Raw genomic sequence first — 139,853 nt, 5'->3', positions numbered from 1 at the left:
GACCAGACTTACCTGGAGTTCATTACCTTTGTAAATTGTGAGTTCATTACCTTTGTAAATTGTGAGTTCATTACCTTTGTAAATTGTGAGTTCATTGCCTCTGTAACTTGCTCAGCTATCAAAACTTTGGAGTCCAGTCCCTGGACCAATTATGTACCTCTGTAATCTTTTGACTACCGCCCACAGGATGGGTATGGGGTGCATAATAAACATATTAAACTAACTAACTAGCTGGTCTAGTGGCTAGCGCGACGGGCTGGAGTTTTGAGACTCTATGACCGCGGGTTCAATCCCGGCCGGGGGTATGGTTTATTTGCAATCGTGTCATTACGATTTCTTAAGTCATGTTGACGGCAGTGAAGGGACTTGAGCTAGAGTTCGTCACGGCCACGCTAGCTGGAGATTCGTCTGTAAAAACTTGCATTTGTGGTCACAGAGGTGCCTGTGCTAACTTTCCTATGGTGTAGAAATATACCTAGTTGGATGAATCTTATTGTGGCTAGCTGGTCTAGTGGCTAGCGCGACGGGCTGGAGTTTTGAGACTCTATGACCGCGGGTTCAATCCCGGCCGGGGGTATGGTTGAATCTGGACATTACTGGGTGCGACTTCCGTGGAAGCTCAACCGTCCAGAATTATCTACTAATTATAGGATGGCGTATGGACAGTTAACGGGCCCAGCTCTGCAAACTGAGCAAGACACCAAAATTGTTGACTGCTTATAATGATATAATTAATAAACAGTTAAATAATAAATTGTTCTTACTTAAGGCGGCCCGGTGGCCTGGTGGCTAAAGCTCCCGCTTCACACACGGAGGGCCCGGGTTCGATACCCGGCGGGTGGAAACATTTCGACACGTTTCCTTACACCTGTTGTCCTGTTCACCTAGCAGCAAATAGGTACCTGGGTGTTAGTCGACTGGTGTGGGTCGCATCCTGGGGGACAAGATTAAGGACCCCAATGGAAATAAGTTAGACAGTCCTCGATGACGCACTGACTTTCTTGGGTTATCCTGGGTGGCTAACCCTCCGGGGTTAAAAATCCGAACGAAATATTATCTTATCTTATCTTAAATGCACACCTTAAGTGCACAGGTGGTCCACTGAGCGAAGTAATGGGTAAATAATCTTATGTGGACAATTTCCGGGTGTGACGTCAACTGAAGAGGAACTAATGAGGATATGTGAAGGGGTTAATGAAATAATGCAGTAATGTGCTGGGACTGACTTGGGATACTGAGAGAGACTTGTTATTGTTAAAGTCTCATTTTAGATTAGATTTTGCCACCGAAGTGGCTAGTTTATTGTGCACCCCATATCCATCCTGTGGACGGTAGCGCGAGAGCATATGGATACACAAAAGGCCTAGGAACTAGGCCCCAAAGGGTTAACAGGAATACATATGGATTTATATCTAAATATCTATAGTTCACTTATCTGTTACAAGCAAATTTAGGAAATTTGCTTAGTATATCTGGTATCTTATCTTCATTAAAAAGATATCTTGACATGTCATATAGGTTATTATACTGTCTGTCTCTGTATTCCTCAATAAGTGGACAATTAAGCACATAGTGTTCAAGAGAGTGACCATATGCCTGATCACATAATTTACATTTAGTTTGATCATCATCTGTGTGTCTCCCAAACTGCCAGAAGTACTTGTAACCAAGCCTAAGCCTGGCCACTACAACATCAGTCAGTCTGTTCACATTGCAAGTTGCTCCATAAACATACTTATCTACGTTCATGTTATCATAGTGGGTTATAGATCTACTCAGGCTTCTAACTGCATTCCTATAACAATCATTTTCATTATTTACTTCTCTCCTAATATTATTCCTAATGCTAGACACAGTTATACCAAAGTTATATTCTACATTCTCCTTCTCGATACTCTTCTTGGCTAACATATCAACTTTATCATGAAGGAGTAATCCAATGTGTGATGGGATCCATAGCAATTGTTCATTAATTCCTTTGTCCCTAATTTTTGAGTATCTATACCTGGCTTCCCCAATGAGCATGTTGTTGGAGTCATTATATGAGCCAAGAGCCTTCAATGATGACATAGAATCAGTAATGATGATAGAGTCAAGCTCAGTGTCATAGGTTAGCTTTAGCGCCATTAGGATTGCAAACAATTCAGTTTGCAGTGTAGACGCCCAGTTGTTAATTCTTATGCCTAACTCAACAAATTTATTATCGTTCTTAACTAGGGAGGTGGTAACAAGAGCAGATGCAGCCCTGCCAGAAGACTCCTGTTTAGATCCATCAGTGTATATAACTTGTGATAACTTGTTACTACCAGCTAGGTGAGAAATTTCTTCTTGAGCAGTTGCTCTAACAAGAGATTTAAGGAACGGATTACTAGCAATGAGCTTCTTGGGAGGGACTTGTAGGTATGTGATATTAAATGAACACATCTTCCATGGAGGGGTGAAATGCTCTTGTTGCCTACAGTGATACAGTTCATGCAGGTTATAAAACTTAATGCAATTGCACGTTTTCACAATCCATTTAGATCTGTGTGTATTTACCTCTAGACACTTGGTAAGATTCACTTTGACAGTGTCTGGTTCGTTTCTCAACATTCTAATACCGAGTACAGTGTTAATTTCAACAATCCTATCACTGATACTAGAAATACCAAGCTCCTTCCTCATGTTAAGAACTTTTGTAGATCTGGAACAGCCAAGAATAATCCTGAGAGCTTCATTTTGCATTAACTCCAAGGGTCGGAGAGAACTTTCTCTAGCTAATATCAACATGGGAGCAGCATAATCAATTAAGGACCTAACATAGGCTATGTACATCATTCTTACGATTCTCACATTTGCACCATAGTTGGGATTGTAGCCAGCAACAGCTTTGAGAGCATTTAGCCTAGCTTTACATTTCTTGTTTAGTTGTGGTATAGTGGATTTGTTAAAGGGTACATCTACACCAAGATATCTGTAAGTTTTAACGTAGCTAATGATTTCACCCTGCAAATAGATGGGTGGGGGATGTCGTTTGCTTGTTAATATCTTAGTTTTAGAGGAAGATATTATGAGGCCTAGTCGATTACAAATTGCTTGAACTTCATTAAGAATGGTATTCATCTTCTTATGCCCTGTTGTATGGATCATGATATCATCAGCATAGCTTATAGCTATATGTTTAGGTGAGGCAGGTAGAGCATTTAGGAGAGCATTAATCAGAATATTAAATAGCATGGGACTAAGAACTCCTCCCTGCGGTGTACCTAAAGACATTTCTTTAGAATCACTTCTGAAGCCTTGGTAAAGGACAGAGGATACTCTATTTGACAGGTAACCTATTATCCAGCAGAGTAAGCTACCACCAATATTCATTTTGGCTAGTTCATGTAGTATAACGGTTCTGTTCGCAATATCAAATGCAGATTTTAGATCAAGAAAAGTGGTAAAACTAGTAGAGGTGTGTGCAGTGAGAAAGGTGGAAATACAGTTCTGCACACTTTTACCTTTCATGAACCCATAGAGGTAGGGGGAAAGTTGATGTCTGATTCTGTAGTACAGTCTGTTAAGCATCATTCTTTCAAAAGTTTTACAAAGACATCTAGTTAAGGAGATCGGCCTAAATGTATCAGGCTGTTGGGGCTTAGGGATAGGCACAATGAGACTATTGGTCCAGGAAGTAGGAAGAACGCCCTCAATGTAACTGAGATTATACAGTGCCAACAAAGGGTTATCAGGCACGTGCCTTAGAGTTCTGAGAATATCATAGGTTATACCATCCTCTCCAGGAGCAGTTGATCGACCTTTGGTTAATGCATTATCTAATTCATACTCGGTAAAGAGGCAATCACTCTCATCAATATTTTGGCTCATAAAATTAATCAGTTTCAACATTTCTTCAGAAGTACTCTCTAAATTTTTTCTAATATGAGATGGAAGGCTTTCATGCCTGGTTGTTTTGGACCAGTCATTTATGAGGTCATTTGCTTTTTCAAGAGGAAAGGGATGAGCAACATTGCCAGTCTTTTTCCTGGTTATTTTATTTATACCTTTCCAAGCCAGACTCAAAGGGGTGGACCTATTTAATCCACTAACAAACTGTTCCCATTCCTGTTGCCTAAGTTCTTCCTTTCTATTCCTTGCATTTGTTAGTGCAGCTTGGAACGTTCTGAGCAGGTCTGGGGTTCTACATTCACGGTATGCTTTACCAATCCTCCTAGCTGCATGTGTTAGATTGCGCAGCTGTGGATCATTATAGTATTTACATTGGTTTTTATTGTTATTTATAGTGGAGGGTTTTTGTTTCCTATTCCTGCCCACTTGATCTGTGAGAACACTCTCAATAGTGGTAATTAAATCATCATTAAATTTTTGTGTGCCAATGGGCTCGTAATTCTTATACCATTGATCCAAGTGGTTAATAAAGTTGTCTCTGTGTTCTGGTTTGAGAATAAGTTTCCTCCTTCTGTATTTAGCTCCTTGATTGCTGGAGATGTGATCAAGATTGACAGTTGTTAGTCTTGGGAAGTGATCAGATAGAAGTTCATCAACTATGACAGAGTCATGCATCGTATATGATGTATTAAATCCAAGACACAGATCTAGTATGCCACCATATATGTGAGTAGGCTCAGTAGTGCCCACAATTCGAACATTATCATGCTCATTTAGCAATCTCACTAGTTTAGTTCCATTGGTGTTTGTTATAGACCCACCAATATTCTTATGTCTGGCATTAAAATCTCCAAGAATGATGGTAAGTTCACTATTGATGCGATCTGGTAAAGCATCAGGTCGAAGCTGGTTCGCTGGGGCATAGAGATTAAAAATGTTTATGGAAAAATCGCCTGCATATACTTTGACACCATGATACTGCATGTTAACTCGACTCTGCAAGGAAAGGAGTGAATGTGGCAAGCTCTTTCTGACATACATCACACAACAGTTGGTTGACCTTAGGTTATACCTGGAGTTTACCTGGAGAGAGTTTCGGGGGTCAACGCCCCCGCGGCCCGGTCTGTGACCAGGCCTCCTGGTGGATCAGCGCCTGATCAACCAGGCTGTTGCTGCTGGCTGCACGCAAACCAACGTACGAGCCACAGCCCGGCTGATCAGGAACTGCATATCCAGGCAAGTTTGGTGGAGGTGCTCCATCTTTCAATCTACATTCCTGCAAACAGATGACATCAATATTCTTGGTTGCACTAATATGATGTAAGTCAGGCAACCGCTTCCTGGTGGAAGCAATGTTCCATGAAAAGATTTGTAATGTATCCATTGTAGTGAGTTATTACAATCTCTTGCTCATGAGATGGTAAAACTATTATGCTTTGACTACAGTGTGCAGATACTTAAGAGCAAATAGCATAGTTTGTACGTCTTTATCTTCAGGACCTTTATTTTTAAGAATTTTTCGGCATTTTGGCAGCCAGTGATAAGGCAAGTCTTGAAGGCAAGAGTTATGGGCTTCTTTCTCACAAATTGCTGGAAGCTGAACGGAGATTGCTGCACTTTTGACATCATCACCATGCTCAAGAGCATCATCCTGATTACATATATTTATTAAACTTGTCAGGATCTGTTCAAGATGCTCAATTTTTTTCTGGAAAGTTGTTATAATATGAGGAAGGTCATAAATGGTATAAAATACCGACACAGTGGAAATATAAACACAAATGCAGTATAATGTGATCCTTTATTGACAACGTTTCACCCACACAGTGGGCTTTTTCAAGTCACACACGGATCTACCTGGGGTTGGAAGGTACGAGAGTATTTATAGTCAGAATGTTGAGGTCAGGTGGAGAATGCTGCATCTGATGATCTACTGGGTGGGGTTATAGAGTCTTGGGTAGCTTGGCAGGGGTATTGGACAAGTTGTAGACCTTCTGCAGTGTTCTATGTTCTTATGTGGGATAGTGATGAAGAAGTTTCTTGGCGAGTGGTTCAGCTATGTTATAGAAGCCATTGTTCTGGTTGATATTGTTGGTTATAGAGATAAACGATGATTCCAGGATTCTTCTGTATTGAGTGTTGTCTTCTGTGGCTATAAGTCTTGAGTTTCTGTAGTTAATTAAATGGTTGTGTGAATTGCGATGTTGTACACAGGCATTCCTTGTATCGTCAGTCCTGCTTGCATATTGGTGTTCTGAAATGCGTGTTTGGAGGTCTCTTAATGTTTCGCCCACATATAATTTGTTGCAGTCATTACAAGGGATTATGTATACCCCTGCAGAGGATGGAGGCTTGTCCTGTCTACTACTGGTGATGTCCTTGATGGTCGTGGATGTGGAGGTAGATACTTGGAATGATGTTTTGGCAAAGATGTTGGAAACATGTTTGGCAATGGAGTTGTTGGGGAGGACTATGTATCTCTTCTCGGCAGTGTCTTCTCGGGGTGTGTTGAAGATGTTTAATGCCCGCCGTCTGCAGTCTCTGATGAAGTGACGAGGATAGTGGAGTTTAGAAAATACTTGTTCAATTATAATGCATTCTTCCTCAAGGAACTCATTGCTGCAGATTCTGAGTGCACGTAGGAAGAAGCCTATAATCACACCACGTTTGGTTTTGGTGTCGCAACAGACACAATTTTCTTCGTGATTGCATCCAAGAAATGGTCTTACCAAGATCTACACCTCCTCAAATTGCCAACATCAAACCACCTTTCTCCGCTACAGCTCGGACCTACCTTGAAGAGTGTGCAGATGACTTAAACAATGCTACAAAGGAAGCTTTTCTCCAAGCCAGAACACTAGGCACAACACTCCGGGGCAACATGAACAGACGCACCGCCGAAATCATTCGCAGCAGAGTTACCACAGCGAATGTTCAACAGAAGATCAGACTTACTAGAAAACTACAAACACTCTGCGATAATAGTAATTGGAAAAGTTTAGGAAGACCTGAAATTATTCAAAATCTTTCATCTCGTCCACTGTCAACCACAGAAACTGAAGCCCTCAGCTTAGGCCTCAAATTCGCAACAGGAATTACGAAACCAAAACAAGACCTCAATTTCATCGCCAAAAACTACAGACACAATGACTCCGACTTCCAAAAAGGCTATCTTCAAGGCATCATCTCAGCAGCCATCTCAACACGCAGCTCCCCAGTCATACCTCGACGTTACATCAATGCACTCAAAGGTTTAGCAGAAGACACGACCATTAGGGTCACCACCGCTGATAAAGGAGGTGGTGTTGTTATCATGGACACTGACGATTACAGGAACAAAATGCTCAATCTACTTAATGACCCAGATACCTACAAACCTCTCACAACTAACCAAGTGGACAACCTTACTAAAACTTTTCTTCAAAGGACTCGCCGCATTCTGAGGGGCTCAGAACAAGGGAAGAAACTTCTGCACACCATGCCCAGCAACCCCAGACCTGCCAGAATGTACGGCCTGCCAAAGACTCACAAGCCTGGTATCCCACTGAGGCCCATATCCTCGGGAATAGGCAGTGCTCCCCACCAGCTCTCAGGAATTCTCGCCAAACACCTCTCTAAACTCTTGGGCACTATCAGTCCAGCACATCTCAAACACTCGGGTGATCTTCTCAATCGCATTCGCAACATCAACATCAGGAACAAGAAACTTTCCAGCCTTGACGTGACTTCCCTATTCACCAAAGTACCTACTACACAAGCCATCGATCTCTTGCGCAGGAAAATTGACGATTCACTTGATCTTCCCATTCCAGCCAGCGATTTCATCGACCTTGTTGAACTATGTGTTGGCTTTACGTGTTTCTCCTTCGAAAATCACCTCTTTCAGCAGACTTTTGGACTTCCCATGGGTTCGCCACTCAGTGCAGTCCTGGCGAACTTATACATGGAACATCTAGAAGCCGAACGTTTCTCCACCATTATTCCTTCGTCTGTCACCTGGCTCCGTTATGTTGACGACATTCTCCTCATAACTCCTAAACGCTTCAACGTTCAAGCTCTCCAAAACAAGCTCAACCAGGTCGAGCCTTCAATCCAGTTCACACTTGAAGAAGAAGTCGACAACACTCTTCCTTTCCTTGATGTTCTGCTCTGCAAAGCTGACCACGAACTTCGTTTTAAAGTCTATCGAAAACCCACCAACCAAAACGATCTTCTCCACTTCTACTCTCACCACGACACCAAAACCAAACGTGGTGTGATTATAGGCTTCTTCCTACGTGCACTCAGAATCTGCAGCAATGAGTTCCTTGAGGAAGAATGCATTATAATTGAACAAGTATTTTCTAAACTCCACTATCCTCGTCACTTCATCAGAGACTGCAGACGGCGGGCATTAAACATCTTCAACACACCCCGAGAAGACACTGCCGAGAAGAGATACATAGTCCTCCCCAACAACTCCATTGCCAAACATGTTTCCAACATCTTTGCCAAAACATCATTCCAAGTATCTACCTCCACATCCACGACCATCAAGGACATCACCAGTAGTAGACAGGACAAGCCTCCATCCTCTGCAGGGGTATACATAATCCCTTGTAATGACTGCAACAAATTATATGTGGGCGAAACATCAAGAGACCTCCAAACACGCATTTCAGAACACCAATATGCAAGCAGGACTGACGATACAAGGAATGCCTGTGTACAACATCGCAATTCACACAACCATTTAATTAACTACAGAAACTCAAGACTTATAGCCACAGAAGACAACACTTAATACAGAAGAATCCTGGAATCATCGTTTATCTCTATAACCAACAATATCAACCAGAACAATGGCTTCTATAACATAGCTGAACCACTCGCCAAGAAACTTCTTCATCGCTATCCCACATAAGAACATAGAACACTGCAGAAGGTCTACAACTTGTCCAATACCCCTGCCAAGCTACCCAAGACTCTATAACCCCACCCAGTAGATCATCAGATGCAGCATTCTCCACCTGACCTCAACATTCTGACTATAAATACTCTCGTACCTTCCAACCCCAGGTAGATCCGTGTGTGACTTGAAAAAGCCCACTGTGTGGGTGAAACGTTGTCAATAAAGGATCACATTATACTGCATTTGTGTTTATATTTCCAATGAGGAAGGTCAGGCGAATCCAATGCCTCTCCGGAGGATGGCACTTCTGGGTTAGTGCTTTCTTTAACACCTATCACCTTAACAGGTACCATGGTTACATTAGTGTTCTCATTTTCATCATTCATTGCAGATAGGTCCTGTGCATCTGTCTCATCTCCAATTTTCAGGGAGGTTACCTGTGTGGTGTCCGTCTGACTGTTGTAGTTGTGTGTATTGGGAGAAATGACAAACTCATCCCCATATTCAGGTGTAGCCATAGGTATCTGTAGTGGCAGACCAGTAGTTCCATATGTGCTAGCAGGGATGGCTAGCTCCTCCACAGCTGGTGTGTGTGATGGCATTCTGGTATCACCAGAATCCTTTGCAGTGAGGTGGGGTTCTTGCACACTTTGCAGAGGTTCAGTCTCAGATCTGGCTGTGGTAGACTGGATGGCCCCATCCTCAGTTACCATTAAAGGACTGTTATCAGGTTTACATCGAAGGTTGTTTGGGTTCTGACTGCAGTCCTTGTGGGAAACTGTAACCCCAACTTCTTTACAGTTAATACACTTAAATTTTCGGCTGTCAGGGCCTACTGTGCATTCTCTAGTGGAATGTTTCCCAGCACACTTACCACACCAAGAATGTAGTATTCCACAGTCTACTGCAACATGGCCATAGTGCTGGCATTTGTAACACCTACGTTTAGGGGGTAGGTACACTTCGATGTTTAGGAAACGTAAACCATGCACCCAGATATTCCGGGGGAGGGGCACAGGACCTACCCAACTGGCAATAATTTGGGATTTTCCTTTAAGTCTTTTAGGCTTGATGATATGCTCACTTAGAGTCAGATGGGATGGGTCCATGCAGAGAGGGTATCCAAAGATTATGATACTGACCCATTTTTTAAAGTGGTGAGTGTCTGATGGAGGTCGGAGCAGCTTAATATCCCCATAAGGTGTACTAAGTAGATCATTAATCAGCTCTTTATTCTGTTCCACAAACACAAAGTTGTGTGTGTTTTTCCTAAATTGGATCCTTGAGTTAGGATGCTTGTTTACAGCTTCCATTAGCCATGCACACTTAGCAGGCAGAGGGGTGTTGTCAGGGAAGTTCAGCTTAACACATTCTTCCTTTGAAGAAAGACTTCTTGCAGCCTCTGTGCACCAAGGACGTTTAGTATCACAATGTGTACGAGTCAAGTGAGTCTGACTACGTCGACGCTCTAGCCCTTTCTCACTTTTTCTCTTTTGTTTACTTTTAAAGGTCTGGAAGCTATCTTCATTTCCATCACCTGCAGAAATAGGTTCCTCTATGACAGTTGCCATGTTTGCCAGTGATGATATCTGGTGTAAGACTCACAACACAAGAATTCCTCGCTTATCTTTCCCTTATAGCTTATGCAAGAGCAAATATTCACTACAAAGTCAGAAGTCCAAAATAGATCACAAGACACAAGTGCTCAAGTTCAATGAACACCTCCAACCATACTCAACCCAGACCACCACCACTCAATACGACACACACCCCACCAAAAACACACTCAGAGACCTCTTGTATGTGTGGTAATAATATGGTACATATAATGATATAATGGATGGTACAGGCGAGGTCTTACACCTTATCACAAATTACAAAGATGAAAAGAGAGAGAGAGAGAGAGAGAGAGAGAGAGAGAGAGAGAGAGAGAGAGAGAGAGAGAGAGAGAGAGAGACAAAGTAGGTAATATTGAGCATAAAATTAGAATTCTGACATACATCACATTAAACATGAGGTTCAAATTCAATGATAATTTCCACTTGAGTTAGTTCAGGCTACTGCCACCTAATGTACCTCACTGAAATAATAATATAGCAGACATCACAATGAATGCTGAAGACAACCTCTTACCCCAACCATAGATTGTAAACAGTATTACTAAAAAAAAAAAACAAAAAAAAAAAAACAAAAAAAAAAAAAAAAAAAAAAAAAATAGGTAATGTTACAATGACAATGAGATAAATCACTCTGGTCGACTTCCTTGGTCCATCCTGGGTAACTCACACGTTACTATGTTATACATGTATGCAAGCATAAGTGTGCAGCTGTAGATAGATGAACCAGTACCTAAACAATCTCACTTACACACGCGTTACTATGTATGACAAGTGTTACCAAGTACACCAAGTGTACACTTTATCACTTAGAATACACTTTTGTTGATGTAAATATAAGTGAGAGTGGTACACCGCTGGTCGTAATAAACACACTGAACTTCTCAAGGTCACACACTAGGCCCAGCTTCTGGAGTTACCAGCGTTTTAATGTGTTTATTATGTGTCAGTGCGTGTCTGCAGTCATTAAATTGGTGTATCAGAAGTTAAACACTACAATCCAGTTGATCAAACAGTCTAAAACAATTTACACAATGTATAACTAGAAGTATAATGATTGCAAATTGTTACTATTACAATTTTAACTAGGCGCTTGACCCACTAGATGCGATGGCAAGGAACATAGATGTTAACAGGCTGACTCTTGCTTAACACAGTTGAAAGGTAACCGAATTACTCAAGAGAGAAAGTATTCATGAAACTGAACATTATGCAGCAGTAAGCTTGTTCACAGTAAAAATACAAAGCATAAGTTACACACTCACACCACAGATGAACACTGCAATTTGAAATATTACTGGGAATTTAGCAGTAAAGTTTCAGTCTGAAAGAGAAAATGTATTAGAAAACACAACAATGACACTAGGACAAGCAACTTAATTATGTAACCGTATTTAATAGTTCAGTTACACTGAGCAGAGCATGTATTACACTGATTTATCAAATGTAAGGAGTCACTACACTGAAGTACACTCTGAGCCTTTTAAAGTCTTAATACAGGCTTACAAATGACAATTAACTGTTGGGGAAAGCAGCACTTAACACTTCTAGCACACGTATGACAGATGAATGTTCACTGTGTACAAGCCAATCACCACAAGCTTACTATGTTTATAAGTGAACCTCTGGCATGTCCCACTCAAAATGTCAGCACTGCAATGCTCGTCAAATTGTTCTCAAGCCACTACAGGAAACACTGGTATGCCAGCAGCACTGCAGAACGTATACAGACATGCTGGGCCCTAGGACAGCTATAACTGCAGGCTGCCTTAGCTTGTTCTGGCTAGCTTTTAGTGCTGCCCTCAAGCTTCCTTGACTGTGCTCACCAAGCCCGCGCCAACCACCCGGACACCTGCTTGCAGCAGGCAGGCAGGCACACAGGAGACACTCGCAAGATGAGCGGAGTGCGGCACAGATGACACGGGCACTCAAGCACCTGGAGTTTACCTGGAGAGTGTTTCGGGGGTCAACGCCCCCGCGGCCCGGTCTGTGACCAGGCCTCCTGGTGGATCAGCGCCTGATCAACCAGGCTGTTGCTGCTGGCTGCACGCAAACCAACGTACGAGCCACAGCCCGGCTGATCAGGAACTGCCTTTAGGTGCTTGTCCAGTGCCAGCTTGAAGACTGCCAGGGGTCTGTTGGTAATCCCCCTTATGTGTGCTGGGAGGCAGTTGAACAGTCTCGGTCCCCTGACACTTATTGTATGGTCTCTTAACGTGCTAGTGACACCCCTGCTTTTCATTGGGGGGATGGTGCATCGTCTGCCAAGTCTTTTGCTTTCGTAGTGAGTGATTTTCGTGTGCAAGTTCGGTACTAGTCCCTCTAGGATTTTCCAGGTGTATATAATCATGTATCTCTCCCTCCTGCGTTCCAGGGAATACAGGTTTAGAAACCTCAAGCGCTCCCAGTAATTGAGGTGTTTTATCTCCGTTATGCGCGCCGTGAAAGTTCTCTGTACATTTTCTAGGTCGGCAATTTCACCTGCCTTGAAAGGTGCTGTTAGAGTGCAGCAATATTCCAGCCTAGATAGAACAAGTGACCTGAAGAGTGTCATCATGGGCTTGGCCTCCCTAGTTTTGAAGGTTCTCATTATCCATCCTGTCATTTTTCTAGCAGATGCGATTGATACAATGTTATGGTCCTTGAAGGTGAGATCCTCCGACATAATCACTCCCAGGTCTTTGACGTTGGTGTTTCGCTCTATTTTGTGGCCAGAATTTGTTTTGTACTCTGATGAAGATTTAATTTCCTCATGTTTACCATATCTGAGTAATTGAAATTTCTCATCGTTGAACTTCATATTGTTTTCTGCAGCCCACTGAAAGATTTGGTTGATGTCCGCCTGGAGCCTTGCAGTGTCTGCAATGGAAGACACTGTCATGCAGATTCGGGTGTCATCTGCAAAGGAAGACACGGTGCTGTGGCTGACATCCTTGTCTATGTCGGATATGAGGATGAGGAACAAGATGGGAGCTAGTACTGTGCCTTGTGGAACAGAGCTTTTCACCGTAACTGCCTCGGACTTTACTCTGTTGACGACTACTCTCTGTGTTCTGTTAGTGAGGAAATTATAGATCCATCGACCAACTTTTCCTGTTATTCCTTTAGCGCGCATTTTGTGCGCTATTACGCCATGGTCACACTTGTCGAAGGCTTTTGCAAAGTCTGTATATATTACATCTGCGTTCTTTTTGTCTTCTAGTGCATTTAGGACCTTGTCGTAGTGATCCAGTAGTTGAGACAGACAGGAGCGACCTGTTCTAAACCCATGTTGCCCTGGGTTGTGTAACTGATGGGTTTCTAGATGGGTGGTGATCTTGCTTCTTAGGACCCTTTCAAAGATTTTTATGATATGGGATGTTAGTGCTATTGGTCTGTAGTTCTTTGCTGTTGCTTTACTGCCCCCTTTGTGGAGTGGGGCTATGTCTGTTGTTTTTAGTAACTGAGGGACGACCCCCGTGTCCATGCTCCCTCTCCATAGGATGGAAAAGGCTCGTGATAGGGGCTTCTTGCAGTTCTTGATGAACACAGAGTTCCATGAGTCTGGCCCTGGGGCAGAGTGCATGGGCATGTCATTTATCGCCTGTTCGAAGTCATTTGGCGTCAGGATAACATCGGATAGGCTTGTGTTAATCAAATTTTGTGGCTCTCTCATAAAAAATTCATTTTGATCTTCGACTCTCAGTCTGGTTAGCGGCTTGCTAAAAACTGAGTCATATTGGGACTTGAGTAGCTCACTCATTTCCTTGCTGTCATCTGTGTAGGACCCATCTTGTTTAAGTAGGGGCCCAATACTGGACGTTGTTCTCGATTTTGATTTGGCATAGGAGAAGAAATACTTTGGGTTTCTTTCGATTTCATTTATGGCTTTTAGTTCTTCCCGCGATTCCTGACTCCTAAAGGATTCTTTTAGCTTAAGTTCGATGCTTGCTATTTCTCTGACCAGTGTCTCCCTGCGCATTTCTGATATATTGACCTCTTTTAGCCGCTCTGTTATTCTTTTCCGTCGCCTGTAAAGGGAGCGCCTGTCTCTTTCTATTTTACATCTACTCCTCCTTTTTCTTAGAGGAATAAGCCTTGTGCATACATCGAGTGCCACCGAGTTAATCTGTTCTAGGCATAAGTTTGGGTCTGTGTTGCTTAGTATATCTTCCCAGCTTATATCGGTTAGGACTTGGTTTACTTGGTCCCACTTTATGTTTTTGTTATTGAAGTTGAATTTGGTGAATGCTCCCTCGTGACTAGTCTCATTTTGTCGGTCTGAGGCTCCACGCATACATGTCTGAACCTCAATTATGTTGTGATCTGAGTATATTGTTTTTGATATGGTGACATTTCTTATCAGATCATCATTGTTAGTGAAGATGAGGTCTAGTGTATTCTCCAGTCTAGTAGGCTCTATTATTTGCTGGTTTAAATTGAATTTTGTGCAGAGATTTAAAAGCTCGTGTGAGTGTGAGTTTTCATCAGAGCTGCCTCCTGGTGTTATTACTGCAACAATATTATTTGCTATATTCCTCCATTTTAGGTGCCTTAAGTTGAAATCCCCCAGGAGCAAGATGTTGGGTGCAGGAGCTGGAAGATTTTCCAGACAGTGGTCAATTTTTAACAGCTGTTCCTGGAATTGCTGGGATGTTGCATCCGGAGGCTTGTAGACTACCACAATGACTAGGTTTTGGTTCTCGACCTTTACTGCTAAAACTTCCACTACGTCATTTGAGGCATTAAGCAGTTCTGTGCAAACAAGTGACTCTGCAATGTACAGGCCAACCCCCCCCTTTTGCCTGTTCACTCTGTCACATCTGTATAGGTTGTAACCTGGGATCCATATTTCGTTGTCCAAGTCTGGCAAAAAAACCGCCTCTAGACCACAAGCAAATAGAGGCGAACGGCTGAGTTCCAAATCGAGGAAGGAGAAGGGACAAGGAAGGGATATTCACCTCGCTAGACACAGGCAATATGGGTGTAGTGGCCTGCAGGTCGCAGTGCAATTTTCAAGGTCATTCACTGGGCCCACAGTCGTCTCGAGAGTTACCAACCCTGTACTACTTGTTAACTCCAAACCCGCAGCACTTAACACATCTAGCACACGTGTCTTGGAATGACACAAATTTTCACTACATAAGAACTAGTTCTCACAACACCGAAGGTACGGCCGGAACACTGTAGAACGTTCACAAAGGCATTCTGGGATTCAGAACAGATGTAGCCTTGGCCTTCATTGGCTGGCTTGGAGCGCTGTTTGGCCTGGATCAGCTAAACTCGCCCTTATCCCATATGTAGATAATGGCGACAAGTTAAGAGAGACCGGTGAATAGGAAAGTCGAGGAAGGGACATTCACCTCACTAGACACACGCAGTATGGGTGTAAGTGGCATGCGGGTCTTAGAGTGCCATTTTCAAGGTCACCCAGCAGGCCAGACATTCCTCACTCATTTTAAGCCTACGTAGGTACTGATGGTAGCACAATGTCTTAAGTCAGCGTAATCCACTCATGCAAATAGTTACAACAAATCTGCAGCACTTGCGGAACTCACATATTCGAGTACCAGTAAGTAAGTAAGTAAATTTATTCAGGTATACACAAATACAGTTACATAGAATTATCATACATAGCAGCATATGTGTAGAGAACCTAGGATAACCCAAAAAAGTCAGACAGAGTGACTTATTTCCAAAATACACCTCTACACTGCACGTCGTTGATAGAGGCGAACGGCTGAGTTTAAAGGCGGACTGTTGTAGATACAGGAGAACAGCAGGGGTAACTGAGCACGCACATTCGCCTTTATTCACATAGTCAATATGGGCGAAAGTCTCAGGCAGATGATGCAGTGCCTCGCTCAAGGTCACAGGCTGAGGCAGACTTCTCAAGAGTTACCAAACACTGCAATATTTGTACAGATTGTTACTCACTCCAACTTGCAAAAATTCTAGCACACCTGTCTTGGAGTGAAAGACGAATTTTCAGTGTGTGGACACCTGGGTTACCAACTCACGTAGGACTGCACACTCGTCGTTATTCCTCAGGTTGGTAAAGCGATGAGTTGTGAGCATTTTGAGAGGCACGAGTAGCAGTGGACTAGCAAAATTCGCCTCTACACTGTATGTTGATAGAGGCGAAAGGCTGAGGTCAAATGAAAGGCAGAGGGGAAGCAGAGGCCTGTGAGGGCCTTTGCAAAAAGGAAGACTATTTCCAGTGTTTCACTAGGTATATCCTTAGTCACAGCTCGCACATAAGAGTTCTCACAACACTGAAGCTGTCTTCCAACAGTAGGAGTTTTAATGATGACTTATCTGTCGGGAGAAATGGGTAGGCCTGCGAATTAGTAGGTCCAGATCCCCAGCACACGTCTACTCCCCTCAACCACTCAGCCGAGACTGTGATTCTGTAGTACAGTCTGTTAAGCATCATTCTTTCAAAAGTTTTACAAAGACAACTAGTTAAGGAGATCGGCCTAAATGTATCAGGCTGTTGGGGCTTAGGGATAGGCACAATGAGACTATTGGTCCAGGAAGTAGGAAGAACGCCCTCAATGTAACTGGGATTATACAGTGCCAACAAAGGGTTATCAGGCACGTGCCTTAGAGTTCTGAGAATATCATAGGTTATACCATCCTCTCCAGGAGCAGTTGATCGACCTTTGGTTAATGCATTACCTAATTCATACTCGGTAAAGAGGCAATCACTCTTATCAATATTTTGGCTCATAAAATTAATCAGTTTCAACATTTCTTCATGTCGGAGGATCTCACCTTCAAGGACCATAACATTGTATCAATCGCATCTGCTAGAAAAATGACAGGATGGATAATGAGAACCTTCAAAACTAGGGAGGCCAAGCCCATGATGACACTCTTCAGGTCACTTGTTCTATCTAGGCTGGAATATTGCTGCACACTAACAGCACCTTTCAAGGCAGGTGAAATTGCCGACCTAGAAAATGTACAGAGAACTTTCACGGCGCGCATAACGGAGATAAAACACCTCAATTATTGGGAGCGCTTGAGGTTCCTAAACCTGTATTCCCTGGAACGCAGGAGGGAGAGATACATGATTATATACACCTGGAAAATCCTAGAGGGACTAGTACCGAACTTGCACACGAAAATCACTCATTACGAAAGCAAAAGACTTGGCAGACGATGCACCATCCCCCCAATGAAAAGCAGGGGTGTCACTAGCACGTTAAGAGACCATACAATAAGTGTCAGGGGCCCGAGACTGTTCAACTGCCTCCCAGCACACATAAGGGGGATTACCAACAGACCCCTGGCAGTCTTCAAGCTGGCACTGGACAAGCACCTAAAGTCAGTTCCGGATCAGCCGGGCTGTGGCTCGCATGTTGGTTTGCGTGCAGCCAGCAGCAACAGCCTGGTTGATCAGGCTCTGATCCACCAGGAGGCCTGGTCTCAGACCGGGCCGCGGGGGCGTTGACCCCTGGAACTCTCTCCAGGTAAACTCCAGGAAGTACTCTCTAATTTTTTTCTAATATGAGATGGAAGGCTTTCATGCCTGGATGTTTTGGACCAGTCATTTATGAGGAAAGGGATGAGCAACATTGCCAGTCTTTTTCCTGGTTATTTTATTTATACCTTTCCAAGCCAAACTCAAAGGGGTGGACCTATTTAATCCACTAACAAACTGTTCCCATTCCTGTTGCCTAAGTTCTTCCTTTCTATTCCTTGCATTTGTTAGTGCAGCTTGGAACGTTCTGAGCAGGTCTGGGGTTCTACATTCACGGTATGCTTTACCAATCCTCCTAGCTGCATGTGTTAGATTGCGTAGCTGTGGATCATTATAGTATTTACATTGGTTTTTATTGTTATTTATAGTGGAGGGTTTTTGTTTCCTGCCCACTTGATCTGCGAGAACACTCTCAATAGTGGTAATTAAATCATCATTAAATTTTTGTGTGCCAATGGGCTCGTAATTCTTACACCATTGATCCAAGTGGTTAATAAAGTTGTCTCTGTGTTCTGGTTTGAGAATAAGTTTCCTTCCCAAGAAGCTCATTGCTAGTAATCCCTTCCTTAAATCTCTTGTTAGAGCAACTGCTCAAGAAGAAATTTCTCACCTAGCTGGTAGTAATAAGTTATCACAAGTTATACACTGATGGATCTAAACAGGAGTCTTCTGGCAGGGCTGCATCTGCTCTTGTTGCCACCTCCCTAGTTAAGAACGATAATAAATTTGTTGAGTTAGGCATAAGAATTAACAACTGGGCGTCTACACTGCAAACTGAATTGTTTGCAATCCTAATGGCGCTAAAGCTAACCTATGACACTGAGCTTGACTCTATCATCATTACTGATTCTATGTCATCATTGAAGGCTCTTGACTCATATAATGACTCCAACAACATGCTCATTGGGGAAGCCAGGTATAGATACTCAAAAATTAGGGACAAAGGAATTAATGTACAATTGCTATGGATCCCATCACACATTGGATTACTCCTTCATGATAAAGTTGATATGTTAGCCAAGAAGAGTACCCAGACGGAGAATGTAGAATATAACTTTGGTATAACTGTGCCTAGCATTAGGAATAATATTAGGAGAGAAGTAAATAATGAAAATGATTGTTATAGGAATGCAGTTAGAAGCCTGAGTAGATCTATAACCCACTATGATAACATGAACGTAGATAAGTATGTTTGTGGAGCAACTTGCAATGTGAACAGACTGACTGATGTTGTAGTGGCCAGGCTTAGGCTTGGTTACAAGTACTTCTGGCAGTTTGGGAGACACACAGATGATGATCAAACTAAATGTAAATTATGTGATCAGGCATATGGTCACTCTCTTGAACACTATGTGCTTAATTGTCCACTTATTGAGGAATACAGAGACACACAGTATAATAACCTATGTGACATATCAAGATATCTTATTAATGAAAATAAGATACCAGATATACTAAGCAAATTTCCTAAATTTGCTTGTAACAGATAAGTGAACTATAGATATGTAGATATAAATCCATATGTATTCCTGTTAACCCTTTGGGGCCTAGTTCCCAGGCCTTTTGCGTATCCATATGCTCTCGCGCTACCGTCCACAGGAGGGATATGGGGTGCACAATAAACTAGCCACTTCGGTGGCAAAATCTAAAAATCTAATCACTTTGCAAGTTGTTCAATAAACATATTTATTTATTTATTTATTTATTTATTATTAATTCGGACATGATACATAGATGTACAAAGAAATACAGTGGTTAAGTGTATATGCCAAAAGCCCCTTGTATGCAGAGCATTATGGGCAGGCTTAAAACTAACTTAAGATTAAGTAATGATATATTCAGTGGTAAAAATTATAGTAAACAAATAACAATTAAGCACAAATGAGTATTTCAAAGACAGGTCATATGGTCATTTGATGAGTTACTGTAAATTCAAGAGAATGGAGTATTCTATTAGGTAATGTAATTAAAAAACAAAGTTTGATAGGGTCACAGGTTATAATTTATGAGATACAGTTATTCAGTATTTATTTAGTTGTGGGTGAGTAAGTGGTTTTTAAGAAGAGACTTGAATTTATAAACAGACAGTGTTTCTTTTATGTTCACAGGTAATGAATTCCAGATTTTTGGGCCTTTTATGTGCATTGAGTTTTTGCATAGCGTGAGATGGACACGAGGAACATCAAAGAGTGATCTGTGCCTTGTGTTATGGTCATGTGTTCTGTTGAGGTTGGTAAGGAGATGTCTGAGGTGAGGGTTTATATCGGAGTTAAGTGTTCTATGTATGTAGTAGGTACAATAATAAGTATGGATGTTTTGTACGGTGAGTAGGTTTAGAGTTTTGAATATTCGTGGAGTGTGCTGGCTGTAATGGGAATTTGTTATCATTCTGACTGCAGCCTTTTGTTGGGTAATTAATAGTCTGAAATGGCTTATTGTTGTTGAGCCCCATGCACAAATTCCATACCTGGATAGGGGTAAATGAGTGAGTGATATAGGGCCAGGAGGGCTGACTGTGGAACATAGTACCGTATCGTCGATAGTATGCCTACGGTCTTGGAAATTTTCTTGGAAATTTGTTGTACGTGTGTTTGAAATTTGAGCCTATTATCCAGGTGGATTCCTAAGAATTTTCCCTCTGTGAGCTTTGTGATAGGTGATCCGTTTATCATTATGTTAAGAAGGACATCTGTAGCTCTTTTTCCAAACTGAATGAAGTAGGTTTTGTCAATGTTGAGAGTAAGTTTGTTAGTCATCATCCAGGTAGATATTTTCTGTAATTCAGTATTCACAGTATTGGCTAGCATGACTGGGCTTGGGTGAGAGAAGACGTATGTAGTGTCATCCGCAAATAGTGTGGGTTTGAGTAGTTGCGATGTATTTGGTAGGTCGTTTATGTTAATGAGGAAGAGAAGAGGGCCAAGGACACTTCCCTGTGAGACACAAACTGTAATTGGCTGTGTGGAAGAGTTTGCTCCATTTGTGTACACATATTGGCTTCTGTTGCTGAGGTATGACTTTAGGTAGTTGAGGGAGTGCCCTCTTATACCACAGTGCGACAATTTTATGTGGAGCAAATCATGGTTAACTGTATCAAAAGCTTTATGTAAATCAATGAAGATCCCCAGTGGGACTTCTTTTTTCTCGAATGCAGTGCATATTTGTGTAAGCATGTGCGTAATAGCATTATTCGTATTGTTATTAGACCTGAACCCAAACTGACAGGGGTTGAGTATGTTGTGGGAGATGAGGTAGGAATAGATTCGCTTACCTGGTTACCTGGAGGTTACCTGGAGGTTATTCCGGGGATCAACGCCCCCGCGGCCCGGTCCACGACCAGGCCTCCCGATGGATCAGGGCCTGATCAACTAGGCTGTTACTGCTGGCCGCACGCAGTCCGACGTACGAGCCACAGCCCGGCTGATCCGGCACTGACTTTAGGTATCTGTCCAGCTCTCTCTTGAAGGCAGCCAGGGGTTTATTGGCAATTCCCCTAATGCTTGATGGGAGGCTGTTGAACAGTTTTGGGCCCCGGACACTTATGGTGTTTTCTCTTAGTGTACCAATGGCGCCCCTACTTTTTATTGGCGGCATTTTGCATCGCCTGCCCAGTCTTTTACTTTCGTAGGGAGTGATTTCTGTGTGCAGATTTGGGACCATTCCTTCCAAGATTTTCCAAGTGTAGATTATGATATATCTCTCCCTCCTGCGTTCCAACGAGTACAAGTCAAGTGCTTTCAAGCGTTCCCAGTAGTTAAGGTGCTTGACAGAACTTATACGTGCAGTAAAGGATCTCTGTACACTCTCTAGATCTGCGATTTCACCTGCTTTGTATGGAGATGTTAATGTACAGCAGTATTCCAGCCTAGAGAGAACAAGTGATTTGAAAAGGATCATCATGGGCTTGGCATCTCTCGTTTTGAAAATTCTCATTATCCATCCTATCATTTTCTTTGCACGTGCGATCGTGGCACTGTTGTGATCCTTGAAAGTGAGATCCTCAGACATTACTACTCCCAGGTCCCTTACATTATTTTTCCGCTCTATTGTATGGCCGGAGTCAGTAGTATACTCTGTTCTAGTTATTATCTCCTCCAGTTTTCCATAACGGAGTAGTTGGAATTTGTCCTCATTGAACATCATATTGTTTACCGTCGCCCACTGGAAAACTTTGTTTATATCTTCTTGGAGGTTAACCGCGTCCTCAGCAGATGACAGCCTCATGCAGATCCTAGTATCATCCGCAAAGGATGATACGGTGCTGTGAATTAATTTTTCAAAGGTTTTAGAGAGAGAGTGTTAGTTGGACATTGGTCTATAGTTATTCAAGTCTGTTTGATCTCCTCCTTTATGGATCGGGGTGACGCTCGCTATTTTGAGAACTGCAGGGAAGGTAGAGGATTCGATGCATTTGTTAAAGAGTGTTGCAGTGATTGGTGACAACACTTGCGAAGCTTTTTTGTATATAAAGGGTGGTAAGGTATTTAAATATCCTGTCTTGTTTTTTAGTGTGTTGATAATAAGGGAAACTTCTGTTGGGTTAGTCGGAGCTTGGAACAGTGTGTTCGGGTAGTTGCCAGTGAGGTAGTCATTGGGTGGGGTATTTGAGCTTGGGATTTTATCGGTGGAGAAGAAAACATTGAGTCTGTTTGCTGTTTCAGTTGGTGGGAGTTGGGGTTCATCTGGTTTTGTTAGTTCAATTGCGCTATTTCCTGATCTCTTTTTTGTTCCTAGAATTTCTGATAGGGCTTTCCAGGTCTTTTTTATATCACCTTTTAAGTTGGATAATCTGTTCTCATAATACAATTTTATAGCCCTTCTTATCAGGCTGGTTAGGATTGACGAGTAACGTTTTGTTTGGTCTCTGGTTATGTGACCCATTCTGTACTGTTTTTCGTATAGGTGCTTTGTATTTATGGATTTGAGGACTGCAGTCAGAACCCAAACAACCTTCGATGTAAACCTGATAACAGTCCTTTAATGGTAACTGAGGATGGGGCCATCCAGTCTACCACAGCCAGATCTGAGACTGAACCTCTGCAAAGTGTGCAAGAACCCCACCTCACTGCAAAGGATTCTGGTGATACCAGAATGCCATCACACACACCAGCTGTGGAGGAGCTAGCCATCCCTGCTAGCACATATGGAACTACTGGTCTGCCACTACAGATACCTATGGCTACACCTGAATATGGGAATGAGCTTGTCATTTCTCCCAATACACACAACTACAACAGTCAGACGGACACCACACAGGTAACCTCCCTGGAAATTGGAGATGAGTCAGATGCACAGGACCTACCTGCAATGAATGATGAAACAGAGAACACTAATGTAACCATGGTACCTGTTAAGGTGATAGGTGTTAAAGAAAGCACTAACCCAGAAGTGCCATCCTCCGGAGAGGCATTGGATTCGCCTGACCTTCCTCATATTATAACAACTTTCCAGAAAAAAATTGAGCATCTTGAACAGATCCTGACAAGTTTAATAAATATATGTAATCAGGATGATGCTCTTGAGCATGGTGATGATGTCAAAAGTGCAGCAATCTCCGTTCAGCTTCCAGCAATTTGTGAGAAAGAAGCCCATAACTCTTGCCTTCAAAAATTGCCTTATCACTGGCTGCCAAAATGCCGAAAAATGCTTAAAAATAAAGGTCCTGAAGATATAGGCGTACAAACTATGCTATTTGCTCTTAAGTATCTGCACACTGTAGTCAAAGCATAATAGTTTTACCATCTTATGAGCAAGAGATTGTAATAACTCACTACAATGGATACATTACAAATCTTTTCATGGAACATTGCTTCCATCAGGAAGCGGTTGCCTGACTTACATCATATTAGTGCAACCAAGAATATTGATGTCATCTGTTTGCAGGAATGTAGATTGAAAGATGGAGCACCTCCACCAAACTTGCCTGGATATGCAGCTTATAACCTAAGGTCAACCAACTGTTGTGTGATGTATGTCAGAAAGAGCTTGCCACATTCACTCCTTTCCTTGCAGAGTCGAGTTAACATGCAGTATCATGGTGTCAAAGTACATGCAGGCGATTTTTCCATAAACATTTTTAATCTCTATGCCCCAGCGAACCAGCTTCGACCTGATGCTTTACCAGATCGCATCAAAAGTGAACCTACCATCGTTCTTGGAGATTTTAATGCCAGACATAAGAATATTGGTGGGTCTATAACAAACACCAATGGAACTAAACTAGTGAGATTGCTAAATGAGCATGATAATGTTCGAATTGTGGGCACTACTGAGCCTAATCACATATATGGTGGCATACTAGATCTGTGTCTTGGATTTAATACATCATATACGATGCATGACTCTGTCATAGTTGATGATCTTCTATCTGATCACTTCCCAAGACTAACAACTGTCAATCTTGATCACATCTCCAGCAATCAAGGAGCTAAATACAGAAGGAGGAAACTTATTCTCAAACCAGAACACAGAGACAACTTTATTAACCACTTGGATCAATGGTATAAGAATTACGAGCCCATTGGCACACAAAAATTTAATGATGATTTAATTACCACTATTGAGAGTGTTCTCACAGATCAAGTGGGCAGGAATAGGAAACAAAAACCCTCCACTATAAATAACAATAAAAACCAATGTAAATACTATAATGATCCACAGCTGCGCAATCTAACACATGCAGCTAGGAGGATTGGTAAAGCATACCCTGAATATAGAACCCCAGACCTGCTCAGAACGTTCCAAGCTGCACTAACAAATGCAAGGAATAGAAAGGAAGAACTTAGGCAACAGGAATGGGAACAGTTTGTTAGTGGATTAAATAGGTCCACCCCTTTGAGTTTGGCTTGGAAAGGTATAAATAAAATAACCAGGAAAAAGACTGGCAATGTTGCTCATCCCTTTCCTCTTGAAAAAGCAAATGACCTCATAAATGACTGGTCCAAAACATCCAGGCATGAAAGCCTTCCATCTCATATTAGAAAAAAATTAGAGAGTACTTCTGAAGAAATGTTGAAACTGATTAATTTTATGAGCCAAAATATTGATGAGAGTGATTGCCTCTTTACCGAGTATGAATTAGATAATGCGTTAACCAAAGGTCGATCAACTGCTCCTGGAGAGGAAGGTATAACCTATGATATTCTCAGAACCCTAAGGCACGTGCCTGATAACCCTTTGTTGGCACTGTATAATCTCAGTTACATTGAGGGCGTTCTTCCTACTTCCTGGACCAATAGTCTCATTGTGCATATCCCTAAGCCCCAACAGCCTGATACATTTAGGCCGATCTCCTTAACTAGTTGTCTTTGTAAAACTTTTGAAAGAATGATGCTTAACAGACTGTACTACAGAATCAGAGATCAACTTTCCCCCTACCTCTATGGGTTCATGAAAGGTAAAAGTGTGCAGAACTGTATTTCCACCTTTCTCACTGCACACACCTCTACTAGTTTTACCACTTTTCTTGATCTAAAATCTGCATTTGATATTGCGAACAGAACCGTTATACTACATGAACTAGCCAAAATGAATATTGGTGGTAGCTTACTCTGCTGGATAATAGGATACCTGTCAAATAGAGTATCCTCTGTCCTTTACCAAGGCTTCAGAAGTGATTCTAAAGAAATGTCTTTAGGTACACCGCAGGGAGGAGTTCTTAGTCCCATGCTATTTAATATTCTGATTAATGCTCTCCTAAATGCTCTACCTGCCTCACCTAAACATATAGCTATAAGCTATGCTGATGATATCATGATCCATACAACAGGGCATAAGAAGATGAATACCATTCTTAATGAAGTTCAAGCAATTTGTAATCGACTAGGCCTCATAATATCTTCCTCTAAAACTAAGATATTAACAAGCAAACGACATCCCCCACCCATCTATTTGCAGGGTGAAATCATTAGCTACGTTAAAACTTACAGATATCTTGGTGTAGATGTACCCTTTAACAAATCCACTATACCACAACTAAACAAGAAATGTAAAGCTAGGCTAAATGCTCTCAAAGCTGTTGCTGGCTACAATCCCAACTATGGTGCAAATGTGAGAATCGTGAGAATGATGTACATAGCCTATGTTAGGTCCTTAATTGATTATGCTGCTCCCATGTTGATATTAGCTAGAGAAAGTTCTCTCCGACCCTTGGAGTTAATGCAAAATGAAGCTCTCAGGATTATTCTTGGCTGTCCCAGATCTACAAAAGTTCTTAACATGAGGAAGGAGCTTGGTATTTCTAGTATCAGTGATAGGATTGTTGAAATTAACACTGTACTCGGTATTAGAATGTTGAGAAACGAACCAGACACTGTCACAGTGAATCTTACCAAGTGTCTAGAGGTAAATACACACAGATCTAAATGGATTGTGAAAACGTGCAATTGCATTAAGTTTTATAACCTGTATAAACTGTATCACTGTAGGCAACAAGAGCATTTCACCCCTCCATGGAAGATGTGTTCATTTAATATCACATACCTACAAGTCCCTCCCAAGAAGCTCATTGCTAGTAATCCCTTCCTTAAATCTCTTGTTAGAGCAACTGCTCAAGAAGAAATTTCTCACCTAGCTGGTAGTAACAAGTTATCACAAGTTATATACACTGATGGATCTAAACAGGAGTCTTCTGGCAGGGCTGCATCTGCTCTTGTTGCCACCTCCCTAGTTAAGAACGATAATAAATTTGTTGAGTTAGGCATAAGAATTAACAACTGGGCGTCTACACTGCAAACTGAATTGTTTGCAATCCTAATGGCGCTAAAGCTAACCTATGACACTGAGCTTGACTCTATCATCATTACTGATTCTATGTCATCATTGAAGGCTCTTGGCTCATATAATGACTCCAACAACATGCTCATTGGGGAAGCCAGGTATAGATACTCAAAAATTAGGGACAAAGGAATTAATGTACAATTGCTATGGATCCCATCACACATTGGATTACTCCTTCATGATAAAGTTGATATGTTAGCCAAGAAGAGTATCGAGAAGGAGAATGTAGAATATAACTTTGGTATAACTGTGTCTAGCATTAGGAATAATATTAGGAGAGAAGTAAATAATGAAAATGATTGTTATAGGAATGCAGTTAGAAGCCTGAGTAGATCTATAACCCACTATGATAACATGAACGTAGATAAGTATGTTTATGGAGCAACTTGCAATGTGAACAGACTGACTGATGTTGTAGTGGCCAGGCTTAGGCTTGGTTACAAGTACTTCTGGCAATTTGGGAGACACACAGATGATGATCAAACTAAATGTAAATTATGTGATCAGGCATATGGTCACTCTCTTGAACACTATGTGCTTAATTGTCCACTTATTGAGGAATACAGAGACAGACAGTATAATAACCTATGTGACATGTCAAGATATCTTATTAATGAAAATAAGATACCAGATATACTAAGCAAATTTCCTAAATTTGCTTGTAACAGATAAGTGAACTATAGATATTTAGATATAAATCCATATGTATTCCTGTTAACCCTTTGGGGCCTAGTTCCTAGGCCTTTTGTGTATCCATATGCTCTCGCGCTACCGTCCACAGGATGGATATGGGGTGCACAATAAACTAGCCACTTCGGTGGCAAAATCTAATCTAAAAATCTGGGTGCTCGCCAGGGGCTGTTCAATCTCTTAGCTGTGATCTGTTTAGTTTTTATAGGGCAGTGCTTGTTATAGAGGCATTGGGTCTTTTTTAGAAAATTATTAATGCATTCGTCAATAACTGGATAGATTTCTAGCTCAGTATGCCAGTCAATGTTTGTCATTGCTGTTGTGAAGCTATTAATGACTGCCTCATTATGAAGTCTGAAAGTGACTTTAGTAGTGTCTTGGGATAATTGACCTAGATTGGTTATGAGAAAGGTAGGGTAGTGGTCTGTGGTATTATCTACGTTCATGTTAGCATAGTGGGTTATAGATCTACTCAGACTTCTAACTGCATTACTATAACATTCATTTTTATTATTTACTTCTCTCCTAATATTATTTCTAATGCTAGACACAGATATACGAAAGTTATATTCTACATTCTTCTCCTGGGTACTCTTCTTGGCTAACATATCAACTTTATCATGAAGGGGTAATCCAGTGTGTGATGGGATCCATAGCAATTGTACATTACGTAATTTATTTTTCCTGTATTTTTGAGTATCTATGCCTGGCTTCTCGATGACTTTTATTCTTTGAATACTTATCTACTTGAAGATTGAGACACTTATGCAACGTATGGGAATCTTTATTGAGGAAAAGTTTCGCCACACAGTGGCTTCATCAATCCAATACAAAGTAGAAATGGGTAAGGAGAGGAGGAGTTTGAGGTAATCAGTCCTTCAGCCTGGCGTCGATGTGTTCAGTCCATGACTCTTGTAGAATGTACAGCATAGGGCCGTAGACGTGGCTTATATACTGGTCAGATGAGGCGAAGCAGGAGGAGGCGGGGTCATAGTGGTACCATCCACTAGTCGAAGTAGGTCATCGTCCAAAGGTTGGACAAGTTTTGAAGAATTCTTTGTAACAAGATCCCATGATGATGCAGTGTCTGACAGTTATTATGAATGGTTTTGAAAACCGGTTTTCAAAACCATTCATCACACTTATCTACTTACTGAGGAGCATCCCAGAACGAGGTCGAAATATACAGATCAATTCATCTCCTGAGTTTCCGTCTCCTTGTGGGTTATTACTGAGCACTAACAAGTGTTTATTATACCTTAGTTATTTACTTACTACTACTAATTACTTACTAAGGGGCTCTGGTGGCCTGGTGGCTAACGCTCTCGCTTCACACGGCGAGGGCCTGGGTTTGATTCCCAGCCAGAGTAGAAACATTGGACGTGTTTCTTTCCACCTGTTGTCTATGTTCCCCATCAGTAAAATGGGTACCTGGGTGTTAGTCGACTGATGTGGGTCGCATCCTGTATTCCCTGGAACGCAGGAGGGAGAGATACATGATTATATACACCTGGAAAATCCTAGAGGGACTAGTACCGAACTTGCACACGAAAATCACTCACTACGAAAGCAAAAGACTTGGCAGACGATGCACCATCCCCCCAATGAAAAGCAGGGGTGTCACTAGCACGTTAAGAGACCATACAATAAGTGTCAGGTGCCCGAGACTGTTCAACTGCCTCCCAGCACACATAAGGGGGATTACCAACAGACCCCTGGCAGTCTTCAAGCTGGCACTGGACAAGCACCTAAAGTCAGTACGTTGGTTTGCGTGCGGCCAGCAGCAACAGCCTGGTTGATCAGGCTCTGATCCACCAGGAGGCCTGGTCGCGGACCGGGCCGCGGGGGCGTTGACCCCCGGAACTCTCTCCAGGTAAACACTGACCTAATTTGCCCGAAATGCGGAGCATAACAAGGGAGTTTCTATATAGTAGTATGTCATTGTTGTCAGCTAGGACTGTATACCTTGTACATGTACTTGTATTATTATTATTATAATCAAGGGGGAAGCACTAAACCCGTAGGATTATACAGCGCCTATGGGGGGATGGAAGGCATTCAGGCTTAATTCAGGGAACTGGAGCACAGATCCAATTCCCTAGATCAAGAGCCCCTCACCAGCGTCAAGGAGCCTTCCTTGAGGGGCATGTACTTGTAGTAAATAAAAAATAAATAAAAATAATGAAGTGTGCGGTCAAGAGATGGCGTTGATGAGTGAGTGTGTGGCGGTGTGTGGCGAGATGCAGCATCTTGATGGTAGCATCAGAGTGGACAGTGCTGTTGCTGCTGCTGCTGCTGCTGCCTGGGGATACTCACCTTTGCACACTCATCAACACTGACGTTCAACTGGAGGAGAATTATGTCTGCAAATTTCAAAGTGTTGACGGAAGACTCTCAGTTTCAGAGCGAGCTGAGTGAGGCAGGTGGCAGGCTGGTGGTGGCAGACTTCACCTCGGCCAGGTATGGCCCTCCAGGGTTGTCTTGTACTAATAATATTACAACCTCATGACTCCACTCCTCACCAGTGACTAAGTCTCTAAGATCAATATTTTTTTTTTAATTGCGTTAAATATACAAGTTTTTTTTTTCTGTTTGTCTGCTTTCAGGTTATACAAATGGTATATTAAGAATATAATGACAGATATGCAGCGATGGTAAATTATGTAGATTTAAACTAGGGAAATTAACAGTCATAATATTAAAACTTCCTTGGAGTCCCCAATAAATATGCTCTGAGATGATATATGTACTCAGCTTTGATGATATTTGATGAAATAACGATGAGAACACTTCCATATATATATATATATATAGTTGAAAGATATTTTGCTTTGAATTGAATGGTTCACAAATGACAGTGGAATGTGAATATTTTTAAAGTTCCTGGCAATGTTTTTGTTACATCTATAATGTTTATAATTTATTATATTTATTTCCCCCCTCGAGGGAGCCTCCTTGATGCTAGTAAGAGGCTCCTGTTCCAAGAATATGAACCAGACTTGTTTGCCTCCCAGATATTGTTTGATCCCCTACTTAAACAAGATGGGTCCTACACAGATGACAGCAAGGAAATGAGTGAGCTACTCAAGTCCCAATATGACTCAGTTTTTAGCAAGCCGCTAACCAGACTGAGAGTCGAAGATCAAAATGAATTTTTTATGAGAGAGCCACAAAATTTGGTTAACACAAGCCTATCCGATGTTATCCTGACGCCAAATGGGTACCTGGGTGTTAGTCGACTGATGTGGGTCACATCCTGTATTCCCTGGAACGCAGGAGGGAGAGATACATGATTATATACACCTGGAAAATCCTAGAGGGACTAGTACCGAACTTGCACACGAAAATCACTCACTACGAAAGCAAAAGACTTCGCAGACGATGCAACATCCCCCCAATGAAAAGCAGGGATGTCACTAGCACGTTAAGAGACCATACAATAAGTGTCAGGGGCCCGATACTGTTCAACTGCCTCCCAGCATACATAAGGGGGATTACCAACAGACCCCTGGCAGTCTTCAAGCTGGCACTGGACAAGCACCTAAAGTCGGTTCCTGACCAGCCGGGCTGTGGCTCGTACATTGGTTTGCATGCAGCCAGCAGCAACAGCCTGGTTGATCAGGCTCTGATCCACCAGGAGGCCTGGTCACAGACCGGGCTGCGGGGGCGTTGACCCCCGGAACTCTCTCCAGGTAAACTCCAGGACATAGTACTCTCCCATGATTGTAATAATAAAAACTTTCATTATTATTGCCTTCCCTTCAAGGGCTTCTCAAAAGAAGGTTTCTTGATTTAACTAAAGTTCACAACTACTTGGCAGAATTGGAGTTCTTTGTAATACACACAAACTATGTACACCACACAATAAGTATTTCTTCTGCAAATTGCAGTTTTTTTGGGGACATATTCATAAAAACAGTTCTTTCATCTTGGTTGCATAGTATATCTAAGCCAATTAACTCTTGGTATTGTCACGACTCTGAATATGATGCATGTCTACCAAAAGAAGAGTAAGGTTAAAATGTTGGGTTATTTTAGATTGGGTCAGGTGGGTTTTAATTTATTTGGTTTAATTTTTTGACCATTTGTGCAATAAAATAATATCTTTACTGTAGAACTGACTAAATTTTGTACAGTTCTAACTATAATTAATGCCCAAAATTGGTTGCGGAGCCGTCAGATAATTTTATTCATGATCCTGGTAAGGGTTTCTGAGCAAAGGAATCAGACCTAATCTTCCCTCCCATGGCTCTGACCTGATTGCTTTCCATTTTCCCATGCACTATATGGTCCCTATGAATTTAGCTTTCCTCCATGAATGTAAAAATTATTGTCTTCAAGGGGAAGTGCCTTACTACCAGTGAAGGGCTCGTCCAGGGAATTAGAGCTACTGTTGTGTTTCCCAGGTATTGTGTAACCTCTATAGGTTTATTGCTTTCCAAGAAAATGCCTGATAGATACCATTAATGCATTTCAAAATATTCTTCAAATTGGAGGTTTGTGTCAAAATCTAATGTCTTAGTGGCAGACTTTATTGGGTCTTGACCAGAGGACCTGACTGTGGCAGGATATATGGGCAAGTGTCTCTAAATTTGCTGCCTCTATTCATTTAGCAGTAAATAAGTACTGTCATTTAGTCAACTGTTGTGAAAGGCCAAGGCTGTTTCATTGACTTGATTTGTAGAAGGGTTAGTAACCCAGGATAACAGAGTTAAGCCAGTCAATGAAGCTAATTTCCATTGGGCTTCATTTCCCCCCCTTCCCCAGGATGCAACCAACAAGTAACTAACTCCTAGGTATAGCTTTAGTGTTAGGTAAAGGGGCAGTGTTAAACGACTTGACTATACATTGCACTTTGTAAGGTTCAACAATATCCCTTCGTTATTGAGTTGAGCAGCATGCTAATGATTGTGCTGCCTAAACAGTTATTAAACAGCATTGCCAGACATGCTGTGTGCATTATTGATGCTTTTTATAGATTTATGTAATTAACCTATAAACTGGTCTTGCCCCACCTATGTAAATAACCTGTAATGAGCTGCTAGTTACCCAGCTCCCAGACAAATGCATGTACACTAATGTTTGATTGTATCCTGGGGAAGGACTGGAAGAATCCCAGTGAAAAAGTGGTAGGCCACTCCTAGTTACCTGGACCTTATTTTCCAGTTTCACTTAACCCTTTCAGGGTCCAGAGGCCAAATTTCAAAGTGCACACCAGTGTCCAAGAATTTTCAGAAAATAATTTTGTTATTTTTTCTTATGAAAATGTAGAGAATCTTTTTCTGAAGGTAAAACAAAAAGTACAAAATTTGATAGAAAATTGACGAAATTATGCTCTCGCAAATTTTGACGTGTCTGCGATATTTACGCATCGGTGGGCCGGTGGTCTGGTGGCTAAAGCTCCCGCTTCACACACGGAGGGCCCGGGTTCGATTCCCGGCGGGTGGAAATTCCGACACGTTTCCTTACACCTACTGTCCTGTTCACCTAGCAGCAAATAGGTACCTGGGTGTTAGTCGACTGGTGTGGGTCGCATCCTGGGGGACAAGATTAAGGACCCCAATGGAAATAAGTTAGACAGTCCTCGATGACGCACTGACTTTCTTGGGTTATCCTGGGTGGCTAACCCTCCGGGGTTAAAAATCCGAACGAAATCTTATCTTATCTTGCCGACTTTGGCTCCAATTTTAGGCCAATTATCTTATTCCAGTCGACCAAATTCTTAGCTATTTTACTAGTACAGTGGACCCTCAACCAGCGATATTAATCCGTTCCTGAGAGCTCATCGTTAGTCAAAATAATCGTTAGTCAAGTTAATTTTCCCCATAAGAAATAATGGAAATCAAATTAATCCATGCAAGACACCCAAAAGTATTGAAAAAAAAAAATTTTACCACATGAAATATTAATTTTAATACACACAAACTGAAGATTACATGCACAGTTACATGACACTTACCTTTATTGAAGATCTGGTGATGATTGATGGGATGGGAGGAGGAGAGAGCGTTATCTTCTTAATGTTTAGAAGGGGAATCCCCTTCCATTAGCACTTGAGGCAGCAAGTCTTTTTCTGGGGTTACTTCCCTTGTTCTATTAATGCCACTAGGACCAGCTTGAGAGTCACTGGACTTCTGTCGCACAATATATCTGTCCATAGAGGCCTGTACCTCTCGTTCCTTTATGACTTTCCTAAAGTGGTTCACAACATTGTCAGTGTACAGGTTGCCAACACGGCTTGCAGTAGCTGTGTCAGGGTGATTATCATCCATAAAGCTTTTCACTTTAAGCCACTTTGCACAGATTTCCTTAATCTTAGAAGTAGGCAACTTCTTCAATTTCTCTCGCCCCTCCTCCGAAGCAGTTTCCTCAGGTCTGCCCTCTTGCTGTTCAAGATGATCTAGCAGCTCATCAGTGGTTAGTTCTTCACTGTCCTCCACCACCAACTCTTCCACATCCTCCCCACTAACCTCCAACCCCAAGGACTTCCCCAATGCCACAATGGATTCCTCAACTGGCATAGGATTCTCAGGGTTAGCCTCAAACCCTTCAAAATCCCTTTTGTCTACACATTCTGGCCACAGTTTTTTCAAAGCAGAGTTCAATGTCCTCTTAGTCACTTCCTCCCAAGCCTTACCTATAATGTTTACACAATTGAGGATGGTAAAATGATCTTTCGAAAACTCTCTTAGAGTCAGTTGAGTTTCTGAGGTCACTACAAAGCACCTTTCAAACATAGCTTTTGTGTACAGTTTCTTGAAGTTGGAAATAACCTGCTGGTCCATGGGCTGCAGGAGAGGTGTGGTATTAGGAGGCAAAAACTTCACCTTAATGAAGCTCATGTCCCTAGAAAGTCGCTCTGCCACATCTGTAGGATGACCAGGGGCATTGTCTAATACCAGGAGGCACTTAAGGTCTAATTTCTTTTCAATTAGGTAATTATTCACATCGGGGGCAAATGCATGGTGTAACCAGTCATATAAAAAGTCCCTAGTGACCCATGCCTTACTGTTTGCCCTCCACAGCACACACAAATTAGCCTTGAGGACATTGTTTTTTCTGAACACTGGGGGTTTCAGAGTGATACACCAATAAAGGCTTCACTTTGCAATCACCACTAGCATTGGCACACATCAACAAAGTAAGCCTGTCTTTCATAGGCTTATGTCCTGGGAGTGCCTTTTCCTCCTGAGTAATGTACGTCCTGCTTGGCATTTTCTTCCAAAACAGGCCTGTTTCGTCACAATTAAACACTTGTTCAGGTTTCAGTCCTTCACTGTCTATGTACTCCTTGAAGTCCTGCACATATTTTTCAGCCGATTTGTGGTCTGAACTGGTAGCCTCACCATGCCTTATCACACTATGAATGCCACTACGCTTCTTAAATCTCTCAAACCAACCTTTGCTGGCCTTAAATTCACTCACATCACTAGTTGCTGGCATTTTTTTTTAATTAAATCGTCATGCAACTTCCTAGCCTTTTCACATATGATCACTTGAGAGATGCTGTCTCCTGCTATCTGTTTCTCGTTTATCCACACCAATAACAGTCTCTCAACATCTTCGAGTACTTGCGATCTCAGTTTCGAAAACATAGTTGCACCTTTGGCAAGAACAGCTTCCTTGATTGCCGTTTTCTTGCCCACAATAGTAGCGATGGTTGATTGGGGTTTATTATACAACCTGACCAGCTCAGAGATACGCACTCCACTTTCATACTTAGCAATGATCTCTTTCTTCATCTCCATACTAATTCTCACCCTTTTTGCTGTAGGGTTGGCACTAGAAGCTTTCTTGGGGCCCATGGTGACTTATTTTGCAGGTGCAATCACTAAAAAGACTGTGATAATATGAAATGTTCCAGTTGTATGTTTGGAAGCGACCGCGGTGGCTGGCTGGCTTGTAAACACTGGCACCAAAGGGACAAGTGAGGCGCGCTCAGGCCAAAGTGGACACGTATAGTACGGAACGAATAGCGCTGGTTGGGTTTTTAAGCACTAGTCGAGGCAAAATTTTTTATTTTAAATGAATCGCTAGTCAGATTTATCGTTAATCGATGCCATCGCTGGTTGAGGGTCCACTGTATTACTTCTGTCGATTGAGCACAAGAAATTGCCAACTCAACTGTTTCAACTACAAAATAAAGTGATTGGAAATTGGTAATTTGGCCAATTTCAGTTGCAGAGTTCAAAATATTCCAATTTCAAAATTGGGTCCAGAATAAACAATGTAGGCATTCCTGGCACTAAAATAACATTTCCTCTGTTTATTAGTTATGTTTTCAGGCTTTACAAATGAATTCCATTTTTATTTTTTATTCGCCTAATGAATTTTTATTCAAACCAAAAAAAATAGAAGATTTACTGTTATGCAACATTGTAATAATTGTATAAATAATATCAGCACATTTGTGAACGTATATTAGACCCACCAGCTGGCATGTATTAGACGTGTGAGGTAATTTGTTTACTCTTGAACATCGGCAAAATTTAACATTTCCGCTACTTTGAGCTCAGTTTCAAGCCATTTTCAATACTAAAACCAATCAAAATCATCTCTATTTCTGTAATATACCATTCATTCTATCATATGAGACCAAGAAATCGCAAATACAACTACAAAAACATACAAAAAACACTGCAAAGTTGCTATTTTAATTGAAAATTACGGTCTCAGTTTTTTCTCTCATTATGCACTGTGTGCTGCAGGATTTGTTTTATGTGGTGCGCACATACCACATAGATGTATTCTCTCATATCTAGGCCCAAATTTACCACTCACAGCTTATCAGAGTGAGCAGAGCTCATGGCATAGATCTATGGTTTGGAACCTCAACGTAAAGCCGTAGATCTACTGCAAGGACCCTGAAAGGATTAACCTGCTATCCTCCACACCTTGTCAATTAAATTCCTGTGAAAAAAAAAAATATATGCATAACATTTGTAACTTTACTTTTTTAAATAATGATTTTGGCATTAAAAGACAGTAGTTGAAGTATTCTTTATTGGTACAACATTTCACTCAGGGTGGGCTTTTTCAAATACAGTAGACCATCGTTTAACACGGTGGTTACATTCTTGAAAACGCCGTGTTAGAAAACGGAAGAACTTGTGGGAAAAATAGGGTTACATTCCTGGGAGCCCTCAAAAAAGCCAAACAACTTTTTTTTAGACCAACAGATCTTACAAAAATAAAAGTGAATATGTAATTGTAGTTCATTGTCGTTATGTATTACAGTGGACCCTCGTTTTTCGTAATTAATCCGTTCCAGAGAGTGACGATTATCGAAATTGACGATTTGCGAATCCATTTTCCCCATAAGAAATAATGTAAATCGAATTAATTCGTTCCAGACACAGAAGTATGAATCAACAAAAATTTTTTTTTTTTACCTTAAAGATAGATTTACATGCACAAAAACAAAAGAATGAACATTCAACATGACAGTTACCTTTATTGAAGGCTGTTGTTGATGAATGGAAGACAGGGAGGAGGAGAGAGGGAAGAGAGGTTACTGTTTGGAAGGGACTCTAGGTCACTTCAGGGGTCACTTCCCTAGCTTAAATATAGATTTACGTGCAGAAAAGAATGCCAAATAAATGTAAAGCACTAATAAAATGTATAAATGAACATTTAATATCACACTTACCTTTATTGAAGACTTTTGTTGGTGTATGGTAGACAGGTCAGAGGGATGGGAGGAGAGTTTATTGTTGGAGAATATGACGCTAATATCAACTCTACGGCTTATTTATCTATCACAATTCAACTAATATGACATAAACAATATTAATAACATAGAAACATGGAATATACTCTAGAATGAATAAAACAAGTCATTATGTATGAAACAAGACGTGTTCTGTTGTGTATAAGGGCCACTGTGAGCATAAGCCGTCCATAATGGTGGTGAAGCAGCAGCTGTGGCAGCGGTGTTTTCTGTAGCCCTATATAACTCCAACATTGGAGGAGTTAGTAGAATCGCTGAATCACTGAAGAAGGCACCTTCTACCACCATCACAACCACTACCACCCTCTACCACTATTATAACTGTTACCACTATCACTACTACCCCTACCACCATCACTACCACCCTTTACCACTATCACAACTGCTACCACCCTCTACCACTATCACAACTGCTACCACCCTCTACCACTATCACAACTGCTACCACCCTCTACCATCACTACCACCCTCTACCACTATCACAACTGCTACCACCCTCTACCACTATCACAACTGTTACCACCCTCTACCACTATCAACTGCTACCACCCTCTACCACTATCACAACTTCTACCACCCTCTACCATCACTACCACCATCACTACCACCATCACTACCACCCTCTACCATCACTACCACCATCACTACCACCCTGTACCACTATCACAACTGCTACCACTCTACCACCACCACCACCACCACCACTCATATTTTTCTACAAACTTTTTCTTAAATTTTGTGTGTTTCTCACATTCTTTACCAAAGGGCTGGCACTAGAAGCTTTCTTTGGAGCCATAGTGACTTATTTAGCAGTTGCAAGCACCAAAACAAATGGAATATTATGAAAAGTATCGTATGAACTCGTGGGATCATCCTCACTCACTGATAAACAATGGCACACTGGCTGGGAATGGAGTGTGAGGCGGTTTGAGGCTGTACATATGAGTCCCAGACGAACAACTATTTGCGAGTCATTGTTTTGATAAAAAAAAGTAACAATTTCCAAAAATTACGACTTTCGAGCCTTACGAGAAACGAGGGTCCACTGTATGTTGTTTTACTGCTTAAGGTTACAAATGCAACAGAAATAATACTATTTCTTAACTTAAATTGTGGGTGCTTGTGTTTGTGGATGATTGTGAAGAGAGTGGAGAGTTATGCTGTGCCCCTACTGAGCTGAGGTGGATGGTAGAGGTACTGGTACTAAAGTTGATGGTTGTACTAGAGTGTCTAACTTTAAGTCAAGTCATTCAGTCAGTCAAGTTATTCAGTAAGTCAGTCAAGCCATTCAGTCAGTCAAGTCAGTAAGTTAGTCAAGTCAGTAAGTTGTTCAGTCAAATCAGTAAGCTATTCATTCAGGTCAGTCAGCCAGTCATTCAGTAAGTCAGTCAGTCACACAAACTTTATGCCACAGGATATCTCTTGTCTAATATTTGTTTTCTTTGTTAATTCTGAGACTTAAATGCTTATACCTTTTCTTGCCACTTTCAGCAACATTGGTGTGCCTACTGGGTGTCATGATTGCTTGACAGATACAAGATATAGTAATTAAAAGATCGAAGCACAATTCACAAACACAGCTAGCTTGTAGAAGTGAAGAAAGACTGGACACGTATGAAGTACGACTGCTGGGATGGTGGGGTGGTGTCTGAGGGTGGCAGGGGATGGCGGGAGGTCTCTCCTGCACATCTACAACAAGGCAGCCGCTTGAAGAAAAGGGAATTTTTTTTTCCTTCCCGCAAACTGAACCATGTTAAATTAATTTTACAACATTTTACGTAAAATTGTGCGCAATTTTCCAGTCATGCTATACCTGAATCGTGCCAAATGAACTCGTGCTAAATGATGGTCTACTGTACATAGATTATCATGCATACCAGCATATATATAGAGAACCTAGGATAACCCAAAACAGTCAGTGACTTATTTCCAGTACCTGGCTTTGGCTTACCATATATGATTTTTGGTAAATATTTTTTTCTCTCGGTTGTTTGTTGGGCTATCTTATTGAAACTTGGGCAGTGTATGATGGAAAGATGCTTCTTAACCCTTTCAGGGTCCAAGGCCCAAATCTGGAGTCACGCACCAGTGTCCAAGAATTTAAAAAAAAAAAATTGTTATTTTTTCTTATGAAATCGTAGAGAATCTTTTTGTGAAGGTAATAAAACAAAAAGTACGAAATTTGGTGGAAAATTGCCAAAATTATGCTCTCGCGAATTTTGAAGTGTCAGCGATATTTACGAATCGGCGATTTTGCCGACTTTGACTCCCATTTTAGGCCAATTACATTATTCCAATCAACCAAATTCTTAGCTATTTCACTAGTATTACTTCTATTCTATCGATTGAGCACAAGAAATCGCCAAGTTAACTGTTTCAACTACAAAATAAAGTGATCGGAAATTGTTAATTTGGCCAGTTTAACACAAAGTTCAAAATATTCCAATTTCAAAATGGGGTCCAGAATAAACAATGTAGGTATTCCTGGAACTAAACTAATGTTTCCTCTGTTCATTAGTTACGTTTTGAGGCTTTACAAATAAATTCCATTTTGATTTTTTATTCACATAATGAATTTTTATTCACACCAAAAAATAGAAGATTTACTGTTATGCAATACTGTAATAAGTGTATAAATATCATCACCATGTTTGTGAATGTATATTAGACCCACCAGCTGGCGTGTATTAGATGTGTGAGGTCGTTTGTTTACTCTTGAATATCGGCAAAAAATTTAACATTTCCGCTACTTTGAGCTCAGTTTCAAGCCATTTCCAGTGCTAAAACCAATCAAAATCATCTCTATTTCTGTAATATGTCTTCCATTCTATCAAATGAGACCACGAAATCGCAAATACAACTATAAAAGACATACGAAAAAACACTGCAAAGACGCTGTTTTAATCGAAAAATCGTGATTTCAGTTTTTTTCTCTCATTATACACAGTGTGCTGCAGAATCTGTTTTATGTGTTGCACACATACCACATAGATGTATTCTCTCATATCTAGGCCCAAATGTACCACTCACAGTTTATCAGAGTGAGCTGAGCTCATGACGTAGATCTACGGTTTGGACCCTGAACGTAAAGCCGTAGATCTACGGGACGGACCCTGAAAGGGTTAAATACCACTGCCTCCACCGCCCTCCCACCACTCAGTGTGGTGAGTGTTTTGTTTGTTCATTATTTTCTATTAAACTACAGAATAAATAATGTAAACCCATTCATGACTGCATATTGGAATGGCTATTAGGAAAGGTATTAGACGGTGACATCATGTGTTTACTCTTGAACACAGCAAAGAATCGAACATTTCTGCTATTGCTAATAATAACAATATTAATAATAATAAATACGATATAATTGAAGAAGGAAATTGTATAAAAATACGAGGAAGTGGTTGACACATCGTCAGTGTGACTTTGTTTATGCTGGAGTGAACATTAGTCTCCCTGCTCTTCCAAACATTTCACAATAATTCAGCGGTTGAGGCAGTGGTATTTAATAACATATATGTTATAAATAATAATAGTACATATTATTAATAACGTGTATTATTATTAACATGTATGTTATTAAATACCATTGCCTCAATCACTGCCTCTACCACTCCAGTCACACTCAATCTACAAGCACCAAACACAATGAATTATTGTGAAATGTTTGGAAGAGCAGGGAGACTAATGTTCACTCCAGCATAAATAAAGTCACACTGACAATGTGTCAACCACTCCCTCGTATTTTTGTACAATTTCCTTCTTCAATTATATCAGAGAAATTTTGGGAAATGTTGAGTGAATGCATGGGGAGTTTTGAATCAAGTGTGAGAGTAATGGTGGTTGGGGATTTCAATGCTAAAGTGGGTAAAAATGTTATGGAGGGAGTAGTAGGTAAATTTGGGGTGCCAGGGGTAAATGTAAATGGGGAGCCTTTAATTGAGCTATGTGTAGAAAGAAATTTGGTAATAAGTAATACATATTTTATGAAAAAGAGGATAAATAAATATACAAGGTATGATGTAGCACGTAATGAAAGTAGTTTGTTAGATTATATTGGTGGATAAAAGGTTGATGGGTAGGCTCCAGGATGTACATGTTTATAGAGGGGCAACTGATATATCGGATCATTATTTAGTTGTAGCTACAGTTAGAGTAAGAGGTAGATGGGAAAAGAGGAAGGTGGCAACAACAAGTAAGAGGGAGGTGAAAGTGTATAAACTAAGGGAGGAGGAAGTTCGGGCGAGATATAAGCGACTATTGGCAGAAAGGTGGGCTAGTGCAAAGATGAGTAGTGGGGGGGTTGAAGAGGGTTGGAATAGTTTTAAAAATGCAGTATTAGAATGTGGGGCAGAAGTTTGTGGTTATAAGAGGGTGGGGGCAGGAGGAAAGAGGAGTGATTGGTGGAATGATGAAGTAAAGGGTGTGATAAAAGAGAAAAAGGTAGCTTACGAGAGGTTTTTACAAAGCAGAAGTGTTATAAGAAGAGCAGAGTATATGGAGAGTAAAAGAAAGGTGAAGAGAGTGGTGAGAGAGTGCAAAAGGAGAGCAGATGAAAGAGTGGGAGAGGCACTGTCAAGAAATTTGAATGAAAATAAGAAAAAATTTTGGAGTGAGTTAAACAAGTTAAGAAAGCCTAGGGAAAGTATGGATTTGTCAGTTAAAAACAGAGTAGGGGAGTTAGTAGATGGGGAGAGGGAGGTATTAGGTAGATGGCGAGAATATTTTGAGGAACTTTCAAATGTTAAGGAAGAAAGGGAGGCGGTAATTTCATGCACTGGCCAGGGAGGTATACCATCTTTTAGGAGTGAAGAAGAGGAGAATGTAAGTGTGGTGGAGGTACGTGAGGCATTACGTAGAATGAAAGGGGGTAAAGCAGCTGGAACTGATGGGATCATGACAGAAATGTTAAAAGCAGGGGGGGATATAGTGTTGGAGTGGTTGGTACTTTTGTTTAATAAATGTATGAAAGAGGGGAAGGTACCTAGGGATTGGCGGAGAGCATGTATAGTCCCTTTATATAAAGGGAAAGGGGACAAAAGAGATTGTAAAAATTATAGAGGAATAAGTTTACTGAGTATACCAGGAAAAGTATACGGTAGGGTTATAATTGAAAGAATTAGAGGTAAGACAGAATGTAGAATTGCGGACGAGCAAGGAGGCTTCAGAGTGGGTAGGGGATGTGTAGATCAAGTGTTTACATTGAAGCATATATGTGAACAGTATTTAGATAAAGGTAGGGAAGTTTTTATTGCATTTATGGATTTAGAAAAGGCATATGATAGAGTGGATAGAGGAGCAATGTGGCAGATGTTGCAAGTATATGGAATAGGTGGTAAGTTACTAAATGCTGTAAAGAGCTTTTATGAGGATAGTGAGGCTCAGGTTAGGGTGTGTAGAAGAGAGGGAGAATACTTCCCGGTAAAAGTAGGTCTTAGACAGGGATGTGTAATGTCACCATGGTTGTTTAATATATTTATAGATGGGGTTATAAAAGAAGTAAATGCTAGGGTGTTCGGGAGAGGGGTGGGATTAAATTATGGGGAATCAAATTCAAAATGGGAATTGACACAGTTACTTTTTGCTGATGATACTGTGCTTATGGGAGATTCTAAAGAAAAATTGCAAAGGTTAGTGGATGAGTTTGAGAATGTGTGTAAAGGTAGAAAGTTGAAAGTGAACATAGAAAAGAGTAAGGTGATGAGGGTATCAAATGATTTAGATAAAGAAAAATTGGATATCAAATTGGGGAGGAGGAGTATAGAAGAAGTGAATGTTTTCAGATACTTGGGAGTTGACGTGTCGGCGGATGGATTTATGAAGGATGAGGTTAATCATAGAATTGATGAGGGAAAAAAGGTGAGTGGTGCGTTGAGGTATATGTGGAGTCAAAAAACGTTATCTATGGAGGCAAAGAAGGGAATGTATGAAAGTATAGTAGTACCAACACTCTTATATGGATGTGAAGCTTGGGTGGTAAATGCAGCAGCGAGGAGACGGTTGGAGGCAGTGGAGATGTCCTGTCTAAGGGCAATGTGTGGTGTAAATATTATGCAGAAAATTCGGAGTGTGGAAATTAGGAGAAGGTGTGGAGTTAATAAAAGCATTAGTCAGAGGGCAGAAGAGGGGTTGTTGAGGTGGTTTGGTCATTTAGAGAGAATGGATCAAAGTAGAATGACATGGAAAGCATATAAATCTATAGGGGAAGGAAAGAGGGGTAGGGGTCGTCCTCGAAAGGGTTGGAAAGAGGGGGTAAAGGAGGTTTTCTGGGTGAGGGGCTTGGACTTCCAGCAAGCGTGCATGAGCGTGTTAGATAGGAGTGAATGGAGACGAATGGTACTTGGGACCTGACGATCTGTTGGAGTGTGAGCAGGGTAATATTTAGTGAAGGGATTCAGGGAAACCGGTTATTTTCATATAGTCAGACTTGAGTCCTGGAAATGGGAAGTACAATGCCTGCACTTTAAAGGAGGGGTTTGGGATATTGGCAGTTTGGAGGAATATGTTGTGTATCTCTATACGTATATGCTTCTAAACTGTTGTATTCTGAGCACCTCTGCAAAAGCAGTGATAATGTGTGTGTGTGGTGAAAGTGTTGAATGATGATGAAAGTATTTTCTTTTTGGGGATTTTCTTTCTTTTTTTTTTGGGTCACCCTGCCTCGGTGGGAGACGACCACCGACTTGTTGAAAAAAAAAAAAATTATTATTATTATTATTATTACTATTACTGTTGTTATTATTAGCTGTAGCAGAAATGTTTAATTCTTTGCAGTGTTCAAGAGTCACCATCTAATACCTGTCCGAATAGCTATTCCAATATGCAGTCATGAATGGGTTTACATTATTTATACTGTAGTTTAATAGAAAATAATGAACAAACAAAACACTCACCACACTAAGTGGTGGGAGGGCTGGCTGCCAGTTGCGGGGGTCGGAGGGAGGGTAGTAGGGACTCGCAGGTGGCGGGAAACTTGAATATGATTTCGCGGCTGGGAATTTGGTGGCTGGGAATTTGGCGGTTGGGAATTTGGTGGCTGGGAATTTGGTGGCTGGGAATTTGGTGGCTGGGAATTTGGCGGTTGGGAATTCGTGAATGTGTGAAGCCCGTGAAAGTTGAAAACTTGAATGTTGAGGGAGACATGTATGTATGTGTATGTGTATGTATGTGTATGTATGTGTATGTATGTATGTATGTATGTATGTATGTATGTATGTATGTATGTATGTATGTATGTATGTATGTATGTATGTATATATATATATATATATATATATATATATATATATATATATATATATATATATATATATATATATATATATATATATATATATATATATATATATATATTTATCACACTGGCCGATTCCCACCAAGGCAGGGTGGCCCGAAAAAGAAAAACTTTCACCATCATTCACTCCATCACTGTCTTGCCAGAAGGGTGCTTTACACTACAGTTTTTAAACTGCAACATTAACACCCCTCCTTCAGAGTGTAGGCACTGTACTTCCCATCTCCAGGACTCAAGTCCGGCCTGCCGGTTTCCCTGAACCCCTTCATAAATGTTACTTTGCTCACACTCCAACAGCACGTCAAGTATTAAAAACCATTCGTCTCCATTCACTCCTATCAAACACGCTCATGCACGCCTGCTGGAAGTCCAAGCCCCTCGCACACAAAACCTCCTTTACCCCCTCCCTCCAACCTTTCCTAGGCCGACCCCTACCCCGCCTTCCTTCCACTACAGACTGATACACTCTTGAAGTCATTCTGTTTCGCTCCATTCTCTCTACATGTCCGAACCACCTCAACAACCCTTCCTCAGCCCTCTGGACAACAGTTTTGGTAATCCCGCACCTCCTCCTAACTTCCAAACTACGAATTCTCTGCATTATATTCACACCACACTGCCCTCAGACATGACATCTCCACTGCCTCCAGCCTTCTCCTCGCTGCAACATTCATCACCCATGCTTCACACCCATATAAGAGTGTTGGTAAAACTATACTCTCATACATTCCCGTCTTTGCCTCCAAGGACAAAGTTCTTTGTCTCCACAGACTCCTAAGTGCACCACTCACCCTTTTCCCCTCATCAATTCTATGATTCACCTCATCCTTCATAGACCCATCCGCTGACACGTCCACTCCCAAATATCTGAATACATTCACCTCCTCCATACTCTCTCCCTCCAATCTGATATCCAATCTTTCATCACCTAATATTTTTGTTATCCTCATAACCTTACTCTTTCCTGTATTCACTTTTAATTTTCTTCTTTTGCACACCCTACCAAATTCATCCACCAATCTCTGCAACTTCTCTTCAGAATCTCCCAAGAGCACAGAGTCATCAGCAAAGAGCAACTGTGACAACTCCCACTTTATGTGTGATTCTTTATCTTTTAACTCCACGCCTCGTGTCAAGACCCTCGCATTTACTTCTCTTACAACCCCATCTATAAATATATTAAACAACCACGGTGACATCACACATCCTTGTCTAAGGCCTACTTTTACTGGGAAATAATTTCCCTCTTTCCTATGTACTCTAACTTGAGCCTCACTATCCTCGTAAAAACTCTTCACTGCTTTCAGTAACCTACCTCCTACACCATACACCTGCAACATCTGCCACATTGCCCCCCTATCCACCCTGTCATACGCCTTTTCCAAATCCATAAATGCCACAAAGACCTCTTTAGCCTTATCTAAATACTGTTCACTTATATGTTTCACTGTAAACACCAGGTCCACACACCCCCTACCTGTCCTAAAGCCTCCTTGTTCATCTGCTATCCTATTCTCCGTCTTACTTTTAATTCTTTCAATAATAACTCTACCGTACACTTTATCAGGTATACTCAACAGACTTATCCCCCTATAATTTTTGCACTCTCTTTTGTCCCCTTTGCCTTATACAAAGGAACTATGCATGCTCTCTGCCAATCCCTAGGTACCTTACCCTCTTCCATACATTTATTAAATAATTGCACCAACCACTCCAAAACTATATCCCCACCTGCTTTTAACATTTCTATCTTTATCCCATCAATCCCGGCTGCCTTACCCCCTTTCATTTTACCTACTGCCTCACGAACTTCCCCCACACTCACAACTGGCTCTTCCTCACTCCTACAAGATGTTATTCCTCCTTTCCCTATACACGAAATCACAGCTTCCCTATCTTCATCAACATTTAACAATTCCTCAAAATATTCCCTCCATCTTCCCAATACCTCTAACTCTCCATTTAATAACTCTCCTCTCCTATTTTTAACTGACAAATCCATTTGTTCTCTAGGCTTCCTTAACTTGTTAATCTCACTCCAAAACTTTTTCTTATTTTCAACAAAATTTGTTGATAACATCTCACCCACTCTCTCATTTGTGCTCTTTTTACATTGCTTCACCACTCTCTTAACCTCTCTCTTTTTCTCCATATACTCTTCCCTCCTTGCATCACTTCTACTTCGTAAAAACTTCTCATATGCTAACTTTTTCTCCCTTACTACTCTTTTTACATCATCATTCCACCAATCGCTCCTCTTCCCTCCCGCACCCACTTTCCTGTAACCACAAACTTCTGCTGAACACTCTAACACTACATTTTTAAACCTACCCCATACCTCTTCGACCCCATTGCCTATGCTCTCATTAGCCCATCTATCCTCCAATAGCTGTTTATATCTTTCCCTAACTGCCTCCTCTTTTAGTTTATAAACCTTCACCTCTCTCTTCCCTGATGCTTCTATTCTCCTTGTATCCCATCTACCTTTTACTCTCAGTGTAGCTACAACTAGAAAGTGATCTGATATATCTGTGGCCCCTCTATAAACATGTACATCCTGAAGTCTACTCAACAGTCTTTTATCTACCAATACATAATCCAACAAACTACTGTCATTTTGCCCTACATCATATCTTGTATACTTATTTATCCTCTTTTTCTTAAAATATGTATTACCTATAACTAAACCCCTTTCTATACAAAGTTCAATCAAAGGGCTCCCATTATCATTTACACCTGGCACCCCAAACTTACCTACCACACCCTCTCTAAAAGTTTCTCCTACTTTAGCATTCAGGTCCCCTACCACAATTACTCTCTCACTTGGTTCAAAGGCTCCTATACATTCACTTAACATCTCCCAAAATCTCTCTCTCTCCTCTGCATTCCTCTCTTCTCCAGGTGCATACACGCTTATTATGACCCACTTCTCGCATCCAACCTTTACTTTAATACACATAATTCTTGCATTTACACATTCATATTCTCTTTTCTCCTTCCATAACTGATCATTCAACATTACTGCTACCCCTTCCTTTGCTCTAACTCTCTCAGATACTCCAGATTTAATCCCATTTATTTCCCCCCACCGAAACTCCCCTACCCCCTTCAGCTTTGTTTCGCTTAGGGCCAGGACATCCAACTTCTTTTCATTCATAACATCAGCAATCATCTGTTTCTTGTCATCTGCACTACATCCACGCACATTCAAGCATCCCAGTTTTATAAAGTTTTTCTTCTTCTCTTTTTTAGTAAACGTCTACAGGAGAAGGCATTTTAATCGCCTCATACGACACGCATGGCTTACGGAGGAAAGATTTTTTTCCACTTCCCCATGGACAATAGAAGAAATAAAGAAGAACAAGAGCTATGTAGAAAAAGGAGAAAAACCTAGATGTATGTATATATATATGCATGTGCATGTCTGTGAAGTGTGACCAAAGTGTAAGTTGGAGTAGCAAGATATCCCTGTTATCTAGTGTGTTTATGAGACAGAAAAAGACACCAGCAATCCTACCATCATGCAAAACAGTTACAGGTTTCTGTTTCACAGTCATCTGGCAGGACGGTAGTACTTCCCTGGGTGGTTGCTGTCTACCAACCTACTACCTACAATATATATATATATATTTTAAATTTTAAATCATTAAAAACAAATCTGTAAACAATATCACAAATCCCTCCTGGGTATTTGTAGAACCATCATTCCTCAATAATGTGTGTGCAAAAAACATGACAATCCTATAAATACTTATTGCAGAAACAAGAAAACAATGTCAGTAACTGAGTTTTTTCTTTTTTGTTTGGTGTGAAACTCTACGGTTACAACGTCCCAAATCTAAGTGTGTTGCACTCCTCCTTCCTTGTTGACAGCCTGCAGGCTACTAAGGGAGACATTTCCAGTGTTCTACACTTTAGCCAGCACAGAAGTTGCCATGTAGGGTATTTAGAATAAAACAATCATAAAAATTGCAATTTTTGGAAGGGAAAAAAAACCACTAATTGCCAACATGTATTTTTCATGACAGCAAGACCAAAAAAAAAAAAATACATTTAATGAAAAACATAATTAGAAATATGATAGAAACAAGCTGATTACATCAAAATGTTGCCAGAATTTTGTACTATTTTTCAGTGAGAAAACATTTTTTTCCACAATTTTTCAATCTTAATTTCCTGATCACTGTAAAATGGCTCGCCCGTCCCTTAACGTACACCAAAAATGAAGAAAAAACTGACAATAAATAAGGGAGTTCACTTCTCAGCCATTAGCTGCCTCTTTGTGGTATACAGTGGACCCCCGGTTCACGATGCTATCGGTATCCGATAAATCCGGTAACCGATACATTATATCGCAGAAAATTTGCCTCAGTTCCCATTACAAAACCCAGTATGCGATGCGATTCGTACGAGACGTGTCCATGTGTGGCCTGAACTGCCCCGTGTGTGCCAGTGTTTACAAGCCAGCCAGTGTGCGTGCATCTAAGGATACATTCAGCACATTCCATATTATCACTGTTTTTGGTGCTTGTTTCTGCAAAATAAGTCACCATGGGCCCCAAGAAAGCTTCTAGTGCCAACCCTTCGAGACCAAGGGTGCTAATGACTATTGAAATGAAGAAAGAGATAATTGCAAAGTACGAAAGTGGAGTGCGTGTGTCGGAGCTGGTCAGGTTGTATAGTAAACCCCAATCAACCATCTCTACTATAGTGAGCAGGAAAACGGCAATCAAGGAAGCTGTTCTTGCAAAAGGTGCAACTGTGATTATGAAACAGTGACCGCAAATGTTAGAAAATGTTGAGAGACTGTTATTGGTGTGGGTAAATGAAAAACAGATAGGAGGAGATAGCATCTCTCAAGCAATCATTTGTGAAAAGGCTAGGCAGTTGCATGATGATTTGGTAAAGAAATTGCCTGCAACTAGTGGTGATGTGAGTGAATTTAAGGCCAGCAAAGGTTGGTTTGAAAGATTTAAGAATCGTAGTGGCATACATAGTGTGATTAGGCATGGTGAGGCTGCCAGTTCAGACCACAAAGCGGCTGAAAAATATGTGCATGAATTCAAGGAGTACATAGAGGCTGAAGGATTGAAACCTGAACAAGTGTTTAATTGTGACGAAACAGGCCTGTTTTGGAAGAAATTGCCAAGCAGGACCTACATTACTCAGGAGGAAAAGGCACTCCCAGGACATAAGCCTATGAAAGACAGGTTTACTCTTCTGATGTGTGCCAGTGCTAGTGGTGATTGCAAAGTGAAGCCTTTATTGGTGTATCACTCAGAAACTCCCCGAGCGTTCAGGCAAAAGAATATCCTCAAGGCTAATTTGTGTGTGCTGTGGAGGGAAAACAGTAAGGCATGGGTCACTAGGGACTTTTTCTATGACTGGTTACACCATGCATTTGCCCCAATGTGAAAAATTACCTAATTGAAAAGAAATTAAACCTTAAGTGCCTCCTGGTATTAGACAATGCCCTTGGTCATCCTACAGACTTGGCAGAGCGACTTTCTGGGGACATGAGATTCATTAAGGTCAGGTTTTTGCCTCCTAATACCACTCCTCTCCTACAGCCCATGGACCAGCAGGTCATTTTCAACTTCAAGAAACTGTACACGAAAGCTATGTTTGAAAGGTGCTTTGAAGTGACCACAGATACTCTATTGACTCTAAAGGAGTTTTGGAAGGATCATTTTAATATCCTCAATTGTGTAAACATTATAGGTAAGGCTTGGGAGGGAGTGACTAAGAGGACCTTGAACTCTGCCTGGAAAAATCTGTGGCCAGAATGTGTAGACAAAAGGGATTTCGAAGGGTTTGAGGCTAACCCTGGGAATCCTATGCCAGTTGAGTAATCCATTGTGGCATTGGGGAAGTCCTTGGGGTTGGAGGTTAGTGGGGAGGATGTGGAAGAGTTGATGGAGGAGGACAATGACAAACTAACAACTGATGAGCTTCTAGATCATCTTCAACAGCAAGAGGCCAGACCTGAGGAAACTGCTCTGGAGGAGGGGATAGAGAAATTGAAGAAGTTGTCTACTTCAAAGATTAAGGAAATGTGTGCAATGTGGCTTAGTGCAAACCTTTTTTGATGAAAATCACCCTCAGACAGCTACTGCAAGCCGTGTTGGCAACCTGTACAATGACACTGTTGTGAACCATTTTAGGAAAGTCATAAAGGAACGAGAGGTACAGGCCTCTGTGGACAGATATGTTGTGCAACAGAAGTCCAGTGACTCTCAACCTGGTCCTAGTGGCATTAAAAGAAGAAAGGAAGTAACCCCAGAAAAGAACTTGCTGCCTCAAAGTTTATTCTCTTTAAGGATTACAATGCTGAGTTTACAGAATTTGGTTATTGTGTGGTTTACATGTAGTAAAATAATAATTACAGAGTGTACCACTAGAACACCTAGCATGGCTAGGCATTTCGGGCAGACTTGGATTAATTTTTAAATTTAAAATATTACAAATTATGAGGTAAGTTGGTATTATGGCTAAGTGACTAAATACTAGTTTGTGAGTTTAGCAATGTGAATGCTTTTGTTTTGGCACAGTACATAGTTTCAGTATTGGAGTATCACAGGCCAACTTATGACTAGTTAGGATTCATTATTTTAAGATTGAGATTGACATTTCTGTTTATGGTCAAATGGGTGAGTGAGTTTAAGTGTGAACCACCAGGTGGTATTCGTGTAGTTAGTTGACGGGGTGTATCAGGGAGATAAGATGCTTTCTAATGGTAGTTTTGAAGGTGATGAATGTGTCTGCAGTTCTAGAGTTTTAAGGTAGGGTGTTCCGGATTTTAAGGCCTTTGACATACGTTGAATTTTTGTAAAGGTTTGGTCGGACACGGGGAATGTCATAGAGATGTTTGTGTCTGATGTTATGCCTGTGGGTTCTGTCACAACTATCAAGAAAGCGTTTCAGGTCAAGGTTAATATTGGAATTTAAGGTCCTGTAGATGTAGACTGCACAGTAGTAAGTGTGGATGTACTGAACAGGGAGTAAGTTTAGATCTATGAAAAGTGGGGGGTGTGTTGCCAGGGATGGGCATTTCCCTTCTAAACAATAGGTTCAACACTCCCCTCCTCCCATTCCATCAATCATCACCAGATCTTCATTAAAGGTAAGTGTCAATTATTCTATTGTTATTATTCTATTGTTATTGTTGTTATTGTAATTATACTACAGTGGACCCCCGGTTAACGATTTTAATCCGTGCAAGAGGGCTCATCGTTATGCGAAATAATCGTTATGCGAATGAATTTTCCCCATAAGAAATAATGGAAATCAAATTAATCCGTGCAAGACGCCCAAAAGTATGAAAAAATTTTTTTTTTACCACATGAAATGTTAATTTTAATACACACAAACTGAAAAAGGCATGCACAATTAAATGACACTTACTTTTATTGAAGATCTGGTGATGATTGATGGGATGGGAGGAGGGGAGAGCATTATCTTCTTACTGTTTAGAAGGGGAATCCCCTTCCATTACGACTTGAGGTAGCAAGTCCTTTTCCGGGGTTACTTCCCTTCTTCTTTTAATGCCACTAGGACCAGCTTGAGAGTCACTGGACCTCTGTCGCACAACAAATCTGTCCATAGAGCTCTGTACCTCCCGTTCCTTTACGATTTGTCTAAAATGGGCCACAACATTGTCATTGAAATAGTCACCAGCACGGCTTGCAACAGCTGTGTCAGGGTGATTTTCATCTATAAAGGTTTGCAGTTCAACCCACTGTGCACACATTTCCTTAATCTTTGAAGTAGGCACAATGGATTCCACAACTTGCATAGGCTTCTCAGGGTTAGCCCCAAACCCTTCAAAATCTTTCTTAATTTCCATACTAATTCTCACCCTTTTTACCACAGGGTTGGCACTAGAAGCTTTCTTGGGGCCCATGGTCACTTATTTTCCAGAAACAGCACCGAAAACACTGTAATAATACGAAATATTCCGAGTGTATGCTTGGATGTTACCGCGGAGGCTGGCTGGTAAACAATGGGACGGCCGGCACATGTGAGGCTGGCTGAGGGCACATTGGACGCGTCTCGGACGAAAATCGGTAAGCGGGTTTTTAATCGGTATGCGCGGCAAAAATTTTGCGATAAAAGTAATCGGTATGCGGAAAAATCGCTATGTGATGCCATCGTTATGCGGGGGTCCACTGTATTGCATTAAACTTAATATTTCATGTGGTAAAAGTTTTTTTTTTTTTCATACTTTTAGGTGTCTTGCACGGATTAATTTGATTTCCATTATTTCTTATGGGGAAAATTGATTCGCTTTCCGATAATTTTGGTTACAATGAGCTCTCAGGAACGGATTAACCCTTTCAGGCTCCAAGGCCAAAATCTGAAATGATGCTCCAGTGTCCAAGAAATTTTGAAAAAAAAAAAAAAAAATTCTTACAGAATTAAAGAGCATATTTTTGTGAAGGTAATAAGACAAAAAAAAAAAAAATTCTGATCAGTACTTACCGAGATACAGTGCTGAGAAGTTTGTCGAAAATGACGTGGTTGCGGCAACATCGACGAATTCCACATACGCGCATTACTTTATTTAGCAGTTTTTGTAGTTTTTTCTTTTCTTTTCCAATTTTTTTCTTTTCCTACTAACATTTCAAATTCAAATTCAAAGTTTATTCTCTATAAGGATTACAATGCTGAGTTATTGTGTGGTTTACATGTAGTAAAATAATAATTACAGAGTGTACCACTAGAACACCTAGCATGGCTAGGCATTTCGGGCAGACTTAGATTAAATCTTGAGTTTAAAATATTACAAAATTATGAGGTAAGTTGGTATTATGGCTAAGTGACTAAATACTAGTTTGTGAGTTTAGCAATGTGAATGCTTTTGTTTTGGCACTATACCTAGTTTCAGTATTGGGGCATCACAGGCCAACTTATGACTAGTTAAAATTCATTATTTTAAGATTGAGATTGATATTTCTGTTTATGGTCAAATGGGTGAGTGAGTGTAAGTGTGAACCACCAGGTGGTATTCATGTAATTAGTTGACAGGGTGTATCAGGGAGATAAGATGTTTTCTGATGGTAGTTTTGAAGGTGATGAATGTGTCTGCAGTTCTAGAGTTTACAGGTAGGGTGTTCCAGATTTTAGGGCCTTTGACATGCATTGAATTTTTGTAAAGGTTTAGTCGGACACGGGGAATGTCATAGAGATGTTTGTGTCTGGTGTTATGCCTGTGGTTTCTGTCACAACTATCAAGAAAGCACTTTAGGTCAAGGTTAATATTGGAATTTAAGGTCCTGTAGATGTAGATTGCACAGTAGTAAGTGTGGATGTACTGAACAGGGAGTAAGTTTAGATCTATGAAGAATGAGGGGGTGTGTTGCCAGGGATGGGGTTTAGTGATTATTCTTACTGCGGCTTTTTGTTGGGTTATTATTGGCTTTAGGTGTGTTGCTGCAGTTGAACCCCAAGCACAGATAGCATAGGTGAGGTATGAATATATAAGTGAATGGTATAGTGTGAGAAGGGCAGTTTGCGGCACGTAGTATCGTATCTTGGAGAGGATCCCAACCGTTTTGGATACTTTTTTGGTTATGTGTTGGGTATGGGTGCTGAAATTCAGGTTGTTGTCGAGGTATAGGCCTAGGAATTTGCCCTCATTATGTCTGGCAATTAGAGTGTTGTCGATCATAATGTTAAGTTGCGCAACACCTGCTCTGCTACCAAACATAATGTAGTAGGTTTTGTCAGTGTTAAGCGTAAGTTTATTGGCTGTCATCCAAGTTGATATTTTGATCAGCTCCTCGTTAACAATGGTGTTGAGGGTGGCAAGATTAGGGTGAGAGATGACATAAGTCGTGTCGTCAGCAAAGAGAATGGGGTTCAGGTGTTGAGATACGTTTGGAAGATCATTGATGTATACGAGGAAGAGCAGGGGACCAAGGACACTTCCCTGTGGAACTCCAGTATCAAGTGGCCGTGTTGTTGATGCTGTGTCTTTAATGGTGACATACTGATACCTATTAGTAAGGTAAGATTTGAAATATGCAAGCCCATGGCCTCTTATACCTTAATGGTCAAGTTTGTGGAGTAGGATGCCATGGTCAACTGTGTCAAAAGCTTTTCTTAAGTCAATAAAAATTCCTAGTGGATATTCCTTATTTTCCAGTGCTGTGTAAAGCAGATCTAGCATTTTTATGATTGCATCGTTAGTGCTTTTATTTTTCCTGAATCCAAATTGGCAGGGGTTGAGTATGTTTTGTGCCGTTATAAATGAATATTAGTCTCCTGTGCACGAGTTTCTCGAAGGTTTTGGATAGCAATGGTAAGTTTGATATTGGCCTATAGTTGGCCTATAGATGTCCTGGCCCTAAGCGAAACAAAGCTGAAGGGGGTAGGAGAGTTTCAGTGGGGGGAAATAAATGGGATTAAATCTGGAGTATCTGAGAGAGTTAGAGCAAAGGAAGGGGTAGCAGTAATGTTAAATGATCAGTTATGGAAGGAGAAAAGAGAATATGAATGTGTAAATTCAAGAATTATGTGGATTAAAGTAAAGGTTGGATGTGAGAAGTGGGTCATAATAAGCGTGTATGCACCTGGAGAAGAGAGGAATGCAGAGGAGAGAGAGAGATTTTGGGAGATGTTAAGTGAATGTATAGGAGCCTTTGAACCAAGTGAGAGAGTAATTGTGGTAGGGGACCTGAATGCTAAAGTAGGAGAAACTTTTAGAGAGGGTGTGGTAGGTAAGTTTGGGGTGCCAGGTGTAAATGATAATGGGAGCCCTTTGATTGAACTTTGTATAGAAAGGGGTTTAGTTATAGGTAATACATATTTTAAGAAAAAGAGGATAAATAAGTATACAAGATATGATGTAGGGCGAAATGACAGTAGTTTGTTGGATTATGTATTGGTAGATAAAAGACTGTTGAGTAGACTTCAGGATGTACATGTTTATAGAGGGGCCACAGATATATCAGATCACTTTCTAGTTGTAGCTACACTGAGAGTAAAAGGTAGATGGGATACAAGGAGAATAGAAGCATCAGGGAAGAGAGAGGTGAAGGTTTATAAACTAAAAGAGGAGGCAGTTAGGGTAAGATATAAACAGCTATTGGAGGATAGATGGGCTAATGAGAGCATAGGCAATGGGGTCGAAGAGGTATGGGGTAGGTTTAAAAATGTAGTGTTAGAGTGTTCAGCAGAAGTTTGTGGTTACAGGAAAGTGGGTGCAAGAGGGAAGAGGAGCGATTGGTGGAATGATGATGTAAAGAGAGTAGTAAGGGAGAAAAAGTTAGCATATGAGAAGTTTTTACAAAGTAGAAGTGATGCAAGGAGGGAAGAGTATATGGAGAAAAAGAGAGAGGTTAAGAGAGTGGTGAAGCAATGTAAAAAGAGAGCAAATGAGAGAGTGGGTGAGATGTTATCAACAAATTTTGTTGAAAATAAGAAAAAGTTTTGGAGTGAGATTAACAAGTTAAGGAAGCCTAGAGAACAAATGGATTTGTCAGTTAAAAATAGGAGAGGAGAGTTATTAAATGGAGAGTTAGAGGTATTGGGAAGATGGAGGGAATATTTTGAGGAATTGTTAAATGTTGATGAAGATAGGGAAGCTGTGATTTCGTGTATAGGGCAAGGAGGAATAACATCTTGTAGGAGTGAGGAAGAGCCAGTTGTGAGTGGGGGGGAAGTTCTTGAGGCAGTAGGTAAAATGAAAGGGGGTAAGGCAGCTGGGATTGATGGGATAAAGATAGAAATGTTAAAAGCAGGTGGGGATATAGTTTTGGAGTGGTTGGTGCAATTATTTAATAAATGTATGGAACAGGGTAAGGTACCTAGGGATTGGCAGAGAGCATGCATAGTTCCTTTGTATAAAGGCAAAGGGGATAAAAGAGAGTGCAAAAATTATAGGGGGATAAGTCTGTTGAGTATACCTGGTAAAGTGTATGGTAGAGTTATAATTGAAAGAATTAAGAGTAAGACGGAAAATAGGATAGCAGATGAACAAGGAGGCTTTAGGAAAGGTAGGGGGTGTGTGGACCAGGTGTTTACAGTGAAACATATAAGTGAACAGTATTTAGATAAGGCTAAAAGGTCTTTGTGGCATTTATGGATTTGGAAAAGGCGTATGACAGGGTGGATAGGGGGGCAATGTGGCAGATGTTGCAAGTGTATGGTGTAGGAGGTAGGTTACTGAAAGCAGTGAAGAGTTTTTACGAGGATAGTGAGGCTCAAGTTAGAGTATGTAGGAAAGAGGGAAATTTTTTCCCAGTAAAAGTAGGCCTTAGACAAGGATGTGTGATGTCACCGTGGTTGTTTAATATATTTATAGATGGGGTTGTAAGAGAAGTAAATGCGAGGGTCTTGGCAAGAGGCGTGGAGTTAAAAGATAAAGAATCACACACAAAGTGGGAGTTGTCACAGCTGCTCTTTGCTGATGACACTGTGCTCTTGGGAGATTCTGAAGAGAAGTTGCAGAGATTGGTGGATGAATTTGGTAGGGTGTGTAAAAGAAGAAAATTAAAGGTGAATACAGGAAAGAGTAAGGTTATGAGGATAACAAAAAGATTAGGTGATGAAAGATTGAATATCAGATTGGAGGGAGAGAGTATGGAGGAGGTGAACGTATTCAGATATTTGGGAGTGGACGTGTCAGCAGATGGGTCTATGAAAGATGAGGTGAATCATAGAATTGATGAGGGAAAAAGAGTGAGTGGTGCACTTAGGAGTCTGTGGAGACAAAGAACTTTGTCCTTGGAGGCAAAGAGGGGAATGTATGAGAGTATAGTTTTACCAACGCTCTTATATGGGTGTGAAGCATGGGTGATGAATGTTGCAGCGAGGAGAAGGCTGGAGGCAGTGGAGATGTCATGTCTGAGGGCAATGTGTGGTGTGAATATAATGCAGAGAATTCGTAGTTTGGAAGTTAGGAGGAGGTGCGGGATTACCAAAACTGTTGTCCACAGGGCTGAGGAAGGGTTGTTGAGGTGGTTCGGACATGTAGAGAGAATGGAGCGAAACAGAATGACTTCAAGAGTGTATCAGTCTGTAGTGGAAGGAAGGCGGGGTAGGGGTCGGCCTAGGAAAGGTTGGAGGGAGGGGTTAAAGGAGGTTTTGTGTGCGAGGGGCTTGGACTTCCAGCAGGCATGCATGAGCGTGTTTGATAGGAGTGAATGGAGACAAATGGTTTTTAATACTTGACGTGCTGTTGGAGTGTGAGCAAAGTAACATTTATGAAGGGATTCAGGGAAACCGGCAGGCCGGACTTGAGTCCTGGAGATGGGAAGTACAGTGCCTGCACTCTGAAGGACGGGTGTTATTGTTGCAGTTTAAAAACTGTAGTGTAAAGCACCCTTCTGGCAAGACAGTGATGGAGTGAATGATGGTGAAAGTTTTTCTTTTTCGGGCCACCCTGCCTTGGTGGGAATCGGCCAGTGTGATAATAAAAAAAAAATAATTGTTTAAATCTGTAGGGTCACCACGTTTATGTATTGGTGTAACCCTTGCTGTCTTGAGTAGTTTCGGGAAGGTGCTAGTTTCTAGTGACTTGTTAAAAAGTAATGAGATAGCATGCAAGAGGACATGGGCTGCTCGCTTGTACAATAATGGTGGGACATGAGACAGATTCCCCGAGTTATTTTTAAGTGACTTTATAATCTCGGTGACTTCCGTGGGCTCAGTTGGTGCAAGATAGAAGGAATTTGGGAAATTCCCATCTAGGTAGTCCCCGGCATGGGCATTGATACGTGGGATTTTATTGGCAAGATTAGATCCTATGGTTGAGAAGAAGTTGTTTATCTTGTTTGTTTGTTTGGGGGCTGAGAGACCAATACTGTATATAATGTATAAATATAATCTCACTGTATTGAACACAATAACCACACTAAGTTATTATCATATTATTGTTTACCACTGTTGTTTATTACAATAAACATGCACAAATCTTGTATAATACTAATGTTCTGTCATATATTTACATATTTACAATCACTGGACATGGTTTTAGAACTGCTGGAGCTTGTGGAACTCCTTGAAACAAGGCACCATGCACAGAGATACCTTACATTCCTCACACATAAACCGAGTGTCTTTGCGTCTTTGTTGCCGTCGTTTTGTTTGTGCACAGACGATGCATCTCTTCTGAGCAAATTTCTTCTGAGTTGAAGGAAGCTGTATTATGAAATGATCACCTTCCCTCCTCAAACGCTTGGGTATATCCTGAGGAATTCGAGGACCTTGTTGTATAGCAGGTGTTGTTACCTGGTGCTTCATTATGAGTTGTCTGACAACAGACAAACAAAATTCACCATATGGTGGTCTGTTGCCAGTCTTTATTTGGTACATATTATATGCATTGAGCATTGAAATGTCCATGAGATGGAAGAAAAGTTTCATGTACCACTTGTAACTTTCACGAACACAATCAACAAAACCAATCTGCGTATAATCAATCACTGTCACTGGTTTTCAAATACATTCATTAGTCACTCGATCAACTTTGCCACTGTCTTGCATTTCATTCCGGTGAATGGTTGTCAACAATGTGACATCTCGTTTGTCATGCCACCGTAATGCCATGATGTCATTGGCAGTAAACACCTGCACGTCATCACCACGAGCACCTGCGTTGAGCCTGGGCATATGTTTACGATTTAGTGCCAGGAAGGAAAAAAAACTGGCAGGAAATGGCAGAAATCGTACACCAAATCCAGTCATTCCTGGAGTGGAACCACAGTCGATGGCCTCCACTCCAAACCAACAGATACAGATACTAATGCCGGAAAAAAAATCCCCCCCCAGTACCAACAATACCACTAGTCCGATAACATTCTTCTTTGCAAATATACAGGGTCTAAAGCCAGCAACAAACAACAAAATACCTTTCATCCGTGGACTGCTTGCAGAGGCAAAGGCAATGTTCGCGGCTTTCACTGAGACCCACATAAAGGATCACTTGGACAATGAAATATGGATCCCAGGTTACAACCTATACAGATGTGACAGAGTGAACAGGCAAAAGGGGGGGGTTGGCCTGTACATTGCAGAGTCACTTGTTTGCACAGAACTGCTTAATGCCTCAAATGACGTAGTGGAAGTTTTAGCAGTAAAGGTCGAGAACCAAAACCTAGTCATTGTGGTAGTCTACAAGCCTCCGGATGCAACATCCCAGCAATTCCAGGAACAGCTGTTAAAAATTGACCACTGTCTGGAAAATCTTCCAGCTCCTGCACCCAACATCTTGCTCCTGGGGGATTTCAACTTAAGGCACCTAAAATGGAGGAATATAGCAAATAATATTGTTGCAGTAATAACACCAGGAGGCAGCTCTGATGAAAACTCACACTCACACGAGCTTTTAAATCTCTGCACAAAATTCAATTTAAACCAGCAAATAATAGAGCCTACTAGACTGGAGAATACACTAGACCTCATATTCACTAACAATGATGATCTGATAAGAAATGTCACCATATCAAAAACAATATACTCAGATCACAACATAATTGAGGTTCAGACATGTATGCGAGGAGCCCCAGACCGACAAAATGAGACTAGTCACGAGGGAGCATTCACCAAATTCAACTTCAATAACAAAAACATAAAGTGGGACCAAGTAAACCAAGTCCTAACCGATATAAGCTGGGAAGATATACTAAGCAACACAGACCCAAACTTATGCCTAGAACAGATTAACTCGGTGGCACTCGATGTATGCACAAGGCTTATTCCTCTAAGAAAAAGGAGGAGTAGATGTAAAATAGAAAGAGACAGGCGCTCCCTTTACAGGCGACGGAAAAGAATAACAGAGCGGCTAAAAGAGGTCAATATATCTGAAATGCGCAGGGAGACACTGGTCAGAGAAATAGCAAGCATCGAACTTAAGCTAAAAGAATCCTTTAGGAGTCAGGAATCGCGGGAAGAACTAAAAGCTATAAATGAAATCGAAAGAAACCCAAAGTATTTCTTCTCCTATGCCAAATCAAAATCGAGAACAACGCCCAGTATTGGGCCCCTACTTAAACAAGATGGGTCCTACACAGATGACAGCAAGGAAATGAGTGAGCTACTCAAGTCCCAATATGACTCAGTTTTTAGCAAGCCGCTAACAAGACTGAGAGTCGAAGATCAAAATGAATTTTTTATGAGAGAGCCACAAAATTTGATTAACACAAGCCTATCCGATGTTATCCTGACGCCAAATGACTTCGAACAGGCGATAAATGACATGCCCATGCACTCTGCCCCAGGGCCAGACTCATGGAACTCTGTGTTCATCAAGAACTGCAAGAAGCCCCTATCACGAGCCTTTTCCATCCTATGGAGAGGGAGCATGGACACGGGGGTCGTCCCTCAGTTACTAAAAACAACAGACATAGCCCCACTCCACAAAGGGGGCAGTAAAGCAACAGCAAAGAACTACAGACCAATAACACTAACATCCCATATCATAAAAATCTTTGAAAGGGTCCTAAGAAGCAAGATCACCACCCATCTAGAAACCCATCAGTTACACAACCCAGGGCAACATGGGTTTAGAACAGGTCGCTCCTGTCTGTCTCAGCTACTGGATCACTACGACAAGGTCCTAAATGCACTAGAAGACAAAAAGAATGCAGATGTAATATATACAGACTTTGCAAAAGCCTTCGACAAGTGTGACCATGGCGTAATAGCGCACAAAATGCGCGCTAAAGGAATAACAGGAAAAGTCGGTCGATGGATCTATAATTTCCTCACTAACAGAACACAGAGAGTAGTCGTCAACAGAGTAAAGTCCGAGGCAGCTACGGTGAAAAGCTCTGTTCCACAAGGCACAGTACTAGCTCCCATCTTGTTTCTCATCCTCATATCCGACATAGACAAGGATGTCAGCCACAGCACCGTGTCTTCCTTTGCAGATGACACCCGAATCTGCATGACAGTGTCTTCCATTGCAGACACTGCAAGGCTCCAGGCGGACATCAACCAAATCTTTCAGTGGGCTGCAGAAAACAATATGAAGTTCAACGATGAGAAATTTCAATTACTCAGATATGGTAAACATGAGGAAATTAAATCTTCATCAGAGTACAAAACAAATTCTGGCCACGAAATAGAGCGAAACACCAACGTCAAAGACCTGGGAGTGATTATGTCGGAGGATCTCACCTTCAAGGACCATAACATTGTATCAATCGCATCTGCTAGAAAAATGACAGGATGGATAATGAGAACCTTCAAAACTAGGGAGGCCAAGCCCATGATGACACTCTTCAGGTCACTTGTTCTATCTAGGCTGGAATATTGCTGCACTCTAACAGCACCTTTCAAGGCAGGTGAAATTGCCGACCTAGAAAATGTACAGAGAACTTTCACGGCGCGCATAACGGAGATAAAACACCTCAATTACTGGGAGCGCTTGAGGTTTCTAAACCTGTATTCCCTGGAACGCAGGAGGGAGAGATACATGATTATATACACCTGGAAAATCCTAGAGGGACTAGTACCGAACTTGCACACGAAAATCACTCACTACGAAAGCAAAAGACTTGGCAGACGATGCACCATCCCCCCAATGAAAAGCAGGGGTGTCACTAGCACGTTAAGAGACCATACAATAAGTGTCAGGGGCCCGAGACTGTTCAACTGCCTCCCAGCACACATAAGGGGGATTACCAACAGACCCCTGGCAGTCTTCAAGCAGGCACTGGACAAGCACCTAAAGTCAGTTCCTGATCAGCCGGGCTGTGGCTCGTACGTTGGTTTGCGTGCAGCCAGCAGCAACAGCCTGGTTGATCAGGCGCTGATCCACCAGGAGGCCTGGTCACAGACCGGGCCGCGGGGGCGTTGACCCCCGAAACTCTCTCCAGGTAAACTCCAGGTAAACACACATCTGTCTTGTTCACTCGCAAGAAATCACTGAGTAATGGGCTTGTGTACCAGTTATCGGTATATAATGTATGCCTCTTACCAAGATAAGGTGCCATCGTGCTTCTCACTACGTCACCTGAGATACCCAATAACATCTTGGTATCTTTCAATGTTTTACATCCAGTGTATACAACAATATCCAATACCAGGCTACTGTCACAGTCACAGAGTACAACAGTTTTATACCAAAGCGTTTCCTCTTGCTCGGGATATACTGCTTGAATGACTCGTCAATTACAAGATTCTTGAATGGATAAAAGTATATACTGAACTTTTGTTTGAGATGCATAAAAACATTTCTAATCTTGTATAACCTGTCACTTCTGTCAGGCCTGGTTTTGTCAGAGAAGTGCAACATACGTAACAGTAAGATAAACCTGTTCACTGGGATGATTTCACTGAAGACCAGGGTAGAAATTAGCCGATCAGTGGACCAGTATGCTTTTATATTATGCTTATAGACATGAGGCATAAGCATTATTATTGCAAAAAGCAAATACATTTCTGCAACAGTCGTCTCTTTCCACCGGTGTAGTCTTGACTGTGGTGATATTATCGTATTTGCCATGGTGTACTCAAAATACTTATTACTTTCCCTGACAATAGTTTCCATCAAGGGCTGGTCAAAGAATAAATCAAAGAATTCCAGTTCATTGGCTGTGGTTCCAAGGAGACAAGTAGGTAGAATTCCACTTTGAGAGTTATCAAAGTGGTGGGGCTTGGGAACAAAATTGGGATTTTGCTGCCAATCCCAGATACGGTTTGCTGGTGGATACTGGACATCATAGGCTGGTTGTGCGGGTGGTTGTGGTTGTGGTGGGCTGGTGGCTGACGCTCCGCTTTGTCCTTGAACTGAGGAGTCAGCAGCGTGGGTCCTAGCCTGGGCGGGTGAGTCACGCATGGCGGTGCCACTACCATCACCACTACCACCATCTGCTGATGCCTGTGGTCTATCCATGCCAAGTGTAGCCACATCATCCTCACTATCACTATCTAAACCTGGTGTAGGGCTACGGGATGTACTCTGTCCCCTGGGCACAGCATAGGGTACACTACCCGAGCGCATGCGGTGGCGTACATACCCACGCTTCACTGGTGAATATGATTCCTCACTATCACTACTCGAATGATCGTCAAGAGCAATAAAATCACAATCCACGTCACTATCATCATCATTACTGAAGTCAGAGGCCTGGCCACGCTAAAATAATTGTTTTCTCTTGCGTTGAGGTACAACTGACCGTGACTGAGGAGTGCCCACACCAGAGGTAGAAGGTTGAGGATCGTCAGGGTTTTCTGCACTATTATCGATATCCTGGTCATTCCTTTCGGTCACTAACTGATCAAAGCCAAAGAATTTGTCTTCATTTCCACTTCCATCAGTGTCAGAACTATCAGATAGGAAGAGGAGAGTCCCAATTTTCCGTGGAGTGAGAGCTGACTTGCGATGAGGCATGGTGAACAAGGGTAACTGAGCCGGCGTTCCCACAATGCTATGTGGGCGCCTAGATTTTGTTTATGGTGCACACCCACCACGCAGACCCGTTCTCTCACATGTAGGCCTATGAGCGCTTTCACGCTAAATTTGACGGCGCTAGAATTTTGGCGTAGATCTACGGTTTGGACACTTAACGTGAAGCCGTAGATCTACGAGATGGACCCTGGAAGGGTTAATATCGCAAACCGGGGGTCCACTGTATTTTTGTATGGTTTTTATGGTTGTATTCTCATTTTTTTGGTCTCATTTGATAGAATGGAAGATATACAGTGGACCCTCAGCAAATGAACGCATCGCATAGTGTTAAATCCGCCTTACGAAGTGTTTGAGCATAAAAATTTTGGCCTGGGTAAAGATAAAAAGCTCGCCCAACATGATTCGTCCTAAACCTGTCCGTCCAGCCTGAGCGCCTCAGCTGCCCTGCTGTCATTGTTTACAAGCCAGGGTGGCCGGTTTCATGCATACATTCGATACATTTTGTATTATTCCATTGTGTATAGTGCTTGTAACTGCTAAATAAGCCACCATGGGCCCAAAGAAAGGCTCTAGTGCCAACTCTGTGGTAAAAAGGGTGAGAAGTACTATTGAAATACTATCGTACCACAGTCAGCTGCTGCTCTACCACTGTCAGCTGTACTACTCGAAGATGTGGAGAGACTGTTGTTGGTGTGGCTTAACGAGAAACAATTACCGAGAAACAATTGACCCCAGAGGGTTAGTCACCCAGGATAACCCAAGAAAGTCAGCGATTCATCGAGGACCGTCTAATTTATTTCCATTGGGGTCCCTAATCTTGTCCCCCAGGATGCGACCCTCACCAGTCGACTAACACCCAGGTGAACAGGAAAAAAATGCCTGGAACTAGTGCTCATATTGGTGAATTTAAGGACAGCAAAGGTTGGTTTGAGAAATTTAAGAATCATAGTGACATACACAGTGTGATAAGGCATGGCGAAGCTGAAAAATTCCAAACAGAACAAGTGTTCAATTGTGACGAAATAGGCCTGTTCTGGAAGAAAATGCCAAACAGGACCTACATTACTCAGAAGGAAAAAGCACTCCTAGGACACAAGCCTATGAAAGACAGGCTGACTTTCTTGTTTTGTTGTAATGCTAGTGGGGATTGCAAAGTGAAGCCTTTACTCATGTATCACTCTGAAAATCTCAGTGTGTTCAAGAAAAACAGTGTCTCATCACTCATCAGTACTCTTCAATAAAGGTAAGTGTCATTTTAACATTTATTTATGTAGTTATTGTGCTTGTCTCATTGTTTTCTTTGTAGGGAAATGTATATTTCATGAAAAAAATGAAAAAAAAAGAAAAAAATGAAAAAAAAAAAATTAATACTTTTGGCTGTCTGGAACGGATTAATTGGATTTCCATTATTTCTTATGGGGAAAATTAATTCGGCTAACGATAATTTCATCTAACAATGAGCTCTCAGGAACGGATTAATATCGTTAGCCGAGGGCCCACTGTATTACAGAAATAGATATGATTTTAATTGGTTTCATCATAAAAAGTACCTTGAAATTGAGCTCAAAGCGGAAATGTTCAATTTTTGTTGATGTTCAATGAACTTTCTTGTGTAAGTCAAGTTGGTTAATTTTATTAAGTGTATTCTAACCTAACCACTCTGTAATCTGGCAAACTCATTAACCCGGCACACTACAGGTCCTAATGATGCCGGATTTATGATGACGGGCCTCTACCACATTATAAAATGTTTTATAAACAAAAAAAAAAATAGTTTTTAGATGAAACTGTTTTGAGCAGAGGCATTACACAGTTCTTATGTTTTATTTCAATTTCAGGTGAGGAGACATTTTCTATACACATTTTGACTGGACGTCAATAAGGTGGGCAGAACTTTGAAACGCCCAATTTTCTAAATAAATTTGCACCTTAATGGAATAAAAAAAGGGAATTAACGTATGATGAATGGGATTAGACTAGGTGAGACTCTTGAATTTTGAGCTGTCTAAAAGTTTGTAGCATGCTTATTTGTGTCCAGGTAAAGGCATGAGAAATGCATGCTACCTGGAGTATAAAATTATAACTGTTTTGTGCTGGGTTACGAGCTGCAAGCAGTGATCACCTGGGAAGCTTTGGCTGCAAGAGAAGAAAAAGAGTGAAACTGCTCATAGATAATGGTTGTATGTGCACTTACAATTTTTTCGGCCCTTATTTTAATTTTTTTTCACGTTTAAAGGTCTTAAAAATAATATTAGCTCTTATATTCTGTAGAATACAAAATAATACCATCGCTGGAACATTCACAACTAACCCACAGCTTGGAGAGGAAACTTTAAATAATGTTTTGCTCCTTTATTAATATTGGTCCAAAATGGACTAAAAAAACATCTAGTCACCCTTCCGAATTGTAGGTTACTTGTGAATTTCCTGTTTGCTGTCTTGTGGCACAGTATTATTATGGAGCACATTTGTGTTATAATGATGATCAGTACCAGTGTTACTAGTGACATTATTGCTGTTTTCTGGCCTGTCCAACTTATTTTTGTTATTTTTATATACCATATACAGTGGAACCTCAAATATCGAACTTTCTTCAGTCCAGAAGGCTGTTCGAGTGCCTTTACCGAATGAATTTATTCCCATCAGGAATAATGTAAATTAGATTAGTCCATTTCAGACCCTCAAAAATACACTTATAAAAGCACTTACAAAAATACACTTACATAATTGGTTGTGTTTGGAGCAGTTCGATTTTTGAGGTTCCACTGTACTAGTATAAACTAAAAAAAAATATTCTAGTTACGTAACTAGATTCATCTGTGAATTCATTCTTCAGCCTTTCCAGTGAGAGCCATGAGTGTAACCACCTGACTAGGCTGCATACATTTTCAGTAGATGATCTTCCATGAATAATTCTATACCTGCTAAAATTATATTCTGTTTACTATAGTTTTTGTTTTTTTAATTAAAATAACCTTCAGTGAAGTTCATTCATTGTAATATGATGCATTGTTAAAGTTAATGACTTAGAAGCATTAACCATTTTCCATTATGGGGAGGGATATTTGGTTACTTTATTACATATGTACTGCTTCTTAGAAAATTTTTACTCTTCCCTTCATTAGACATACCATATAGTAAATAAATAATATTGTAGGATATAGAGTAGGGCCCCACTTATGTTGCATGTTAGGTTCCAGGTTACCGCTGGAAAGCAGAACACTATTTTTTACCACTTATAAATGCATATAAATGCCAGATAACAAGTTTACACTAACATATTAACCCTTTCAGGGTTTCTGACGTACTAGTATGGCTTACGCACCAGGGTTATTGACATACTAGTACGCCTAAATTCTAGCGCCTTCAAGTCTAGCGAGAGAAAGCTGGTAGGCCTACATATGAAAGAATGGGTCTATGTGGTCAGTGTGCACAGTATAAAAAAAATCCTGCAGCACACAATGTGTAATGAGAAAAAAAAAACTTTGACCGTGTTTTTGGTTTAAAACAGCGATTTTGCACTGTATTTTCGTATGGTATTTATGGTTGTATTCTAGTTTTCCTGGTCTCATTTTAAAGAATGGAAGACATTACAGAAATTGAGATGATTTTGTTAGGTTTTACAATAAAAAGTACCTTGAGCTCAAAGTAGCAGAAATGTTTGATTTTTGCCAAAGTTCAAAAGTAAACAAATCATGCCACACGTCCGATACACGTCAACTGGTGAGTCTAATATTCTTTCACAAGTGCGCTGATATTATTTATACCATTTCTACACTAATGCAGTAGTCTGCATTAGTGGAAAGCAAAAGAAATGTAAGAGGGGCCTGGGGACGTAGCTAATGAACAAAGGAAATGTTGTTTTAGTGCCAGGAATGTCTGTCTTGTTTATTCTGGACCCTATTTGAAAACTGGCATCTTTTGAAATTTGTGTGAAATTGGCAAAATTGCTAATTTCTGACCACTTTATTGGATAGTTGAAATTAGTAAATGGGAGGTTTCTTGTACTCATTTGATAGAAAAAATGGAGTTCTAGTGAAATAGTCATGACTTTTGTCAACTAGTACACTGGAATTGACTGAAATTGGGCTCAAAGTGGGCGTGATCGCCGATGCGTAAACATTGTCGAGACTGCCAACTTCGCAAGAGCATAATTCCGTGAGTTTTCCATCAAATTTCATACTTTTGGTGTCATTATGATCAGGAAAAGATTCTCCGTCTTTTCATAAGAAAAAACAAATTTTTTTTTTTCCGAAAAATTTTTGACCCTGAGAATGAGTTTAGAAGAGGGCCTCTCAGCCCTGAAATGGTTAAGTTAGCAATAGAACTAGGCATTAAAAAACAATAAAAAAGTAAAATACACACAGTACACTCATTACTTACCTCAAAATAATTGTAGTCTTAACCCTTTGACTGTCGCAGGCCCCTTTCTGAAACTGTCATTCTATGTCGCTAAATATTCGAAAAAAAAATTATTTTTTCTTATGAAAATGTTAAGATTATTTTTCTGAGTGTTTTAAGCCTAAAAAAAAATTTTGCCATCAGTACTTACCGAGATATAGAGCCGCAAAGTTTGCAGAAAGTGATGTGCGTACGGCAACAGCGGCGACTGCCGCCCACCCGGTATTCTTTTATTTACTCTAATTCAAAGGTTTCTTGCATTTTTCAATATTTTTCTTTTCCAAGTAACTTATGTGGCCTGTGAGACCAATGTAAGGTGCATTGTTCAAATATACACTCATTGTTTACAACACAATAACAGAACAAACTTTATCACTATTAGTTTGTGTATACACTTTGTTTACACAAACAAACAATACAAAACAATGTTTATTACTATTGTTCCATAATATATATACATATGTACAGTCACTGAATACGTTCCTAGAACTGCTGCAGTTTGTGGAACTCTTTGAAACATGGGTATATGCAGAGTGGCACTTGACACTTCTCACACATAAAACGAGTGTCTCTGCGTGTTTATGGGCATTTTGTGGTATGTGTACATAACACCTCTTCTGAGCATTTTTCTTGGCAGTAGTAGGAGGCAGTTGTATGGGGTAGTGATCACCAGGCCTGAAACGAGATGACGTATGTTGGTAATTTCGTGGGCGCTGGTCTATTGCAGGTGTTGCTCCTTGGTACTTTGCGATTATTTGTCTGATTACTCACAAACAAAGTTCACCATATTTTGGTGTTTTGTTGGTCTTCAACTTGTATATGTTATAAGCATTTAGCATAGAGATACAGTGGACCCTCAACTAACGCTATTAATCCGTTCCTGAGAGCTCATCGTTAGTCAGAATAATCGTTAGTCAAGTTAATTTTCCCCATAAGAAATAATGGAAATCAAATTACTCTGTGCAAGACACCCACAAGTATTGAAAAAAAAAAATTTTTAACACATGAAATATTAATTTTAATACACAGAAACTGAAGAAGACATGCACAGTTACATGACACTTACCTTTATTGAAAATCTGGTGATGATTGATGGGATGGGAAGAGGGGAGTGTGTTGATGGTCTTAGTGTTTAGAAGGGGAATCCCCTTCCATTAGGACTTGAGGTGGCAAGTCCTTTTTCGGGGTTACTTCCCTTCTTCTTTTAATGCCACTAGGACCAGCTTGAGAGTCACTGGACCTCTGTCGCACAACATATCTGCCCATAGAGGCCTGTACCTCCCGTTCCTTTATGACATTCCTAAAGTGTTTCACAACATTGTCAGTGTCACCATTAAACACTTGTTCAGGTTTCAGTCCTTCACTGTCTATGTACTCCTTGAATTCCTGCACATATTTTTCAGCTGCTTTTTGGTCCAAACTGGCAGCCTCACCATGCCTTATCACACTATGTATGCCACTACGATTCTTAAATCTCTCAAACCAATCTTTGCTGGCCTTAAATTCACTCACATCACCACTAGTTGCTGGCATTTTTTCTAATTAAATCGTCATGCAACTTCCTAGCCTTTTCACATATGATCGCTTGAGAGATGCTATCTCCTGCTATCTGTTTTTCGTTTATCCATACCAATAACAGTCTCTCAACATCTTCTATCACTTCGATCTCAGTTTCGAAAACATAGTTGCACCTTTGGCAAGAACAGCTTCCTTGATTGCCGTTTTCTTGGCCACAATAGTAGCGATGGTTGATTGGGGTTTTGTGTACAGCCTGGCCAGCTCTGAGACACGCACTCCACTTTCATACTTAGCAATGATCTCTTTCTTCATATCCATAGTAATTCTCACCCTTTTTACTGTAGGGTTGGCACTAGAAGCTTTCTTGGGGCCCATGGTGACTTATTTTGCAGGTGCAATCACTAAAAAGGCTGTGATAATATGAAATGTTCCGATTTCCGATTGTATGCTTGGAAGCGACCGCGGTGGCTGGCTGGCTTGTAAACACTGGCCTGAAGTGGACGAGTCTCAGACAGAACGAATAGTGTTGGTCGAGTTTTTTAGCGCTAATCGAGGCAAAATTTTTGCGATAAAATGTATCGCTAGACAGATTTATCGTTAATCGATGCCATCGCTGGTCGAGGGTCCACTGTATCAACAAGATGGAAAAAAAGTTTTATATACCACTTGTAACTCTTGCGTACACAGTCTGCAAACCCAATCTGCATGTCATGTTTGTCCACTAAGCGTATATTGAGGTTGTAGTCCATGACAGCTGCAGGCTTTAGAATGGGTTCATTGGTGTGTCTGTTGTGCCTGCCACTGTGTGCCATTTCATTTCAGTGAACTGATGTCAACAATGTGACATCACGTTTGTCATGTCACCGAAATGCCATGATGTCATTGGCAGCAAAGGCTTGCACCTCACCTCTGCGAGTGCCAGCGTCGAACCTTGGCATATGTTTACGATTACCACTCACTGTGCCACACACGTCTGTCAAGTTCACTCGCAAGAAATCACTGAGTAAGGGGCTTGTGTACCAGTTATCAGTAAATAACATATGCCCCTTACCAAGATATGGTTCCATCATTGTTCAAACCACATCACCAGAGATACCCAATAACTTCATGGTATCTCTCAAAGTATTACTGCCAGTGTACACAATAATATCTAAAACAAGACCACTTCTGCAATCACACAGTACAAATAGCTTTATACCAAAGCATTTCCTCTTGCTTGGTATATATTGCTTGAATGAGTCTTCCTTTGAATAAAATCAAGGACTCATCAATAACAAGCTTCCTGAAGGGATAAAAATACATGCAGCACTTTTGTTTCAGGTACATAAACACATTTCTGATCTTATATAACCTGTCGGTTCTGTCACGCCTGGTTTTGTCTGAAAAGTGTAACATACGTAACAGTATCAGGAAACGATTGACACCTATAATGTCACTAAATCCAGGAGTTGAAATCAGGCATTCTGTTGCCCAGTATGTGGTGACAGTGTGCTTATACACATGTGGCATAAGCATTATTGTGGCAAAAAACAGGTACATCTCTGCCACAGTTGTCTCCTTCCACTTGTGTAGCCGTGATTTTGGTGAGAGAATTGTATTTGCCATGGTGTAATCATAGTATGTGTTTGTTTCCTTGACAATGATGTCCATCAGGGGTTCATCAAAGAATAACTCAAAGCAGTCCAGTTCACTAGCATTGTTCCCAAGTGGACATGATGGCTTTATTCCACTTTGTGTTTCATCAAAGTCATGGGGACTGGGAACAAACTCGTCTCCTGCCAATCCCAGATGCGGTCTGCTGGTGGGTTCTGGATATTGTCCCGTGGTTGTGGTTGTGCAGGTTGTGGGAGTGTGGGGTCGGGTGAGGCTGGTTGTTGTGCAGAGTCAGCAGCGTGGGTAGTAGCATGGCCCGCTGATGGTGCCACATGGGCCGTGCCACCCTCACTATCACCACCACTGCCTGCTCCCTCACTCACATCATTCATACCCATCGTAACAATATCGTCATCTTCACTATCAGGTCGTGGTGTAGGGCCACGGGATGTGCTCCCAGAGTTTCCCCTTACCCTTGGAACAACATATGAAACACTACCAGACCGCATGCTACATCGTACATACTGCCGCTTCTCTGGGGAATATTCACCCTCACTGTCACTAGAACTGCTTTCAATGACCTTGAAATCACTGTCACTATCACATTCACTGCTAACATCTGGGTGTTGTACATGACCAAATAGTTTCCTCTTTCGTCCTGGTACAGGCGAACGTGAACGTGAACAAGCCAGCCCAGCACCAGAGGTGGAAGGTTGTGGGTCATCTGGGTTTTCATCACTAATTACGTTATCCTGGGCACTTTTTCCGGTAACACTCACTTCAAAACCCTGGAATTCACTGTCACTGACATTTTCATCTCTGTTAGAGCTATCACTTGGGAACAAAAGACCTCCAATCCGCCGAGGAGTGAGGAACTTCTTACCGAGAGGCATGGTGAAAATGGACTAACAAGATGGCGTTCCCACAATGCACTGCTGGGTCCCAGATTTTTTTCACAGGGTGCACACTGACCACTGAGACCCATTCTCTCTCATGTAGGCCTACCAGGCCTTTCCCGCTTGATTTGAAGCCGCTAGAATTTGTGCGTATAAATACGTCAGAAACATTGGCTCATAAGACGTATATTTTTCGGCGTAAACAGTCAAAGGGTTAATGTAGGGTGAGAGGTGAGTAGTATTTATTGCAAGAAGTCAGGTGTGGTAGGTATGGTAGACTTCCTGGCCATCCCACCCACATGTAATAGTATACAACAACATTTAAAGCGTCCCAGAGCAATAAAATGCGTATACAGTATACATGTACTCGTTACTGACCTAAAAATATTTGTAGTCATAATGTTGGGTGAGAGGCAAGTAAATGAGATAAAAATGAATAAACGAGAGTGAACGAGGATGAAAGAGAGCGGACGAGAATGAAAGAGAGTGAACGAGAATGAAAGAGAGCAGACGAGAATGAAAGAGCGGACGAGAATGAAAGAGAGCGGACGAGAATGAAAGAGAGCGGACGAGAATGAAAGAGAGCGGACGAGAATGAAAGAGAGCAGACGAGAATGAAAGAGAGCAGACGAGAATGAAAGAGAGCAGACGAGAATGAAAGAGAGCGAACGAGAATGAAAGAGAGCGAACGAGAATACGAGAGAGAGCGAACGAGAATACGAGAGAGAGCGAACGAGAATACGAGAGAGAGCGAACGAGAATACGAGAGAGCGAACGAGAATACGAGAGAGAGCGAACGAGAATACGAGAGAGAGCGAACGAGAATACGAGAGAGAGCGAACGAGAATACGAGAGAGAGCGAACGAGAATACGAGAGAGAGCGAACGAGAATACGAGAGAGAGCGAACGAGAATACGAGAGAGAGCGAACGAGAATACGAGAGAGAGCGAACGAGAATACGAGAGAGAGCGAACGAGAATACGAGAGAGAGCGAACGAGAATACGAGAGAGAGCGAACGAGAATACGAGAGAGAGCGAACGAGAATACGAGAGAGAGCGAACGAGAATACGAGAGAGAGCGAACGAGAATACGAGAGAGAGCGAACGAGAATACGAGAGAGAGCGAACGAGAATACGAGAGAGAGCGAACGAGAATACGAGAGAGAGCGAACGAGAATACGAGAGAGAGCGAACGAGAATACGAGAGAGAGCGAACGAGAATACGAGAGAGAGCGAACGAGAATACGAGAGAGAGCGAACGAGAATACGAGAGAGAGCGAACGAGAATACGAGAGAGAGCGAACGAGAATACGAGAGAGAGCGAACGAGAATACGAGAGAGAGCGAACGAGAATACGAGAGAGAGCGAACGAGAATACGAGAGAGAGCGAACGAGAATACGAGAGAGAGCGAACGAGAATACGAGAGAGAGCGAACGAGAATACGAGAGAGAGCGAACGAGAATACGAGAGAGAGCGAACGAGAATACGAGAGAGAGCGAACGAGAATACGAGAGAGAGCGAACGAGAATACGAGAGAGAGCGAACGAGAATACGAGAGAGAGCGAACGAGAATACGAGAGAGAGCGAACGAGAATACGAGAGAGAGCGAACGAGAATACGAGAGAGAGCGAACGAGAATACGAGAGAGAGCGAACGAGAATACGAGAGAGAGCGAACGAGAATACGAGAGAGAGCGAACGAGAATACGAGAGAGAGCGAACGAGAATACGAGAGAGAGCGAACGAGAATGAGAGAACAAGAACGAGACCATGAGAGAGAGAACGAGACTAAGAGAGAGAGAGAACGAGACTAGTGGTCACGTGTGGTCATACCTGCCTAAGCTCTTGGGAGTTAGCGTGGGCTGTTACCAAGCACCATTTCTTGTTGTAGTGTTTTAGAAATTCAGGTTCAAGTGTTGAAGAAGGAGATTCTACTTCTTCAGGAGGAAATTAGGAGGCTGAAGCTTCACATAGATGAGTTTGGGAGTGAGTGTGAGAAGGATTTAGTTGGTAAGGAGAAAATGGTCACCAGCAGTGATGGTGGCAGCCGCTTTAAGTGGCAAGTGGTTCACAGTTCTGGAAGAAGGAAGATAAGAGTTCATAGAGAAGATGTGAAGGTAGGAAATCGATTATCTGTTCTCCAAGACGAGTGTACTTCAGTGGTTAGTGAGGTTGAAGGTACCACTGATTCCCCTGCTAATCAAGGTAATATTTTAATAGTAGGCGATTCTCAGGTAAGATATATGGATTGTGCATTTTGTAACAGAGACAGAAAGGTCAGACAGAGAGTATGCCTTCCTGGAGCTGGTGTTGGTGACAGTCAGCAGGTTGGATAATATTATGGCAGGTAATGGGAACAAGCCCATTATCTTTCTTAGTGCTGGGGGTAATGACATTGGGAAGGGCAGGAGAGAGGAGCTGCTGGATAAGTACAGGTCAGCCATAGTAGTAGTTAGGTCTAAGGGAGGGATCCCAGTCATATGTAGCATCTTGCCTAGAAAGGGAGTGGGCAATGAATGAATGTCTAGGGCAATTGGTATAAATTGCTGGCTAGACAGGTACTGCAAGGAACTTGCAATCCCATTCATTGATAACTGGGACCTATTCTTTGGCAAATGTGATGTGTATGCAAGGGATGGGGTTCATCTCTGGGGATGGAGTGGTTGCATTAGCCAATTCGATTGAGAGGGTAATTGATGACTTGTCTAGGAATTTAAACTGATAGATTATAGAGGTATGGGTGTTTGTGGGAAACAGTCAGGCTGCAGCATTAGGGTTAAAAACAACAGTTATTACCGGGATACCTCAGGGATATGTTTAAAAGACAATATTCAAAATAAAGTTGCTAGTAATGGCAAATCAATTAATCAACAAACAAAGAGAGATAGTAGAGGGCAACAAGTTACTAGCTCCCTTAAGGTTTACCATAATACAGTGAAGTACAAAGGAATATAGTTATTACAGTGCAATAACATATAACATATAACAATAACAAATAGGAGTCTAAGAAATAAGATAGATGAGCTAAAATTACTTGCAAGTGTAGGTAATATAGTTATTGGTATAACAGAGACCTAGTTCAACCTGAAAGATAGAGAAATGCCTTCTGAATGCAACATACAGGGTTATAAACTATTCCACACTGATAGGGTCAACAGGAAGGGTGGTGGTGTGGCGATGTATGTCAGAGAAAATTTAAATTGTTGTCTTAAATATGACATAAGATTAGAAACATTGAACACAGAATCTGTTTGGCTACAGTTTCTCGAGGGTCGGAACAAATTAATTTTGGGTGTGATTTATAGGCCCCCAAACCTTGATAGGGAGTGCAGTAAGCTGTTATGGGACGAAATTCATAAGGCATCTAGATATGAAAATGTTGTGATAATGGGAGATTTTAACTTTAGACAAATTGATTGGAACAGTATGACAGGAAATCTTGAGTCTAGTGACTTTCTTGATGCGGTTCAGGATTGCTTTTTAGAACAGGTTGTGACAGAAGAAACTAGAAACAATCTGCTTGACTTGGTTCTTGCCAACAAAGATTCACTAATTAATAATCTTGAGGTTAATGATGAGCTTGGGGAAAGTGATCACAAATCACTTAGTTTCGATATACAGTGGACCACCACCTTACGATATTAATCCGTTCATGAGAGCTCATCGTAAGACGAAATTATCGTATGGCGAATTAATTTTCCCCATAAGAAATAATGGAAATCAAATTAATCCGTGCAAGACACCACAAAGTATGGAAAAAAAAAATTACCACATGAAATATTAATTTTAATACACAAACTTAAGAAAACACGCACTAAGAATACAATACATGACACTTACCTTTATTGAAGATCTGGAAATGATGGGATGGGAGGAGGGGAGTGTGGAAGTTGTTATTGTTTAGAAGGGGAATCCCCTTCCATTAGGACTTGAGGTATCAAGCCCTTTTCCAGGGTTACTTCCCTTCTTCTTTTAATGCCACTAGGACCAGCTTGAGAGTCACTGGACCTCTGTTCCTAAAATGGGCCATAACGTTGTCATTGTAATAGTCACCAGCACGGCTTGCAGTAGCTGTGTCAGGGTGATTTTCATCTGCAATGGTTTGCAGTTCAACCCACTTTGCACACATTTCCTTAATCTTTGAGGTAGGCAACTTCCTCAATTTCTCTCGCCCCTCCTCTGAAGCAGTTTCCTCAGGTCTGGCCTCTTGCTGTTGAAGATGATCTTGCAGCTCTTCAGTGGCTAGTTCTTCATTGACCTCTTCCACATCCTCCCCACTAACCTCCAACTCCAAGGACTTCCCCAATGCCACAATGGATTCCACAACTGGCATAGGCTTCTCAGGGTTAGCCCCAAACCCTTCAATATCCCTTTCTTCTACTCATTGTGGCCTCAGTTTCTTCCAAGCAGAGTTCAGAGTCCTCTTAGTCGCTCCCTCCCAAGCCTTACCTATAAGGTTTACACAATTGAGAATGCTAAAGTGATCCTTCCAAAACTCTCTTAGTCAATCGAGTGTCTGAGGTCACTTCAAAGCACTTTCGAAACATAGCTTTTGTGTAGAGTTTTTTTGAAGTTTGAAATGACCTGCTGGTCCATGGGCTGCAGGAGAGGAGTGGGATCAGGAGGCAAAAACTTTACCTTAATGAAGCTCATGTCCCTAGAAAGTCGCTCTGCCAATTCTGAAGGATAACCAGGAGCATTGTCTAATTTCTTTTCCATTAGGTAATTTTTCACAGTGAGGGCAAATGCATGGTGTAACCAGTCATAGAAAAGGTCCCTAGTGACCCATGCCTTACTGTTTGCCCTCCACATCACACACAGATTAGCCTTGATGACATTGTTTTGTCTGAACGCTCTGGGAGTTTGAGTGATACACCAATAAAGGCTTCAATTTGCAATCACCACTAGCATTAGCACACATCAGAAGAGTAAGCCTGTCTTTCATAGGCTTATGTCCTAGGAGTGCCTTTTCCTCCTGAGTAATGTAGGTCCTGCTTGGCATTTTCTTCCAAAACAGGCCTGTTTTGTCGCCATTAAACACTTGTTCAGGTTTCAATTCTTCACTGTCTATGTAATCCTTGAATTCCTTCACATATTTTTCAGCCGCTTTTTCGTCCAAACTGGCAGTCTCACCATGCCTTATCACACTATGTATGCCACTACGATTCTTACATCTCTCAAACCAACCTTTGTTGGCCTTAAATTCACTCACATCACCACTAGTTGCAGGCATTTCTCTAATTAAATCGTCATGCAACCTCCTAGCCTTTTCACATATGATTGCTTGAGAGATGCTATCTCCTGCTTTTTGTTTTTTATTTATCCACACCAATAACAGTCTCTCAACATCTTCTATCACTTGCGATCTCTGTTTCGAAAACAAACTTGCACCTTTTGCAGGAACAGCTTCCTTGATTGCCGTTTTGTTGGCCATGATAGTAGCGATGGTTGATTGGGGTTTGGTATACAACCTGGCCAGCTCTGAGACACGCACTCCACTTATTACTTAGCAATTATCTCTTTCTTCATTTCCATGGTAATTTTCACCCTTTTTCCTGCAGGGTTGGCACTAGAAGCTTTCTTGGGGCCCATGGTGACTTATTTTACAGGTACAACCACTAAAAACACTGTGATAATATGAAATGTACCAAATGTATGTGTAGATGCGACCGCACTGGCTGGCTTGTAAACACTGGCACGCACAGGGCAGCTGAGGCGATGTGTGGGACGCATCCCACACGAATCGCGTGAGGCGAGGCAAAATTTTTGTGTTATAATGTATCGTATGGCGTATTTAACGTAACGCGATTCCATCGTAAGGCAGGGGTTCACTGTATCTTGGAATTACCCAGATAACTTCAATCAAATCTCCGTCCCAGATTTTCGCTTGGCCGACTTCATGGGACTGAAAAATTACCTGGGTGGGCTAAATTGGGATGTCCTGACTATTGGTCAGGTAGTTGATCTTGGTTGCCAATATGACATTTTTCAGAGCAGAGTTCTAGCTGCCCAGACAACTTTTGTTCAGAGTAGGGAAATTAAATCTAACAAAAATGAGCCCAAATGGATGAACAATAGATTAAAACATCTCATTGGTCAAAAGAGAGGCATATATAGGCGTTTCAAAAGAGGGGATGGGCAGTTAAGAAATTAATATATTCAATTAAAGAGAGAAATAAAGAAAGGAATAAGAAAAGCAAAAAGGGATTATGAGGCTAAGGTCGCAAGGGATTCAAAGACTAACCCAAAAGGGTTCTTTCAGGTATACAGAAGTAAGATTAGGGACAAGATTGGCCCACTTAAGAGTAACTCTGGTCAGATCACTGACAGTGATAAGGATATGTATGAAATTCCTCTCAGTTTTCACCCAGGAAAATACTAGCGATATTCCTGAAATAATAGATTATGTAGAACAGGACGATAATAAACTATGCACGATTGCAGTAACTAGTGACATGGTCCTCAGACAAATAGAGAAACTAAAACCTAACAAATCCTCAGATCCTGATGAACTGTTTGCAAGGGTGTTAAAGGAATGTAAAGAGGAACTTAGCATACCTTTGGCTAATCTTTTTAACATATCACTACAAACTGGCATAGTGCCTGGTAAGTGGAAAATGGCAAATGTAATACCTATTTACAAGGCAGGTGACAGGTCCTTGGCTTCAAACTATAGACCAATAAGCCTTACCTCCATAGTGGGAAAATTTATGGAATCAATAATTGCCGAAGCAATTCGTAGCCATCTTGATAGGCACAGATTGATTAATGAAACTCAACACGGTTTTACAAAGGGGCGTTCCTGTCTTACGAATTTACTAACTTTTTTCACTAAGGTGTTTGAGGAGGTAGATCATGGTAATGAATATGATATTGTGTACAGGAAGGCCCCGCTTTACGGCGTTTCACTTTACGGCGTTCCGCTAATACGGACATTTCAAATTATGACCAAAACTCACTATACGGCTCCCCCCACCTGACTTTCTAATACGGTCACCGTGCCCCACCCTGTTTGTTTACATTCTCCATGAGCTCAGTAAGCACTAAGTCTCTCCATTTTGTCTGGAAACTCCAAAATTTCAAATGTTTTTAAAAGTTATTTCATATTTTATATATACTCTGATAATTATACTTATGTATACCTGTACCTAAATAAACTTACATACATCGAGTCATTTAAATGTCGTATATTACGTTAATATACACATTTTCATTAATCCATCCATGATATTTTTTTCAAAATTATATAATAAACACGATGCATAACATATAAATAAGATAAATACACCCCACAGTAGAATAAATAAACAAATGTGAGATGTCGTAGCAGACGACTTGCACAAGTGGTGATAATAACAATACTGAGTCTCATTAAATGTCGTATATTACGGTAATATACACATTTTCATTAATCCATCCATGATATTTTTTTCAAAATCATATAATAAACACGATGCATAACATATAAATAAGATAAATACACCCCACAGTAGAATAAATAAACAAATGTGAGATGTCGTAGCAGACGACTTGCACAAGTGGTGATAATAACAATACCGAGTCTCATTAAATGTCGTATATTACGGTAATATACACATTTTCATTAATCCATCCATGATATTTTTTTCAAAATTATATAATAAACACGATACATAACATAAAAAGATGATAAATACACCCCACAATAGAATAAATAAACATAAATATAAGATGTGGGAGCCACATAACTTGTACAAGTGACGCCAAGAATAACATTTTCTCTAATCTAACATAAGAGTAAATGTGTTACTGGGGGTAACTGTAGAAAATTATTCCTTTCGTATGTATGTAAGTAAGTTTATTCAGGTATACACAAATACAGTTACATAGATTATCATACATAACAACATACGTGTAGAGAACCTAGGATAACCCAAAAAAGTCAGTGTGACTTATTTCCATTGCCTTCACTCAGAGCTTCATTTCTTCTCAAAATGATGTTACATGAGAATGGGAGTGTTCTTCTTTATTAATTCTACCGTATCAATGTAGAGACAACCTGTACACAATGTAACTTGTACACAAACCAGACGTGTACACTTCGTTTGTTTACAAAACTTACCTTCCCCTGGTTTGTTTACATAACTGCGCCTGCCCCCTCTCATGTATTCATTCTTTCTCTCTCTCATTTATTCGTTTTATCTCATTTACTTACTCCTGACCCTACATTAAGACTACAAATATTTTAAGGTAAGTAATGAGTGAACTGTATATACATTTTATCGCTCTGGGATGCTTAAATATCATAGAATAGTATGTGTGGGTGGGGTGGCCTGGTGAGGCTATTACAATACATACCACACTTGATTTCTTACAATAAATACTACTTGTCTCACCCTAGATTAAGACTATAAATATTTTAAGGTAAGTAATGAGTGCACTATGTGTGTATTGTACCTTTTTATTGTTTTTTGATGCCTGGTTCTATTGCTAACTTAATATATGTTAGTGTAAACTTGTTATCTAGTGTTTGTATGCATTTATAAGTGGAAAAAAAGGGTGTTCCACTTTACGGCGATTTCCGCTTTACGGCGGTAGCCTGGAACCTAACCCGCCGTATAAGTGGGGCCTTCCTGTATATGGACTTCAGTAAGGCTTTCGATAGAGTTCCACACCAGAGGCTATTGAGGAAACTTAAGGCACACGGAATAGGAGGAGAAATTTTTTCCTGGGTAGAGGCATGGCTGCAAGATAGGCAGCAGAGAGTTTGCATAAATGGGGAGAAATCAGAATGGGGGCATGTCACAAGCAGTGTTCCTCAGGGGTCAGTGTTGGGCCCGTTGTTCACAATTTACATAAACGACATAGATGAGGGAATAAATAGCGACATAAGCAAATAATAGGCCTTCCAATTCATTCTAATGAGGACACTAGAGCATTCCAGGATGATTTGAATAGTTTGATGCAATGGTCGGAGAAGTGGCAGATGCAGTTTAATATAGGCAGATGCAAAGTTCTAAATGTTGGACAAGAAAATAACCATGCGACATATAAACTATATAATGTAGATCTTAATACAGTGGACCCCCGCATAGCGACCTTAATCCGTGCAAGAGGGCTGGCTGTTATGCGAAATGTTCGGTATGCGAATGAATTTTCCCCATAAGAAATAATGGAAATCAAATTAATCAGTGCAAGACACCCAAAAGTATGAAAAAAAAAATTTTACCACATGAAATATACATTTTCCTACACACAAAGAGAAGGATACATGCACAATAGTAGAGTAGTACATGCACAATATATATTGTGCATGTACTACTCTACTAAATGAAGAATAAATGACACCTTTATTGAAGATGCAGCAATGACTGATGAGACACTGTGTCCTGGGAGTGCCTTTTCCTCCTGAGTACTGTAGGTCCTGTTTGGTATTTTCGTCCAGAACAGGTCTTATCACACTGTGTATGTCACTACGATTCTTAAATCTCTCAAACCAACCTTTGCTGGCTCTAAATTCACCAATATGAGCACTAGTTCCAGGCATTTTCCCTGTTCACCTGGGTGTTAGTCGACTGGTGTGGGTTGCATCCTGGGAGACAAGATTAAGGACCCCAATGGAAATAAGTTAGACAGTCTTCGATGACACTGACTTTTTTGGGCTATCCTGGGTGGCAAATCCTCTGGAGTTAATTGTTTCTTGGTATTCTCAATAAGCCACACCAACAACGGTGCTACAGCAGCAGCAGCAGCAGCTGACGGTGGTACAGCAGCAGCAGACGATGCTACAGCAGCAGCAGACGATGCTACAGCAGCAACTGACGATGTTACAGCAGCAGCAGACGATGCTACAGCAGCAGCAGCAGCTGACGGTGGTACAGCTGCAACAGACGATGCTACAGCAGCAACAGACGATGCTACAGCAGCAGCAGACGATGCTACAGCAGCAGCAGACGATGCTACAGCAGCAGCAGATGATGCTACAGCAGCAGCAGACGATGCTACAGCAGCAGCAGCTGACGGTACTACAGCAGCAGGAGCAGCTGACGGTGGTACAGCAGCAGCAGCTGACAGTGCAGCAGCAGCTGACGGTGGTACAGCAGCAGCAGCAGCAGCTGTACCACCAATAGTAGCGATGGTTGATTGGGGTTTATTATACAACCTGGCCAGCTCGGAGACACGCACTCCACTTTCATACTTATCAATGATCTTTTTCTTCATCTCCATAGTAATTCTCACCCTTATTGCTGTAGGGTTGGCACTAGAAGCTTTCTTGGGGCCCATGGTCACTTATTTTCCAGAAAAAAATCACCAAAAACACTGTAATAATACGAAATGTTCCGATTGTATGCTTGGATGTTACCGCGGAGGCTGGCTGGTAAACAATGCCACCGGCGGAACATGTGAGCGTGGCTCAGGCCGCACATTGGACGCGTCTCGGACGAAGGGCGCTGAGCGGGTTTTTGGGCGGTATGCGAGGCAAAATTTTAGCGATGAAAGCGTCCGGTATGCGGATTGTCCGTTATGCAAGGCATCCGGTATGCGGGGGTCCACTGTACTACTGATTGCAAAAAGGATTTAGGAGTTCTGGTTAGCAGTAATCTAAAACCAAGACAATAGTGCATTAGTGTTTGCAATAAAGCTAACAGAATTCTTGGCTTCATATCTAGAAGTATAAATAATAGAAGTCCTCAGGTTGTTCTTCAACTCTCTATATCCTTGGTTAGGCCTCATTTAGACTATGCTGCTCAGTTCTGGTCACCGTATTACAGAATGAATATAAATGCTCTGGAAAAGGTACAGAGGAGGATGACAAAGATGATCCCATGTATCATAAATCTTCCCTATGAGGATAGACTGAGGGCCCTGAATGTGCACTCTCGAAAGGCGTAGAATTAGGGGAGATATGATCGAGGTGTATAAATGGAAAACAGGAATAAATAAAGGGGATGTAAATAGCTTGCTGAAAATTTCCAGGCAAGACAGGACTCGCAGCAATGGTTTCAAGTTAGAAAAATTCAGATTCAGGAAGGATAGCACTGGTTTGGTAATAGTTGTGGATGAGTGGAACAAACTCCTGAGTAGTTATTGAGGCTAAAACATTGTGTAGTTTTAAAAATAGGTTAGATAAATACATGAGTGGGTGTGAGTTGGACGTGACTAGCTTGTGCTTCTGAGTCTGGTGTCGTGCTCCTTCCTTGAGTGGAGGTAACCAGACTGGGTGGGTCATTGGGCTAATCTGAGGAGGGGGGGGGGATATGAACCTGCTCCACATAGGTCAGTAGGCCTGTTGCAGTGTTCCTTCTTTCTTATGTTCACAAAATCTGTGTAAATCACATCTGTGTTTTGGTAATCTTCCTATGCCTCTGTAATTCTGTCATAATGGTTCAGCAGCTGTGACAAGCATGATCGTCCTGCTCTAAAACCATGCTGGTTCGGGTTATGCTGGTTGTGCTAGTCCATGAAATTTGTAATCTGCCGTCTCATCACTCTTTCGAATATTTTTATGATGTGAGACGTTAGGGCTACTGGTCTGTAATTATTAGCTAGTGCTTTACTTTCTCCCTTATGCAAAGGAGCTATATCTGCACTCTTTACTGCCTCTGATATTTCACGTAGATCTAAGCTCTTTCTCCAAAGAATGCTGAGTGCTCGTGCTAATGGTACTTTACACTTCTTTATAAATAGAACATTCTATGATTCTGGTCCAGGTGTTGAGTGAGTGGGCATGTTGTCCATTTCTTTTTTTAAATCTATGGGATTTGTACTAATGTCAGTTATTTGGTCTGCATGGCCTTCTTCTGGAGTCAAGATATTGTCCCTTTTTATTCTTGTTTTTTATGTTTAATAAAAAAAAAATGTAGACAAATCCATATAATTAAATTAGGGTAATAGTCTGCCTCGGTGGGAAATGGCCAATGTGTGTAAAAAAAAAAAAAAAAAAAAAGCCTTTTTTACAAATTGCTAGTATGAAGGCAGAATTTTTTATTATGTGTAAGGTGTACAAAAATACAAAAAAATGTGCGGTATTGCAACATTGTGCAATGTATTTTCTGGGCAATATGTAACCCTTTTAGAGTAAACCCTTTTTATAATAGACGCCTTTATAACTAGAGAAAAATGGAACGAAATCTGCTAGAATAATCAACGAACAAACTCCATCAGTTACGAAATTGTCTTTTATCTTTACTATTGTGGCCCATCAAGAGAGGTTCCTTGACCCTGGTGAAGGGTTTTGATATAGGTATTTGGACCTGTGCTCCAATTCCTTGAATCAGTCTGAATGCCTGTCATTCCCCCAAGTGCTGTACGACCCTTATAGATTTAGCATTTCCATTATGAATGCAATAATAATTTACCATCACAGCAAAATACATTTCTGTCCACCACAGTTGCATTAATGGCTACGCACTTTTCCCTGTTAGTTCATTATATCTAGGGTTTATTTGAGGTTCGGAGGTAAATACTGTAGTAGTGTTTTCCTGCAGATGTGGGCCATGTCAACGCATAGCACCCTTGTTTGAAGAAATGGCAAACAAGTTTCCAACAGCAGTGTTTCTGAAGATTGATGTGAACCAATGCACATCTGCAGCTGCATCACAAGGAGTCTCAGCTACTCCAACATTTATCTTCTATAGAAATAAGGTCTGTATTTTTCATGCTCATTTATGCTGTTCCAGAGTATGTTGGAATTTTATTAATTCTTTATTCCATGCGAGGTTCAAGAGTTATTGTATATTTTCTTAATTCCTTGCTTTTCTTGTACAGATACTATACATGTTTGTATTTGAATAGTTATATACAATATTTGACCCCTCAGTGTTCATCTGTTTATTTTTTGTGTGGGGGAGGGGGGAAAAGGCCATAAAAAAATAGAGCAGATATGAGGAGGAGAAGGACTGGAATATGATAGATTAGTGAAAAAGGTGAGTAGACATTAATATAGAGAGAAGGTTAATTAAGTGGCTGACTACTTTCAGGGAGTTTTAAGTTAGTGGATTTTTATCACATCGATGAATTGTATTGTCTATTTTATTTCTTGAAAGTGCCGAACCTGTAAGGGGATATTCAGTAAAGAATGAAAAAAAAGTGGTGATTACTTTTATGAATGGATAGTACATATTGGAATTGGATTTTTTTATTAAGCGGTTTCAGCGTGTGATTGAGATCATAAAAATGAATATGCAAGAGGAGGGCAGCTTCCTTGTAGAAGCTTCTTCTTTAGTGTGTACTCACTTTCATGAGATAATTGGTGCTACAGTTTCATGTGCTCTTTGAGAAAAATGTTTTAAAGCCATTGGTAAATGAAAAATGTGAAAGTTAAGAGATTTTGGAAGTTAATAGTGCTGAATCATGTTTGACTAACTCAGGAGTTGCCTCCTTTACACTGGACAACAGCAAATTTGATTCTTAGTTAAAGTTAGTGTTTGAGTAAATTTGTACATGATAATTTTAATATCAAATTGTAATTAAATTGGCACATAAGGACTTTGTTACCAAAAAAATTGGAAATGAATTTTTCATATTTTGAGTATTGTAGACTATCACTTGTGCAATGTGATTGAATTTTTAATAAGTAATACCTGAAAAAATTAAATTTATTTAAATATCCCTACATGCTGGGTGAGTTGTGACTTCAGATTTGGAAACTGTACTTAAGTTAATAAAGAATACACATTTACCTCATTAACAAACTATTGTTTTATGTTTTTTTCAAAAGCAGAGCATGTGAGCTGCTGCTGCAAAGTAAAAGGGTCAACTGGGTGGGTGTGTTTTGGTCAGGCTACACTTTAAGGTGTGAATTGCCCTTGTGCCACATGCAATTTTGTGGGGTATTACTACATTCATGAGGAAGTACCAAAACCATTGGGGGTCATTCAGCACCTGGGGAAATGAGTTTGATCCAAGAGAAGGTAGGATAGGTTGAATTCCTTGGATCAAGAGCTCTTTTTTGGCATCGAGGAATGATAGTGAGACAGGAATGATTTGAAAGGAAAGTTGCATACAGGTACAACATGGATTTGCCAGTAATGGATTGTCTGGTACCTCATTTAATCCAGGCAAAATTAGAGACTCTATTGTGAAGTTGGTTAATTAGGCAGCTACAGATAGTGTATGTACTGCATGTTCACTATGTTGTTTACACTGCAGTTGCTGGTGGTGATCCCTTGCTTTTGTGTGATTCTTAGCATATTTTTCTAACAGTTAGCTATGGCTAGGTAGATAACCAGTCGCTGTCTATTGACAAGCTAATTGAGTTGTCTGGTGAATTAATCAAAGAACTTGAACGATGTTCCATTGTGGCTGAAGAAGTGCTAATGAATTTTTATTTGATGCATGAAAATTACATTGGGAAAGATTAAAGCACATGAAATAATTTAGCTTGGATAAAATATTTAAAAATATACAGTGGACCCTCGGGTAACGACATTAATCCATTCCAGAGAGCTTGTCTTTCACCGAATTAATTTTCCCCGTAAGAAATAATGGAAATCCAATTAATCCGTTCCAGACACCCAAAAGTATTAAACGGGCCGCGGGGGCGTTGATCCCCGGAATAACCTCCAGGTAACCTCCAGGTAAAATCATTTTTTTTACATGAAATATACATTTCCCTACACAGAAGACAATGAGACATGCAGAATAAACAATACTGAAATGACATTTACCTTTATTGAGGACTTATTGAGTGATGAGATGAGAGGAGGGCAGAGGATGGAGGAGTTTACAATTGTTTGGAAGGGGAATCCCCTTCCATAAAGACTTTAGGTAACAAGTCCTTTTCTGGGGTTACCTCCCTTCTTTGTTTTTTAATGCCACTAGGACCAGCTTAGTCACTGGACCCCTGTCACACCAAAAATGTGTCCAGAGAGCTCTGTTTCTGGCATCTCTCTAAGATTTCCCTAAAATGGGACACAATATTGTCATTGTGCATGTTGCCAATACAGCCTGCAACAGCTGTGTCAGGGTAATGTTCATCCATAAATGCTTGCACCTTTGTCCACACTGTACAAATGTCCTTAATCTTTGACGAAGGCAACTTCCTCCATCTCTCTTCCTCCTCCTCTGAAGGAAATTCCTGAGCTGTGGTCTGTTGCTGTTACACCTCAAGCTCTTGCAGCTCTGTAGTGGTTAGCTCTTCGTTGTCTTCCACCAACTATTCCACATCCTCGCCATTAACCTCCAACCCCATGGACTTACCCAATGCCACAATAAATTTCACAACTGGCATAGGCTCCTCAGGGTTAGCCCCAACCCCTTCAAAATCCCTCTCTTGTACACATTCTGGCCAGTTTTCTCCAAGCAGAGTTCAAAGTCCTGGAAGTCACTCCCTCCCAAGCCTTACCTATAAGGTTTATGCAACTGAGGATACTGGAGTGATCTCTCCAGAACTTTCTTAGGGTCAGTTGAGTGTCTGAGGTCACTTCAAAGCACTTATGAAACACTGCTTTGGTGTACAGTTTTTTGAAGTTTGAAATGACATGCTGGTCTATGGGCTGGAGGAGAGGAGTGGTGTTAGGAGGCAAAAACTTGACTGTGATAAAACTAAACTCCTCCACAGTTCGCTCTTCCAAGTCTTGAGGATGAGCAGGAGCATTGTCCATTAACAGGAGGCACTGGAGTGGGAATTTATTTTCCAGGAGGTATTTTTTCACACTGGGGCCAAACACGTCATAGAACCAATCGAGGATTTCTTGAACACACTGGGAGTTTCAGAGTGATACAAGAGTAAAGTCTTCACTTTGCAATCCCCACTAGCATTACTACAAAACATGAGAGTTAGCCTGTCTTTCATAGGCTTGTGTCCTGGGAGTGCTGCTTCCTCCTGAGTAATGTAGGTCCTGCTTGGCATTTTCTTCCAAAACAGGCCTGTTTTGTCACAATTGAACACTTGTTGGGGTTTTAATTGTTCAGCCTCTGTGTACCCCTTAAAGTCCTGCACATATTTTTCAGCCACTTTTTTTGTCAGAACTGGCAGCCTCGCCATGCCTTATCACACTGTGTATGCCACTATGATTCTTAATTCTCTCAAACCCACCTTTGCTGGCCTTAAATTCACTAACATCAGCACTAGTTCCAGGCATTTTCTTAATTAGATCATCATGCAACTGCCTTGCCTTTTCACATATTATTGACTGAGAAACACTATCTCCTGATAATTGATTCTCATTGATCCACAACAACAACAGTCTCTCCACATCTTCGAGTATTTGCGATCTCTGTTTTGTAAGCATACTTGCACCTATCGCAACAACAGCTTCCTTGATTGCCTTTTTGTTGGTCAAGATAGTAGCGATGGCTGAATGGGGTTTGTTATATAACCTGACCAACTCTGTGACGCTCACTTCACTTTCATATTTTGCGGCGATCTCTTTCTTCATTTCAATAGTATTTCTCACCCTCTACCACAGGGCTGGCACTAGATGCTTTCTTTGGGCCCATGGTGGCTTATTTAGCAGTTACAAGCACTAAAAACAATGGAATAATACAAAATACAGTGGAACCTCTACTTGTGAGTTTAATCCGTTCCATGACCTTAATCGCAACTGGATTTGCTCGTTTGCAGAGTCAATTTCCCTCATTTAAATTACAGTGGACCCTCGGCCAACGATATTAATCCGTTCCTGAGAGCTCATCGTTATTCGAAATTATCGTTAGTCGAGTTAATTTTCCCCATAAGAAATAATGGAAATCAAATTAATCAGTGCAAGACACCCAAAAGTATTGAAAAATTACATGACACTTACCTTTATTGAAGATCTGGTGATAATTGATGGGATTGGAGGAGGGGAGACTGTGGATGGTGTTAGTGTTTAGAAGGGGAATCCCCTTCCATTAGGACTTGAGGTGTCAAGTACTTTTCCGGGGTTACTTCCCTTCTTTTAATGCCACTAGGACCAGCTTGAGTCACTGGACCTCTGTCGCACAACATATCTGTCCATAGAGGCCTGTACCTCCTGTTCCTTTATGACATTCCTAAAGTGTTTCACAACATTGTCAGTGTCACAATTAAGCACTTGTTCAGGTTTCAATTCTTCACTGTCTATGTACTCCTTGAATTCCTGCACTTATTTTTCAGCTGCTTTTTGGTCCAAACTGGCAGCCTCACCATGCTTTATCACACTATGTATGCCACTACGATTCTTAAATCTCTCAAACCAACCTTTGCTGGCCTTAAATTCACTCACATCACCACTAGTTGCGGGCATTTTTCTAATTAAATCCTCATGCAACTTCCTAGCCTTTTCACATATGATTGCTTAAGAGATGCTATCTCCTGCTATCTGTTTTTTGTTTATCCACACCAATAACAGTCTCTCAACATCTTCTGTCACTTGCGATCTCAGTTTCGAAAACATAGTTGCACCTTTGGCAAGAACAGCTTCCTTGATTGCCGTTTTCTTAGCCACAATAGTAGCGATGGTTGATTGGGGTTTTGTGTACAACCTGGCCAGCTCTGAGTCACACACTCCACTTTCATACTTAGCAATGATCTCTTTCTTCATATCCATAGTAGTAATTCTCACCCTTTTTGCTGTAGGGTTGGCACTAGAAGCTTTCTTGGGGCCCATGGTGACTTATTTTGCAGGTGCAATCACTAAAAACGCTGTGACAATATGAAATGTTCCGATTGTATGTTTGGATGGGACCGTGGTGGCTGGCTGGCTTGTAAACTCTGGCCACAAGTGGACACGTCTCAGATGAAACGAATCGTGTTGGTCGAGTTTTTTAGCACTAGTCGAGGCAAAATTTTTGCGTTAAAATGTATTGCTAGTCGGATTTAACGTTAGACGATGCCATCGTTGGTCGAGGGTCCACTGTAATTGATATGCAATTAGTCCGTTCCAGTGGAATTCTGTATTTCAATATTTTCGCTAATATCAACTCTACGGCTTATTTATCTATCTCACTTCATCTAATATGACATAATAAATAATATAAATAACATAAAAACCTGATACATACTCTAAAATGAATAAAGTATATCATTCATGTAGTGGTATGGGCAGTGTCAGCGGTGGACAAGAGTTTGTCTGGAGACCGGGCAGAATACTTCATGAATAATTTTGCTAATATCATCTATATGGCTTATTTATCTATCACAGTTCATCTAATATGACATAAACAATATGAATAACATAGAAACATGATATATACTCTAGAATGAATAAAATGTCATTTATGTAGTGGTATGGGTGGTGTCGGCAGTGGACGAGAGTTTATCTAGAGACTGGGCAAAATACTACACGAATAATTTCGCTAATATCATCTATATGGCTTATTTATTTATCACAGTTCATCTAATATGACATAACAAACAATATAAATAACATATAAACATGATATATACTCTAGAATGAATAAAATATATCATTATGTAACAGGTGGAGGCGGCCACAGCCGCTCCCTCTTTTTGTGGTAAACACTGCCATCTAGTGATGGCCTTTTGAAGCCGTCTATTATTATAATTATTATATGTAGTACATTATTATTATATACGTACTATTTTTTTTTTTTCCAACAAGTCGGTCGTCTCCCACCGAGGCAGGGTGACCCAAAAAAAAGAAAGAAAATCCCCAAAAAGAAAATACTTTCATCATCATTCAACACTTTCACCACACTCACACATTATCACTGCTTTTGCACAGGTGCTCAGAATATAACAGTTTAGAAGCATATACGTATAGAGATACACAACATATCCCTCCAAACTGCCAATATCCCAAACCCCTCCTTTAAAGTGCAGGCATTGTACTTCCCATTTCCAGGACTCAAGTCCGACTATATGAAAATAACCGGTTTCCCTGAATCCCTTCACTAAATATTACCCTGCTCACACTCCAACAGATCGTCAGGTCCCAAGTATCATTCGTCTCCATTCACTCCTATCTAACACGCTCATGCACGCTTGCTGGAAGTCCAAGCCCCTCGCCCACAAAACCTCCTTTACCCCCTCTTTCCAACCCTTTCGAGGACGACCCCTACCCCTCTTTCCTTCCCCTATAGATTTATATGCTTTCCATGTCATTCTACTTTGATCCATTCTCTCTAAATGACCAAACCACCTCAACAACCCCTCTTCTGCCCTCTGACTAATGCTTTTATTAACTCCACACCTTCTCCTAATTTCCACACTCCGAATTTTCTGCATAATATTTACACCACACATTGCCCTTAGACAGGACATCTCCACTGCCTCCAACCGTCTCCTCGCTGCTGCATTTACCACCCAAGCTTCACATCCATAAAAGAGTGTTGGTACTACTATACTTTCATACATTCCTTTCTTTGCCTCCATAGATAACGTTTTTTGACTCCACATATACCTCAACGCACCACTCACCTTTTTTCCCTCATCAATTCTATGATTAACCTCATCCTTCATAAATCCATCCGCCGACACGTCAACTCCCAAGTATCTGAAAACATTCACTTCTTCCATACTCCTCCTCCCCAATTTGATATCCAATTTTTCTTTATCTAAATCATTTGATACCCTCATCACCTTACTCTTTTCTATGTTCACTTTCAACTTTCTACCTTTACACACATTCTCAAACTCATCCACTAACCTTTGCAATTTTTCTTTAGAATCTCCCATAAGCACAGTATCATCAGCAAAAAGTAACTGTGTCAATTCCCATTTTAAATTTGATTCCCCATAATTTAATCCCACCCCTCTCCCGAACATTCTTCTTTTACAACCCCATCTATAAATATATTAAACAACCATGGTGACATTACACATCCCTGTCTAAGACCTACTTTTACCGGGAAGTATTCTCCCTCTCTTCTACACACCCTAACCTGAGCCTCACTATCCTCATAAAAGCTCTTTACAGCATTTAGTAACTTACCACCTATTCCATATACTTGCAACATCTGCCACATTGCTCCTCTAATCACTCTATCATATGCCTTTTCTAAATCCATAAATGCAATAAAAACTTCCCTACCTTTATCTAAATACTGTTCACATATATGCTTCAATGTAAACACTTGATCTACACATCCCCTACCCACTCTGAAACCTCCTTGCTCATCCGCAATTCTACATTCTGTCTTACCTCTAATTCTTTCAATTATAACCCTACCGTATACTTTTCCTGGTATACTCAGTAAACTTATTCCTCTATAATTTTTACAATCTCTTTTGTCCCCTTTCCCTTTATATAAAGGGACTATACATGCTCTCCGCCAATCCCTAGGTACCTTCCCCTCTTTCATACATTTATTAAACAAAAGTACCAACCACTCCAACACTATATCCCCCCCTGCTTTTAACATTTCTGTCATGATCCCATCAGTTCCAGCTGCTTTGCCCCCTTTCATTCTATGTAATGCCTCACGTACCTCCACCACACTTACATTCTGCTCTTCTTCACTCCTAAAAAATGGTATACCTCCCTGGCCAGTGCATGAAATTACCGCCTCCCTTTCTTCCTTAACATTTAAAAGTTCCTCAAAATATTCTCGCCATCTACCTAATACCTCCCTCTCCCCATCTACTAACTCCCCTACTCTGTTTTTAACTGACAAATCCATACTTTCCCTAGGCTTTCTTAACTTGTTTAACTCCCTCCAAAATTTTTTCTTATTTTCATTAAAATTTCTTGACAGTGCCTCTCCCACTCTTTCATCTGCTCTCCTTTTGCACTCTCTCACCACTCTCTTCACCTTTCTTTTACTCTCCATATACTCTGCTCTTCTTATAACACTTCTGCTTTGTAAAAACCTCTCGTAAGCTACCTTTTTCTCTTTTATCACACCCTTTACTTCATCATTCCACCAATCACTCCTCTTTCCTCCTGCCCCCACCCTCCTATAACCACAAACTTCTGCCCCACATTCTAATACTGCATTTTTAAAACTATTCCAACCCTCTTCAACCCCCCCACTACTCATCTTTGCACTAGCCCACCTTTCTGCCAATAGTCGCTTATATCTCGCCCGAACTTCCTCCTCCCTTAGTTTATACACTTTCACCTCCCTCTTACTTGTTGTTGCCACCTTCCTCTTTTCCCATCTACCTCTTACTCTAACTGTAGCTACAACTAAATAATGATTCGATATATCAGTTGCCCCTCTATAAACATGTACATCCTGGAGCCTACCCATCAACCTTTTATCCACCAATACATAATCTAACAAACTACTTTCATTACTTGCTACATCATACCTTGTATATTTATTTATCCTCTTTTTCATAAAATATGTATTACTTATTACCAAATTTCTTTCTACACATAGCTCAATTAAAGGCTCCCCATTTACATTTACCCCTGGCACCCCAAAATTACCTACTACTCCCTCCATAACATTTTTACCCACTTTAGCATTGAAATCCCCAACCACCATTACTCTCACACTTGATTCAAAACTCCCCACGCATTCACTCAACATTTCCCAGAATATCTCTCTCTCCTCTACACTTCTCTCTTCTCCAGGTGCATACACGCTTACTATAACCCACTTTTCACATCCAATCTTTATTTTACTCCACATAATCCTTGAATTTATACATTTGTAGTCCCTCTTTTCCTGCCATAGCTTATCCTTCAACATTATTGCTACTCCTTCTTTAGCTCTAACTCTATTTGAAACCCCTGACCTAATCCCATTTATTCCTCTCCATTGAAACTCTCCCACCCCCTTCAGCTTTGTTTCACTTAAAGCCAGGACATCCAGTTTCTTCTCATTCATAACATCCACAATCATCTCTTTCTTATCATTTGCACAACATCCACGCACATTCAGACTTCCCACTTTGACAATTTTCTTCTTCTTATTCTTTTTAGTAATCTTTACAGGAAAAGGGGTTACTAGCCCATTGTTCCCGGCATTTTAGTTGACTTTTACAACACGCATGGCTTACGGAGGAAAGATTCTTATTCCACTTCCCCATGGATATAAAAGGAAAAGTAATAAGACCAAGAACTATTAAGATAAAATCAAAGAAAACTCAGATGAGTGTGTATAAATAAACGTGTACATGTATGTGTAGTGTGACCTAAGTGTAAGTAGAAGTAGCAAGACGTACCTGTAATCTTGCATATTTATGAGACAGACAAAAGACACCAGCAATCCTACCATCATGTAAGACAATTACAGGCTTTCGTTTTACACTCACTTGGCAGGACGGTAGTACCTCCCTGGGTGGTTGCTGTCTACCAACCTACTACCTATTGTTATACATATTATATTATTATTATTGTTATTATTATTATTGTATTATATTATACAGTGGACCCCCGGTTTACGATATTATTTCATTCCAGAAGTATGTTCAGGTGCCATTACTGACGGAAATTGTTCCCACAAGGAATATTGTGAATTAGATTAGTCCATTTCAGACCCCCAAACATACACATACAAACGCACTTACATAAATATTCTTACATAATTGGTCGCATTGGGAGCTGATCATAAACCGGGGGTCCACTGTACTCTTATTATTCTTTTTATTATTGTACATATTATTATACATATTATTATTATTATTATTATTATTATTATTATTATTATTATTTTTATATAAATAATTTGTAGTTTTTATTCACACAAAAAAATATAAGATTTACTGTTATTTCTCATTGCAATAATTGTAAAACTAATGTCAACCCATTCTCGACTGCATATTGGAATGGACAGTGACATCATTTGTTTACTCTGAAACAGCCAAGCAATGGACCATTTCTCCTAGGTTGAGCTCAATTTCAAGGCACTTTTTGTCATGAAAGCAATCAAAATCATATCTATTTCTGTAATATATCTTCCATTCTATCAAATGAAACCAAAAAAAAACAAGAATACAACCATCATATCTATTTCTGTAATATATCTTCCATTCTATCAAATGAAACCAAAAAAAACAAGAATACAACCATAAGAACTTTTCGAAATTACTGCTAAGGGATGGCTAATTGCTGAGAAGTGAACTCCATTATTTATGCTTAGATTTCTTTCATTTTTGGTGTACGTTAAGAATCATTTTTCCGTCATACATTGCCCAAGTTTCAATAAGATAGTCCAACAAACGAATGAGATACAATTCCTGAGATCAAGAGCAAGGACCCCTCACCAGGGTCAAGGAACCTGCCTTGAGGTCTGCTCGCTTATGGAAATTTTGCTCACGTATGGAATCAAAAAGTTGACCCATCGACTGCTCGTATTTGGAAAAACTCGCACGTGGACACACTCGCAAGTAGAGGTTCCACTGTATATAGCATGTACGCGTGGAATCGTCCTCATTGGCTTGTAAACAATGGCACACTAGTTGTACATGGAGTGGCCAGGCCCGCTCAGGCCACACTGAGTTTTTTTTTCGGTTACCGAGCCTATGTTTTGTCGCAAAAACGTGTCGCTATCTGATTTTTTCGTTAACCGATGACATCGTTACCCGAGGGTCCACTGTATGTACTTAAAAATGTTATAGCAGTAGGCTTTCATCTGAAAGTCGTCTGGCATCGACTTAAGGTAGCCCTGATAAACACCCTGTAGCATCATAGTCCCTTTATGAAATAGTCAGCTGTGAAACACAGTAATCCTGACAGCCCTCAACTTTCAGACCTTTGAGAGTGATGTACTGCAACATTCTTTTTAGTACAATAATAAATAAACTTATTTCGTTAATGCTGATCTTTAATTTAAGTTTCCAGCCGGCCATGGTGGGTCACAGGTATATTAACCCTTTGACTGTCGCGGCCGTATATATACGTTTGCGAGGTACCGTGTTTGACGTATATATACTCATAAATTCTAGCGGCTTCAAATCAGGCAGGAGAAAGATAGTAGGCCCACATGTGAGAGAATTGGTCTGTGTGGTCAATGTGCACCACATAAAAAAAATCCTGGAGCACGCAGTGCATAATGAGAAAAAAAAAACTCCGACCGTTTTTTTTAATTAAAATGCCGACTTTGTGGTCTATTTTCGTATAGTATTTGTGGTTGTATTCTCGTTTTCTTGGTCTCATTTGATAGAATGGAAACTATGTTATAGAAATGGAGGTGATTTTGATTAATTTTACTATAAAAAGAACCTGGAAATGGAGCACGAAGTACAGGAAATGTTTGATTTTTGCCGATGTTCAAAAGTAAACAAATGATGTCATTGTCCAATAAATGTCCAAATAGCCATTCTAATACGCAGTCATGAATGGGTTGATGTAATTTTTACAATTATTACAGTATTGCAGTAGTCTGCATAACAGTAAATCTTCTATTTTTTGTTTGAATAAAATTTCAAAATAAAAAGCAAGAGTAATATCACAGGGACCTGGAGACATGACTGATGAACAAAGAAAATGTTATTTTAGAGCCAGGAATGTCTGCATTGTTCATTCTGGACCTTATTTTGAAATTGTCGTATTTTTTAATTTTCGTGAAATTGGCCAAATTGCAAATTTCTGACCATGTTATTGGGTAGTTGAAATCGGTAAATGGGCAGTTTCTTGTACTCAATCGATAGAAAAAATAGAGTTCTGAAGAAATAGTTATGAGTTTGGTTGACTGGAATAACGGAATTAGCCGAAAATAGGGCTCAAACTGGGCGAAATTGCCGATTTTTAAATATCGCCGAAGTCGCTAACTTCGCAAGAGCGTAATTCCGTCAGTTTTCCATCAAATTTAGTTTTTTTTGGTGTCTTTACAATCGGGAAAAGATTCTCTATCATTTCATAAGAAAAAATAATTTTTTTTTTTTTTAAATTTTGCGACACCAGGAGACACCTCAGGATTTGGGGTTGCGACAGTCAAAGGGTTAATGAAATATTATTGTGACTGTTGGTCCGGCTATATTGATTTACAGTTGAACGTTGATTAAGACTGTTCTTGTGTTCCTATAAATGGTGTTTAATCAAAAAATGATCTAAAATGAACTGAAGAACATGTGGGGATAGTAGGGTTATGTTCATTAGACCCAGAAAATGTAATACTTTTCTATTAATTACATAGTTGCCATTACTTGTTGATGTGGAAGTGTGTGAGGAGGGTTGATGTGACCCTGTACAATACCTGTGTAAACATATAATTGGCAGTTCCAAAACTATTGCCTGCTGCATCGATCATCTACCTCTACCACAATCACCTGCAAACATTAGTAAGAACACTATATTTTACCAGCCTTAAGAAAAGTTTTTTTTTTTTTTTTACTAAAATATGCCCAGAGGAATACCCACTATAATATGAGTGCAAGATGCAGTAGGACTCCTGTATGTATTTGCTGATACAGCATCTGCTTGTTCAATTATCCACGGTTCACCTCAGCCTAAAATATTGAGGTTGCAATTTGACGTTTAGTTTTTTATTGTCCAGTTTCATTCATTTTTTTACTGCTTGAATAGAGTGCATAAAACATGCTCATATAGAGTTTCATTATTAAGATCAGTCAACAAATGAATAAAAAAAAATACTGAAAATTGGAATTGGCAACAAACTGGCACATACTAGTACTGCAGAAGTTGTCATCTCAGCAGCAGCAGTAGTGGGTGGGAGCTGGTGGTGGCTGATGGTGGTGGGGGGTGGTGGTGGTGGGGGATGGCAATGGGCAGTGGTAGTGGTGGTAGTTGTGGTGGGTATTTTATTATTTAATGTTGGTAATGTCTTGTTGTGCATAATTTATCAACTAAATACAGTGGACCACCGCCTTACAATATTAATCCATTCCTGAGAGCTCATCGTAAGCCAAAATTATCGTAAGGCGAAGTGTACCTCCCGTTCCTTTAAGATTTGCCTAAAATGGGGCACAACATTGTCATTGTAATAGTCACCAGCAAGGCTTGCAATAGCTGTGTTAGGGTGCTTTTTATCCATAAAGGTTTGCAGTTCAACCCACTTTGCACACATTTCCTTAATCTTTGAAGTAGGCACAATGGATTCCACAACTGGCATAGGCTTCTCAGGGTTAGCCCCAAACCCTTCAAAATCTTTCTTAATTTCCATACTAATTCTCACCCTTTTTACCACAGGGTTGGCACTAGAAGCTTTCTTGGGGCCCATGGTGACTTACTTTGCAGTTACAAGCACAAAAACACTGGGATAAAGTGAATGTACCGAATGTATGTGTGGATGCGACCGCACTGGCTGGCTTGTAAACACTGTCGCTGAGGCCACACGTGGAACGCGTCCCAGACGAATCGCGTGAGGCGAGGCAAAATTTTTGCATTCAAATGTATCGTATGGCGAATTTAACGTAACGCGATGCCATCGTAAGGCAGGGGTCCATTGTATTATAATAGGTATGTATGTAAACAGTAGGCTAAGATATATTTTAATTAAGATGGAGGAAGCCATGCTTGGGCGGGCAGCTATGAAAACCATTGAAAAAGTTAGGAAAATAAATTAAGTTTGCCAAAAAACGGTCCAGTCTGGCAACATTTTGTTGTAAATCTTGTTTTCATACGATGTTTCTAAAGAAAATAATATAAGTAATAATCATATAATTTTATTAATATTAAATAATAATACAGCCTTTCCTCACTTAAGTAAGTAAGTTTATTCAGGTATACACAAATACAGTTACATAGAATTATCATACATAGCAGCATGTGTGTAGAGATAACCCAAAAAAAGTCAGACAGTGACTTATTTCCATTGGAGTTCCATCGTATTTCCGATGGAGTTCCGTCATATTCATGTTCAAGACAATGAGCAGGTGGACTCTGCTGCGTGGTTAGCAGTACATGATCTTTGTTTCATATAGAGGTATTCCATTTTGTTCTTTTGGTGTCATTACCATTGGGAAAAGATTCTATCATTTCATTTTTTTTTCTCTCTCTCTCTCCTCTCTCTCAACACCAGGAGACACTTCAGGATTTGGGGTTGCGACAGTCAAAGGGTTAATCTTCCTGTTGATGGCCCCACCTTTGACACACTCCCTCTGCCTTTTTTGACAGGAACAGATTTATTACACAACCCTTTGTTGTACCACTTTTAGCACACCTCAGTCCTTACAACCTCTGCCTGCAGTGCTGTATGACCCTTGTGGGTTTAGCTCTTAGTTTTGATTTTAGTAATAATTTGCATACTGCTAACACCTGTGCAGTTCCATTTTCTCATGCCTCTCATTCCAAATTTGAAAGTGCTGTGGTTTATGCCTGAAGCTGAGGCATTGAATAATTCCACTTGCATAGATCTGCACGACTGAAAATTCAAGTTAAGGGTTTACACAAGGCATTTTTCATTGTTCACAAGTCTGAGCTAGCAGTGGAATCATTTTGTAGCATCTCTCAGGTACCCTTTACATTCTATAGAGCAGAGCTGGGGATCCTTAGAAATAAAAAAGGGATATTTTATTAGAGACACAATGGCATTAGGTGCTAATTGCTGCAATCTAGACATAAAAGTAACCACTAAAATGCACAACCCAAATGCTACTCCTGAGCATTTTCCTCTTGCCAAAGTTCCCATTGGCAGGGGCCAGTATGGAGGTGGTACCCACAGTCTGAGATGTGGCCATTTAACCTTTGCACTACTTAACCCTTTGAGGGTTTTGGTCATACTAGTACGTCTTACGCGTAGGGGTTTTTGACGTACTAGTACGCATAAATTCTAGCGGCCTCAAATCTCGCAGGAAAAGGCTGATAAGCCTAGATGTGAGAGAATGGGTCTGTGTGGTGGGTGTGCGCAGTAGGAAAAAAATCTGGGACCCAGTGGTGCATTGTGGGAATGCCATCATAGTACACAATTTCCACCGTGCCCTGCGGTAAGAAGTTCCTCACTCCTCGGCGAATTGGGACACTTTTGTTCCCCAGTGACAGTTCTAATACAGATGGAAGTGACAGTGAAGATGAGTTTCAAGGTTCTGGTGAGGTTTTGACCGAAACTAATGACCATAATATGGGTAATAGTGAGGAAAACCCAGACAACCCACAGCCTTCCACCTCTGGTGCTGGGCCGTCGTTCAGTTGTACCAGAATCAAAGAGGAAACTCCTATTTTCCAAAATCCCAGACTCAGATGTGAGCATTGGTGATGATAATGATAGTGATTATGAACTACAAGCTCTTCAAACTTGTTCCAAGAATGGAGGAGGAGGAGGAGGCAGAGGAGGAGAAGGCAGAGGAGGAGGAGGCAAGAGGAGGAGGAGGCAAGAGGAGGAGGAGGCAAGAGGAGGAGGAGGCAGAGGAGGAGGAAGAGGAGGAGGAGGAGGAGGAGGAGGAGGAGGAAGAGGAGGAGGAGGAGGAAGAAGAATAATACGTAATGATAACAATAATACATAATAATAATACATAATAATAATAATACATAATAATAATAATACATAATAATAATAATAGGTAATAATAATAATATGTAATAATAAATGTTCACCCATGACAGTAACAAGATAAGGGGAGATAACATCTGATAAGTGCTGACGTTTGATGAGGGTAAATGAGGGTAGAGCTGATGCCAAAAGATGAGATGAACATCGCCCTCCCTTTGTTTTTGCTGGTATACTAACATTTCTGTCTGTCTATTTGCCTGTCTGTCAAGCTCCCTGTCTATCCATCTAGCTCTCTGTCTCAGAGAGCCACAAGACTGCGTCATCACTTTTACTCACATCTTCAAGCAGAGTATAGCACTTTGTCTGGGTTTCTTGGGTTATCCTAGGTAATTTATACTATGTATACTTGTATTTATGTGTACCTGTGAGACAGAGATAGACAGACAGATAGAATGAGGGAGAAAGATAATTAGATAGAATGGAGGAGGGGAAGCAGCATCCAACCCCATTGTTTTGACAGGCCGGAGGGGGAAAGAGTAATGAGCCAATATGTCACTTTGACAGCTGCCGACTCCTTGTAATTTACACTATGGACGAGGAGGAGGAGGAGGAGGAGGAAGAGTAGGGGGAAGAGGAAGAAGAGGAGGAAGAGGAAGAGTAGGAGGAAGAGGAATAAGAGGAAGAGGAGGAGGAAGAGGAATAATAGGAGGAAGATTAGGGGGAAGAGGAAGAAGAGGAGGAGGAGGAAGAGTAGGAAGAAGAGGAGGAGGAGGAAGAGGAAGAGTAGGAGGAAGAGGAAGAGGAGGAAGAGTAGGGGGAAGAGGAGGAAGAGTAGGGGGAAGAGGAAGAAGAGGAGGAGGAGGGTGGAACACTAGTACACTGGTACTGGTACACTAACATTTCTGTCTGTCTATTTGTCTGTCTGTCAAGCTCCCTGTCTATCTGTCTATCCGTCTAGCTCTCTGTCTCAGAGAGCCACAAGACTGTGTCATCACTTTTACTCACATCTTCAAGCAGAGTATAGCACTTTGTCTGGATTTCTTGGGTTATCCTAGGTAATTTATACTATGTATACTTGTATTTATGTGTACCTGTGAGACAGAGATAGACAGACAGATAGAAAGAGAGAGACAGATTGAGAGAGATAGAATGAGGGAGAAAGATAAAACACCATTGTGTATGACACCATGTTTCAGAGTTCCACAAGCTGCAGAACTAATAGGAATATGTTCAGTGACTGTATATTGGTATATATATTATAGAACAATAATAATAAACAATGTTTTGTATTGTTTGTTTTTGTAAACAAGTTTTGTAAACAATATATTGATAATTATGTTTGTGTGCTTATTGTGTTGTATACAACGAGTGTATATATGTACATTGCACCTTACTTTGGTCTCATAGGCCACATAAGTTATGTGAAAAAATAAAATAGTGAAAAAAACAACAAACCTTCAAATACAAGTAAATCAAAGTTTACCGGGTGAGCGGCAGTCGCCGCTGTTGCCATACGCGGCTCATTTTCTGCAAACTTCATGCATCCATATCTCCGTAAGTATTGATGGTAAATTTTTTTTGTTTATCCTATAATGTTTAGAAAAAAAAACTATTTTTTCATAAGAAAAAATAATTTTTTTTTTTTTGAAATTTGGCCGACCCTGAGAACGAGTTTCGGAGAGGGCCTGTCGACCCTCAAAGGGTTAACTTGGGCATAGATCTTCACACCCTTCAATATGTCATATTTTATTCTCTGCTCCCCTTAAGGGAGGTTCCTTGATGCTGGTGAACAGCTCTTGATCTACGGAATTGGATCTGTGCTTCAATTCCCTGAATTAAGCCTGAATGCCTTCCTCCCCTTCCCCCCCACAGGTGCTGTATAATCCCTCCCAGTTTAGCACTCCCCCCATGATAATAATTTATCCTTCGCTTTGATCCCATGTACTGTACAGTTAATTGCATTTGTGCCAAGGCCTTAGAGTGTATATAGCAATATTCCACTTAGATTTTTGTGATGGTTGTTGATTCCATTTACCCAGGTTTGGTTGATTATATTCATTTTGACATTGAGTAGTGGGCACTAATCACTTTTTGTTTCTTTACATTTGAAAACGTGTAAAAAAAACTTTGATCTACGTTTTTTAGTTATACTGTATTTGAAAATATGTAAAAAAACGTAAATCTACTTTTTGAGCACTACGCATGTGAACATAGATCTGTTTGGACAGTTTAAGGGTTAAAGCCTCTTAAAACAGTTGTATTTTGCCAAAAATAATTCAAAGCACATACAATTAAATTTTTTCAGACCAAGCTTGATACTTTACAAGGAGCAGATCCAGAAACTTTGGAAGCTCGAATCCGGCAGCATTATGGTGATGGAGAGGGTGAAGAAATTGAAGACTCTGGAGTACCAGGACATGTGAGTTGGTTTTGTTTTCTACCTTTGTACAGCTAACTTGAATGAACTGTTATGGCATTATACTGTAAAGCAAATTTGCATGTAACTTTTTTTTTTTTTTAACACTGACCATCTCCCAAGGAGGCAGGGTAACTCCCCCTCTCTCTCTCTCTCCAAAAAAAAAAAAAAAAAAAAAAAAAAAAAAAACTTCATTTAAATAGCTATCTTGCAAGAAATGTACAGACATCATAGTTCAAATAACTAAAACCCACTTGCCATAACAGGAAATAAAACTTAGAGAATTTTCTGAAATAATGTAGAGCTTAACTCATACTGTATGAAAGAAATACAAAAGGAACAAAAAGCAATTCGGGAAATATGCAAAAACATTGTCTTCCTTTCTTATGTTGTATACAAATAAAAAATAATATCTTGAGGTTTTGGTTCCATTTTTGAGGAGATACAGAGATCAAAGAATAGGTCATTTCAAAAAATTACCCATAAATTTTCATAAACCCTGTATTGGGTTTTTGGTCTGACTTTACACTCACAGGCCTCCATATCAAGCTCTTTCAGCTCAAAGGCTTCTTAGGCTTGTAAAATGAGAGAGGGCCATAACCACCCTTCCTGAACTCCTCAGGAGGGGTGATTCATCAGCTACATATTACTGATCTCTTTTTTCTCTCTCTCTCTTTCTCAACAAACCAGACAAGGCAGGGTGACCCAAAAAGAAAAACAAAAGTTTTTCTTTTTAAATTTAGTAATTTGTACAGGAGAAGGGGTTACTAGCCCCTTGCTCACGGCATTTTAGTTGCCTCTTAAAACACGCATGGCTTACAGAGGAAGAATTGTGTTCCACTTCCTCATGGAGATGAGAGGAAATACACAACAACAAGAACTAGAAAGAAAATAGATGAAAACCCAGAGGGGTGTCTATATATGTGCTTGTACATGTATGCGTAGTGTGACCTAAGTGTAAGAAGAAGTAGCAAGACGTACCTGAAATCTTGCATGTTTATGAGACAGAAAAAAGACACCAGCAGTTCTACCATCATGTAAAACAATTACAGGTTCCCGTTTCACACTCACTTGGCAGGTCGGTAGTACCTCCCTGGGCGGTTGCTGTCTATCAATCTACTACCTTAATTTTTTTTTTTTTATTATTAACACACTGGCCGATTCCCACCAAGGCAGGGTGGCCCGAAAAAAGAAAAACTTTCACCATCATTCACTCCATCACTGTCTTGCCAGAAGGGTGCTTTACACTACAGTTTTTAAACTGCAACATTAACACCCCTCCTCCAGAGTGCAGGCACTGTACTTCCAATCGCCAGAACTCAAGTCCGGCCTGCCGGTTTCCCTGAATCCCTTCATAAATGTTACTTTGCTCACACTCCAACAGCACGTCAAGTATTAAAAACCAGTTGCCTCCATTCACTCCTATCAAATACGCTCACACATGCATGCTGGAAGTCCAAGCCCCTCGCACACAAAACCTCCTTTACCCCCTCCCTCCAACCTTTCCTAGGCCGACCCCTACCCCGCCTTCCTTCCACTACAGACTGATACACTCTTGAAGTTATTCTGTTTCGCTCCATTCTCTCTACATGTCCGAACCACCTCAACAACCCTTCCTCAGCCCTCTGGAAAACGGTTTTGGTAATCCCGCACCACCTCCTAACTTCCAAGCTATGAATTCTCTGCATTATATTCACACCACACATTTCTCTCAGACATGACATCTCCACTGCCTCCAGCCATCTCCTCGCTGCAACATTCAACACCCATGCTTCACACCCATATAAGAGTGTTGGTAAAACTATACTCTCATACATTCCCCTCTTTGCCTCCAAGGACAAAGTTCTTTGTCTCCACAGACTCCTAAGTGCACCGCTCACCCATTTCCCCTCATCAATTCTATGATTCACCTCATCTTTCATAGACCCATCCACTGACACGTCCACTCCCAAATATCTGAATACATTCACCTCCTCCATACTCTCTCCCTCCAATCTGATATCCAATCTTTCATCACCTTATCTTTTTGTTATCCTCATAACCTTACTCTTTCCGGTATTCACTTTTGATTTTCTTCTTTTGCATACCCTACCAAATTCATCCACCAACCTCTGCAACTTCTCTTCAGAATCTCCCAAGAGCACAGTGTCATCAGCAAAGAGCAACTGTGACAACTCTCACTTTATGTGTGATTCTTTATCTTTTAACTCCACGCCTCTTGCCAAGACCCTCGCATTTACTTCTCTTTCAACCCCATCTATAAATATATTAAACAACCACGGTGACATCACACATCCTTGTCTAAGGCCTAATTTTACTGGGAAGTAATCTCCCTCTTTCCTACATACTCTAACTTGTGCCTCACTATCCTCGTAAAAACTCTTCACTGCTTTCAGTAACCTACCTCCTACACCATATACCTGCAACATCTGCCACATTGCTCCCCTATCCACCCTGTCATATGCCTTTTCCAAATCCATAAATGCCACAAAAACCTCTTTAGCCTTATCTAAATACTGTTCACTTATATGTTTCACTGTAAACACCTGGTCCACACACTCCCTACCTTTCCTAAAGCCTCCTTGTTCATCTGCAATCCTATTCTCCGTCTTACTCTTAATTCTTTCAATAATAACTCTACCATACACTTTACCAGGTATACTCAACAGACTTCTTTCTTTCTTTCTTTCATCACACCGGCCGTATCCCACCAAGGCAGGGTGGCCCAAAAGGAAAAACGAAAGTTTCACCTTTTACATTTAGTAATATATACAGGAGAAGAGGTTACTAGCCCCTTGCTCCCGGTATTTTAGTCACCTCTTACAACACGCATGGCTTACAGAAGAAGAATTCTATTCCACTTCCACATGGAGATAAGAGGAAATAAACAAGAATAAGAACTAGAAAGAAAATAGAAGAAAACCCAGAGGGATGTGTATATATATGCTTGTACATGTATGTATAGTGTGACTTAAGTGTAAGTAGAAGTAGCAAGACGTACCTGAAACCTTGCATATTTATGAGACAGAAAAATGGACACCAGTAATCCTACCATCATGTAAAACAATTACAGGCTTTCGTTTTACATTCACTTGGCAGGACGGTAGTACCTCCCTGGGTGGTTGCTGTCTGCCAATCTACTACCTATAACTCAACAGACTTATCCCCCTATAATTTTTGCACTCTCTTTTGTCCCCTTTGCCTTTATACAAAGGAACTATGCATGCTCTCTGCCAATCCCTAGGTACCTTACCCTCTTCTATACATTTATTAAATAATTGCACCAACCACTCCAAAACTATATCCCCACCTGCTTTTAACATTTCTATCTTTATCCCATCAATCCCAGTTGCCTTACCCCCTTTCATTTTACCTACTGCCTCACGAACTTCCCCCACACTCACAACTGGCTCTTCCTCACTCCTTCAAGATGTTATTCCTCCTTGCCCTATACACGAAATCACAGCTTCCTTATCTTCTTCAACATTTAACAATTCCTCAAAATATTCCCTCCATCTTCCCAATACCTCTAACTCTCCATTTAATAACTCTTCCCTCTCCTATTTTTAACTGACAAATCCATTTGTTCTCTAGGCTTCCTTAACTTGTTAATCTCACGCCAAAACTTTTTCTTATTTTCAACAAAATTTGTTGATACCATCTCACCCACTCTCTCATTTGCTCTCTTTTTACATTGCTTCACCACTCTCTTAACCTCTCTCTTTTTCTTTTTTATATTCATTGTTATTTTCTATAGGGTTGTTATTGTTACATGTGTATGAGGTCTTATATTATAACAAGCAGATAACATGCTTACTGTGACCATACACTAGATAACTGTTAGTTCAGGGTATGAAGTATCACTCTGAAGAGCACTTCCTGTAAAGGTATCAAGACAAATAGCACCCTAGATGGGTATGCCAAACCACAGTATTCCCTAGTAACAATAGTGGTGTCAGGAAAATAGCTGTATAATAATTTTTTTTTTTCAACAAATTGGCCGTATCCCACCAAGGCAGGGTGGCCCAAAAAGAAAAACGAAAGTTTCTCTTTTTAAAGTTAGTAATTTATACAGGAGAAGGGGTTACTAGCCCCTTGCTCCCGGCATTTTAGTCACCTCTTACAACACGCATGGCTTACAGAGGAAGCTAGAAAGAAAATAGAAGAAAACCCAGAGGGGTGTGTATATATATATATGCTTGTACATGTATGTGTAGTGTGACCTAAGTGTAAGTAGAAGTAGCAAGACATACCTGAAGTCTTGCATGTTTATGAGACAGAAAAAGGGACACCAGCAATCCTACCATCATGTAAAACAATTAAAGGCTCTTGTTTTACGCTCACTTGGCAGGGCGGCAGTACCTCCCTGGGCAGTTGCTGTTTACCAACCTACTACCTATAATAATAAAATATACTCTTTAACCCTTTTGGGGTTGGTGCCGTACTAGTACAGCTTGCACGCCAGGGTTGGTGCCGTACTAGTACGCATAAATTCTAGCACCTTCAAATCTAGCGAGAGAATGCTGGTAGGCCTACATATGAAAGAATGGGTCCATGGTCAGTGTGCACAGTGTAAAAAAAATCCTGAAGCACACAGTGCATAATGAGAAAAAAAAAAACTCCGACCATGTTTTTGCTTTAAAACAGCGACTTTTCAGTGTATTTTCGTATGCTATTTATTGTTGTATTCTAGATTTCCTGGTCTCATTTTATAGAATGGAAGACATATTACAGAAATTGAGATGATGATGATTGGTTTCACAATGTAAAGTACCTTGAAATTGAGCTCAAAGTAGCAGAAATGTTTGATTTTTGCCAAAGTTCAAAAGTAAACAAATCATGCCACACGTCCAATACATGTCAACTGGTGAGTCTTATATTCTTTTACAAGTGCGCTGATATTATTTATACCATATCTACACTAATGCAGTAGTTTGCATAACAGTAAGTCTTCTATTTTTTTGTGAAAATCAAAATTCAAAGTGGAAAGCAAAAGAAATGTAAGAGGGGTCTGGGGATGTGACCGATGAACAGAAAAAATTTTATTTTAGTGCCAGGAATGTCTGTCTTGTTTATTCTGGACCCTGTTTGGAAATTGGCATCTTTTGAAATTTGTTTGAAATTGGCAAAATTGCCAATTTCTGACCACTTTATTGGATAGTTGAAATCGGTAAATGGGTGTTTTCTTGTACTCATTCGATAGAAAAAATGGAGTTCTAGTGAAATAGTTATGATTTTTGCCGACTGGTACATTGGAATTGGCCGAAAATAAGGCTCAAAGTGGGCGAAATCGCCAATGCGTAAACATCGTCGAGACCGCTAACTTTGCGAGAGCATAATTCCATGGAAATAAATGGTATAAAGTACCGACACAATGGATATATAAACACACATGCAGTATAACGTGATCCTTTATTGATAACAGTTCGCTCACACAGTGGGCTTTTTCAAGTCACAAACAGATCTGCCTGGGGTGGAAGGTACGCGAGTATTTATAGTCAGGTTCAGAATGTTGAGGTCAGGTGGAGAATGCTGCATCTGATGATGTACCGAGTGGGGTTATAGAGTCTAAAATCTTGGGTAGCTTGGAAGGGAGATTGGATAAGTTTGTGAGCAGACCTTCTGCAGTGTTCTTCCATTCCTATGCATAGGAATGGAAGAACACTGCATTTTTTTTTTTTTTCTCAACAAGTCGGCCGTCTCCCACCGAGGCAGGGTGACCCAAAAAAAGGAAAGAAAATCCCCAGAAAGAAAATACTTTCATCATCATTCAACACTTTCACCACACTCGCACATTATCACTGTTTTTGCAGAGGTGCTCAGAATACAACAGTTTAGAAGCATACACATATAAAGATACACAACATATCCCTCCAAACTGCCAATATCCCAAACCCCTCCTTTAAAGTGCAGGCATTGTACTTCCCATTTCCAGGACTCAAGTCCAACTATATGAAAATAACCGGTTTCCCTGAATCCCTTCACTAAATATTACCCTGCTCACACTCCAACAGATCGTCAGGTCCCAAGTACCATTCGTCTCCATTCACACTGCATGTGTGTTTATATTTCCAGCATAATTCCATAAGTTTTCCATCAAATTTCATACTCTTGGTGTCATTATGGTCGGGAAAAGATTCTCTATCATTTCATAATATTTGTTTTTTTTCTGAAAAATTTCCGACCCTGAGAACAACTTTAGGAGAGGGCCTGCTGACCCTGAAAAGTTTAATATTAACAGCATTTACAAAAGTACAGAGACAATCAAATTGGTGGGTCATGTTGCCTCTCATGACACTTAGGAAAAATGAAAGATGCTAAAATCTCAAGGCCATGCCTTGGAAATAATAAAAAACCACCCTGGAGTTTACTGAGATCCCAATACTACATGACTGCTCTCAATAATACTATTATTCATTTCCAAGTGCTCTCAGCTTATCTCCAGTGTCTTGATGCACTGCAGCAACCTCTGGTAGGAACCCAGGACACCCAGAGCACCTCTTACCTTCTGGGCACCCCAAAAATTTGCGCAACATATGCACCCACCCACCTGTTTCTAACAGTGTTGATCAGGGAAGAGAGAGGAGTGGAGCGGGTGGGTTGGGTAACTGCCTGTAAAACCCTCACTATCACATACAGAAAACAAGAGAATCATATTGTTAAAATAAAATAATTTATTACTACAATTTTCTTACAATTAATATCAGTTAACATGTATCGATATTTTTTACAAAATACGAGATAACTAATTGAGATGAGCATTATTTCCTATGGTGCTATATGTAGTATCTCAGCCTCCTCAACAGACTTTAACAGTTCATCATGGCTCATCTTTCACAAAAACTGCCTTAAAATTCTAAATTATACTCATAAGCCACAACTCTGCTGCTATCTACATAACTCTGCCCACCTTATGGACTGTAAACTGGATATTAAAACAAACTTCAACTTTGAAAGCTAAATTAACAGCATGTCTATGCACTTGGAATCTGCTATTGATTTTGGAATTCACTAATTTTAAAGAAATACAAAATACTACTTAGCACATTTTGAAAAATATAGCTCGTATCATAGATCCTGTAGGCCCTAAAATTCAGAACATAGACCCCCACTTTACAAAAATGCAGTAGCAGACCCCATAACAAAATTAAATAGATACATTAGCATACAGGTCTTTGAGGGAGGATGGGAGGGTACTAAGAAAGATGTTCTAAGCAAAAGTACTTTATCATTGATTGTACTTTCCAAAGTGCTTGTGCTCTGATACAAAATTCTGTAAACCTTGGCATAAAACTTAAAATAATGGGCAAAATTCACTGGGTAAATTGTACTTTTAACTCATTTATTTTTAATGTTTATTGCAATGTACATAATTATATTATGTATGAAGTTGAGTATTATGTATACAGTAGTTTTTGCTAGTTTGTAATATTCTGATTTAACAGACACTCAGACAATCTTCCCTATTAGCCCTTTCACCCTCAGCCCCATAATATTATGGCTTGCAAGCCAGTGTCAGTCCCGTAATACTACAGAATTCTAGCAGCTTCCAATCTTGCGGGAGATAGCTGATAGACCTACATATGAGAGAATGGGTCTGAGTGGTCAGTGTGCACAGTATAAAAAAAAGATTCTGCAGCACACAGTGCATAATGAGAAAAAAAAAATGGGATTTTGGTTGAAAACAGTGGTTTTGCGGTGTATTTTCGTATGGTATTTTTTGTTATATTCTTGTTTTCTTGGTTTTATTTGATAGAACGAAAGATATATTACAGAAATAGAGATGATTTTGAATGGTTTACAGATTAAATGTATCTTGAAAATGAGCTCAAAATAGCGGATATGTTTGATTTTTGCCGATGTTCAGAGAAAACAAATCACGTCACGCGTCCAATACACGTCAACTGGTGAGTCTAATATGCTTTCACAGATGTGCTGATGTTATTTATACCATTTTTACAATAATGCAGCAGTCTGTATAACAGTAAATCTACTTTTTGTTTGAATAAAAATTCAAAATGGAAAGCAACCGTAAGATAAGAGGGGCTTGCAGATGTGACTAATGAACAGAGAAAATGTTTTTTTAGCCCTAGGAATGTTTGCAGTGTTAATTCTGGACCTTATTTTCAAATTGGCCTTCCTTAAATTTTGTATGAAATTGGCCAAATTACCAATTTCTAATCACTTTATTGGGAAGTTGAAATAGGTAAATGGGTAGTTTCTTGTGTACTCAGTAGAACAAAAGGAGTTCTAGCAAAATAACTATGAGTTTGGTCAACTGGAACAATGGAATTGACTGAAAATAGGGCTCAAAGTGGACAAAATTACTGATATGTAAATATCGCCGAGATCGCTTTCCAAGAGCATAATTCTGTAGGTTTTCCATCATATTTCATACTTTTGCTTCATTACCATTAGGAAAAGATTCTTTATCATTTCATAACTTTTTTTTTTTTTTTAACACTGAGAAGCAAGTTTGCAAGCAGGGGTCTTGACAGTGAAAGGGTTAATCTGTTATGTTGAGGATTTGCTGTCCTCACATTCGTAGGTTGACTGTCACTAGTGGTAGATATACAAGCTTGTATAGCTTTCTCAACTATCCTAAGTGTACAAATGTTGAGATAATTTACTGAAAATTTAGTTCCTTACCTATTTTCTTGATTGTAATCAGTCTTGCTTTGATTTTTTTTCTGGTTAATTAACAGAAACAATGGAAGGGGAGAGTAAAAAAAAAAAACAAGTTAATAAAAAAGTTAGCAATTTGGAAATTCCTTGACAAATGAGGAAGGTGTTGGTGTTGTTGCATTTCTGAAGAATGCAAGATAGTCATTCTGTAAAGTTTTATGGTTTAGATATTCTGTTTAGTATAAGCAGGATCTAAACCAAGCAGCAAATACTATGTATTGTGAGTGAGTGTACTGTATAACCCAGTGTAAGTTATCAACTGATTTTTGGCAAAGTTTTCATACTTGATGTGCTGTAAAATAGCCTGTAATGCAAAATTTGATTCCGGTCTCAGCGATAGATTTTTAAATGTACTATATACTGTATATTTCTTTCAAAATTATATATAGTCCAATATCTTCATAGTGTAACTTTGTCCTTGTTTCTGCCACCAAAATAAAGTGGCTATTCCAACCACTATTCTAGCAAGTCACTCAAACGCAATATAGTCTTCGGCAAAATGCCCATTCCTGGTGTTGAAGTTGCCTACCACACTTGAATTCCCCAAAACTAGTTCTCATTTTGGTAGCATGCCAAACTAGTTGTAGACTTTTTTAATGGTAGAAACCAGGATAACTACATATCAACTTTTGTTTCTTGTTTTTTGTGCATTATTTAGTATGTCCTGTTTTTATCAGATTTTGATGAATCAGAATTTGGCATACTCCTGGTCCCGTGCATCTCAAATAAGGAGTTGACTACCTGCAATAATAAATAACAATGCACCCTAGTACATAATTGTGTTTGTCAATCTGCATTCATAAAGATGAAATTCAGAAATAAATCGCCACATTTATAACAGTTTACAGAATCATACTCTTGTTTTATTTACTGTACTTTACACTGATTTGGTTTTATTTATGAAGAATTTAATCAAGGAAACTGACCATGCTGGATCAACTTTCATTGTTTTAAAGCAGTTTTATGAGGATTCTGCATTTTCTGGAATGTGTGATTATGGTGTTATTTTTTTCATCAAACATTGCTCAACTGAAAAACAAATCACTGATAACTTATGAAATCCATTTTTGCCATGGGAATGAGGACATGCACATAAAAGTACAACATAGATTTTCCAGCACTGATAGTCCAGAACCATACAAATTTATGAGCAGGAACTTGAAATTTCCTCCAGTAGTGTATTGACCACCAAACTGTACATTACTTATCCAACCCCAAGACCATGGAATACTGCACTCTCTTAAAGATGGAAAAATCAGTAATCCGGAAAAGCTCAAGAACCAGGTCTGGAAAATCAATGTTGTACCTGTACTATATTTTTTTGTATATGATTTCAAACATGTTTAATATATCTTTTAGGAAATTTTCAATATAAATAAATTAGTACACTCAGTAGAGTATACAGGTAATGGATGTGTTCCATGATGTGTACGACTGTAAACACATTAAGTAGAGGGATAAAAGAGTGGGAGGTGCATGGGCTCAATTGTTTGGAAGGGTTATGTGACCTAAAAAAAATTAGGAATCCATGGCTTAGGGTATGTATGAGAGGACAGTATTTTACTGTATAAGTGGGCATTAGATAGGGTTGTATGAAGTTGTGGCTGTTATCATTGGAATCATGAAAGAAGTGAATGGTAGTGTTAATTTTCAATATTTGCTCCTTGTTGATGACAGAGTGTTTGTGAGAGATTCTGAAGAGACATTGCAAAGGCTGGTTAAAGTTTGGGAGTGCTTGTAAATGTAATTTGAAAGCAAACATAAAGATCAAGGTGAGCAACTCTAGGAAATGACGTACTATGAGGAGTGTGGAGGAAGCGACTATTTATGCATTTGGTAGTTGATGTATTGGCATATAGGACCATAAGTGTCAAGTCAAATCACAGAAATGAGGGGAAACCCAGGTAGCTGAATCACCTGTAGAAAGCATTTATCAATGGATGCAAAACGGGTAATTCATAAAGTACATGTATATAGTGGTACCAACACATACATTTGGGTGTGAGGCATGGTGTTTGAATGTTGTAGTTGAGGATGTAGACAGTGATGTCATGTCTGAGATCATTGCTTGGTGTGAATGTCATTCAAAGAACAAGGAACAAAGAAGGAAGATAGTGTGGTGGTGTATATTACAGGGAGCAGAAGAGAGGTTGTTGAAATGGTTTGGTCATTTAGAAAGGTTGAGAGTAAGATACTTTACCCAGGTGGGTATGTAAATTTGAGATGAATGTAATGATTAATATTTATGATTGGGCTGTATAAGTGTATTTCATGCATAAATGTACGCAATTACGAATTTAAATAATTTTGAAGTATAAGAATATCTTTAGAACTATCGCTCAGACTGGAATAAAATATATTTTAAGTTAACGGAGTAGCACTGTAAACGAGAAATTTTTCAGCAAAATCAGTGGGTAACTTTATGAGAAACTTGAGTAAGCTTAAGCATAGACATGAACATAAGGCTTTTGGAGACAACATCCCTATTGCTGTACTGCATTATTTAATTTTTAGGCAAAATTATAGCAACAAGTGAAGAAACTTAAGAGTTGATTTTTCTGGAAAGTAGTTGTGGGTTAATATATAAAGAAAAAAGATTTAATCAGGGCAATACTTCTGACATTTTAATTTCAGTATATGGGATATAATTTTCATATCCCTTTCTCATTTCAACAAGAAACTGACATACAACTTGTACAGCCTGATTCCCAATGAGTACATAGTATTAAAGAAAAGAATCTGAGAATATAAAGGTATGAACACTCTCACTCGGCTTAATTATGTAATTATCACTCACATAGGTGTAAATATCTTCACTGCAGTTACACAAATAAGTAACTTATAAAATTCTCTTGTATATGTAAATCGCACAGTAAATAATGTTTAACTTGTAAAGATTTTCAAATTAAATTATAACAGAGAGAAGGCTTTTCATACTTTTGCTTTTAATCCAATTTCATGATAATAGACAAAAGAATGAATTTCATAAGTTATCGTTCACATTTTGTGAATATTCTTTGTGCACAGCAATGTTTGATGAATAAAATGATACTAATTATAAAAATCACATATTTTTCCAGAAAATAAATGCTGGATGCCCTGCGTTAAGAAGTTTTAGATATTTTAAGTAATTCAAGAATACACACACTTTGGTATGTATTCATAATTCTGTTATGTATAAGGTAGAGTTAGGAGGGCTCATTGGTTGTACCTTTCTTTTAAAAGAAAATTTATATAAAGATTTGTATTGAGGTATTTTGAGATAGTAGACCAGAGCTACTTCCTTTGATCATACTTTTACTGTTTAATCATGCCTAGTTTTTTACATGTTGTATATTCAATATAAGTGAAGCTAAGATTTTAAACACCTGTTTGTTTTGATGCTTATAAAGACAGTCTCCTTAATAATAAATTACCAGACAGTCAGCATATTTTTAACTTGAATTTCAATTCTTAGATTAACTGGCTTAGAATTTTGGTGAAGAATAGTACTTTTGTGATCCTTTTACTGATGTTCTTTGTGGTGTCCCTTAATATTCTGATTTGTACTTTTTGGCCTTTCAGATTGATTTAATCCCAATGATTAATAAGGCTGGTTGTGAATGTTTAAATGAAAGTGATGATCATCCCTTTATTCAAGCACTGACTTCTGCTGGTGGTTACTTGGAATCTGATACAGATGAACAGGTAACTGCAAGAAAACTTATTTTGTAATAAATGTATTTTTTTTTTTTAACACGCCAGCTGTCTCCCACCGAGGCAGGGTGACCCAAAAAAAAAAAAAAACTTTCACCATCATTCACACATAATCACTGCCTTTGCAGAAGTGCCCAAATATGACAGTTTAGATTTCCCTCCAAACAACCAATATCCCACTTCCCTCCTTAACCCTTTGACTGTCGCAAGCCCCTTTCTGAAACTGTCATTTTATGTCGCAAAATATTCGAAAAAAAAATTATTTTTTCTTGTGAAAATGTTAGGATTATTTTACTGAGTGTTTTAAGCCTAAAAAAATATTTTTGCCATCAGTACTTAGTGAGATATAGAACCGCAAAGTTGGCAGAAAGTGAGCTGCGTACGGCAACAGCGGCGACTGCCGCCTGCCCGGTATTCTTTTATTTACTCTAATTCAAAAGTTTCTTGTATTTTCCAATATTTTTCTTTTCCAAGTAACTTATGTGGCCTGTGAGACCAATGTAATGTGCATTGTTCAAATATACACTCATTGTTTACAACACAATAACTGAACAAACTTTATCACTATTAGTTTGTGTATACACTTTGTTTACACAAACAAACAATACAAAACAATGTTTATTACTATTGTTCCATAATATATATACATATGTACAGTCACTGAACACTTTCCTAGAACTGCTGCAGTTTGTGGAACTCTTTGAAACATGGGTATATGCAGAGTGGCACTTGACACTCCTCACACATAAAACGAGTGTCTCTGCGTGTTTGTGGGCGTTTTGTGGTATGTGTACATACATAACACCTCTTCTGAGCATTTTTCTTGGAAGTAGTAGGAGGCAGTTGTATCGGGTAGTGATCACCAGGCCTCAAACGAGATGGCGTGTGTTGGTAATTTCGTGGGCACTGGTCTATTGCAGGTGTTGCTCCTTGGTACTTGGCGATTATTTGTCTGATTAATGACAAACAAAAATCTCCATATTTTGGTGTTTTGTTGGTCCTCAACTTGTATAAGTTATAAGCATTTAGCATGGAGATATCAACAAAATGGAAAAAAAGTTTTATATACCACTTATAACTCTTGCTTACACAATCAGCAAACCCAATCTGCATGTCACTTTTGTCCACTAAGCACATACTGAGATTGTAGTCCATGACAGCTGCAGGCTTTAGAATGGGTTCATTGGTCTCTCTGTTGTGCCTGCCAGTGTGTGCCATTTCGTTTGGTGAACTGATGTCAACAATGTGACATCACGTTTGTCATGCCACTGAAATGCCATGATGTCATTGGCAGCAAAGGCTTGCACCTCACCTCTGCGAGTGCCAGCGTCATGGGGACTGGGAACAAACTCGTCACCTTCCTCCCAATCCCAGATGCGGTCTGCTGGTGGGTTCTGGATATTGTAACGTGGTTGTCGTTGTGCAGTTGTGGTTGTGCAGGTTGTGGTTGTGTAGGCTGTGGGAGTGTGGGGTTGGGTGAGGCTGGTGGTTGTTGTTGTGGAGTCAGCAGCGTGAGTAGTAGTGTGGCCCGCTGCTGGTGCCATATGGGTCGTGCCACCATCACTATCACCACCACTGCCTGCTGCCTCACTCACATCATTCATACCCATCATAACAATATCGTCCTCTTCACTATCAGGTCGTGGTGTAGGGCCACGGGATGTGCTCCCAGAGTTACTCCTCCCCCTTGGAACAGCATATGAAATACAGTGGACCCCCGGTTAACGATAGTTTTTCATTCCAGAAGTATGTTCAGGTGCCAGTACTGACCGAATTTGTTCTCATAAGGAATATTTTGAAGTAGATTAGTCCATTTCAAACCCCCAAACATACACGTACAAACGCACTTACATAAATACACTTACATAATTGGTCGCATTGGGAGGTGATTGTTAAGCGGGGGTCCACTGTACTACCAGACCGCATGCTACGTCGTACATACTGCCGCTTCACTGGGGAATATTCACCCTCACTGTCACAATTAGAACTGCTTTCAATAATGTTGAAATCACTATCACTATCACATTCACTGTTAACATCTGGGTCTTGTACATGGCCAAATAGTTTCCTCTTTCGTCCTGGTACAGGTGAACGTGAGCGTGAACAAGCCGGCCCAGCACCTGAGGTGGAAGGTCGTGGGTCATCTGGGTTTTCATCACTATTACGTCATCCTGGGCACTTTTTTCGGTCACACTCACTTGAAAACCGTGGAATTCACTGTCACTGACACTTTCATCGCTGCTAGAGCTATCACTTGTTAACAAAAGATCTCCAATCCGCCGAGGAGTGAGGTACTTCTTACTGCGAGGCATGGTGAAAATGGACTACCAAGATGTCATTCCCACAATGCACCGCTGAGTCCCAGATTTTTTTCACAGGGTGCACACCCACCACTGAGACCCATTCTCTCTCATGTAGGCCTACCAGGCCTTTCCTGCTTGATTTGAAGCTGCTAGAATTTGTGTGTATAAATACATCAGAAACAGTGGCGCGTAAGATGTATATATACGTCGGAAGCAGTCAGTGGGTTAAAGTGCAGGCATTGTACTTCCCACCTCCAGGACTTAAGTCTGGCTAACCAGTTTCCCTGAATCCATTAACAAAATATTACCCTGCTCACACTCCAACAGCTCATCAGGTCCCAAAAACCATTCTTCTCCATTCTCTCCTTTCTGACACGCTCATATGTGCCTGCTGCATGCCCAAGCTCCTTCCACACAAAATCTCTCTAACCACCACTCACCATCCTTTCCTACTATGACCCCTTCCTCTTCTCCCCTCTCGGCAAAATTTGTTGACAGTGCCTCACCCACTCTATCATTTGCTCTCTCCTTTTGCACTTCCTTGCCACTCTTTTTGCTTCTCTTTTACTCTCCATATACTCCACCCTTATATCACTTCTGCATTGTAAAAACCTCTGGTAAACAACCTTTTTCTCATTTATCACACCCTTTACCTCATCATTCCATCAGTCCTCTTTCCTCCTGCACCCATTCTCCTATAGACACAAACTTCTGCCCTACATTCTAACACTGCATTTTTAAAACTACCCCACCCCTCTTCAGCCCCCATACTACCTATACTCTCACTAGCCCTCTTTTCTCCCAATAGTTGCTTATATCTCACCCTAACTTCCTCCTCCCTTAGTCTATAAACTTTCATCTCTCTTGCTGTTGCTGTTTTCCTTTTGCCCCATCTGCCTCTTACTCTAACTGTAGCTACAACTGAATAATGATCTGATATATCTACTGCCCTTTAATAAACGTGAACATCATGAAATCTGTCCATCAACCTTTTATCCAATACATAATCTAACAAATTACTTTCATTATGTGCTATATCATATCTTGTATATTTATTTATCCTCTTTTCCTTAAAATATGTATTACCTATTACCATACCTCTTTCTATACATACATGTACTTTAATTAAAGGTCCCCCATTTTCATTTACCCCTAGCACCTGAAACTTCCCTAGTACATACTCCCTTCTCATCAGTTTTACCCACTTTAGCATTTAGGCCCCCCACCACATGTACTCTCTCACTTGGTTCAAAACTCCCCATGCACTCTCTCATCATCTCCCAAAATCTCAGTCTCTCTCCCCTCTACATTTCTCTCTTCTCGAGGTGCGTGAACACTATAACCCACTTTTCACATCCGACCCTTATTTTACTCCAAGTAAGCTTTGAATTTATAAATTTATATTCCCTCATTTCCTGCTATAACTGATCCTTCAACAGTATTGCTACATTTCCTTAGCTCTAACTCTATTAGAAACCCCTGACCTAATCCCATTTATTTCTCCCCACTGAAAAACTCCTACCCCTTCAGCTTTGTTTCACTTAGAGGCAGGACAACCAGCTACTTTTCATTCATAACATCGACACTCTTCTCTTCTCTTATCATCCGCACTACGTTTATGTACGTTGAAACATCCCAATTTAAAGCTTTCTTATTTTTATTTTTAGTAAGCTGTATGGGAAAAAGGGGTTACTAGCCCATTTCTCCTGGCATTTTAATTGACTTTTATAACATGCATGGCTTATGGAGGAAAGATTCTTATTCCACTTCCCCATGGATATAAAAAATATTAAGAACAAGAGCTATTAAAAAAACAAAACAGAAAACTCAGATGAGTGTGTATACACAAATGTGTAAATGTATGTGTAGTGTACCCTAATTGGTTGATGTCTACCAACCTACTATGTATTCTACTATTGGTAGAATTTACAAATTAAATATTTTCATTTTTATTTTCACAAGATAAGAATTAAGATTCTAATAAAAAAAATTCATATACACTGATTGTGGATTTCATCATTCTGTAATGCCCATTAAATTTCATTATTTTCATTCCAGTTAATTTTATACTTGTCATTCAATCAAGCTGTGAAACTGCACAGTATGAAAGTAAAGGGACCAGCTGAAAATGGTCCAAAGGATATGAAACTGTTCATCAATCAACCTCATACGATTGATTTTGATTCTGCTGAGTCTGCTAATGCAGTTCAGGAAATAGCGTAAGTAGATTTTTGTTTTAAAATTCCACCTCTTGTATATTCCCTGAATTGACAATTTCTAGAGTAATATTAATCTACTTTATAAGACAGTATGGTTAAATAAATGATTTACCATGTAGTTTATAATGTATACTGTACATTTTGTCATCTATATGCTCATGTGATCTCAAACCAAGGACAGTAAAAATAAAGCCGAGTCCTGAGTGATTGTCATATACAGTGATGCCACTTATGGCCTTTATTCTAATCTAATTATTTTTTCCTTCATATTTGAATGATTTATGTACTACAGTTATTTAAAACATTTAGTAACTATTTAATGTACTATAAAATACCTAGATCATCTTTGTAAATCTACTGTTTAATAAATGCATCTCATGCATGCTTATTTATTGGCACTTTTGCTTAGTTTTTTTTTTATTTCAGCTTAACTAAATTTATTTGGGATCTCTTTGGGCTACTGCTTTTCTGTTTTTCCTTACTACATGGGATAGTTACTGCTTTTGCAGTTCCTAGTCTTTTTGAGTAATACTGTATCTTCCATGTTGGTTTTGGGAATTATCACCCCCATGATCTGGTCTGTGAATAGACCTGATTAACAGCCTTGTCATTCAGATTGCTAGTAGTTCAGTTTTAGACACCTCAGTCCATCTGATTAAAAACTGTTATAAATCTATTGGAAATTCCCCTGAATTTGAATCTTGGACTGTTCATTGTGTTCATTAATTGAATTATAACTTACTGAATCCCTGCTTTTTATTAAGGCTATTTTACACCATCTTCCTCTTCAAGGGGGGTTCCTTGGCACGGTGAAGAGGCTCTTGGTCTGAGGAATTAGACCTTTTGATCTCCTTCCTCAGACCAAACCTAATTATCCCCCATTCTCTATCCCATCTTCCCCATCTCCCCTTTTACCTTTCCTCCTCCTCTCCCCATCCTTTCCATATTCCCTTCCTGTTTTCAGCCTTTGGGATTCTTCCCACAGGCACTCTAGTTCCTAGGTAGGGGGAAGGGTACCGTGGTTCATCCCATTCCTTTGAGGTCCGTGGTGATGGTGTATGGTGTAGTTTGCTGTGGAATCTGGATCATATGGGGATGTCCTACTCCATCTCTGGTCTCCCAGGGAGTGGCTTTGGGTGTCTTTCAGGTGACTGGTGTATCTCTGGAAGCTGCCTTTCGGATTCCCGGGGGTGGTGGTTGAAGGAGGTATGCTTTGTGGTGGATATCCAGCCACTCTCTCTTTTGTCCACTGTGGTGGCTCAGTAGATGTGAAGTTGCTATCTCAGATTTCTGGTTTACTGGCATGAAGGGTAGGGTATGGCATGGGTTTCATGCCGCATCTGCACTACTTGCGGTGCTGGGGCCCTCTTGGGCACAGAGGGAGATTTATGGCCCTCTCTTTTCTCCTAGGAGCTGTCCCTCCCTGTTCCCTCCTTTCTTTTATCTTTTTTTTTTTTCTTCTTTTTTCTTTCTTTTCTGAAAAACAAAAAGAAAGAAGTGACATAACCATGGAGTCCTAAGTCCATGAAAGAGTTTCCCCCCAGGCCCCTTTCTGCTACTGCACCTTGTTCCACCCCTACCTTGTTATTTGACTACTCTACAGACATTTCTAATGCCCCTGTCCCTCCTGCTGGTGCAGTTCTGTCACCCACTCCAGGTGCCGGGGTTCACCTGACTCCTTTGATGCATCTGACCTCCGCACTTCTTTGACCATGCTTCGGCTCCTCTCTCTACTGTGCGGCAATTTTCGGATCGCCCGCTCGTCACACGCCTGAACACCCAAGACCATTACCTGATGATACTCCTTCGCTTCCCTCTCATTCTGCCCAGAAAACACTGGCGTGACACTCCCTCCCCTTACACGTTATGTTTCAAAATGCACAATGGACTAAGTTTTTTACTGTGCGACCGACTTCTCCTGACTTTCTTTCCAGCCATAGTAATAGTAAGGCGCTCCTACAACATGTGGGTTGAGATGTATCCTTTCATGGTTTCAAGCAGTGCACGCATCATCACGGTACAGAATGTTAGCCATGCTCGCAATCTTTCTCTCCTTACAACCACAGATGTTATTCCTATAACTATTGAAAAACATAATTTTCTCAATTTTTGTAGTGATACTGTCATTCTACCTCGTACCATTGTCCAGCAGAATTTCCAGACATGTGGTGATGACATTCTGGAACAGCTTGAGCTCCAAGAACTCCCAATCCTCACAGTAGACACTTACGTCCTCCCTGCCCGCAGGCGGAGACAATACCCTTGCAGTGTAGCTCGCTTGACTTTTGACTGCCATGAGTTTTCGTCCTCGGTTTATATTGTGGGACAGTTTACAAGTTTGAAAGGTGATTCCTACACCGCAACAGTTTAGAAATTGCTGGCGTTTTGCTCATCCAGAGAAATATTGCAGGTCCATGGCCAAATGCCCAGTCTGTGGTGCTGATGACCATACCAATACATCTTGTAGTCTACCTCCCTCTTGCCTTAATTGTCATGAGGCTCACTCATCTTAACTCTCGCCGTTGCCAAGTTTACTTAAATGAGCGAGAAATCTGTTGTCTCAGAGACAGAAGGCTTTCCTTATGCTAAGGCAGTCTCTCATCTATGCCTCCAGGGGAAACTTCCCCGTATTTCTTATTCTCGAGTTACTAAACGACCCCCACCTCTAGGGTCCTAATTTCTGTAGCCTCCGCTGTCACCCCTTCCACAGTCACCCCTGTCTCTAATTCTTTTGCTGTCCTGTACTCAGAGGTCTCTACCTTGACACCTCATTCTGTTCTCACCTCTTCTTCTCACTCACAAGTTTGTGTCTACAAGACCTCGTACAGTAATTCCTCCCCATCACCCTTCTACTTCTCCAAAGTCCAAAAAGTCCCCATTGTTAAAATCTCTTAACCTCTCCTTCCCTTCTGCCTGCACATTTTTCCTTTCCAGTTTCTGTACCTGGTTCTTCACCTCTAACTGGCTCTGTTACGAGTGTGGAGGTTCGTCGTCCTCCTCGCACAATACCTTCCTCCCCTGTCCCCTCCCAAGTTCTTCCTCTTCTGCCCCCCCCCCCCTCACAGGTTGCTTCCTCTCCTGTCCCCTCCCAAGCTTCTCCAGTTCCCTCTACCCTTTCATCCTCCCCTACTTTGATACAATTCACCGTTACCCCAATCTTTACTCACCCTCCTCCTTCCATCTCCAATATCATCCCACATACAGCATCCTTGTTTTCTGAAACACCTGAAGCTATCTCTGAATATATTGAGGAGACTAGAACATTGATGGACACTGATCCACCTTGTCTTCCTACTCTTCACTCTTCTGTCTGCACAACTCCTTACTTCACACAGCGTCCCAGTCCTTTGCTGCTTGTGCGTTTTCTGCTGCTTCCACATATGTACTTTTCTAACGCTTCTAGTCCGTAGATACCTCTACCTTTCTCTTCACAAATCATGGCTTATTTACAGTGGAATATCTGTGGCCTCAGAGAAAAAACTGGGGTGAGCTTCAAGTGTTGCTCTCCCAGTTTTCCCCTGTTTGTGTTTGTTTACCAGAACCCAAATTACACTCTGCTGTTATCCATCCCATCTTGGGCTATGTTTTATTATATTCATCAGATCCTTTTCCCAATGGCACCTTTAATGAAAGTGTACTTCTTATACACACCATTTCCTGGGGGGGGGGTCTCACAGTTGGAGGATTCTCTCACCTCTCTCCCCCTCCATGTTTTAAATGCAGCCTCTCCTCACTTCACAATGGAGTTTCATTCCTAAGACAACGTCGTTAAACGAATTCGTCGCCAAGTGAGGAGCATAATATAATGGTAGTGAGTTTGTGTCTACTATCTTTGGTATTGTTTTAATGTCACCTTTGCATCATTTATGACATTTCTGGTATATTTTTAAATGTTTATACAGTAGTGTACTGCATATTGAAATAAACAGAATAGAGGAAATCAGCTCTAATATACATTATTTAGGTAAGAATACTGGTCAGAGAGCTCGTCGTAAGTCCGAGGCATCAGTAAATGAGTACATCGCTAAGTGAGGAGAGGCTGTACGGGTACCCCCACTTATTTTGATCCTTGTACTCATTCTCTCTCATGCCTCGATCTCTCAGTTTGCTCTTCCTCAACTGTACCAGACTTTACCTGGTCTGTCCTCCCATACTTGCATGACAGCAATCATTTTCCAATCATCCTTATTTCTCCTTCGTATTCACCTCGTAGCTCATGCTACCAGTTTGAGTGAATCGAGACCTTTACTCACGTCAAACTACTTTTAGTGAGGGTCCTTCTTCGTCCTTCATTGATGAACTTTTACACCTCTTCTCAACCTCAATTTTAACCACAGCTTCACATTCTATACCCCAAACCTTGGGCAGGCATTCTCACAGGTGCGTGCCTCGGTGGTCACATGCTTGTGCTCGGGCAGTACATTTAAAACATGCTGCATGGGGCAAGTACCGGTACAATAGAACCACAGACGACTCCTTGATTTTAAGCAGAAGCGAGCGATCGCCCACCGTGACGCTAAACGCACTTGTTGGCGGGATTGTTTCTACCATCACTTCGGCTTTCTCTATAAGCGCAGTCTGGAAAAAAGTACAGAACCTGAGTGGTAAATACGTTCCTGACCCGGCTTCCATTTTTCGGGTTGCCAGTGTCGCTATGGCAAACCCTCTTGACGTTGCTGCCGAAATTGGTAATCTTGTCTTGTGTCTCTCAGGGGCTCCATCTATGCCCCTCGTTTCTTTCCTTCAAGCTTTCCAGAGAATTAGAGCCCCTAAACTTTTCTTCTATCAGAGAAGAATCTTATGTGCCTTTTACACTTCTGGAACTGGAGGCAACACTCTTTGCTTGCCGATCATCGGCAGCTGGGCCTGATGGCATTCATATTCACATGCTACAGCATTTACATTAGTCAGCTCTTGCTGTCCTCTTATGACTCTTTAATCTTATTTGGTCACAAGGAGTTCTTCTCCAGCTGTGGAAACCTGCCATTGTTCTCTCTTTCCGCAAACAGGATACTACGGGACATGATGCCTCCCACTGTTATTCCATTGCTCTTACCAGTGCAGTTTGCAAGGTGATGGAACGTCTAGTAAGTAGACATTTGATGTGGTATTTAGAGAGAGAGAATAGTCTGTCCACTAGGCAATGTGGCTTTCGTAAGGGCTGTTCTACTATTGACCCCTTACTACGCTTGGATACATATAAACCTACCATCCGACTTACGACCGAGTTCGGTTCCGAGAAACCGGTCATAAGTCGAAATGGTCGTAAGTTGAACTTTACTACAGAATATCAACAAAACATTTTTGTAATGACTTTATTTTATTGTTTTATTTTGGTATTTCATGTTTTACTTTACTTCTTATGTTGTTAGTACTGTATTTTATACTGTAAGGTTTAGGATGAACACTGTGTACAACACAAATACAGTGGACCCCCGCATACCGTCGGCATCACATAACGTTTAATCCGCATACCGCTCGCTTTTATCGCAAAAATTTTGCCTCGCATACCGCTCAAAAACCCGCTCACCGCTGTTCGTCCGAGACGCGTCCAATGTGCGCCCTTAGCCAGCCTCACGTGTGCCGCCGGTGGCATTGTTTACCAGCCAGCCTCCGTGGTAACATCCAAGCATACAATCGGAACATTTCGTATTATTACAGTGTTTTTGGTGATTTTATCTGCAAAATAAGTGACCATGGGCCCCAAGAAAGCTTCTAGTGCCAACCCTACAGCAATAAGGGTGAGAATTACTATAGAGATGAAGAAAGAGATCATTGATAAGTATGAAAGTGGAGTGCGTGTCGCCGACCTGGCCAGGTTGTACAAGAAACCCAAATCAACCATCGCTACTGTTGTGGGCAACAGAAAGGCAATCAAGGAAGCTGTTCTTGCCAAAGGTTTAACTGTGTTTTCGAAACAGAGATCGCAAGTGATGGAAGATGTTGAGAGACTCTTATTGGTGTGGATAAATGAAAAACAGCTAGCAGGAGATAGCGTCTCTCAAGCGATCATAAGCGAAAAGGCTAGGAAGTTGCATGAGGATTTAATTAAAAAAATGCCTGCAACTAGTGATGATGTGAGTGAATTTAAGGCCAGCAAAGGTTGGTTTGAGAGATTTAAGAAGCGTAGTGGCATACATAGTGTGATAAGGCATCGTGAGGCTGCCAGTTCGGACCACAAAGCAGCTGAAAAATATGTGCAGGAATTCAAGGAGTACATAGACAGTGAAGGAATGAAACCTGAACAAGTGTTTAATTGTGATGAAACAGGCCTGTTTTGGAAAAAAATGCCAAGCAGGACCTACATTACTCAGGAAAAGGCACTCCCAGGACATAAGCCTATGAAAGACAGGCTTACTTTGTTGATGTGTTCCAATGCTACTGGTGATTGCAAAGTGAAGCCTTTATTAGTGTATCGCTCTGAAACTCCCAGACCGTTCAGGCAAAAGAATGTCAAGGAGAATTTGTGTGTGCTGTGGAGGGCAAACAGTAAGGCATGGGTCACTAGGGACTTTTTCTATGACTGGTTACACCATGCATTTGCCCCCAATGTGAAAGATTACCTAACTGAAAAGAAATTAGAACTTAAGTGCCTCCTGGTGTTAGACAATGCCCCTGGTCATCCTACAGACGTGGCAGAGTGACTTTATGGGGACATGAAATTCATTAAGGTGAAGTTTTTGCCTCCTAATACCACTCCTCTCCTGCAGCCCATGGACCAGCAGGTTATTGCAAACTTCAAAAAACTGTACACAAAAGCTCTGTTTGAAAGGTGCTTTGTAGTGACCTTAGAAACTCATCTGACTCTAAGAGAGTTTTGGAGAGAACACTTTAATATCCTCAATTGTGTAAACCTTATAGGTAAGGCTTGGTAGGGAGTGACTAAGAAGACCTTGAACTCTGCTTGGAAGAAACTGTGGCCAGAATGTGTAGACAAAAGGGATTTTGAAGGGTTTGAGGCTAACCCTGAGAGGATTATGCCAGTTGAGGAATCCATTGTGGCATTGGGAAAGCCCTTGGGGTTGGAGGTTAGTGGGTTGGATGTGGAAGAGTTGGTGGAGGAGGACAATGAAGAACTAACCACTGATGAGCTGATAGATCAACTTCAACAGCAAGAAGCCAGACCTGAGGAAACTGGTTCAGAGGAGGGGAGAGAGAAATTGAAGAAGTTGCCTACTACAAAGATTAAGGAAATCTGTGCAATGTGGCTGAAAGTGCAAACCTTTATGGATGAGAATCACCCTCACACAGCTATTGCAAGCCGTGTTGGCAACCTGTACACTGACAATGTTGTGAAACACTTTAGGGAAGTCATAAAGGAACGAGAGGTACAGGCCACTATGGACAGATATGTTGTGCGAAAGAAGTCCAGTGACTCTGAAGCTGGTCCTAGTGGCATTAAAAGAACAAGGGAAGTAACCCCAGAAAAGGACTCGACACCTCAAGTCTTAATGGAAGGGGATTCCCCTTCTAAACACTAACACTCTCTCTCCCCTCCTCCCATCCCATCAATCATCACCAGATCTTCAATAAAAGTAAGTGTCATGTAATTGTGCATGCCTTTTTCAGTTTGTGTGTATTAAAATTAACATTTCATGTGGTAAAATTTTTTTTTTTTCATACTTTTGGGTGTCTTGCACGGATTAATTTGATTTCCATTATTTCTTATGGGGAAAATTCATTCGCATACCGATCATTTCGCATAACAATGAGCCCTCTTGCACGGATTAAAATCGCTATGCGGGGGTCCACTGTAGTTGTTTATTTCCCAGAAATTTGGCATAAAAAACACGGTCGTAAGTTGAGTGGTCGTAAGTCAAGCAGGTCGTAAGTCGGATGGTAGGTGTATTTGTAATGCCTTTGCCAATAACCACTCGGTTATCGCCATCTTTTTTGACCTTAAGAAGGTATGACACAACTTGGAGGTAAAATGTCTTGGCTCGGGCCCACTCCTTAGGCCTTCGAGGCAATCTACCATTTTTCCTTTTCGTGTCTGTTCTTTCCCACTGCCACACGCGAAAGCCCAACTGCCTACTGTGGCTTCTCGCTCTCTTTTTTTTAACCACTTCCAATCTCATTCTCGTGCCATCGCAGTGTACACTGATGGTTCCAAGTCTTCTGACAGCATCGGATTCGCAGCAGTGTTTCTGAACAGCGTCGTGCTAGCATTTTTACGGCAGAATTGTATGCCATTCTCATAGCACTTATCCATATTGCATCTATGCCTGTGTCTCCATTTGTGGTCATTTGACTCCCTTAGTGCTTTACAGGCTATAAGAAAATTTGATACACCTCATCCCTTGGTTTTTTGTATCCAACTTTGGTTATGCTGTATATTTCTAGCAAGCACAAAGACATTGTTTTTTTTTTTTTGTTGGGTCCCTGGTCATGTTGGCATACAGGGTAATGAATAGGCATACACTGCTGCATGGTCAGCAGTACATGACTTCCCAGTTTCATATAGATGTGCTCCATTCACAAACTACAGTGGAACCCCGAGTTTCAAACTTTAACTCTTTCAGGGTTTTGGATGTACTAGCATGGCTTACGCACCAGGGTTTTTGACGTACTAGTACGCCTAAATTCTAGCACCTTCAAATCTAGTGAGAGAAAGCCGGTAGGACTACATATGAAAGAATGGGTCTGTGGTCAGTGTGTGCAGTATAAAAAATTTCCTGCAGCACACAGTCCGTAATGAGAAAAAAAAACTTTGACCGTGTTTTTGGATTAAAACAGCGACTTTGCACTGTATTTTTGTATGGTATTTATTGTTGTATTCTAGTTTTCCTGGTCTCATTTTATAGAATGGAAGACATATTAGAGAAATTGAGATGATTTTGACTGGTTTTACAATGAAAAGTACCTTGAAATTGAGCTCAAAGTAGCAGAAATGTTAGATTTTTACCAAAGTTCAAAAGTAAACAAATCATGCTAAGCGTCCAATACACGTCAGCTGGCGAGTCTAATATTCTTTCACAAGTGCGCCGATATTATTTATACCATTTCTACACTAATGCAGTAGTCTGCATAACAGTAAATCTTCAATTTTTTGTGAGAATAAAAGTTCAAAGTGGAAAGCAAAAGAATGTAACTGGGACGTGGGGACATGACTAATGAACAGAGGAAATGTTATTTTAGTGCCAGGAATGTCTTACTTGTTTATTCTGGACCCTATTTGGAATTTGGCATCTTTTGAAATGTGTATGAAATTGGCAAAATTGCTAAATTCTGACCACTCTATTAGATAGTTGGAATTGGTAAATGGGTGGTTTCTTGTACTCATTTGATAGAAAAAAAATGGAGTTCTAGCAAAATAGTTATGATATTTGTCGACTAGTACACTGGAATTGGCCGAAAATAGGGCTCAAAGTGGGCAAAATCGCCGATGCGTAAACATCAAGACCGCTAACTTCGTGAGAGCATAATTCCATAAGTTTTCCATCAAATTTCATACTTTTGGTGTCATTATGATCGGGAAAAGATTCTCTAACTTTTCATAAGAAATAATTTTTTTTTTTTTTCTTTTTTTTTTTTTAACCATTTGACTGTCGTGGCCGTATATATACGTCTTACGAGGTACCGTGTTTGACGTATATATACTCATAAATTCTAGCGGCTTCAAATCAAGCAGGAGAAAGCTGGTAGGCCCACATGTGAGAGAAGGGGTCTGTGTGGTCAGTGTGCACCATATAAAAAAAATCCTAGAGCACGCAGTGCATAATGAGAAAAAAAAAACTCCGACCATTTTTTTTAATTAAAACGCCAAATTTGTGGTCTATTTTCGTATAGTATTTATGGTTGTATTTTCGTTTTCTTAGTCTCATTTGATAGAATGGATAACTTGTTATAGAAATAGAGCTGATTTTGATTGATTTTTCTATAAAAAAAAAAACTAAAAATGGAGCTCAAAGTAGGGGAAATGTTTGATTTTTGCTGATGTTCAAAAGTAAACAAATGATGCCATTGTCCAATAAATGTCCAACTAGCCATTCTAATATGCAGTCATGAATGGGTTGATGTTATTTATACAATTATTACAGTATTGCAATAGTCTGCATAATAGTAAGTCTTCTGTTTTTTGTTTGAATAAAAATTCAAAATAGAAAGCAAGAGTAATATCAGAGGGGCCTGGAGACGTGACTGATGAACAAAGAAAATGTTATTTTAGAGCCAGGAATGTCTGCGTTGTTCATTCTGGACCTTATTTTGAAATTGTCATATTTTTTAGTTTTCGTGAAATTGGCCAAATTGCAAATTTATGACCACATTATTAGGTAGTTGAAATCGGTAAATGGGCAGTTTCTTGTACTCAATCGATAGAAAAAATGGAGTTCTAAAGAAATAGCTATGAGTTTCGGCGACTGGAACAAGGGAATTAGCCGAAAATAGGGCTCAAAGTGGGCGAAATCGCCGATTTGTAAACAGCACCGAGGTCACTAACTTCGCGAGAGCATAATTCCGTCAGTTTTCCATCAAATTTCGTTTTTTTGGTGTCATTACAATCGGGAAAAGATTCTCTATCATTTCATGAGAAAAAATATTTTTTTTTTTTTTTTTTTTTTTTAGTTTTGCGACACCAGGAGACACCTCAGGATTGGGGGTTGCGACAGTCAAAGGGTTAAATTTGGGGGACCCTGAGAACAAGTCTCTGAGAGGACCTGTGGACCCTGAAAGGGTTAATCCATTCCAGGAACTAGTTCTAAAGTCAAAACATTTGAAACTCGAAGCTATATTTCCCGTGAGAAATAATGTAAATACAATTAATCCATTCCAGAAACCCAGAAGTATTCACAAAAAAATACTTCTTTCAATACACCGGCCGTATCCCACCGAGGCGGGGTGTCCCAAAAGGAAAAACAAAAGTTTCTCCTTTTACATTTAGTAATATATACACTAGAAGGGGTTACTAGCCCCTTGCTCCCGGCATTTTCGTCGCCTCTTACAACATGCATGGCTTACGGAGGAAGAATTCTGTTCCACTTCCCCATGGAGGCAAGAGGAAATAAACAAGAACGAGAACTAGAAAGAAAATAGAAGGAAACCCAGAGGGGTGTGTATATATATGCTTGTACATGTATGTGTAGTGTGACCTAAATGTAAGTAGAAGTAGCAAGACGTACCTGAAATCTTGCATGTGTATGAGACAGAAAAAAAAGACACCAGTAATCCTACTATCGTGTAAAACAATTACAGACTTCCGTTTTACCCTCACTTGGCAGGACAGTAATACCTCCCTGGGCAGTTGCTGTCTACCAACCTACTACCTAGGACAAAAAAATACATAGAGATTAATTACAGTTTTATATACACACAACATACATACATAGTACACTTAGTAATAAATAAATAAACATTTAAATAAACATATAAAATAACATTTTTACTTACCTTTATTGAAGATTGTTGATGGCATCTGGAAGATATGGAGGAGCAGTGAGGGAACACTTATTGTTTGGAAGGGGAATCCCCTTCCATAAAGACTTTAGGTAACAAGTCCTTATCTGGGGTTACTTCCCTTCTTTAAGATTTCCCTAAAATGGGACATGGTTCTGTCACTGAACTTGTAGCAGAGATTGCTTGTTTCAGCTTTCTCAGGGTGATATTTTTCAGCTAATGCCTGCACTTTGTTCCACATTGCATACCATCCACCACCACCCATCAACCACCACCCATCAACCACCACCCATCAACCACCACCCATCAACCACCACCCATCAACCACCACCCATCAACCACCACCCACCAACCACCATCCACCAGCCACCAACCACCACCACCACTACCACCACCACCACCCACCACCACTACCACCACCACTACCACCACCACCACCACCACCCACCACCACTACCACCACCACCACCACCACTACCACCACCACCTACCACCACCACCTACCACCACCACCTACCACCACCACCTACCACTACTACCACTACTACCACCACTACTACCACCACTACTACCACCACTACTACCACCACTACTACCACCACTACTACCACCACCAACCACCACCACCACCCACCACCACCACCCACCATCACCCACCATCACCCACCACCACCCCCCACCACCACCCACCACCACCACCCACCACCACCCACCACCACCCACCACCACCCACCACCACCACCACCCACCACCACCACCACCCACCACCACCACCCACCACCACCCACCACCACCACCCACCACCACCACCCACCACCACCACCCGCCACCACCGCCATCATCATCACGACTCGCGAAATCGTAATGACACGATTGCAAACAAACCATACCAAGGGCGGGATTTGAACCCGCGGTCAGAGAGTCTCAAAACTCCAGACTGTCGCATTAGCCACTGGACCAGCTAGCCACAAAAAGATTCGTCCAACTAGGTATATTTCTACACCATAGGAAGGTTAGCATAGGCACCACTGTGACCACAAATGCAAGTTTTTACAGATGAATCTCCAGCTAGTGTGGCCATGGCGAACTCTAGCTCAAGTCCCCTCAATGCCGTCAACATGACTCACGAAATCTCTGACCACGGGTTCAAATCCCGCGGTATGGTTAGTTTGCAATCGTGTCATTACGATTTCGTGAGTCATGTTGACGGCATTGAGGGGACTTGAGCTAGAGTTCGTCACGGCCACGCTAGCTGGTGATTCGTCTGTAAAAACTTGCATTTGTGGTCACAGTGGTGCCTTTGCTAACCTTCCTATGGTGTAAATATACCTAGTTGGACGAATCTTTTTGTGGCTAGCTGGTCCAGTGGCTAACACGACGGTCTGGAGTTTTGAGACTCTCTGACCGTGGGTTCAAATCCCGCCTGTGGTATGATCATCATTATTATTATTTTGATTATTCACATAATGAATTTTTATTCAAATCAAAAAATAGAAGATTTACTGTTATGCAATATTGTAATAATTGTATAAATAATATCAGCACATTTGTGAACATATATTAGACCCACCAGCTGGCATGTATTATACGTTTGAGGTCATTTGTTTACTCTTGAACATTGGCAAAAATTTAACATTTCTGCTACTTTGAGCTCAGTTTCAAGCCATTTCCAGTACTAAAACCAATCAAAATCATCTCTATTTCTGTAATATGTTTTCCATTCTATCAAATGAGACCAAGAAATCTCAAATACAACTATAAAAAAATACGAAAAAACACTGCAAAGTCGCTCTTTTAATCGAAAATTACGGTCTCATTTTTTTTCTCTCATTATGCACTATGTGCTGCAGGATTTGTTTTATGTGGTGCACACATACCACATAGATGTATTCTCTCATATCAAGGCCAAAATTTACCACTCACAGCTTATCAGAGTGAGCTGAGCTCATGATGTAGATCTACGGTTTAGTGGGATGAATTGTAAAGGACCTGCCTAGTATGGGCCAACAGGCCTCCTGCAGTGTTCCTCCGTTCTTATGTTCTTATGTAAAGCCGTAGATCTACAGCACGGACCCTCAAGGGGTTAAACCAAGTATAGGTTTCTGGCCGTCTTCTTGTCATCGATGTTGAGGTTGGGAGACTACTCTCTCCTATCTTCGCATTGGCCACACTCGTCTTATGGAGAGGTGCCCTGTTCCACTCTGTGAGAATTGTCAGGTTCCAGTTTCTGTTAGTCATATTCTGTTGGACTGCCCACTCTGTCAGCGAGCATGCAGCATTTACCTCTGTCATCACCACTCTACTACCCTTACTTTACCTTCTCTTCTTGCTGATGAACCCTCCTATAACCCAGATCCTCTCGTTGACTTTTTGACAGCAAATGATTTACTGCATAAACTCTGATGATGATGCCTCTAGCACTCCTCACAGCCCTTTCTACCTCAATCTCTTGCTACCCTCCACCCCTGCACTATCCCTTGCCCTGCTGCACTTCACAACCTAATAATAATCCCTCTCCCTCTTGCTACCCAATACCCCTGCACTATCCCTTGCCCTACTGCACTCCACAACCTAATAATAATCCCTCTCCCTCTTGCTACCCAATACCCCTGCACCCTTCCCTGCCCTGCTGCACTGTATAACCCTTGTAGGTTTAGCACTTCTTTTTTATTATAATAATAATTTACACCATCTTCTGTTTTTCATACAGATTTAGAACCATTATCTGTAATATGTAAATTACTGTGCAGTGGTACCCCAAGTTTTGTATAGCTCCCAGCTCGAACAGTTATGTAAGCATTATTGTAAGTGTATTTTTGGGGGTCTGAAACAGACTAATCTAATTTACATTATTCCTTATGGGAACAAATTTGTTTGGTAACGGCACTCGAACAGCCTTCTGGAACGAATTATGGCCGAAACTCTGGGTACCACTGTATCTCTTTTTGCCTGCACTCCAGAGAATAGAGTTTGAGGGTATTTCTGATAATTTAGTTTCAGCTGAATAGATGCAGGCACTGAAAGTTTTCTCCACATTAAATTTTCCTGCTTATTTTTAATCTAGTCTTTTATGCTTAGGAAGTATAGCATCTTTATTTTAAATCTGTTTTGTACATCCAAATATAAAGGGCATTTTTTCTCAGATTTCCAAAGTTGTTAATGCTTGTTTCACTAGATACATGTACTCTTATTTTCTGTTTTAGGTTAACTGCAAAGGATTTAGAGGGTGAACTGATTCCCCTCAAGTATGTGAAGCTTCAGAATGTAATGAACCTGACAGTATTTGTGAAGAACAATCAAAATGACTCAGAGACAACTCAGATCTCATACATTCAGATTATTGGCTCTCCAGTGCAAACCACAAAGATGTCAGATTTCAAGCGTGTGACAGGAAAAAAGGGTGAAAGTCACTGATTGTAGGGGCAATTAGTGCTTACAGAAATTTAAATTTTAAAAACTACAAAATTACATTAATATTTTTATCATTGCCCACATTAGTCTCATTTTCATTGTGTTGGAATATTTTTAATTTAAGAATAATTAGTATGTGAAGTTAATATTACAGTATCTTTGTCACTGTTGTTTATATATTCCTATATGATGAATGATAGTGTCAAATATTGGATAATTATATTTGAGTACAGTACTGCATTTGAAATTGTTGCCATTAGGTTAATTGCATTTTTAATACTGTACTTTATTCTTCATGACAGTTATATTATTTGGCCTAAAAAGACACCTACAGTTAACTTTAAATAATAAAGGAAACATTGATACTTCACTGATGTTTTTCCACATATTCATCTAAACACATTGTGTTTCCTAGTATTTAGGCAGTTCACTTTCCAATAAATAGTATAATGATGATGATAAGCAGATCACAAGTCAATCATATATATGCAGAATTATTGCCATTTGTGAATACATACAATTGCTTGAGTATAAATAAGTTCTGCATTAGATCTTTCTTATTTTTTTTTTTTTCCAACAAGTCGGCCGTCTCCCACTGAGGAAGTTTAAAGGATTACTAGTGCTTTTTTTTTTTCTTTAATTGATGAATTAAAAAAAATTAATGTAAGAGTGTTTAAGTTCACAGATATAGAAGATAACTAAGAGAAGCAAGCTTGTTTTATGAAGTGTACATAGGTGTATGGAGGGAGGGACAAGGGTGACAGGACAGTTGCCTCCTGGACAACTGTATCCTGGTCATTTGGCATCTCTGAACATTATGTACATTTTTTTTCAGTATATTTATTTCATATTAATGTAATTTTTTCTCTTTTCTTTGTGTCCTGAACATTTCTATACCAGTATATGTGTATTTCATAAGATATAATATTTACATATTCATGTTTTTTTTTTTTATCAAATAGGTTAGGTTATGAGGAGTTTATCAGTAGTTCAGTTCTATAAGTTGATTATCTGATTTTCTGGTGGGTTTTATATGTTCTATATGCAGGGAATAAAACAGAAAGGTAGTTTGTCAGTATACCAGAACACAACCATTGCACCTACTCCAATGAATCATCCTGTGTTTAGTAATCATGTCCAGCACATGTGGGGGTTTGTTTATAAGTGGCTCAGTACATTAACACCCCTCCTTCAGAGTGCAGGCACTGTACATCCCATCTCCCTGACTCGAGTCCGGCCTGCCGGTTTCCCTGAATCCCCTCATAAATATTACCCTGCTTACACTTCAACAGCATGTCAAGTCCTAAAAACCATTTGCCTCCATTCACTCCTATCTAACATGCTCACGCACGCTTGCTGGAAGTCCAAGTGTTCTGGGGGGTTCGGTGATTGGATCTGAGTAATAAATACACACGTTGGATGTCTTGGTAGCATACATTAAGATGATAGGGGATAGCTCTCAGAGCCTTTCCCCCCCCCCCCCCCCCATATCTTGGTTTCAACTGAGGGCAGTGCCCGAGGACACACTTTCAAAGGGTAACTCGTGACGTCACAGCTAGCAGGGTAGCAGTGAGTCATGTAACAGTTAGTGAGTAATTCACCTAATGGTTACTGGTATGAGGCACAGTACTACTGATAACTGATACTACTGATAGCTCAGCAACGCTAAGGTATGGCATCCCGACATACAGCTAATACAAACTAGAGGCTACAGGCATATGGCTCTGGCTGATACTATACAATGTCAAAGTACACAACAGTAGAACATTATAACTATACATTAGGATATTACTGTAATGGATGTTAGTGTAATACATTACAACTTATGACAAATCACAAAGCATAGTAATTAACCCTTTGACTATTTCGGTCGTATATATACGTACGTCTTATGAGCCAATGTGTTTGACGTATATATACTCAGAAATTCTAGCGGCTTCAGATCAAGCAGGAGAAAGCTTGTAGGCCCACATGTGAGAGAATAGGTCTGTGTGGTCAGTGTGCACCATATAAAGAAGTCCTGCAGCACGCAGTGCATAATGAGGAAAAAAAACTCCAACCGTGTTTTTGGATTAAAACGCCAACTTTGAGGTGTATTTTCATATAGTTTTTATAGTTACATTCTCGTTTTCATAGTTACAGTTGATAGAATAGAAAACATATTATAGAAATAGAGGTGATTTGGTTTTACTATGAAAAGGACTTTCAAATGGAGCTCAAACTAGGGAAAATATTTGATTTTTGCTGAAGTTCAAGAGTACACAAATGATGTCATTGTCCAATAAATGTTCAACTAGCTATTCTAATATGCAGCCATGAATGGGTTGACATTATTTATACAATTATTACATTATTGTAATAGTCTACATAACAGTAAATCTTCTATTTTTTGTTTGAATAAAAATTCAGAATAGAAAGCAAGAGTAATATCAGAGGGGCCTGGAGACATGACTAATGAACAAAGAAAATGTCATTTTAGAGCCAGGAATATCTGCATTGTTCGTTTTGGACCCTATTTTGAAATTGACATTTTTTGTGTAAAATTGGTCAAATTGCCAATTTCTGACCAATTTATTGGGTAGTTGAAATCGGTAAATGGGCAGTTTCTAGTACTCAATCGATAGAACAAATAGAGCTCTAAAGAAATAGTTATGAGTTTGGTCCACTGGAACAATGGAATTAGCCGAAAATAGGGCTCAAAGTGGGCGAAATTGCCGATTTGTAAATATTGCCGAGGTCGCTAACATTGCGAGAGCGTAATTCTGTAAGTTTTCCATCAAATTTCGTACTTTTGGTGTCATTACCATCGGGAAAAGATTCTCTACCATTTCATAAGGTTTTTTTTTTTTTATCTCTCTCTCTCCAAATATTTTGCAACACCAGCAGACACCTCAGGATTTGGGGTTGCGATAGTCAAAAGGTTAATAGAATCAACGATTGCATTGTACTAAAAAAAAGTTAACAGAGAAGAGAGAAGATCAATCGATCTATGTTCATGTGATCTAAGATTCTGAGGAAGTATATTTACAAAGAAGAGTGTGTTTAACAGAAAAGACAGACTTGGTGCACTCAAGCTCAGAATTCAGAGAGAACGTGAATGCAAAAAAAAAAAAATCTTGAATAATTTGATATTGTAACATAGTTGAAATATTCTCTAGCCTAAATTATCTATCTATTTAGAGATTATTTACATTTAACCCCAGCTCTACTAGGGTGAGATTTATATCTGGGGATAATCAGATTCTGTTGCACGGCAAACTCATGCCATGGTTGAGGAGGATCTAAATTGGTATTTATAAATGATTCTTGGGGATTTCTCAATACTTGTCGTGTATGTAGGGAATAACGACATTCAGGTTGTTCATCTGACTGATTGTTAGTGGTAGAGGGCACAGAGTTGAGAGGTTGTCAGTCTGTCACATTAGTCTGGGTAGAAACATCATCATCGTATTACGATTGACCTTAGAATTTGTAATATATTTGGCCTGAGTATAGGAGATGCTTAGTATCAAATGTAGTCATGGAAAAATTGTAATAAGGATTTATATGATAGGGTGATGAAAAGACTGCATTAAATTTGTTTTTAATATAACGTAATTTGTGTAATATTCTTTAAGGTATTTTAACCCCTTCAGGGTCCAAGGCCAAAATCTGAAGTGGTGCTCCAGTGTCCAAGAAATTTTGAAACAAAAAAAAAAATTATTTTTTCTTGCAGAATTAAAGAGCATATTTTTGTGAAGGTAATAAGACAAAAAAAAAAATTTCTGATCAGTACTTACCGAGATACAGTGCCAAGAAGTTTGTCCAAAATGATGTAGTGGCGGCAACATCGACGAATTCCACATACGCACATTACATTATTTAGCGGTTTTTATAGTTTTTTCTTTTCTTTTCAAATTTTTTTCTTTTCCTACTAACATTTGGGGCCTGAGAGACCAATACTGTATATAATGTATATATATAAACTCACTGTATTGAACATAATAACCTCACTGAAGTTATTATCATATTATTGTTTACCACTGTTGTTTATTACAATAAACATGCACAAATCTTGTATAATACTAATGTTCTATCATATATTTACATATTTACAATCACTGGACATGGTTTTAGAACTGCTGGAGCTTGTGGAACTCCTTGAAACAAGGCACCATGCACAGAGATACCTTACATTCCTCACACATAAACTGAGTGTCTTTGCGTCTTTGTTGCCGTCGTTTTGTTTGTGCACAGACGATGCATCTCTTCTGAGCAAATTTCTTTCGAGTTGAAGGGAGCTGTATTATGAAATGATCACCTTCCCTCCTCAAACGCTTGGGTATATCCTGAGTAATTCGAGGACCTTGTTGTATAGCAGGTGTTCTTACCTGGTACTTCATTATGAGTTGTCTGACAACAGACAAACAAAATTCACCATACGGTGGTCTGTTGCCAGTCTTTATTTGGTACATATTATATGCATTGAGCATTGAAATGTCCATGAGATGGAAGAAAAGTTTCGTGTACCACTTGTAACTCTTACGAACACAGTCAACAAAACCAGTGTGCATGTCACATTTGTCAACCAAGCGCATGTTTTGTGTATAATCAATCACTGTCACTGGTTTTCGAATACGTTCATTAGTCACTCGATCAACTTTGCCACTGTCTTGCATTTCATTACGGTGAATGGTTGTCAACAATGTGACATCTCGTTTGTCATGCCACCATAATGCCATGATGTCATTGGCAGTAAACACCTGCACGTCATCACCACGAGCACCTGCGTTGAGCCTGGGCATATGTTTATGATTAGAGCGCACTGTGCCACACACATATGTCTTGTTCACTCGCATGAAATCACTGAGTAATGGGCTTGTGTACCAGTTATCGGTATATAATGTATGCCCCTTACCAAGATAAGGTGCCATCATGTTTCTCACTACGTCACCTGAGATACCCAATAACATCTTGGTATCTTTCAGTGTTTTACATCCAGTGTATACAATATCCAACACCAGGCCACTGTCACAGTCACAGAGTACAAACAGTTTTATACCAAAGCGTTTCCTCTTGCTCGGTATATACTGCTTGAATGACAGTCTACCTTTGAACAAAATCAAAGACTCGTCAATTACAACATTCTTGAATGGATAAAAGTATATGCTGAACTTTTGTTTGAGATACATGAAAACATTTCTAATCTTGTATAACCTGTCACTTCTGTCAGGCCTGGTTTTGTCAGAGAAGTGCAACATACGTAAGAGTAAGATAAACCTGTTCACTGGGATGATTTCACTGAAGACCGGGGTAGAAATTAGCCAATCTGTGGACCAGTATGCTTTTATATTATGCTTATAGACATGAGGCATAAGCATTATTGTTGCAAAAAGCAAATACATTTCTGCAACAGTCGTCTCTTTCCACCTGTGTAGTCTTGACTGTGGTGATATGATC

At 40.4% G+C, this 139,853-nt stretch overlaps 1 protein-coding gene across 2 annotated transcripts; it reads left to right on the top strand.

Moving 5' to 3' along the window:
• Positions 1 to 29,589: 29,589 nt before the first annotated feature.
• Txl (Thioredoxin-like) lies at positions 29,590 to 134,784 on the top strand. 2 transcript variants are annotated; one of them, XM_070085950.1, is made up of 7 exons: positions 29,639 to 29,776; positions 65,536 to 65,677; positions 84,573 to 84,729; positions 102,596 to 102,709; positions 114,956 to 115,078; positions 119,449 to 119,609; positions 134,207 to 134,784. In XM_070085950.1, exons 3-7 carry the CDS (start codon positions 84,613 to 84,615, stop codon positions 134,415 to 134,417), a joined length of 726 nt encoding a protein of 241 aa, XP_069942051.1. In that variant the 5' UTR covers positions 29,639 to 29,776; positions 65,536 to 65,677; positions 84,573 to 84,612; the 3' UTR covers positions 134,418 to 134,784. The 2 variants fall into 2 exon arrangements, with proteins under 2 accessions (XP_053629399.1, XP_069942051.1); XM_053773424.2 differs by lacking the exon at positions 65,536 to 65,677 and having other exon boundaries at positions 29,590 to 29,776.
• The last annotated feature ends 5,069 nt before the right edge of the window (positions 134,785 to 139,853 follow it).

Source organism: Cherax quadricarinatus, chromosome 17, assembly GCF_038502225.1.
Source record: "Cherax quadricarinatus isolate ZL_2023a chromosome 17, ASM3850222v1, whole genome shotgun sequence".
Taxonomy (NCBI): domain Eukaryota; kingdom Metazoa; phylum Arthropoda; class Malacostraca; order Decapoda; family Parastacidae; genus Cherax; species Cherax quadricarinatus.
Note: the sequence above shows the minus strand (reverse complement) of the source record. Positions and strands in the feature narration are given on the sequence as shown.

Bases quoted from the DNA above. Each gene is read 5' to 3' on its own strand.
- Txl (XM_053773424.2), top strand. From the start codon at position 29,676: ATGTCTGCAAATTTCAAAGTGTTGACGGAAGACTCTCAGTTTCAGAGC. The intron at 115,079-119,448 runs GTAACTGCAAGA...TTTTCATTCCAG, and splicing joins AATCTGATACAGATGAACAG to TTAATTTTATACTTGTCATT. The intron at 119,610-134,206 runs GTAAGTAGATTT...TTTCTGTTTTAG, and splicing joins AATGCAGTTCAGGAAATAGC to GTTAACTGCAAAGGATTTAG.